This window comes from Eleginops maclovinus, chromosome 16 (assembly GCF_036324505.1).
Source record: "Eleginops maclovinus isolate JMC-PN-2008 ecotype Puerto Natales chromosome 16, JC_Emac_rtc_rv5, whole genome shotgun sequence".
Classification (NCBI taxonomy): Eukaryota; Metazoa; Chordata; class Actinopteri; order Perciformes; family Eleginopidae; genus Eleginops; species Eleginops maclovinus.
This window is the reverse complement of record NC_086364.1, coordinates 2,413,141-2,520,860: the sequence shown is the minus strand read 5'-3', so window position 1 is coordinate 2,520,860 and position 107,720 is coordinate 2,413,141. Positions and strand designations below refer to the sequence as shown.

The 107,720-nt window shown below is 44.0% G+C and overlaps 9 protein-coding genes across 14 annotated transcripts; 7 read left to right on the top strand and 2 right to left on the bottom strand.

The window, feature by feature from the left end:
- The first annotated feature begins 6,391 nt into the window (after positions 1-6,391).
- Positions 6,392-11,374, top strand: LOC134878467 (uncharacterized). Its single transcript, XM_063904504.1, has 4 exons — positions 6,392-6,478; positions 6,720-7,313; positions 8,248-8,427; positions 9,867-11,374. Exons 2-4 carry the CDS (start codon positions 6,744-6,746, stop codon positions 10,926-10,928), a joined length of 1,812 nt encoding a protein of 603 aa, XP_063760574.1. The 5' UTR covers positions 6,392-6,478; positions 6,720-6,743; the 3' UTR covers positions 10,929-11,374.
- An 11,585-nt stretch (positions 11,375-22,959) lies between these two features.
- Positions 22,960-24,828, top strand: LOC134877692 (putative nuclease HARBI1). Its single transcript, XM_063903283.1, has 4 exons — positions 22,960-23,795; positions 23,880-23,995; positions 24,191-24,302; positions 24,401-24,828. Exons 1-4 carry the CDS (start codon positions 23,366-23,368, stop codon positions 24,775-24,777), a joined length of 1,035 nt encoding a protein of 344 aa, XP_063759353.1. The 5' UTR covers positions 22,960-23,365; the 3' UTR covers positions 24,778-24,828.
- Positions 24,829-24,889: 61 nt separating this feature from the next.
- LOC134877714 (myb/SANT-like DNA-binding domain-containing protein 4) lies at positions 24,890-26,611 on the bottom strand. The gene is made up of 7 exons (XM_063903316.1): positions 26,232-26,611; positions 25,975-26,042; positions 25,638-25,811; positions 25,488-25,546; positions 25,341-25,397; positions 25,153-25,215; positions 24,890-25,069 (listed from the first exon to the last, which is right to left on the bottom strand). The coding sequence occupies exons 1-7, from the start codon at positions 26,384-26,386 to the stop codon at positions 24,920-24,922; spliced, it is 726 nt and encodes a 241-aa protein (XP_063759386.1). The 5' UTR covers positions 26,387-26,611; the 3' UTR covers positions 24,890-24,919.
- A 1,810-nt stretch (positions 26,612-28,421) lies between these two features.
- si:ch211-195b15.8 (dual specificity protein phosphatase 16) lies at positions 28,422-33,092 on the top strand. Its single transcript, XM_063903301.1, is given in 6 exon segments — positions 28,422-30,021; positions 30,220-30,314; positions 31,478-31,637; positions 31,773-31,896; positions 32,403-32,933; positions 32,935-33,092. Coding segments are annotated over 5 exon segments (1,065 nt in total). The 5' UTR covers positions 28,422-30,021; positions 30,220-30,221; the 3' UTR covers position 33,092.
- A 2,929-nt stretch (positions 33,093-36,021) lies between these two features.
- rras (RAS related) lies at positions 36,022-44,663 on the top strand. Its single transcript, XM_063904037.1, has 6 exons — positions 36,022-36,428; positions 37,707-37,794; positions 39,827-39,929; positions 40,019-40,127; positions 41,639-41,757; positions 42,167-44,663. The coding sequence occupies exons 1-6, from the start codon at positions 36,342-36,344 to the stop codon at positions 42,252-42,254; spliced, it is 594 nt and encodes a 197-aa protein (XP_063760107.1). The 5' UTR covers positions 36,022-36,341; the 3' UTR covers positions 42,255-44,663.
- Positions 44,664-45,966: 1,303 nt separating this feature from the next.
- prrg2 (proline rich Gla (G-carboxyglutamic acid) 2) lies at positions 45,967-50,885 on the top strand. 2 transcript variants are annotated; one of them, XM_063903029.1, is made up of 6 exons: positions 45,967-46,319; positions 47,255-47,418; positions 47,916-47,943; positions 48,911-49,034; positions 49,917-50,060; positions 50,494-50,885. In XM_063903029.1, the coding sequence occupies exons 1-6, from the start codon at positions 46,226-46,228 to the stop codon at positions 50,543-50,545; spliced, it is 606 nt and encodes a 201-aa protein (XP_063759099.1). In that variant the 5' UTR covers positions 45,967-46,225; the 3' UTR covers positions 50,546-50,885. The 2 variants fall into 2 exon arrangements, with proteins under 2 accessions (XP_063759099.1, XP_063759098.1); XM_063903028.1 differs by having other exon boundaries at positions 45,970-46,319; positions 47,252-47,418.
- A 781-nt stretch (positions 50,886-51,666) lies between these two features.
- On the top strand, positions 51,667-85,276 carry prr12b (proline rich 12b). The gene is given in 17 exon segments (XM_063903013.1): positions 51,667-51,864; positions 61,039-61,196; positions 62,456-62,617; positions 62,842-63,790; positions 63,792-67,239; positions 68,729-68,941; positions 70,445-70,519; positions 71,535-72,312; positions 72,814-73,391; positions 74,490-74,606; positions 75,833-75,966; positions 77,701-78,368; positions 82,412-82,531; positions 83,219-83,316; positions 83,428-83,559; positions 83,741-83,836; positions 84,371-85,276. Coding segments are annotated over 17 exon segments (7,944 nt in total). The 5' UTR covers positions 51,667-51,781; the 3' UTR covers positions 84,506-85,276.
- Positions 85,277-86,018: 742 nt separating this feature from the next.
- On the top strand, positions 86,019-94,488 carry tspan4b (tetraspanin 4b). Its single transcript, XM_063904206.1, has 8 exons — positions 86,019-86,342; positions 87,911-87,980; positions 88,157-88,348; positions 89,166-89,240; positions 91,465-91,560; positions 92,227-92,340; positions 93,068-93,151; positions 93,606-94,488. The coding sequence occupies exons 2-8, from the start codon at positions 87,912-87,914 to the stop codon at positions 93,672-93,674; spliced, it is 699 nt and encodes a 232-aa protein (XP_063760276.1). The 5' UTR covers positions 86,019-86,342; position 87,911; the 3' UTR covers positions 93,675-94,488.
- Positions 94,130-104,464, bottom strand: bcl2l12 (BCL2 like 12). Of its 5 annotated transcripts, none has more exons than XM_063904201.1 (9): positions 104,378-104,464; positions 101,291-101,331; positions 100,484-100,673; positions 99,566-99,764; positions 97,889-98,162; positions 97,093-97,197; positions 96,328-96,404; positions 95,950-96,234; positions 94,130-95,529 (listed from the first exon to the last, which is right to left on the bottom strand). In XM_063904201.1, the coding sequence occupies exons 3-9, from the start codon at positions 100,669-100,671 to the stop codon at positions 95,488-95,490; spliced, it is 1,170 nt and encodes a 389-aa protein (XP_063760271.1). In that variant the 5' UTR covers positions 100,672-100,673; positions 101,291-101,331; positions 104,378-104,464; the 3' UTR covers positions 94,130-95,487. The 5 variants fall into 5 exon arrangements, with proteins under 5 accessions (XP_063760271.1, XP_063760274.1, XP_063760273.1 ...); XM_063904204.1 differs by having other exon boundaries at positions 95,950-96,213; XM_063904203.1 differs by having other exon boundaries at positions 96,328-96,401.
- Positions 104,465-107,720: the final 3,256 nt, after the last annotated feature.

Below are 107,720 nucleotides of genomic sequence, written 5' to 3'. Positions count from 1 at the left end.
CCAGAGATCGGTGGCGTCAATCTAACCTCACCAGAGGTGGGAGAAGTATTCAGGTCTTGTACTTGAGTAAAAGTAGAAGTACTCAGATCTTGTACTCGAGTAAAAGTAGAAGTACTCAGATCTTGTACTTGAGTAAAAGTCCTGCATTTGTAGCCGGTCTGGTCCGACACGTCAATTTGTTACTAACTGCGTTGTGTTGTGGATGATGTGGTGAGATGAGGAAATCTTCTGCCTTGCCAACCAAGATTTATTTTCTGCAAGACTGTTTGAAAAACAATAATATCAATACAGCAACTTCACTTGACAGGGTTTCAACATGCACAGCTCTCCTCAGCGGAGCCTGAAGTCGACTCAGCATGGCATGTATATCATTCTGTTATTACAGTTACAATGTTACTTTAAAAGTTTTTGTTTTTTCATCCAATAGTCACAATTTAGGCATTTTTCCATGAATTAATTCAAAATGTGAACATTAGTTTACACTGAAGCATAAACAATATATATTAGGAAAATACAGGTTATTAATATAGAAACACAAAGAGAGAGATCACATAGCCTACCCGTGTGAAACACAATAATATCAATACAGCAACTTCACTCGACAGGGTTTCAACATGCACACTTTAAAGGGGGAAAACAGAGACCGGAAACTGCATAAGAAACCATGTGGTGCTCTATTAGCATAGCTTGAGAACTGAACACAGGACCGGCCCTGGGCACAGGTGAACTAGGCGCCCGCCTAGGGCGCCAAATTGGTGGGGGGCGCGGCTGAATTGGTGGGGTGCGCCCTCTAGTGGCGCCCTTAAGCATACATCTTTCTCTAACCAGGGCCGGCCCTGGGCATAGGCAGTAGCATAGGCGAATGCTAAGGAAACTACGCTAACGTTGCATACAGAGCCAATCATGGCCCGTCAACCACCAACAGTAGAAAAGTATTCTCATCTAAATGTAGTTAAAGTAGGGACAGCAAAATGAGTCATTGTTTTATTGGTTCATTTCCGAATAATATATCTGATGTGTTTTATAATTATTGATCATGTAAGTGTTCACAAAGCTGGCTGCTGTCAGAAGATCCAGCTGTACCGGCGTCATCACAAACGCACGTTGCTTCACGTGACGCTCCGAGGAAAGGACGTCACATAGAGGGCCCCCGGAACGAGGGCTACGGTCGAATTGTCAAAAAAATCTGCTCCTATCGTCTATTCCTATCTACCAGTGGCGGCTGGCCAATAGAGGGCGCTAGGGCGCCGCCCCACCACTCACCTCTCACCACATTTCCTTGAATAAGACATTAAAAAAATTAAATAAAAATGAAATAATAAAATAAATATATTTCAATATATATGTATATATTTGTTTAGATGTGCAAGATAAATATTTCATAGTTAATGATGAGTAAAGTTGTTTCGTTCGTTGACATTGCGTGGAAGTCGGAAACAGTAGGGAGAGTGGGGACGGTTGCAACACTTTTTGCTTTTCCTTGTGTATCTAAGACACCATTTGCAGTAGGAAGGCCAAATCTGTATATAATATACCCTCATCTGTCCCCTATCCACCCATAATTATATGACATGTGTAGGTTTTATTATACTGGATATATTTGCAATTTAATGGAAAGAGTGAAACGGTGCAACCGTCCCCACATAAGGGACGGTTGCAACACTTGTGTGGGACAGTTGAAACACGTATCAATTTGTTTTTAAAAATCATTCTTGACAATCATTTATCCTTTTTTATTTCATTATCTTAGTAACAAAAAGAAAAGGCAATAGTATAATAATAATAATAATAATTATCATTATTATAATAATAATAATAATAATATAAGCAATAGTATAATAACAATAATATAGCCTATCATAAGAACCATACAAAATCACAGACTTTTTTTTCTGTCAATTACATTTTAGTTGTTAACAAATTGATAATAGAAATAGAAATAGAGTGCCTGGATGAACTTTTTTGTCTTGAATTAACTGAACATAGCATAACAACATAACATAACATAACAATATAACATAACACTAGACATTGGAAAACATCAGACACCATCAGAAAATTAATCACTTTCGGTCTCACAATTGTGGCAAACGTACACTGAGCTGCCATCAGTGCAGGCTTCATGAGCCCACTTCTGACACATTAGACATTGTAGCCACACCTCCTTGGGCTTTGAGTAGCTCTCCAAGCAAACAATGCAAAAGGCCTCCTCTGAATGGCTATCTCTTTCAATGTTTTTCCTCTTTTGCTTTTGCTTTTTCTTTCCTCTCATTTCCTCAGTATTTCCAATTGGCTGCGGCTGCAGTGTGCTCTGGCTCAGCCTTCTCTTTCCTTTCTTTGTTTTGTTTTCTTCCTCCAACGCCTTCTTTTCAGGGGTATCTGTCAGAATTGTTGACTTTCGTTTTCTCCTGCCGTTTTCCTTTGCCTTGCGTTGGGTCGCTTTGGGATGGGGTCGGATGAGCTCAGGTGAAAACATGTGTACATCGAAGTACTGGCCAGAATTTGAGGGGAGACCACCTTGCACTGGAGGGGACACTGAGGAGGAGGACTGACTGGCAGGAACTTGAGGGGCCACTGAGGAGGAGGACTGACTGGCAGGAACTTGAGGGGCCACTGAAGAGGAGGACACACTGGCAGGAACTGGAGGGGCCACTGAGGTGGAGGGGAGAATGGCAGGAACTTGAGGGGCCACTGAAGAGGAGGACAGACTGGCAGGAACTTGAGGGGCCACTGAAGAGTGAACTAAATTATTGAAGAACAAGGACACATTGTGCCTATTGAAGTGTATATTACGGGCAAGACTGGTGGCTTGGGGGCGCCTTATTGACAAGGTTGGCTGGCGGTGTAGGAAGCCCATCAACCAATCGCGGCCAGCCAGGCCTGGCTCATCCCATGTCCCTGGGTATTGGCATCCATACCTGACAGCCAGCAGATAAGCCAGACGACGAACCTGAGAAAACGAATGAAAAACAAAGGATTAAAAACGAAAATAGGCTAAATGTCATGTATCTGGCGAGAGTCAGGGTAATTTTGCCTTACTCTGTCTCACAATGTTGTTGTTTTTTTATCTACATCTCACTCAGTCTTCATTAAATTCTGCATACACATCTAACTTAATAAGCAACTATCCTGCTTACCTCTTTAGTGCACAGCCCATAAAACATATCTGCAGCTGTCTTAAGGTAATTCGACAAAATAGCTTCCTGTTCAGCTGTAAAAACCCTCCTTGGCGTCCAGTATCCTGTCCTGATCTCTTCACCTGGACCTGCCCTCTCTAATTTCTTGCAGAATCGGTACAGTGTTGTGTGACAGATTTCAAACTCCTTCGCCACAGACCTCGCTGACCTGCCCTCACTCCTGATCACCTCTGCCGCCAAACGGAGCACTTGTACAGGGACACCCCTATCTGTCTTTCGCTCTCTGTTTCGTGGCATACTGAAAAAAGCAACATAATGAAATATATTGAAACATATGTATATATTAATTCTCTCTCTCTCACTCACTCACTCACTCACACACACACACAGGCCTATATATATGTGTATATATATATACTGTATACATATACAGAACATGTATATACATAAACACACGATAGGCTATATATTTATTTATGTAGGCCTAATATATAATATATATTTAATATATATTTATTTAATTTATATAATTTATTTATATATTTACATATTTTGAAACATTTTTATATCATATTATTCATTAATTAATGTCATGTGGGGCAGTTGCAACACATGGGGGACAGTTGCAACAAAGCGTTGCAACTGTCCCCACATAGTCAGACATTTTTATGCTAGACATGCAAACTCAACAGATTACCTCAGACACATGGTAGAAACTGCAATTTAAAGCTAAGATTCTGCAGATTTAAATGATACAACTTTAAAATATGTTGTACAAAACATTTAGAAACTATAAGAAAAGTTGTAAAAGTTAAAAAAATTACTTTTGTACCTTGATTTCTGGTTCTTCCAGAACAGATGCTCCAATCTTGCTGAAAAGTTGCAGGAAGAAAGAGGGTCTCACTGAGCATGTGCAAAATGAGTGTCATCACTGTAGCTCGTTTCTGATTGGAGGAATCCTCAGTGTTGCAACTGCCACATGTTGCAACCGTCCCCACTCTCCCTACCGAAGGAGTGGCAGACCGGGGTGGTGGTTCCTCTCTTTAAAAAGGGGGATCAGAGGGTGTGTGCCAATTACAGAGGCATCACATTACTCAGCCTCCCCGGGAAAGTTTACTCTAAGGTGCTGGAAAGGAGGGTCCGGCCGATTGTCGAACCTCAGATTGAAGAGGAACAATGCGGTTTTCGTCCTGGTCGTGGAACGACGGACCAGCTTTTCACTCTCGCAAGGATCCTGGAGGGGGCCTGGGAGTACGCTCATCCGGTCTACATGTGCTTTGTGGATTTGGAGAAGGCGTATGACCGGGTTCCCAGGGAGATACTGTGGGAGGTGCTGCGGGAGTATGGGGTGAGGGGGTCTTTGCTCAGGGCCATCCAATCTCTGTACTCCCAAAGCGAGAGCTGTGTCCGGGTCCTCGGCAGCATGTCGGACCGTTTTCCGGTGAGGGTTGGCCTCCGCCAGGGCTGCGCTTTGTCACCAATCCTGTTTGTGATATTCATGGACAGGATTTCGAGGCGTAGTCGTGGGGGAGGGGGTCTGCAGTTCGGTGGGCTAAGGATTGCACCACTGCTTTTTGCAGATGATGTGGTCCTAATGGCTTCATCGGTCTGTGACCTTCAGCACTCACTGGATCGGTTCGCGGCCGAGTGTGAAGCGGCTGGGATGAGGATCAGCACCTCCAAATCTGAGGCCATGGTTCTCAGCAGGAAACCGATGGATTGTCCACTCCAGGTAGGGAATGACGCCTTACCCCAAGTGAAGGAGTTCAAGTATCTCGGGGTCTTGTTCTCGAGTGAGGGAACAATGGAGCGTGAGATGGGCCGGAGAATCGGAGCAGCGGGAGCGGTACTGCAGTCGCTTTACCGCACCGTTGTGACGAAAAGAGAGCTGAGCCAGAAGGCAAAGCTCTCTGTCTACCGGGCCATCTTCGTTCCTACCCTCACCTATGGTCATGAAGGATGGGTCATGACCGAAAGAACGAGATCGCGGATACAAGCGGCCGAAATGGGATTTCTCCGCAGGGTGGCTGGCATCTCCCTTAGGGATAAGGTGAGAAGTTCAGTCATCCGGGAGGGACTCGGAGTAGAACCGCTGCTCCTTCGCGTTGAAAGGAGCCAGTTGAGGTGGTTCGGGCACCTAGTGAGGATGCCACCTGGGCGCCTCCCTAGGGAGGTGTTCCAGGCACGTTCAGCTGGGAAGAGACCGAGGGGTAGACCTAGGACCAGGTGGAGGGATTATATCTCTTCACTGGCCTGGGAGCGCCTTGGAATCCCCCAGTCAGAGCTGGTTGATGTGGCCAGGGAAAGGAAAGTTTGGGGCTCTCTGCTGGAGCTGTTACCTCCGCGACCCTGACGGAAAAGCGGGAGAAGATGGATGGATGGACATTGTCTGATTGTTGACGTATTTCCGACTCTCGTTAAAAGTTGTACATGCGCAGTAGCTCCTCTTCAATACAAGAGATAGGACGATGTTGGGGCGCACCTCTCCTGCGCCCCGAGCTGAATGCAGCTGGATTTGGCGGCGGGGCTGACGTCACAGCCTTCTGTCATAAAGTATGTGTATTGTCCATGTTATATATGATATATATTATTTAAATATATAGATCTAGAGATATATCTAGAGATAGATAGAGAGATAGATATAGAGATAGATAGATAGATATTTATTATATATGTATATTGGCCATCTGTATAGTAATATAGCACATCTGTATATTTGTTCATACTACATCTGTTTATACTATGCCAATTATTCCCACCTCTTTATACTGCCCTTATCTTTACATAATCACTCTTAACTGCATATACTGTACATACTCTATATATCGCACTTGTTTCTCTTTGCACTTCTATCTATCTATCTATAATGTTGTTTTTGTTGTTTTCATTTATGAAAATACACTCGTTTGATACCTTAGGACATGTATGCGTGCTTTTTTAAAAAAAAAATTATATACATTTTGGAGTTATTACGGAGCCCCTAAGGTGACATGAAAAAAAAAAAAAAAAGTTTAGTTTCATGTGCTCACCTAAAACTTTCATGTGCTCACCTAAAACTTTCATGTGCGCACGCAAAATATTTTCATGTGAGCACATGAAAGTTTCACGTGAGCACATGAAAGTTTCACGTGAGCACATGAAAGTTTCACGTGAGCACATGAAAGTTTCACGTGAGCACATGAAACGAAAACGATTTTTTTTTTTTTGCTTTGCTTTTTCGCGCGTCGTTTTCAGTCAGTGCCACAGTCAGGATGTCGGCTGAAGATGAGTTGGAGTTGGAAACGTTCCTGCAAAGGCGACAAATACCAGACAATGTACTACATAAGTTAAAAAACGATAAGGTAAGTTTATCTTGCTTTTAATTCATTGTATGTTGGTTGAATTCATTGTATGTAGGTTGTTCAATGTCAACGTTAGACATTTAGACGCCAATACTGCGACTATCCTAGGCTACTGTTAAATGTAGGCTGTTAGCAATAGCCTATACTAACTAGCCACCTTTGCTAGCTCTCGCTGAGTTAATGTTAGCCTGTGCTGACTTAATTTCTGGAATATTTTTGTCTTTTCACATGTATTTTTCAGATCGACGTACATGTTATAACTTTAATGTCAGATGAAGAGCTGGAACAGTACATCAACACATATGGAGACCGAGTTGCTCTTCGTGCATTTTGTCGGCAAAGAACTCTAACAAACAGTAGTGAGTCCGTGAAGTCAGCCCTGATGGACAGGGTTCGAGGGAAAATAGAAGGAAGAACCTCCATCAACATCGACACAGCTCGTAGACCCATCGGCAACAGATACGCAGAAAAAGACACTCGGCGGGTAGAAATTGGATGGCTTCACGTTCTGAAGGGTGAGTGTCACCAGGTCCGAACCAAAGGTGGCGGTGGAACACGGCACTTGTCTGTGGAGAAAACAGTAACCGTGGCTGAGCTGCCAGAGATAGGCAAAGACTTATTCTTCCCAGACGGACACTCTGCCAAAGGACCCATTGGGAAGTTCGAGTTTGACCTTCGTGATTTCAGCCAGAAGTCACTTCCTCTCGATTGTACCGTAAACCAGCTGTATGAAAAGACCAAGTTGAGAATGCTTCGCGTTTATACGTGCTCCAGGGATAAAGACAGCTCAATCGTGCTCTCGGATGCATCCTCAGACGATGAGAGGCCAGTGAAGGTAGGCACTCTCTTCAACCACATTCTGTTTAAAAGCATATTGTTATGGCAGAGATGGGGACTCATAGAGTTCAGGTAGGAATGGCAGGATTTTGCTTATAGGGCCCCTTGAAGGGCTGAACCGGCACTGCCTGCCCCAATAAAGGTCTGTGCTTGCAGACTAAGTAAATAAAAGACCTCGACCCCAATTTAAGGATTTACGGTATGCAAGAACAGGTTATTTCAGGTCACAAATGCAGAGGAGTATTAGGCACATGCTTCATCCAATAGTTCAACTACAAAAGAGGATCCCCCAGAGAAATCTTATGATTCAGATGCAGCACCTACTGACTCAGTCCAGGAACTCATGAAAGCGTAAGATCCAGTAGATTTAAGCCTACTACATTTTTACAGACCCAATCTGAGATATGTTGTGCAGTGCTTCCCCAATCACATTCTGTGTCAGAGATGGAACCCCCATAAAGACATGTTATGTTATGGTAGACTTGAAAGCTTAAATCAGATCATGCATAGACCTCTGAAGTTCGCCTACAAAAAGGAACCAAAGCTACCATCTTTGCCCATATACCGAGATCCGGGTGTTAATTGAAGCTAGCTACCTATGGCAAGTTTAATTAGCTCTGGGGGTAGCAAAGATACAAGTGTGCCGTCTTCACGAAGTTCACAGTATCCACTCAAGGGCAGAGGACAAAACTGTGTAGAGCAAAACGTCAGCATTTCTGATTTCTTCCTCTCTGCGAGAGTTAAACAGGTGCGATAATTCAAAATCCCCATGTTATTTTCCCATAGAGAAAATCTCAAGATACCGGATCTCCTTATTTGGGCAAAGATGGTAGCTTTTTTTTGTAGGCGAACTTCAGAGGTCTATAAGTAAGCTTAGGTGATAATTCTGTGTTTGTTCTGTTGTTGCTTTTTTTTTGGTTGATTACTACCAGACAGGGGAACCAACCAGGCAATCAACAACAGACCAGTGCAGTCATGAGGTGGATTCCCCACTTGCCCTTGCCATCAATGTGTCTCTTGAAGACTTTGAAGCACAGTTTGGAAGTATTTCTGCTGATATTGGTGAAGACTCCACCCTTCTTTGGAATCCTTGTGACCTCAACAATATCCAGGTATAGTGTTGAACAAGGTTATTCCTAATGGTGATGAAAACTTTTGAGTCATGTAAATACAATTTCTTATGTAAGGTATAATGTATTGTCCACTGGTCGGACAATACATTATCCCGCTTATTATACGACTACTTGCCAAAAGTAGCCGTGTAATAAGTGGGAGTTCTTTTCCTCCCTCTCTTTCATTAATTCCATTTAACAGGACACCTCGGTGGCCGTTATCCCTTACTTACAGTTTTTTACGATTGTTTACACACTAAAATAAAAGATTCCACACAATTTGCGCAATTGTACTCCAAGGAGAACATTACACACAATATCTGCTTCACCCTCTTTGCAAAACATTACACACAGTGATTTGTAAAACTCTACACACATTTTTATACCTTAGACACAGATAAGGATTGTGAGGTTACTTCCTTGTCATTACAAAGCCCTGGACTGCCAATGACAACACTAATGAACAAATTGGATAATCACATCCACCAGGCGTGGAAGCACTCATGTGCTAATTTGAAAACTCAGCACTCAGGTGTGCTATACAGTCTTGTTGCTTTTACAGAAGTTGTTCTTCAGAGTCAAAGTGTATGTACTTTATGCAGTCATTTTTATTTGTCTACAGATTTTATTTGTTTCATTGATTTAATTGTTAGTTGATTACTGTAACTGATTATGGTAAGAAATACTGTAAGTATTGAAAGAAATACTTGAAATATTCAGTCTGCAGCATCAGTGTTGTGCAGTGCAAGTGCAAGTTTATAGACCTATTTGTGTACATTTTCCCTATATCTCAAACTAATCTGAAGAATGTTGTGGGGTTGTCACTATTTTTTGACATCTAAATTATCCCTTACATAACAATGTCTGGCCAAAAATGTAGCACATGCTATTTCCTAAAAGAAGTTTTTTTTACAAATGTGTGTTGCATTTATCACAGCAGTGTGAAACTGGCTGCAATAGTGTCTGATGATCATTGAGGACTGTGTTTGTTAAATGAAAACTAATAGCATTTTCACAAATATGTGTATATGTTTTGACTGAAGTGTGTATGTTTTGACTGAAGTGTGTATGTTTTGACTGAAGTGTGTCATTTTGCAAACAATCCAGGAATTATGCTACTTGAGTGTGGCATTTGGATAAATGTGTGTATATTTTGATTAAAAAAAAACCCGTTTTTCAAAATTGTGTGTAAACAAATGAAAAAAACTGTAATAGGCTGTAACCTACCTGCCAATCAGAAAAGACTATTTCTTCTCCCTTGGCGATAATCATAATTTTTGCTGTATGATAAATTGCTGTATTTGCTGTATGGTAAACTGAATGTCAACATGTATTGACAGTCATTAATTGATTTTCTGTCAGTAAACTAACTTATTTAATCAATCAATAATTCATCTAATTGTTTGTTGTTGTTTTTGTTGTTGTTTTTTAAATTGCAGCATTCTTCATTGAACGATGGACCTGCATCATCGAACAGTCTTACAGCATCACCAGATCAGTCTGAAAAAGAAGTCCTGTACGTGGAATTAAGACGAGTAAACATAGTTCATGATGTCCTTAATGTCTTCATGGAACCAAGAGTACTGAATGTTAATCTGAAAATGGAGTTAATAAATGAGAAAGCTGTGGACAGTGATGGTGTGTCAAGAGAGGTGTATTCCGCCTTCTGGGAACACTTCTTGGAACAGTGTGAGGGGGAAGAAGAGAGAGTTCCCAGACTACGACCAGACTATTCTGAGAAGGAATGGAAAGCAGTTGGAAGAGTTTGGTTGAAAGGATACTTGGACCACGGTATCATGCCTATCAGACTGTCACCAGCTTTTGTTCTTGCATGCTGCCAAGGAGTCAGCTCAGTGGATGAAGAACTCTTGATGACGTCCTTTGCCAGATTCCTATCAGTGACTGAGACACTTTGCATTGAAAAAGCAATGCAGGGCAACATGGATGAGAGTGATGAGGAGGAATTACTCGACCTCTTCTCAAGAATGGGCGCACACTGCCTGCCCTGTAAAGAGAACCTAAGGGCTACCATTCTAACAATGGCACACAAAGGTCTTCTTCAAGAGCCGAAATTTATAATTGATTGTTTCCAGTCCAGTATTCACACTGCTTTGCCAACTCCCATAACCAAAGGCCGCCTAATGGAACTCTATGAGTCTAAGAGACCAACCAACAGGAAAGTGGCACAGATGATTAAACCGTCCAATGAAACCTTAAATACACAGGAACAGGCAGCCCTCAACCACCTACTACGATATGTCAGAAGCATTGACCAAAAGAAGCTAGAAACCTTTTTGCGCTTCTGCACAGGGTCCACTGTGCTGTGCAAAGACAAAATTGAGGTAACTTTTAATAAATTGTGTGGTTTAAGTCGCAGGCCTGTTGCACACACTTGTGGAGCTGTACTTGAATTACCATGTACCTACAGCACATACCCTGAATTTCGACAAGAATTTGACTGTGTACTGTCTGGTGATTGTTTCACAATGGATATTGTGTAGACACAGTTACACTTGTCACCTTTCTAACAATGATACATTTGTTCTCATTCGCACATAAATGTTATTCTAAAAAGTGAATCTTAAAGGAGTTAAAACATGAGATGGCTGCTGACAATCAATGTTTGTTGTTGAGTTGTTGTAATGGATGTAAGAAATGTCAATGTTTGTTTTGTAATGACACAGAATTTGATTGGTGATTGATTTGGTGATGAATTTGATTGGTGATTGTTCCACAATGGATATTGTGTAAACACAGTTGAATTTGCAGATTTGCATTTAGCAGTTAAATACAGTACACACTGTTGCTGTTCATGAACGTGTACAATGATTTTTATTAAGATAAATGTTGCATTTCACACGTTGACTTGTTTCACATTTGAATGGCAAATACCAATGGCTGTTTTTGTTGAAGCCTCACATGGTAAACATACTCAAAATATCCAAAATACTGTAAAATGAAGATTACAATTTCCTCATTCGTATCATGCCTCATTTCTTTGCTGCGCTTGTGTCCATATTTCCCTGTTAATGACTGATGTGAGGGCAAAGCACAACATCCTACATTACCAAGATTCATAATACACATAACATAACAGACAAATTAACAGTGTCAGTAGGCTATAATTTATCAATTACATACTGACGGGGGAATGTTGATGTGTTTCATGTAGATGGAATTAGAGAGTGGATCTGATTTCATTTCTTAAGTGCAGATACAAATCCAATGCTTGATAAGCATCAGCCGGAAGATGCAATTGGGATTCAACCATCAGGAAGTTGCAGATGTTGTAGATGTCTGTGTCACATGGTACTGTTGGTCGAAATGTACAGCTACTCTGACAAAGCTGTAAATCGGCTCTTTCCACTGGGGAAATGCAATCATCGGCTCTGTGGAGTTCAGGGAACAGGTACATGATTTTGGGTCGACCACTGGGCACTCTGTCATTCTTTGATGGCCTGATGACATGGGAATCCCACACACGGGTAGTCTCATCTAACTCATCCTGGGGGAAAAAAGTTTATTGGGAAGAAATTCAGTGATTTTTGCCATTTGTTATTCTCATGGGGTTTTTTGTTGTTGTTTGTTTAAATATGTAACCAAAACTAGCTTGTCGTTGCTAACTCTTCTAGAAACGCACCCCTGATAAGCACCTTTACGCGCTCCAGAGGGCTGTATTAAGGTCGAGCGGCCACTAGGTGAAACAGATCGATGTCGACAGTAGGCATAGTTCTAAGCCTAATCATAGACATCATGACATTATTTCCCATGAGGCTACATTAAATAGTGAAAATCCAGTTAGGCCTATAATCAACCACTTAGGCTACATTGGAGCTTAAGCATCTTCAGTTTTAACTTGACCAGAAATCATTATCCCATACCCTAGCCTACTTCGTTCAATCTGTCCAACTTCACCGGCACAATTGAACAGTAGCCTGATAATAGCCTACGTGTTGGAAACCGAGTGTAGGATAACGACGTTTCATTGGCAAAAGTAGGCTATTAGACCAACCAACAATATGAAATATTAAGAAGAGTTATTTTATTTCACCGAGTGTATTAGTGCTTGTGGACTGATTTATTACCCCGGCCCGGCCGACCTTTATTTGTCCAAATTGACCAAGCCCCCGGCTATTAGGCTACTGTAGGTGTGTAACAATGTAATCAACAGTGTTTTGTGACAGCCTCGGTTTACAGTAACAGGCTATGTGTAGCTCACCTGAATGATGCCCATGAAGCAGAATTGAATTAGACCTCTGTCCAAATATGCACCGTCGAACAAGCCACGGTCCTTCAGATCAGCAAACAGACAGATGTAAAACTCCATTGATTCTCTCCTGAGGAAGCCCCACCAACTTTCTATCCTCTGATTGGCCGTGCTTGCCCCTTCAAGGTAGCTGTCAATTGCAGAGCCATCCTGGATGTTTCGACGAAGAAAGCGCTGGCAATCTCTCACTTTGCCATTCTCAGTGCCTCGGTCGCCTCGGACGACCCTCGGACAACCGCCCAACCTTTTCACCGCCTCCATATAATAACCACCAATAAGTTTGGGGTCACTGCTTGTCGTAAACGCGTTTAACCAGATGATTTTACGCGAGAATCCGTCGATGCAGCCATTAATACATATTCCAAAAGGATTCAATTTGTCGTAGGAATCTAAGTGCCAGATGTAATTAGGCCCTTTGGCAAAATAGTTGCGGCGACGCAGCCGTCTCCTCACCCTGAGCTCCACACCCCTAGGATCTAGCTCTCGGAGTATTAAACGTACATCCTCTTTTCTTATTTTGATTCCATTTTCCCTGCATTTAGTGTACATCCACCTATAACCGTGGAGCTGGCCAGATGTTTGCAACTGCTCATGGATGAAGTTTATTGCCGGATCCAAATCGCTGAATCCCTGGCGCCGGAACAGATTACACGACTTTAGAATCCTTTTCAAATGTCGTATCGAAACAACATGGTGGTGACGACTTGCGAGCAAAGCAGCAATGTCCTTATAATAAATACCGAGATTGAAATATAGCGCAACTAACTCCTGTACTGTAGTCATTTCTTTCACTGACTGTCTCCAGTAGCCTTATGGGCCAGGCTACATCAATCTACAGCTTTCATGTGCTCACCTAAAACTTTCATGTGCTCACATGAAACTTTCATGTGCTCACGTGAAACTTACATGTGCGCACATGAAAATATTTTGCGTGCGCACATGAAAGTTTCACGTGAGCACATGAAAGTTTCACGTGAGCACATGAAAGTTTTAGGTGAGCACATGAAACTAAACTTTTTTTTTTTTTTTTTCATGTCACCTTAGGGGCTCCGTAAGTTATAGCCCCCCCTGGAGAAAACTCCACCAGCCGCCACTATTCCTTTACCTTTCCCTGAAACGTCACGGGGTTAAGGAATAGTGGATAGGAGAATTCAAAAGGACTCAGGAGAAGAGGCTGCGGTGCTTTGAGAATCTGACTGCACTTACACTATCCACCGTATTTATGATGAAGGACGTTATTAATGTGCGTAGCTGTGGGGAACTACAGCTACTCTGCACCGTGCTCTCTGATGGTGCTGTTTTATGCTTTATGAACGAGGACAACAGAGAGACATATATTCTTCAATACAAAGGTTGGAAATGAAATTAAAAAGGAAAGTGAAACTTATGCTTGTCACCCTCACTCTCCGGTCCACATTAATCCACATGAATCCCAAAACGTATGATTATATGAAAATATTTTAAAATAAATACAAATGTGCTCATTATAAACTAGTTATGCCTTAACCTATCACTTTGCATACCACAATTCAAACATGTTTTAAAACGTTTAAGAAACCCCACACAGCTCAGTAAACACTGAAATGTGGACTTTATTTGATCATTTCAATAAAAAAGTAAATTTTATATTTCTCCTTTTGATTAATAAAGAGCTGAACGTTCAAAACAAAGCACTTTAGCAAGTTACAGTATAAGTTTTAAAATGCTTAATAAGCACCATAACTTTCATGAAACGCATTTCTCCGTCACGATCGGGTGTTTCCGTGAACGGCCGAACGGAGGGGATCTTGGGATCTCGCCCGGGGTGTAAATTCACTGTAGAACCGCCACTGACAGTTAGCCTGGTAATACCAGCCTGTTAGACTTCGATTCTCTCCGGCATACAGTCTGGAGCAGCGTCATTGGATTTGGATTACTGTGTTGGGTGGAAACTTGTCTGAAATTTAAAATCATTGGAGTTCCCTTAACCAATCACTAACGTTTGGTAATTGTATAAAACTCCCCCGTTAGTTGGACTATTCCATGTGACCCCTAGCCAGAATTACAAGTGGTCTCAACCATGTGGCGCAATTTCGCAACGTGCACTTGCTGTTCAGTGGAAGCAAGAAGACTGATGGCGATCGGACTGTCACTATTGTGTTATAACCGCATAACTGTGATATAGTGTTGGCGGAGTCTGTGTGTTGTGGACATGCGTATAGACCACACACACACACACATTCACACACATTTACACACAAACCCACACGAGAGAACACACCCTGTATAACACGCTAACCCCTGCTAAACCTACATCAATGTTCAGTTCATCACCCTGCGATAAAGTCTGTTAAAGTTGGAACTGCCTGTGGACAGCCGTTCTTCCTCACAAGTCGTTCGACCCTTCTTACAGAGGATAGGAAATCAAGCTGCAGCACAACCAAAACTTTGCACGCACCGTGTCCTCCACAAATGCTCCTTCGAGCCGGATTGTGTTTACAGCTTTTCCTAATGGCGACATCACAACATCACGATGAGGAAGAAGAACGTCAAGGTGCTCGTCCTCGCCGGCCCCAAAGGGTCCCGGGACATCTATAGGACTACGTTCTGGCTTATCCACCCCGACAGCTTGTTCCACCTGCACTGCCAGACGACATACAACGCAGTGACACTGGGTCTCACCCAGGGTTGAACTATCGAACATCCACACCTGAACGACGCTGGACTGAAGGAAGGGAAGACCCTGAAACGGATAGATTACGCCGTATGGAACAGTGTGTATGGGATGTACAGCAGCAGGTCAGGATGTTACAGAGCACACTACAGACATCGATGGAACTCGGCAGGCGTACGCCACATGCGCCCCAGCTCATGCCAGAACGTACCGCTAGTCTGCCTCGCCTCTCTTCTGACATCAGACGACCTGCAACCATCACTGATGAAGGCCGTGTGGATATGCCTCCACGACATCACCTGCCTCGGTGCCGTCATTACCTGCTGTGTTCCAAACATTGCCCCATATTACACAGGCCTCTCCTTTCCAGCCACCTCGTCAGCAACAAGCATCACACCTCAGTCCAACACATGCTCCAGTCCGATTGGCTCCCGCTTCTCCAGGACATTATGTCCCCTTTCCTCAAATGCCTGTCTCCCCTGCGCATTCCCCTCTGGCGCCACGGTCTGGATCTGCTCCAGCTGGCCTACCACATCCACTTCTGCCACAGCAACAGCAGCACCAGAAGCAACGGTCTCCGGCATATACCACTGCCCGGCCAAGTCCTCCTCCTGCCGTCTGGCAACCTGCTTACCCTCAGGCACATCCAAATCCTGTACAGTACCAACAACACATGCCTGCTATGGTTCCCGGCATGAATTCACATCTTCTAGGGCAGCCTCCCATTCTGCAGCCACAGCATCCCCCTCAGGCTGCAGGCCAACAGCATGTGCATCCACCTCACTCCACCAGCTATCCAAATACCTTTCCACCGCCCACACACTATAACGTGCCTCTGTACGCTCAGGCCCAGCCAGCGGCACAGATGCCAAACTTGATGGAGATGGCCATATCCTCCTCATATGGTATTCCGCGGCCCAAACTGATCAGTTTCACGACTGGGAAAGAGAGTGATTTCCTGCTGCTGAAGAAAGGGCTAGATGGGGTATTGGGTCCACATGCTCACCTGTCTGAAGATTATAAATACCAAGTGCTGCTAGATCATCTCAAATTTCCCAGTGCCTTCCAAATAGCCAAGAGGTATGTCCATGACACCATGCCATACACCAAGGCCATGCAGGCACTGCAGCAGCGCTATGGACAGCCAAGACAATTAGTGCAAGGTGAAATAAACACCATCCTTAATGCGCCTGCCGTGAAATATGGAGATGCCATGGGCTTTGAGGACTTTGCTCTGTCAGTTAATAGCCTTGTTGGACTGCTTAGCAGCCTGCATGGTGCAGCTAGAAGTGAACTATTGTGTGGCTCTCATGTGGATAGACTGCTTACTAAACTCCCATCCTCATACAGGGACGGCTTTGCAGAGTATTGTTTAACAACAGGCATTCTGCAGAGTGGCACTACGAACACCTACACACTCCCTGATCTTGCTGTCTGGTTGGAGAGGAAATCACAAGCAATCCAGATATCCAGGCGAGCTACAGAAAGCTACACTGCCGACAAGCCACCCTCAGAGCATAGAGAGCAGAAACAATTCAAGGCTTCAAAACCTCAATCTACTGTTTATTATGGCACTAACCAAGTCCCAGATAAGCCCATTACTGCCTCTACAACATCTTCTTCCGGGAAGAGAGAGACACCTAAAGACAATAAAAGGGAACGTTTCAAGCCCTTCTGTCCCTTCTGCAACAGTACAGAACATTACCTGAACTCATGTCATGACCTCAGCAAGCTGACAACCACACAAATAGCAGCATGGATAAAAGACAATAAACGCTGCTGGAAGTGTGGCAGGGCACATCCGCCTGATAACTGCACTCTGAAGAAACCATGTGCTACCTGTGGTGAGCAACACCTGCAGATTCTGCACGAGACTGTTTCCAGCACAGATAAGAGTGTCCTTGCAGTGAGTACAGTATCCAGCGCCATCTACTTGGATCAGGTCACCCACTCTGGCATAGTGATGTTAAAGGTCGTGCCAGTGAAACTCCACAGTAAAGGCAAAACACTATCCACACATGCTATCCTGGATGATGGGTCCGAAAGAACCATCATACTCTCATCTGCAGTGCACTACTTGCAACTGGGCGGAGCAGATGAGTCGCTCAAACTCCGCACTATCAGACAGGAGGTGTCAGAGCTGCAGGGAGCCTCTGTGTCCTTTGATGTGTCAGCACCATGATGCCCTCAAGTGAGACATCACATCAGCCGTGCCTTCACTGCTAAAGAGCTAGACCTTGGTAAACAATCCTGCCCAATGGATGTTTTACAGCAGAAGTATTCCCACCTTGGAAATATTCCAGTTAAAGCATTCAAAGGTGTACAACCTATGCTTCTGATAGGCTCAGACAACCCACAGCTTATCACTCCCACATCTCCTGTCAGGATGGGGCCCCTAGGCAGCCCTGTCGCTGTGAAAACTAAGCTCGGCTGGGCTATACAGGGACCAGCTACTTTCCTCCATCAGCCCGATGGAGCCACTTGTCTCCAAACATCATTAATCCCTCTACACTCTCAAGACCTGCGCACCAGTGTTGAAAGACTATGGCAGCTTGATGTGCTGCCATTTCGGCCCAAGAGAGAAGCCACTCGGTCAAAGCAGGACAAAGAGTCCTTGGAGACACTGGAGGCAAAGACAGCGCGAGTTGATGTCGAGGGCATTTCCCGCTATGCAACTCCTCTTCTGCGCCGAAAAAATGTTGCCAAATTAAAGACTCGCCCAGACGTAGTCATGGCCCTCCTGTGATCCACAGAGAGGCGCCTGGCAAAGGACCCCGAGCTGGCGCAAATGTACAATCAAGAAATCCACAGACTGGAGCAGGCAGGCTACGCCATCAAACTCACACCAGAGCAGGTTGAAAGCACAGAGGAGTCCTGGTATATCCCTCATCACCTTGTATACCGAAATCGGAAGCCCCGAGTGGTTTTTAACTGCTCCTTCCGTCACCAGCAAGGCTGCCTTAATGACCAGTTGTTACCTGGTCCAACCCTTGGCTCTTCCTTACTCGGCGTCCTGCTGCGATTCAGAAAACATCCTGTGGCTGTGAGCGGAGACATCAAAGGCATGTTTCACCAGGTGCGCCTTCTTCCACAGGATCAGCCCCTGTTAAGGTTTATTTGGAGAGACATTGAGAGGGAACGGAGCCCAAACATTTACCAGTGGCGGGTGCTCCCCTTTGGGACAACATGCAGCCCCTGTTGCGCCACTTATGCCCTCCAGCGGCACGTACAGAGCCACGGAGAAGAGAATGAAGATGTTGTGAATTCAGTTCTGCACTCATTTTATGTGGACAACTGCCTTCAGTCCCTACCTACAGCAACTCAATCTAAACAGCTCATTGACAACACAAGGCAGATTCTTGCTGCTGGTGGGTTTGAGATCAGGCAGTGGGCCAGCAATCACCCAGAGACGGTGGCTCACCTACCATCTGATGCCAGATCAGAGGGATGTGATCTGTGGCTAAAGGCTAACCAGGCTGATCCTCAGGAGCCAAGCCTTGGGCTCGCATGGCACTGTCCATCTGACAGGATTGGATATAAATGCCGCCCAGTTTCATCTGCAGACGCCACAAAGCGCAACGTCTACAGGATATTAGCCTCACAATATGACCCATTAGGCTACATCACGCCCTTCACCACGCAAGCTAAAGTCCTTGTGCAGTCTCTCTGGAAGAAGGAGACAGGCTGGGATGAGCCAATCGAGGATGAGCTACTTCGCCAGTGGCAGGAGTGGCTTAGTGAGCTTCAACATCTGCCTACCATCAGTATTCCCAGGTGCTACATCACACCTGAAACTGAAAACCGCTAAATCCAGCTGCATGTTTTCTGCGACGCCTCAGAGCGTGCTTATGGAGCAGTGGCATATCTGCGGCTGCAGGCTTCTCATGACGTGGTCCACACCACCTTTGTCATGGCCCGATCGCGTGTCGCTCCCAGAAAACAGACATCAAAGCCGCTTGGCTATGTGTCATCCCACATCACAGATGAGGATCCCATTACTCCAAATCTGCTGCTCATGGGGCGGCGAGATGCCTCTCTCCCTCAGGCAGCATATGGACCAAGAGAGCTTCTCGGCAGACGTAGATGGAGACACAGCCAAGTCATCGCCGACCAATTCTGGACTCCGTTCACCCAGCGTTGCCTCCCAAGCCTGCAGCAACGTCAGAAGTGGCAGCAGTCCACTCCAGATCTGACAGTGGGGCAAGTGGTAATGGTTGTAGACTCACAACTGCCACGTGCTCTTTGGCCTGTGGGCAGAGTCAAACAGGTGACGCCAGGCCCTGATGGACGGATCAGGGTGGCAGACGTGGCTATAGGGAAGCACACCTATCGCCGCTCCGTTACCAAACTCGTCATCCTGCCGGAGATGCCTGCTGAGGATGCAGTCATAGTAACAGGGACTTTTACGGGATCCTAATGTGCTGTGCACATTAGGGGGTGGCTGTATAAAACTCCCCCTTTAGTTGGACTATTCCATGTGACCCCTAGCCAGAATTACAAGTGGTCTCAATCATGTGGCGCAATTTCGCAACGTGCACTTGCTGTTCAGTGGAAGCAAGGAGACTGATGGCGATCGGACTGTCACTATTGTGTTATAACCGCATAACTGTGATATAGTGTTGGCGGAGTCTGTGTGTTGTGGACATGCGTGTGCGTGCATGAAAAATAGACCACACACACACACACATTCACACACATTTACACACAAACCCACACGAGAGAACACACCCTGTATAACACGCTAACCCCTGCTAAACCTACATCAATGTTCAGTTCATCACCCTGCGATAAAGTCTGTTAAAGTTGGAACTGCCTGTGGACAGCCGTTCTTCCTCACAAGTCGTTCGACCCTTCTTACAGAGGATAGGAAATCAAGCTGCAGCACAACCAAAACTTTGCACGCACCGTGTCCTCCACAGTAATGACGTATGTTATGCGCCGAATGGCAGGCTCTGACAGGGACTCTTTTTGCGGCATCTCGCCCGGGGGGCGGGGTTACGTACTGCGTCACATCTCTCATGCCGCGCGCACCATAGCGGCACAGGCAGGCACAGAGCTAGGTCTTAGGTCTAACAAGTTATGCTTTTACCAACAAGCTTCTTGATGGAAAAGTGGTGTTTAATTTCCATAATCTTTGTTTAGTGAACGCATAAAACCGTCAGTTTGTAAGCGAAATTTAGAATTACGATCTTTGAGTTCGTTTATCGTTACCCAGCAACCGAGTCTATAAGTGTTGTAAATTATTGCAATTTCATCATTTACGAGAAGTATCGTAGCACAGTGGTTAGAGGAGCGGGATTACACCGAAAGCTCTATGGTTCAAATCCAGCATCAATCATTATGCCAATGTTCGTTTTGGACTGGATATTTACATGCCAACACAAAAAAGTTCTAAAAGTAGCCAAATAAGAGTTTGTTAGTGTGTGTCTACAGTTTAAGTGCATTTATATTGCTAGTGCTTAGCATGCTAAGCGGAGATTTAGCTTTATCCAATGCTGACTTATGAAATGGGGATGTGTGCATCCTGTTTAGTTAAGATTTTGACTGTTAATGGGAGAGATTAATTTTTGCTTGGGGTAGCCTAATGCCCACTATGATTTGAAGTTAAGTCCAGTTACGAGTTAAGTTTAGACTCAAGTAGACCTATCCTGTCCCGGCTTGAAGTAGCCTTTGATGAAGGTATACCTACATTAAATGAAGACAGCTTTGTGAATAGCCTCCTTGCACGGTAACCGTAAATTCTACTTCCGCTGTTACTTGTATGCGCGTCTAAACTTCCGGTCGAACACTTCCGTGTTATGATAGCGTTTGACAGCTGGATACCGGTAACCGGCTTTTACTATTTAGAAGTGTACAATGAGTGTGTTCACAATAAAAGAAAGACGACTGACCTTTCAAAGGGTGGGGACATCGGCACTGCACTGTTGTGTACCTCAGTGTACGAATTCTTCGAGGTACAATAAGCTACTTTCCTTTCATTCATTTCCCGTTGACCCGGCGGTACGGGCCGAGTGGCTGAGGAGAATCCGAAGGGATAATTTCAGTCCGACGAAACATTCAAAGGTCTGCAGTAGGCACTTTAAAAGCACAGATTTTGTCGTGACAGCCGGGGGACTAAGAAAACTCAAAAAGGGATCAGTCCCTGTTCTGTTTTCTTGGAACGGGTTTGAGCTATCGGCACCTAGACCGAGTGTTTGGGAGAGGCGCCCGCGGCCAGATGTGGAGAGTCCCGATGTCTCTGACAACGAGATGGAAATCGCGGCTGTAGCTACTGACCACGACTACTCGGTGTTGCCACAAACGGTGATACGAGCAAGTGACTTGGTTGAGGACAACGAAGCCTTGCGTCGGAGGATTTTGGACATTGAACATTGAAAAGTCGAGCAAAGACCACGTTAAATTATAAAAGTAAGTAAAGCTATTACCACAGTAATATCACTATGTAAGCGCTAATGTTAGCTATGTAGCTACAATAATATTGTGCCATAGTTACAACTTACCTTCATAATTGTCGATATAACTGGATAGGTACATTTTGTATCCCTTATCACGTTTGCTCTTCGGTGTAGAACTGCCCATCCGAACAAGTCGGTGGACATCTGAGATAGAAATGTTTGGGAGATCCTGCAGGCATCTAGTGTAGAAACTCGCCATGTTTGACGTTCACCGATATCACACCGGAAGTTTAGAAGCGCATACAGTAACAGCGGAAGTAGAATTTACGGTTACCGTGCAACGAGGCTATTATCGCCACCGATGTTTTAATCGCCACCGCCCAAGCAATTACAACCAACCCATAATCAGCAAATAAAGACATTAACATCCCATTTGTAACATTTCTTTGCCATACAAAATAAATATGATACAAACAAAATCTAAGACCTAGGTTCGCTAGCTCATCCTGTGCGCAATATGGTGTGCGCCGACCCTCGCCGACGACAACTCGCATGAGAGATGTGACGCAGTACGTAACCCCGCCCCCCGAGCGAGATGCCCCAAAATTTCAGAGTCCCGGGCTCTGACATGACGCTTCCTACTTCCACTTTCACAGTAGTAAACAAATCGCTACCTGCTAGCGTGGCTGTCAAAATGGCTGTCAACGACATGTGTCGATGTTGTCAATGTAACCTAAGGATTCAGGGGACAATTCGTAACTCAAAACAATTATTTGAAAAAAAGGAAGAATTCCTTCAAGAGTTGAAACAACCGACCGGATAGCTAGTAGCGTCTCTACCTCTGTCGCCATTGTTGAACTACAGACTAGACTACAATTCAAACTCGGCACCAACTTTGACGTAATAGCTCTCAACCCCTCCCCCTGTTCGCTGATTGGCCCGATAGAATTCTTAGTTCCAGTAATCGTACGTAATGAGTGTCAGGGTGGGGGAAGGACCCAGGTGCAGAAGCAAAAAGAGGAGGCCGGGGTTCAAAAAACAAAAGGCAAGCTTTTATTTATGAAAAAGCTGATAACAAAAATACAGAAAAAGTACAAGGAAAAGGTATCAAAATAAAAACGCAGACAAACTGGTGGAAAATGGAGAGCTAACTAGGGAGATCCAAATCACTACAGGGGCCTGTACTACGAAGCTGGTTTTCTGGCTTACCGGGGTAACTTCGAGAGTAACTTGGTCACGTGCAGCGTATGTTGCTGGTTAACCCATACTACGAAAGTTGGATATGTTAAAACCGAGGTATGCTGCCATGGCAACATACGTAGGATCCCAAAACTGGTCTTCCCAGTTTTAGTTCTTGGTTAACCCTAGCAGCCTGTACTACGAAGCTGGTTTTCTGGCTTACCGGGGTAACTTCGAGAGTAACTTGGTCACGTGCAGCGTATGTTGCTGGTTAACCCATACTACGAAAGTTGGATATGTTAAAACCGAGGTATGCTGCCATGGCAATATACGTAGGATCCCAAAACTGGTCTTCCCAGTTTTAGTTCTTGGTTAACCCTAGGTTTCCGATTAACCACACCCTATTTAGACACCACTCCTCCACCGACATGTCCCCTAAAGACAATGCCAGCATACCTGGACGATCCGTACGATATAGGCGCGCAGATTGTGAGGGGCTCTCTTCGGAGGGCGAGGGTATTTAGAGACCGCCAGAATCCGCTGGCGTACCCGGACGATGTTCTCCATGAAAGATATAGATTCTCAGCTGAGGGAATTCGTTACCTATGCCAGCTGCTCGAGGCGGACGTCTCTAATGTAACCCGCCGAAGTCAGGCCCTCACAATCGAGCAAATGTTATGTCTTTCATTGCGCTATTTCGCCAGCGGACAATATATGTATTCCATCGGTGATGCTGAAAACCTGAGTAAGAACACTGTATGCCGGGTGATACGGAAGGTGGTACTTGCTCTCACTAAACTGGTGGATGCATTTGTTGTATTCCCTGGCCATTTGCCTGCACGTCAGATAAAAGAAGGGTTCTATGCAATCGCTGGTAATATGCCACTAATCTAAAAATAGGTAATTTGCACATTTCATAATTGTGACTGGCAACTGATTTGACTAACAAAATATCTAGGTTTCCCAAGAGTAATTGGAGCCATTGATTGTACGCACATTCCTATCAGTGCACCCCTGGGAGAGCATGAGCGGGATTTTGTGAATAGAAAGTCCAAACACACCATCAATGTCCAGGTAATACACAAGACTAACAGATTAACAGTAGGCGTACATTGTACAGTCCACGATTCATTGGAATAGGTAATGTCAACCTGTCAATTCCTGTTGTCATGTAGAATGATTTCCTGTCCTCTGCATGGGGTGGTGTCATTTACATGCGCAACAGCATGCCTCACCTGTTATGTTCCTTACCTGTGCACATATTCTTAGATGACATGCGATCACCACTATATGATCACAAGCCTGGATGCAAGGTGGCCAGGGTCAGTCCATGACTCCCGTATATTCAGAGAATCATCACTGTCTGACAGATTCCACCAAGGTAAAAGTCCTATATCGATTTACCTGAAGTAATATGCTTTAATAGTGAACATGAAATCAGTGTGACAGTTGTTTAATTTTTCCTCCATTTCATCTAAGGGCAATTTGATGGAATCCTGCTGGGGGACCGTGGCTACGCATGCATGAAGTTCCTCATCACACCATTTCCTGATCCACAAACAAGGCAACAGAGATCATTTAATCATGCACACAGTGTCACTAGGGCCAGGATCGAAATGACATTTGGCATATTGAAGGCCCGATTCGCCTGCCTGAAGGTCCTTCGGGTCAAGCCAGACAGGGCCTGCCAAACCATAGCAGCATGTGTGGTTCTTCAGAATGTCGCCACAATAAGGAAGGAAAGAGTGCCCCCTCATGATCCTCCCCCACCCCCTGATATTACTGATCCAATCACCCTGGATCATCCAACAGGCCGTGCTGTCAGGGATGCCATTACCAACCAGTTTTTCCAATGAATTGTACACACCACAAATTAAATGCACAAAAATAAAGACATGTCACACCAATCTCTGATATTATTCATTTATTAGATGACTCTCTTTCCTGCAAGAAGAAAAGAAAGCCAGATCAATGACACACATATAGGGTGTGGGTAGCCTATATATTAATGGAGTGATAAGACAATACCTTCTTCTCATGTTCCAGCTTTTCAATTTCTAATTCCAGCTTTCTGATCTCCAGCCTCTTCTTTGTGCGGTCTAGCTCCAGCACTTTCTTGTATAAACTGCGGACATTGTCCACTGTGGCCTACACAACCCCCACCCCATGTTGTACACATTAGCCTAGTATGCATTATATTCAGTAATTAAACAAGGAAGGAGAAACTGTACTTTGTCTGACTGTGAGGTCCCTGGGAGGGAGGCTTCAGGAGGGGAAAGCTCCTCCAAGTCCTCCTAACACACACACACACACACATTGCATTAATGACACAGGTCACTTGATTCAGACAGTACTGACAAATGATGCTCACCCTCCTAGGACATTAATGTGGCATATAGTAGCAGTAAAGTGTTTTAACCTGCATGTGTGTGTCGGAGGGGGCTGTGAGGGTCTCGTCATCATCATCATCATCATCCTGAAAAGATTCAGAATTTTACGCTGCACCCATACTTTAGGGGTGACATAGCCTAATTTACATGTCATGGATGTTATCCATTTGAATTACCTGTGTCAGAGGATGAATGCATCCTGGTGGCTGCAGGGTTGTGATGTTTCCACCCTCGACTGCATGCAACAGAAGACACATGTTACTGATGATTCAGGGGAAGAAAGCCAAAATACTCTAACATGAAGAACGATGAATGCCATACATTACCTTGCACATAGAGGGTGGACATTTCAGCTGCCCCAGGGTTAGACTGTACCCCTGCCACCCCATCCATCATCACCCTGCCACTGTTGTTGGCTAGGGCCAACTCTTCAGCAAGAGTAAAGGAGTCTGGTGCCCTCCCTCCTCCTGTGCGCCTTATTTCTACCTTCTTCTTGTTGGCTGTTAAAGACAGACACATTTAGCTCTCTCTGACAAGACACACACACACACACACACACACACACACACACACACACACACACACACACACACACACACACACACACACACACACACACACACACACACACACACACACACACACACACACATTCTTACTTACCATTCTGAATGATGTTTTTGTACTTCATCTTCACCTGCTGCCAGGTCCGTTTGGCGCTGCTGGTACCTCTGGAAGTATTTAAGGGACATACACAGAATTAGTGAAGGGGACTAAACATTCAGTTGTCCTGCTTCATTTGTGGTTGCACATACGATACAGTAACGTTCCGACTGTTATTGTACATCGTCCTGACATACTGTATTCAGGTTGGGATTATTTTAACGGACATATAGAAGTAAAGAAATAGGCCTACTTACGAATTTACGCGGTCTGTAATTTGCTGCCAACACCCCAGTCGCGCCTTGTTTGCTGCCGCGGTGTTGGATTTAGCAGCCAGGGTCGGTTTATACTCTTCATAACTCCTCATTATGATCTCGCATTCCTCTTCTGTGAAATAGGGAGAGCCCGCCATGATCGAGAGTGTTTTTTTGCGCTGGTACCACCCCTTTTATGTGAACGCGCAGTAACTCTGGTTGAGTGAACACAGGTTCAGCTGATCAACTTCATAATCAGCGTCGTAGTACCGTTTAAGACCAATCAAGATGTCCAGGTTTAGTCAACCCCGGGTTACCGCGGAAACCCTGAGTTAGTTCTAAGTAGGTTGAACTCCGTTCGTAGTACAGGCCCCAGGGAACAGGAAAACAACGACAACGACACGACAAAGAACACAAAGGAAAGCACAGACTAAATACAGAGGAGGGTAATCACAAGACAAGAAACAGCTGGGAAGGGGAGACACACAGGGGCAACAGGTGAGCACGATCAGACAATCAGAGAGGAGGGAAACTAAGACAGGAAGTAAACTAGACAAGACAGGAAGTGACAAAACAAGATACATTTCAAAATAAAACCGTAAACTATAAATATCAAAACTGAGATCCTAACAATGAGTTCTTGCCAGGTAAACAGGCAGTGGGGGTAAAATGGGTCGATGCACCCAAAAAGAAACATCGATGGATTAGACAAACACAAAGGAAGATTTGTAGCAAAAGGCTACAGTCAAAAACAGGGAACTGACTACAAGAGACATTTTCACCCACAGCTGATATGACCAGTATCAGAGTGGTCATGCAAAAAGCAGCACAGGAGGGCCTAATCTTACACCAGATGGACGTTAAGACAGCCTGTTTGCATGCACCAATTGACTGTGAAATCTATATGGAGCAACCAGTAGGCTATGAGAAAAAGCCAAAAACATGTGAAAAACTTGTATGTAAGTTACAGAAGTCTCTTTATGGACTCAAGCAGTCAGGTAGAAACTGGAATGATATGTTACATACATGTCTAAGTGAGAACGATTTCATACACAACCCTGCTAATCACTCTGTATATACAAGAGAGAAACATAACGAAAAAGTAATCACCTAAAAGTGCAAAGTGTGTTATGTGTTGTTAAGGTAAAACAGAAGCCTTATTTTGTTGTATTGTTTATAAGTATCCCATTGTGTAAAGGGCGAGCGGGGGTGTTACTCCAGTTATTACGGTAGGTAATATGTGACGTCACTACAGTTAATTCTGTCTGTTCAGTCACCTGTGATGATCCGTGAGTGAGACACGAGGGATGTAGTTGAAACTACTGTATCGATATTCCTAAAATAAATATGGCTGGATGAAGGCTAAAGAGAGAAGGAATGACTCTTTGCTTAATGTCCACTAACGCGAGTGAAAGTTAGACTGCGCCTCAATGCTCAACAGTCTAGCTACAGGAACTCAATGAGACAATATATGTCTTTGCCCCAGAACTGTGTCAGTAACACAACACAGGTTACTGTGGGCCGTAAACAAGAATGTAGTTACTCGTTACTCTCATCGCCCCAGGAACCGCCCTACATCCCGACTCCCAGCTAATCAGAACTACACTCTCTCACTGAACTCACAGCCACAAGTCACTAAAGCTGTCTGTCAAACTGACAGGTTCACTGACATTTTGTAAATGTCATACAAACAGTCCCGTGAGAAATAACTTCCTCATGTGAGGCAGTCCGTCACAGTGGAGGCTTTCCTCTCGGGTTAGTGTAGGAAATGTTCATTTATTCAAAGCCCATGAGTTCATTCAAAAGAAACGAAGTGAAGCTCCTCTTATAAGTTTTAAAAGGAGTATTTAATAAAAGGATGCAGCAGTAGGTTTTACAAAAGTTTCTCAGCTGTGGCTCAATAGCCCGGTACACGCGTCCACAGGCCACTGACTGAGTGGAGCTCATCAGTAGTTACTGTCTGGCGGTCCGGAACAGAGAGAGCTCGATTTCACAATACAAACATGTTTTGTAGAACCATCCCTTTCCGGTCATAAAATAAACAACTTCAAAATAAGACGAGCTCCGGTCTCGTGCTGTCCTTGGTTGGTAGTAGGGGCTGGTTCCTGTCGGCCGCTTGTCTCATGGGGTTCTCCGGACTCTTCTATAGGCTGACGTCGTCGGGGGCGGGTCCTCTTATGATGTCACCGTCGTCATCTTGTCAGCAAAGTCCTGAAGCTCTCACCTACGATATTCTATTATGCAATCCTTCTGAAGTTTATCAGTTATTAAACACGCAATAGTATTATTGCAGCATCAATGAGTGAGAGGTAGAGGCGGTGTGTTTAGTATGTAACTCCACGCGTCCTTCCCCCTCTACTCATATACAATACAATATAAGCTATATGCTATCTGAGGCTAAAAACAACATCCGGTAATACTACCGGAATTGGACAAATACGATCCGTCCAGAAACAGTGAATTATCTTTTAATGTTCCGTTTCAATATATTGATTATTTCTAACATTAGTACAGGTTAGGAACTTGGGCGAGATAGCTGATAGCCCCCCAAGTCTGTATGCAGGGATGTGGACTACAGAGCAGCTCGCGCGATTATGTTAGCTGTCAGCTGTTAGCTAGCACAAACCACACCCGGTCAAGAACAAAGCGGAGCCGTATTGTAGTGGGGAGTCTGCTGGGGGGTTTTCAAAAAAAAAAGGACCGTGCAGCAGAGATATAACAGGAGAGAGACGACACACTGCTGCGAAATACCAGCATGCTCCGATCTCGACCTCGGTGTTTAAACTAGGGGGTACAAATACTCAAAGATTAAATGGGTACACTGCAGTTGATCATAGTGTAGTGTGTTGTAGTGAGCAGAGGTGGGAGAAGTACTCTGATCTTGTTCTTGAGTAAAAGTAGAAGTACTCAGGTCTTGTACTTGAGTAAAAATAGAAGTATTCAGAACTTGTACTTGAGTAAAAGTAGAAGTAGCTACCAGAGTGTAGTAATACTCTGTTACAGTAAAAGTATTCTAAATGTTCCTCCAGTGAAAGTAGAAAGTACTCTCATCTAAATGTACTTAAAGCAGCGACAGTAAAAGTAGTCATTGTTTGATTGGTCCATTTCAGAATAATATCTCTGATATGTTTTATAATTATTGATCATTAAAGTGTTCTCAGAGCTGGTAAAGGTGCAGCTAGTTTGAATGGCTTTGTATACTGCAGGGTAGCTGCTGAATTTACTCCAGGTGAACTAAAGTCTGATTTAAGGGTTGGTTATATTTACTATCATTAATCCAGATCTGTAAAGTAACTAAAGGTATTAAATACATGTGGTGGAGTAAAAGTACACCATTTACCTCTGAATTATAGTAGGCTAGAAGTATAAAGTAATACCTCGAAATTGTACCTGAGTAAATGTACTTAGATACTTCCAATCACTGTGTGCTGGCATGTGACAATATTGGAGTTAAAACCATATGAAATGCCGTCATTGAATAACCTATGCATGTGTATAGTTTGTGGTGCTTTACTCTCGCAGCGTATAAAGGCTGACAGCAGTCATGGCTTTTCCTCCATCTCTGCTGTTGAGGCGCGCGCCGCTGATACAGCAGAGATGCTGCTGCGCGTGTGGAATGTGGCAGGGCGCTGATTGGCCGAAGATGACATCACCCACTCAAGATCTATTGTTGGAGAGAGGATGAGCTCATCGTTTGGAAGTCAGTTAGTGAGCGCAGAGTGAGGATAGAGGACAGTCTGCAGACTGAGAGCTGCTCTGGGATTCTACAGGAATTTATCCAGCAACACTTACAGTGAGTAATATGTATTTAGTAACATCGATGTTTTGTGTGAGATAAAAAAAACTGTTTTGTTTTCCTGCTGTCAGAGAGCTATTTGGAACGCTGCAGTTGCTGTGTTCAGACATTTCGTGCATTGCGGAGACAACTTTGTCTTATGTGATAAAAGAAAAAAGCCTGCAGGCATGACATGCAGTGTTTGTTGTGCTCCAGATATGGTTTTGTACCGGGAGAAGGAGGCGGAGCACCCCCCCATGTCAGTCATCCTGCCGCGGCTCTACCTGGGAGCACAGAGCGACGTGACGCAGGTGAGTGGACTGCTGCTGGAAGTGTGTTTACATGCGTGTACAAGTACCCATTCATCTCTTAAAAAATACTCGTTTAAATCCAGTCTGTGTTTGAATCAAATAAATACTGCATTCTAAGTAGTACACATAAAGTATAGTATTCCCCCGTGATGCAAGAAGCAGGAAGTAATATTCTCTCTTCACTATTGTGGAACACTACCAACCAAGGGCGTCAGCAGCATTTTGAGTGTGAGGGGGAACCATTTTAGCGGGGGGTGTGGGGGTCCTCCCCCAGAAAATGTTGAAAGAAGTAGATGCAATTTCCTGCATTCTGGTGCATTTTACCATGTTTTTAGATTGAAAATTATCTCCATCTTTCATAGTTTTTCCTTGGAGCTGGCATGGTCTGCAATTACTGACTACTATTATGTTCTGGTGTAATACACAGAGGACTGACACTGACAACTTTTTTGACACTTTATTCTCTATTTAATGAGAGCAAAAGATGAGGATTTAAAAAAACAGAGTGAATTAGAAAAGAATGAGGTAACTTTGAGGCAACATATAGCCCTACATCAATGTCATGCAACAAAAACATCTCATACAAGTTATGAGGAAACATAAAATGTGTACATAGGAAAAAAGCAAGCAAAAGCTGGACATTTTGGTTGACTGTTTAGGACCTAAACGCAGCCGCATCACGCACGCAACAAGCCTATGTTGAGAGTTGGATCAACGACAGACAGGAACAGTCGGAAACCTGGTGCTAGTTCTAGCTGCTAACGACGCAACAATCGATAAAAGAGCTGGAAATTTTGACTGACGGTTCCTGAAGTCTGTCTGTCGTTGATCCGACTCTCAACATAGGCTTGTTGCGTGCGTGATGCGGCTGCGTGTAGGAAACCAGGAAAACACGGATTTCTATTGATATGCGTATTCCCCCTATGATAAAGTGGAACGGATTTGATTGTGAAGCAATAGAAAGAACGCTGGACTAAAATGCAGTCATGCACTAATATTTTTTATGGCAAATGTGGGGGGGTTCAAATGACTTTTTTTAAAGGTGAGGGGGACATGTCCCCCCCAAATTATATTGTGGCGACGCCAATGCTGCCAACACTGAGCGTACTGCTCAGAAGATATCCAAAATAACGCTGTGTGTGTGTGTGTGTGTGTGTGTGTAGGAGCGGCTGGCCTCTCTGGGGATCTCCTATGTAGTGAGTGTGAGCCGGTGCAGTCCTGAGCTGTCCTTCCTGCCTCGCTCCCGATGTCTCCGTGTCCCCATCGATGACTCGCTGTGGGACGACCTGCTGCCCTGGATCCCTCAGGCTCTGCACTTCATCGGTGAGGACGCTCACCAATCCCACAGCATCATTGTCAGATATTCTTCCTACTTTCCCTCCGTATACTGTCAGTACGTCCAGACACTGATCATGCTGCTGGACATGATATATGATGCTTGTCTTTATCTGTGCTCAGAGGCAGCGATGTCCTCCGGAGCCTCGGTGTTGGTCCACTGTGCGGCGGGAATCTCCCGCTCCCCCGCTCTGGCTGTGGCCTACATCATGTACAGCCTGGGGATGGACCTGGATCAGGCCTACAGGTACTACACGCTGCAGTTTGCTCTGATCTGTCATTCATACTACCCACCAGCATAGGCGTCATTTATACTGGGGACATGTCTCCACCACTTTTGGAAATTGCCAGTGCTTCCCACTTGTCCCCACGGCTCCTGAACAGAACGTTTCTCTCTGTTTTCTCCGACACTGAGAAGAGTTCCATGAAGACAGATGTGTAGAACTAGAAACACATATCAATATGCAAATAATTCAAATAGAATATTTTATTGCTAATATTTTATTTTTCAGTGTTCAGTTGCCTGCCAATACTTGTTTCTAGGCTCATGTTTTCAGTTCAAAGCCCGACAAAAAGTAAAGTACCTGTGGGCTCCAAACCCTCCCCTGTGGTCCATGAGCACGTTGAGTTCCTCTGAAGAGCATGCATTTACTGCTGCGCTCTTTATATTAACACTGATGTCTAACCAACCGTGGATCAATGTTGAATATCCTGATTATCAGAGGCCCTAACCACTTCCTGTTTCTTTATCAGGTATGTGAAAGAGCGCCGGCCCTCCATTTCCCCAAACTTCAACTTCCTGGGTCAGCTGCAGCACTTCCAGCGCACTCTGAGCCAGCAGCAGCCGGACAGTCATCTGCCATCCACCACTGACAGCCAGATCATGAATCAGCTGGCTGACGGCGACGCAGCAGAGGAGCAGGGGCCCCAGAGAGACGAACCCCAGCAAAGGCCCTCCCACTCACAGCTGTCAGGGAGACCTGACACTTTTCATTTGACTCTTAATCAAACTCAGCAGCAAGTCCACATGCCAGGTGACGGTCCAGCTGTTAGCCCCTGTGAGCCAGTCACACCTGCAGAAAAGCACACAACACTACAACTCCCAGCAGCCTCTGCTTCTCTATTAGAGAAACGCAAAAGCCTCACCCTCCTCCTGACCCCTTTGGGCACCCCAGCAGGTTGCAGCCAGCAGGCAAAGTGCAGCTCCACATCCAAAACTGTCTATAGCAGTGAGGCGGGTACCACACATCCCCCCAGGCACAGGGAGCAGAGTCAACCCCCCCACAAAGTGCAGCACAGAAGAGATGAAGGAGCAGGGTCTGCTGTCCCCCTTCAGCCTCACCCTCAACAAGCTGCTGGTATGGGGGGAGAGGCTCCTGCTGGGGGGGCTGTTTTTCCCCCCTGTAAAGATGGGACAGCCTGCGCTGCCCTACAGGTGCTGAGGGGGGGGGGGGGGGGGGGGGGGTGTTGTTTCTGTTTATGTCAGCATGTTTGTCAGCAAACCACATGCAGGAGATCTGAGAGAGTCTCCTATTTATTTATTTATTTATTTCAGAACTGAGAATAAGGACTCTACTATACTAATAATAAACATCTAAACAAATATTCAGCTTAGCATGACTTTTGTTAGATTCATTTATTGAAAAGACACACTGGGTGAGATGTGCTGACTGATGATGAATAAACATGATGTTTCCAACCCATCCTATCTCCTTCTGATCAGTGCGGTTCAGAGCGGCACTTCCCAATTTAGATTTTAGGTCTCATCCGTGTCATGACACCAGAAATGCAAAAGTAATGACATCTTAAAACAAGAATAAGAAATCAAATTCTACCTCTGATTATAAGATGACCCCAGTCCTCTCTGACTGCTGGATATCTCCTTTTAATGTGTAACATAGAACACCTGTCATGTGAGGAAAGGCACATATATTGAGCAGGAGTAGAGAGGCAGACTGTGTGCTGACTTTGATACGGTGCAATCTACAGACACATCCTCCATGTGCTCAGTAACACATTTGTAATTCTGCAGAAGGTTGTCAAGAACCGATACCAACTGCAGAACACAAGGGGCCAAACAGGGCCCTTATTTCGGAAAAAATATGTATTGTAGCCAAGGCGAGAGAGAAATTATTTTTTGATCCCGTTTGACTTGTGCCATGAATTACACATATGATGTTTGTCAATCTTAACAATCATTTCCAAGTCGAGAAACTCACAGTTTGTTGTAAAACTGTTGAAATATAAGACCAGTAGCGGTTTTGGGCATGGGCGAAGCGGGCAGCCGCCCGAGGCGGCATTTCGTGGGGGGCGGTACGAGCTAGCACTTACAATTTCATGTAGAACTGCCCCTGTTTAAGACAATAAAAATACGATACTAGAAATACTACAAAATCCAAGAGTCGCGTAAATGATGTCATAATTGATGTCATAATGTTTTCCTCCACTAAATATAAGAGACATAAAGATAACTTTAACACGATGCTTGTGTGCTTTGTACCACGTTGGGTCTCGCTCGTTCTTTCGCTTTTGGTTTTGGTGACGTGTAATGTGTGAGATCAGAAATGTAGTTCATTGAGCGTTTTCACACAAAAATAAGTGTTCACAGACAAACTTTTTTTTTTCTTGACTTGCAAAATTATCTTTTAAATTGACAAACATCATATGTGTAGCCTAATTCATGGCACAATTCAAACAGGATCAGAAAAAAATGTCTCTCGCCATTGCCTACAAATAAGGTCCCATGGGTCCGAAGTAGAAGGGCGGGACTTCTCTGCGCTCTATAGTAGGCGATAGGAATCACTAATGCACGGTTTCAACTAACACTACAGAGGTTTTGGATCTGGAAAATCATTAATTGTTTTTGCTGATATTGTGCATAGACTACATGTTCCTAAATGAAAGAAACGGACTGTACGCAGACTTACACTAAACGTTTAGTGCTGCAGCAGTGTATGGTTAGTCAGGTCTTATTGTTCTATGGGGGACAAAGTTCAACAGTGATGTAAGTTTGTTTGTTTTTGAATTGAATTCTTTTGTATTATATTTCCTTTAAGAATGAAAGTGTTTTACCAAACCTGTTGTTTAAGGGTTGTATTCATGGGTACCAATACAATTATTATTTTATTTGTTTATTCCACATGATATTCCACGTAGTTATTTTAAAACAGAACATGTACACTTAACACGAATTGTATAGTACATAGTAGAAAGGAGCAGGGAGAAGAACATCTTATTTAACCTGCCCCATCTTAAAATAAAACAACATTAAAATGAAATAACCATATAAAAAGTAAAATAAAAAAGCAACATTCTGTCAGTCACAGTTGCTTACAAATACCTACAGAAACACAAAACCAGAACACAATCAAAAGTGTCATTCATATTGTCCAATTACATTTTCTTTATACATTTTCTTAAACTTAAAAATGTTCATTAAACAATTCAACATTTTTACGCCAACTACAGAGACACACATTTGCTTCAAAGTAGAACGTGCAAACTGATGCTTCAAATGAAATGTTCTCCTGTGATACTCACAGATTCAAACACATTTGTTTTGTATATTTTCAGGCAGTATTCTTGTTTTTTTCTTTTATGCATAACTAAAGCCGTCTGTAATTCTATTAAGTCTTTAATTCATTATTACGCTAATGCTCTTATTTTATTAGCAGTCATAATAAACAAAGTTAAGTTTCAGGACAATATATTAAAAGCTTAGTAACAACATTGGTAATAATGGCAGCATTACTCCTCGGTATCACTGTGATTGTTTTTCTTGGATGTCGTGCTGCAGACATGTAGCTTCCTGCCAGCAGCGGCGGTGCGGCTGCTGGCAGGGGTCCAGGTGGAGGTGAGGTATGTGCTGCCTCAGGGCGCAGCTTTCTCCAGCATTCCCATACACAGGGCTGTAGAGGCTTACAGATAGCAGGAAATAGTCAATACCACCTTTTCAAAGTTGACCATGAAGGAGTTTCTCATGTTCAACACGCGGGGTCGTTCCAGCTAAAGCACGACTGAAAAGTTTGATGTAAACTAAGGAGACAACATGTGTTTAATAAAACAATGTCATATTATTATGGATAAATATAATGACAGTATAATATTTCAGGCCTCGTGCTGCTTTTAAATACGCGGGCCAGTCGGTGAAAAATGATGTCACGGATACTCCACATGACCAAATAAGGAAACTGACACATGATGGTGGAATTTGTACCGATCAGATTTCACTTCTAATGAGAAGAAAGCTTAAGTCCGTGAAGTGCCGACTAAAGTGTGTGTGTGTGTGGGGGGGGGGGGGGGGGGGGGGGGGGGGGGGGCGTGGGGACGGGGGGCGTGCACGCATAAGTGCGTAAGTTTCTTGAGGAAAATGAAAAGAGGAAGCAGTCCCGCCCCCAGAAGAGAAGCTGGAGGTCGAGCAAAGAAGAAGAAGCAGCTCCCCGGATCTGTTCAGCCCGAAACCTGAAACTAAAGCTCGGTTACTTTGGTCTCTGTAGTTCGGCGGAGCGGCGGTGGACTCCGGGACTTTCGTGGTTAGGACTGGTAGAGCATGAGCTTCATGTAGAGGAGTTCCCGTTTGTCTCTGAAGTCGTCCATGCCGCTCTCCTCTGTTCACATTCCGTGAAGAGGCGGATCGACTTTACTTTGGATTGTTGAGGCGTTTGATCAGAATAGAGCCGGATCACAGGCAGGATGAGTGCAGAAGAAGAACGATTCAAACTGGTGGTGGTGGGGGGAGGAGGGGTGGGGAAGAGCGCCCTGACCATCCAGTTCATCCAGGTATGAAACATCTGTAACATCTGTGCTCTGCAGTGCGTGTGTGCGGTGTTGAATACTCTATGCAGGCTGCAGCGGTCCGGTCAGGCCTACCCCGGGCTCTGCTCTGTGTCAGTGGTGAAGTCACTAACTGCACTCAGCAACTTTTTGTAGTTACAAACTCTTTAAATAGACGCCGACTTTATCTGCTGCAACATTTAAAACACTGGACATACATTTAAAAAACTAAAATAACTTTTTACATACTACTTTCTGAACTTTGAAGTATATTAATATTTGTTGGCAACACTGTTTTTAATTTAGATCCCATAACACTGAAAAAACTGAAACGTTAACAATGATGAACATATTTCTCAGAACTGTATTAGGTTATTTGAAAGCAATAAAGTTAAGTTGAACCTGATATTCTTTATTTAAACTTGATTTATTATTGCGGATTATTGCTTTCACCTAACCTAATACAGTTATGTGAAATGTGTTGACATGATACATTTAATTAAGGGATTGTTCAGTGAAAGGAACGTCATTTGAAATTTGCTCACGATAGATAGGCCATCTCTCAGTTGTTGTTAAAGTATTTCATTAAACTTTGGAAGTGATCCTCACACAGAGGATCCCTGTGAGGGGTTGGCTCACATCGACTGTTAAACACATCACAGTTTCCCCTCATGTGGGACTCTGACTGGCTGCTCGTACCGCCTCACCACAACACAGAAGAGAGCAGGAACCTTTTCCCCAGCTACAGGCAAGACCAGTAAAAACACCAGTTCTGAAGTGGTTAAAGGGAATTCTGTCTTTGTGGTGAGCCAGATCCTGTGGATGAGCTGGGGGATAAGGGGCAGGCCTTCTGCTCTTCATTCACCTCCACTTCTGGCTTTTATTATTGGACCAAATGTTTTCACCTAGGATTAAAATGTGTGTGCTCATGGTCCCTTTGTGTTCTGTTTTAACAGTGAAGGATCTTTTTTATTCCAAACACACAGGCGCAAATGCTTATTTTGTATTGATTACAAATGTCATATACTTCATGGTGCTGCTAGCCACATATTGTATTGGTTCCCCAGTGAGTGTGGCAAATGCAAGTAAATTTAAATGAAAATGTAAATACTCTTAACTGTACAACTTTTTCTAACAAAGCTGAGAATCAACTCAAGAACAAACTAGAACTTAGGTAAACCTTGACCGTAGCTGTAACTAGGACCATGCTCCATAGACTGTACAGAGACAGGCGTGTTGAAGCAGCATGGACACTTTGTTATTAACACAGAGTGTATCCCACAGTCCTACTTTGTGTCCGACTACGACCCCACCATCGAGGACTCCTACACCAAGATCTGCACTGTTGGGGGGAAGGAGACCCGGCTGGACAGTAAGGCTCATACTTCTCAAAGTTTGTCAGAGTGTGTGTACGGCTTTGTTTGAAACGCAGAGGGTGTGTTGCACTGTGATGTGATATGACACAGTGTTTGCTCTCTGGAGCTTTAATTCCCTTGTTAGGACTTGCACTTGGGCCAGTGTGCATGAGGCCCGGGCTCAGTGTTGGCTCACACGGCTGCCCCCCCCCCCCATGTGTGTGAATCATCCTGTGTACATAACTCTGCACAGCTACTTTTCTTCAGATCGCTTGTTTACTGCGGATTGAACTCCACTCCAAGACCCCTCTGAATCTGCTTCCCCCCTTGACAAACATTACTGTCTACTCGAAGTAAAGTTACGCTCTCTGCGGAACAGAAGTATTATACGCCGTCTTTAACAGCTTAGGTTTCATTTGATTTAGAAACACTGGTGATCTGCCTGTGATTTGTACACAGTTGTAGAAGTATGTGCTGTGGGTGGTGGTCAGGGTGGGATGGGTACATCGTGATACACACACACACACACACACACACACACACACACACACACACACACACACACACACACACACACACACACACACACACACACACACACAGACAGAGCTCAGCAGGAACATGTTGAGGTCCAGTTCCTGCCTCATCACATCAGCTGCTTTAAAAGAACACCTCAAAGACTTTTACAATTACTTAGATTAAGTAACAACATAATAACTTCATGAGTTGTGACTGTTTCTTTATAAGGATCTGATATTATGAGTATTTTTGTCTTTACGAATGAATTTAATGGAGTTCATTTCCATTAGTTGTTTGTTAGTAAGTAAACAAGAACATATGTCCTTTTTAGCAACCATGTTTTAATAAGTAAACAGACTTAAAAACTGTAAACCAGTATTGGAAGAGCCTGTGAAGGTTCTGGAAGTAACAGTTACTGAGGCGTTCCACTTCCTGCTGGTTTGGGACAGGTCTTCAGAGGGTTATCAGGAACACATGCTCAGCTCTGTGACACCAGTCTTCTGATGGAAGACGCTTCACTGAACTGCTGTGCTCACCACCTAAAGGGAAGCAGAGCAGCCTGCTCTCTCAGACATGACTCACCTCTCACGCAGCACACCCTGTGATGACACTCTGGTGTTGTGAATATCAAATATGGCCGACATCCTCATGGGTCATCCTCGAGTCCTGTTTGGATTTTTGTTCAGTTGATATTTAGATTAGATTAGATTCAACTTTATTGTCATTGTGCAAAGTACAGGTACAAGCCAATGAAATACAGTTAGTATCCAACCAGAAGTGCAAAATGTGCTATATATATATATATATATATATATATATAAGGTGTATATTATAATTACTGGCAGTACAGGGAGCATTGAATGTGCAAATATTATGAAAAAGTATGTATAGGAATAAAATAGTGCAAGTTAGATGTCCATAAAGTACATTAATCAGTGCAGATGAGTGCAATGATGCTAGTGAGTGACGGAGAGGAGTTCAGCAGAGTCTTCCTGTGCCTGGAGGTACGGGAACGGAGGTTTCTGTAACGCTATATATTGAATCCCAACTTCAAATTAACACTAACCAGCTCAACACAACTTCTCCCAGCATGCAGCACACCTGCACCCATAGTTGCCTGTTTCTCTTGGTCCTTTCTGATAAAATAACAGATCATTTTTTGTAATTTAAAAAGCTCACAAACACTCCAGTGGAGTATTTTGCCTCCCATTCTTCTTTTCTGTGCTAGTACAATTTCCCGCAGATGAACATAAGTTGTAAAATGCTTAATAAGCACCATAGCATCATGAGCTGCATTCCTCCGTCACGATCGGTTGTTTCCGTGATGTTGTATAACAGTAAATGTTGTGGCTGCAAGGCATTGTGGGACAGCATTTTCTAGCTCAAAGTTAGTTAGTTATTGGATAGTGTATCATCCCAATATACGTCTCTCATCTCTTAACCAATCATCGCTATCTTTCTGCTCCATATGTATACTTGGTCTGAAATTATATGTACTGTAACGTGTGTGTGTGTGTGTGTGTGTGTCAGTCCTGGATACAGCTGGTCAGGAGGAGTTTGGAGCAATGAGGGAGCAATACATGCGCTCAGGAGAAGGCTTTCTATTGGTGTTTGCACTCAATGACCGGGGCAGGTAATGGCAGCAGATGATTGGTTAATATTGTGTCAGTCGGTATATGGCACATTTATGATTGCGTATTTATCCATACTCTTCCCTGACAGCTACCACGAGGTGCAGAAGTTCCACACGCAGATCCTGAGGGTGAAGGACCGGGACGACTTCCCCATGGTACTGGTGGGGAACAAGGCAGACCTGGAGCACCAGAGAGCGGTCAGTACCTTCTACAGCTCAGTGGAGTCACTTAGCGCTCCATTATCCCTGCTTCCCACTGCCGTATATTGCAACCTGCTCAGTTATCTCACAGGGTGTGGGAGTATCAGGGAGTTAAAGAACATCTGGCAGATGGGCTCAGACACAGCTTTGACCGGGAAAGGCTGAAAACATCGACACATCCCACTGAAATGACTGGAAAAGATGTCAATAAATGTGAAATGCAGCTAATTATTTACCTGAAAATGACCCAAATAGAACTGCCCCCCTTAGTGTGCGGGATGGTTCTGTAGGAGGAGCTGGGACTTCAGATGTGGCTGTTGTGCATGTGACAATAAAACCTTTGTTGAAGTCACTGTTGGAGGCTTTAGGAGGAAACTGCTCAATGGAGACGCTGCAACACATGTCCTGTTTGTCGTTTTCATATCAACGAGATCAATCTAAAACATCATGAGCAACATGGCTACTGTACCCAAAACAGCCATAAGACTCAGTGACCTGATCCCAGCGCTCTGATGAAGGCAGAGGAACCAACACTGTTGTTTATTGATGTAGTTTAATAGAGAGAACATTTTATAAACGCTTTCTTTACACCTTTCCCCCCCCCTCCATCAGCAGGGCTCTTTGGTCGATAAAGTTTCCACAGGTAACATTTCTGTGGTTGTTCTGCTACCTCGGGAAACTTACGGCACCTTCCCATTCACTTTGAATGGGGTGACGTCAAGCGTTGCCGAACTGCATTGTGGTTCCGTTGCTTCACTGCATGCATTGCTTGCGGTGAAAGTTGCGAAAAGTTCAACTTTTCAAGCGTCGACAGAAGCGCCAGCCAATCAAATCCTGAGTTTTTGTGTCCGGGGTGGGAGATTAATGTGATTAGTTGTTGGTCGCATTAACTCCAACCGGCAAGCGTCAATGCAACGGAACCGTGTGTACGCTTCGTTACTGTCACCATGTTGTCGCCGGTTCACCGGTTCTCCTTCTTTGGACCACTGACCACTGCAGACCGGGAAACCACCCCCCCAAGAGCTGAGGTTTTGGAGATGCTCCGTCGTCTAGCCATCACAATCTGGCCCTTTTCAAAGTCGCTCACATCGTTATGCTCGACCTTTTTTCCTGCTTCCAACACATCCACTTTGAGGACAAAGTGTTTACCTGCTACCTCAACCCCCCCTCCCCCGAGATAATCACTGTTCTTTACTTCACCTGTCAGCGGTCATGATGTTATGGCTGATCAGTGTATGGAACCAATCCAACAGCTGTTGGTGTATGTTACAGCCATCTACACACACTACAGAATAAACGTGTGTATGGCCTCCAAAACAACGACCTGTTAGACTTCTGTTTTATTTAGTTATGTTGTGTTTGAGGAAAGCAAACTAAGTCCCAGACATATATCCTCCTGTATTTATAAAAAAGCCTTATCTCTCACCGGGACAGAAAGTGACAGGAGGAGGAGATGGGGATGAGGAGGAGGGTGACAGTGGGTCAGATTGAGTGTTCTTTGTATGCAGATCTCCAGGGAGGATGCTCAGGGATTCGCCAGAGAGAATAGGATCCACTACATGGAGGCTTCTGCCAAGAATCGCCACAACGTGGATGAATGCTTCTTGGAGCTGGTACAAATTATCAGGTACAGTCGGCCACATCTATGATTGAAGGCAGATGGTCTGTACAGGGGTCCTGTGTGTCCTTAAAAGGTCTTGAAAGCAGGAAGTCATTACTCTAAAATGAAGGCATTCACTGGTATTGATGACTTTATTTAATTCATACATACATTTCTAATACATTTGAATTAGGAATTATTAACCTTTTTATTGACATTTCATAGAAATGTCAGAATATTGGTTACATCTACTTTTAACCATAACTGAACCGTATGCCTGTCGGAGCAGATCTGGGACATGCTGCAGTACGGGACCTTACCGCTTTAACGCCTAGGTTCTTCTGACTCTGACCTGACCCACACACGCACTCATGACCAGGGACACACCATGAGAATGACTCACTCTTGTCTTTCTATTTCTATTCTTCATCCACAGAAAGTTCCACGAGATGGAGAGTCCTCCCCCCCAAGCTCATCACACAGGAAAACAGAATAGTGGGGGCTGTCCCTGTGTCTTGCTCTGAGCACTGTTACTATGGACACCAAAGCCCCCCCCCCCCCCCCCTCTAAAGCTTGTCCAAAGGAGAGAGAGAGAGTGTGTGCGCATGCCTGCATGTTGGCAGAGAGGGGGGGGGTTAAGGTGCGTCCTTTTTTTACCAAATGGTTTCATTTGCACTTTTGTCAAAAGCAAGTTCTAAATCAGTGTAATCTTTTTGTAATCAGTGGAAGTAAAGGGATCAGTAGCCGGTTAGTAGTGTAGTTAGTTCGGTGTAGAAACAGGAAGTCAGTCCTGTGTTTACTTGTCACACATGCAGACCGCACACACAGTGACACTGCATTCAACCTCTCCTGTGTGAGGAGCTGGGCAGCTGCTGCAGAGGCCCAGGGGGGGGGGGGGTTCTGCCCCTACATACTGAGCAACTGCTGCTCCCTCCAAAATTCACACATTTACATGTTGTAGAAATCAGTGTTAGACAGGAGGGAGTGCAGCGGTGACATCATCATCACATCCTCACAAACAGTTGTTCCGAATCTGTGTCTTCAGTGTTAAAAAAAATGGACATGTCAATGTAATATTTCATGAAATTAAATGAATGCTCACCCAAGGCCAGGCTTTAAACTCCATGAGCTGTCTGACCCCAAGCCTTCCTACAGGGGGTGCCAGAGCCCCTCCACAGAATTGAAAGAGGAAGGAAGTGTAGCAGCAACTCCTGTAGCTCTGTTCCCAGCTGCTGGGTTTGTCCTTTATCGGCTTTCTGCCTTCATTCTTCCCCATGGTGTTGCTATAACAAGACAGAGTAGTGAAAACATCCAGCCTGCAGAGTAACCGGGTGGAGAACAGTGTAATTTGTGGTAGCATGAACTTGTTCCTGGTGCAGTATCAGTATCAACATTAGACTGGGGGCTGCTGGGACAGCAGTCAAGGGAAGGATATGTGCAAGCTGGTCCTTAGTGACAGATCTTGATCACTCTGTCAGGTTCCTTTCGCTATATTACTAAGTTAATCAATGATTTGACGCAACATATTGAATGTTGATCCTTTTTTTTTACATATATAAAAAAATAGCATTTTGCAAGAGAAAATAGTCCATTCCACTGCATAGCAACAGCTGGGAGTGCTGTGGCCGCAGCTTAACTGAAAATGACGGCAGCACTGATACAGGTCTGACACAGGTACACAGGTACTGACACAGTTTCTGTTCCTCTCACCAGTCCTTAAACTCTGCAGAGCCTACACCTAGTTCCTCCGCTCTTTTTCTGTCTCCTGCTGATTTCTCTGTCTTTCAGTTTCTTCTTTCTCTTCTGTGTTTTTTTTTTCTCTCACTGGGGACGGTTTGCCTTCAAGAATCCAAAGTTTTGTGCTATTTGCAAAAATAACAATTACCTTTGTTTTAAGTATTCCACGGTGTCTCTGATGAAGTATTGTAAATGAATGTGTTTATTTTTACTCCCGCTGATGTTGGATTGATCTAAATTCTGTCTGCGTATTGATATGACTGCACACAGTCCCTTGATAAGACCGTCCATAGCTATCATCTACAAAGAGCAGGCTGCTGAATGTCCAAATTGACCAACCAGATTTGAGTATTTCATTAAGCTGCAAAAACGATATAAAATAATAATCCTATTTCCACTGTGTCTAGAGCCCTCAACTGCGTCTCATGGTCCTCACGTGATCTCAGTGTCCTTTGTAGGCAGGTGTTATCATGTCAGCGCAGATTCTTACCTAGCCTATATGATAACAACTAAGCCATCTCCATGACAACTGAGCAAGCATTATTCACCAATGCAGACAATGTTGTGAGGCTGAATGTTCTGGAAAAGCTAATAATAGACTTAAACTGGCAGTGGAACAACTGCTCCCTCAACAGGCATCAGAACCAGGTCCAGGTGTGTGTCGGGGGTTCCCAGCCCATTTGATTGGCAGTCTCCTCAGACATGAGAAATCTTTCTTCCCACCCCCAACTGTGCAGTTGCCCCATCCCACCACTGGTGGTCACTATTTCAGCCACAGGGATGAGCAGCCCCCCCATTTTAATACAGTATATTAATAGTGTTGGAGTGCACATCAGGCCAGAGGGTAGGGACTGTGGTGGGCAAGAGTCTAGCCTCAGATATTGCTCAGATTTGTATTATTTTATTTGTCCAATTCACACCTTTAAGGACCGTACTGCTCTTTATTAGCAAGAAAATATAAACACCATGATGCACACCAAGAAAAAGACTTTTTCACTTAAAAAAGAAAGGAATCTCCCACAATACAGCCACATGTCTGCGCTCATGCGTGTCATTTGTAATGCTTTGGGCAGTTTTGTGTTTGACTTATTTTCATATTACTATCTATCGTACAACCTGCAATCCAAACCACTTTGTTAGATGTATTGAAAAGAAAGTCAAATGTATTTTATACATCATTAAAACATTAATCCTGAGAGTTATGTCTGTTCCTTGTATGACATTTTATATTAATAATTTTATATTATATTATATTATATTGTAGTATGCTTGGACTGTGTTCTGTCATTGGTTTGTGAATAGTATCATATCTTGTATTGGAGGTGAAGGTGTAAGCTTAGTAAAGTTCAGACACTACAGTCCGTGTAGCTTTGTTTCAGTAGTTTTCCTTTCTTAAAACTCCTAACAGTTTTAATTAATTATTTTTTGTCTGACTATATGGACACAGGATGATTGGAGACGAGTAGGACTGTCGAAGTTAACTCAAAAGCAAACATTTGTTAGAAGTTTTATATTTTGCACTTTACCTGAAATGTTATTACTAATAAGACAGTTCCAGTGTTCAGAAGACAGCAAAGACATATTGTAAATAAATAAATAAATAATCCAAATGAATCCACATCTGTAAAGTAACTGAAGGTATTAGATAAATGTAATGGAGTAAAAGTACAACAGTTACCTCTGAACTAGTGGAGTAGAAGTACAAAGTAGCATATAGTGGAAAGTACAAGTACCTGAACATTGTAATTAAGTACAGTTCTTGAGTAAATGTACTTAGTAACTTCCCACCACTGTTGTCAGTGCACCACTTTGGAAGTTCACATGGATGTAATGGACTGTTTTATTATAACAGGAAGTGGAACATAAGATGTCAGTCACTAGAGAGCACTACTGGCAGTTTCCATAAAGCCAGGCCCTTTCCCAGAGATCAGAGCCCTTCCCAGTTTGATCATCACTGGTGTCTGAGATGGGTTTGAAGCAGATGGTTCAGCCAGTGTGGTGTCATTAAAAGGTTAGAGTTGATATTTTTATATCAATGATTTGATAATATTACTCATGTGTCAATATAAATACAGCTCTGGCCCTGTCTGTAGTTTCACTCCTGTAAAATGAAACCTAGCTACAGTTATTACTCACATGAGAATGAAACACCCTGATAATAAATGTGTTCGATGGTGAATTTGTTCTCTATTCTACATTCGCTTTAATACATTTGCAGGTTTCTTAATATTAAGATGTATATTGGATATGGTAAATATGCTTTACTCACAAATACTCTGAATTGCAAACCTCTATGCAATCAGCTGTGCTTTAAAACTCTGTGCAACCACAGCTTTAGGTGTATTCATGTGGAACTAATACAGTCTCTGTGGTATTATCTCCACACACACTCTGTGGGCCAAACAAGTGAGTAAACAGGCAGTGTGTGGACAGTGAGACAGGCAGACAGACAGGTTTGTGGAGGTTCCTCCCTCCAGCTGGTATGCTGTCCAGCAGGTTTGTAATGTGACGTTCCTCTGGGAAAAGAACACAACTCACTACGGTTTCAACCGAAACGCAGCATGAGGAAGTTCACTTCCATGTCTTGGTGATTCGGAAAGAGTTGGTGTTGTTTTCCTGCTGGAAGCTCTGAGAGACAGGGGCCAACTGCAGCTCAGTGGGGGGAGGCAGGTGAGTGTTGGTGGCTCATCTTCTCGGAACAGGCGTGGATCCATTACTGCTGAGGCTCTTCTGCTCACTTCCTGTAGTGTAGAGCTGTATGGCAGTGGTGTGGGCCCCCGGGCCGGCCTTGCTGGCCCTGCTGGCCCTGCTGCAGCTGACCTGCTGCTCCGTCCTCTCCAGACCTGCTCAAGGTGAGCTCTCCTCTCAGACAGACACTACACACACATTATATAAAACGGGGCACTTAGTAGTATGCACTTGTTGAGCAGCACCTTCAGTGGTCCTGTACAGTTCTGTGTTCACGTTCTCAAGGGACATTACTCCAGTATCTCCTTTTTTATTATTCTCCTCTAAAATTAAACAAATATTGTACTCACATTTAGACACCTTTACACTAAGATTATTCATATTACAAAATATGATCAACAAGTTATTGATATTTTATTAAAGGGTTAAGATTGAACTTTATTGGTGAAACTGTATATACATATACATATATATATGTATATACCCATATAGCTGGGAAGGTTTTAAGTTATGTTTTTATGCTTAGTTATGTTTTTAATATATATATATATATACAGCTCAGAAAAAAATTAAGAGACCAGTCAAAATTTTTCTTAAATCTTTATCTCTACATGTATAGCAACCATTCCAGTGTCTGTTGAATTTCAACACAGAGAAGGGTTGTCAATAGTTTAAAGAATAGAAAAGAAAAATGTTTTTTACTTGAACACATAAATATATAGTAAAAATAGTAAAACCAGAGAAACTGATAATGCTGGAGTGGTCATTTATTTTTTTCCGGAGCTGCATACGTCAAAAACATAAATAAGCATCTTATTTACTAGCTGCAAAATGAAAGTGATGAACACAACAATAATTAGAATCCTATAATATAATTTTAGTTTTCTCTAGCGACCTTGTGAGTCTGTGGTCTCAGAAGATCATAAAGGTGTGAACAAGTCTCATCACTAATATGACTTGTGTCCTGTGTCCTGTGTCCCCTGTCCTGTGTCCTGTGTCCCCTGTCATATGTCCTGTGTCCTGTGTCCTGTGTTCTGTGTCCTGTGTCCTGTGTCCTGTGTCCTGTTTCCTGTGTCCTGTGTCCTGTGTCCTGCAGCAGTGCTGCTGGAGGGACAGGCAGCGTCCTCCTTCCTTTCCCGCTCCCTGCTCTATAACAGCTGGGACTTTGAGATAGTGGTGTCTGATGATCTGGAGCGGGAGTGTATTGAGGAGCAGTGCAGCTATGAGGAGGCCAGGGAGGTGTTTGAGGACGACACCCAGACGGTAATGCTGCTGGAAGACACTGTCTCTGTACACTGCTGACATATATATACTATTTGCTATTTCAGAATGGACTGTTGTAGGCTATTTAAAGCTGGTGAAGGTTACACTGAAAAAGCCAGCAAGGGTAATAAAGAAATCCATTCGAAAAACCCAGCCCACAAACCGTTCACACACACACACACACACACACACACACACACACACACACACACACACACACACACACACACACAGACAGACAGACAGACAGACAGACAGACAGACAGACAGACAGACAGACAGACAGACAGACAGACAGACAGACAGACAGACAGACAGACAGACAGACAGACAGACAGACACACACACAGAGTTATATCAGTCCTGCAACAGACTCTTGATTTATTGATTGCTGTCCAAAAATTTGTCAACAGAAATGTCAAAATTCTTTAATACATAACCCACTTGCTTTAATTAAACAATAACTCTTCAAATTTCTAATTTCTCTCCATTTTTAGAAACTATTTTGGAAGACCTACAGCCAAGGTAATTTCTTAAAAAGATTTCCATGATTGTAGTTGAAGGCTTGGAATGTTGTGTTTCATTGTTCAAAATACATGTATATCAACATGTTTATGGTTGTTATCATTACAATTATGATTATTATAATTTCTACATTGCTAATGTTAATTATTATATCCACTAATTTAAAGTTCCCCGAATTGGTCAGAGCGTATTTGAATAAGATATAGTTTGTAAATGACTGACTTGAATCACTCACAACTGAAGGGAGCAATAGACAGATTGTTTCAGGAAGTGATTGGTATGGTTCTTCACCTAAATTACTTATGCAAACAAACTACCGCGGTGCATTCTGAGGTGTCGCGGCCATCTTTGGAGGACAGCGTCCATAGCATCAGTCATCGTTATAAGTGCTCCCCTGTCCTCTGTAAGCAGTTAGCATCCCAAATGAATAAAGTATGCACAACATATAAATGCCGTTACAGAGAGAAGCTCTGGGCAGAAACAGAGGAGCTTTATTTAAAAAGTGAACTCATACGGACAGATGTCATTAATAAGAGAAGCAGGAACTGATGTCGGTCGTCTGTGGTGTTTGGAGTTAGTGTCTACACCCTTAGGTCATTTCAAATATTCAATAATTGGTGGCTTTTGTCAAGTTTACAAATGGACATTCAGAAATACAGGTTTAATGAGAACTATTGAGTCATCGGACAGCTAATGCTATGCTAACTGAGTACTAACAGAACGTCAGCCTATCATGCATAATTAATTGTATACTGCCATATTTCCTGTTCTAAATCATATTCAAGGGAAAAAGTTATGGCCACTCCGCTGTACAGGTTCAGGTAACAGGTTGCTACTATCCTGCAAATATTGAAGAGTTGCTGTTGATGCTCTCACATTCTCATTCCCCGTCAGTGACTCAGAACGGACTGATGGAATGAAAATGAGTGTGAATGTGGAGCAATGGTTTGATGTTTGTCTTCTGCAGAGTATGCTCCCAGAGTGGATGTGTCGGGGCTGGTGGCCGGAATCCTGGCCCTCCTTGTTGTTTCTGCTATTGCCACTGTGCTGGGAATCTACTGTTACAAAGCCAAGAACAAAGGTGGACCAAGGTCAGCCCCAGAAGTTCACCCTGATGTGAACATTCACACAGCTTTGTACAGCTAACTTATATTAAAGTGAATACAATGAAAACGGTGGTCCCTTAGGCCTTCCAACCAGCACTTTGTCTCAGGCCATAACATTGAACCTCTCCAGGTCAATGGATGTGGGAAGGATGCTATTCTGACGTTATCTCAGGGCTTCAGTTAGCCCGGACCCCCTGACTAGTTAGAAAACTAGCAAAAACCTAATATTTGCTAGCCAAAAATGAGTGCTTACTGTTTGAATGTTGATTGCAGGCTCAAGGTGCTACAGGAAGGTCACTTGTCATCCAGAGGATTCAGAAGGAGATTATTTAAAACCTACAGTTGGAAGGGATTCATGGGACAAAAAATCAATATGATCGTTTTCCAAAGGAAACATCTAAGTTTAACTGCAAAACAATGTCTGGCTATTATTTCTTTTGAGGATAAAAATCCTTATTTTTTATTCTATTCTATTCTATTTATTCAAATGTAAACTTCTATGCAACCGGTTAACATCCTACATTAATACATTTATCAATCCATTCAATAATCAATTCCCTTACGGTGCCAGGCAAACAAATCTCTTACTCTGGAGAAAATATATGACTAAAAATAAAAAGACAAAACAAAACATTATCAGGGATCATCTCAAATTATAGTGATAGTGAATGAACCTGACGACAGGAGAGATTTTGATGTTTGTCCACACTCCACTCTCTAGCACAATTATCCAGAGGAAATGTTCACCTCTACACAACTCAATCTTTAAAAACACAAGACATATTTTCCATGAAGTTTGCTGAGCTGTTATGTATGTTAGACTCCCACCTGTGTTCTGAGTGTTTGTGTTTCCTGGCTGCTGTGCAGAGCTCCAGTGAGGATGGCAGCAGATGGCCGTCCAGCCCCAGAGACCGTGCCTCTGGCTGGGATCATGGTCCCAGGTTTACCCAGCTACAATGAGGCTCTGAACCGCAGTGGGCAACATGATGCCCCCCCACCACCTTATTCAGGGTAAGGGATGCTACAGTATGCACATGCATCTTTCATGGATCAGGCTTGTGTGTCCGAGGTCCAGCCTAACACCATCAAAGCATACAGGTGAAGCTGGAAAGAAATCTCCTAATGACAAACCTACATTATCTAGAAAACGTACTGGATATTTAAAAATAAGATCTTCTTTTCCCATATCCTAACGCTGCGAAATGTGTGAGAACTTCTTTAATACTGATTTTGCACATCCAATTTTTGCCATGTTGAGGTTACTGCATGTATTACATGGAATTTGCCATACATGCTCCTTTTTATTTTTTGGGCTGTTTCTGTGATCAAACTGAATCAACATTTGACTGTTTGAGCTCTCAGTGGTCCACAGTATGCTGCAGCTCTGTCCTTTTCCAACACATGCTGCTGTGTGAGCCCTCACACACTCTCTTCTCTCTGACAGTGGTGCGCCCTCAGAACCAGCTGATCCCGGGGATGGAGAAAGAGAGGTCTGAGCCTCTTCTGGAGCTGTGATGGGTACCGGGGGTTTGAATCAACCTTGAAATATTCCATGTTTTTGAATTTACTGTATTTATAAGTGAAGTTAGCATAGAAAGGACACTACTGACAGTGTGGTGGACAAAGCGTGTTGGTTGTCTTCTACACGTGATGCTTATAGTGGGTCTGTATGAGGGTGTGGTTCATTTGTGTGGTTTCATTGTACACCAAACTGTGTTGTGTTTGTAAGGTATTTTTAAACAAAGCAACAAAACACAAGAATCGTTTCATTGGGAGAATAGTTTTCCCCAAGAGAATTGAGCATGTTTTATACAATAAATGATACAGCATTTTAAACATGCCTCCTGTCTTTTTGCATGTGTTGTAAATGGGCAGGCCGGTAAAGACAGGTGAGGTCTACATGTGTGTAGATACACCTATAGGGCAGGATGTCAGCATCCTCCTTCACACACTGTTCTCACACCACTTTACTCAAGAAACACAACTGAGCTCCTTCAGCAGTCTGCATTTTTACTGTCTGTCACAATACACCACACGGCTGTGCATGACAAATTGTGTGTGTGTGTGTGTGTGTGTGTGTGTGTGTGTGTGTGTGTGTGTGTGTGTGTGTGTGTGTGTGTGTGTGTGTGTGTGTGTGTGTGTGTGTGTGTGTGTGTGTGTGCGTGAGGGAGGGAAAGAGAGGATGAACGCCAGCCCAGTCATTTCTCTTAAAAATGGCGTCTTGTGAACAAAATGATCGAAAGTAGCTCCTTGGTGTGTGTGTGAGAGAGAGAGAGAGAGAGAGAGAGAGAGAGAGAGAGAGAGAGAGAGAGAGAGAGAGAGAGAGAGAGAGAGAGAGAGAGAGAGAGAGAGACAGAGACAGAGACAGAGACAGAGACAGAGACAGAGAGACAGAGAGACAGAGAGACAGAGAGAGAGACCAGCTGCCGGCTGGATGTGTAACTGTTCCTCTTTTAAAAGCTGCTTAAGAACGCAGAGCATCTGTTCTACGAACCATAAACTGAGCACAGGAGACAATAGACAGTGAGATATATGGGGAGAAGAGAGGAGGGAGGAGGTGCTCCTGGCTGCTGTGACCCCCCCGCCCCCCCCGTTTCTTCTTCTCCCTCCATTCCTCCCAGTCTACAGGCTCGTGAAGCGGAGAAATAAACAGAAGCGAGCACAGAGAAGGGAACACATTCCTCCCTCCCCTCCCCCTCACTATCTGCCCATCTTCATCCAGCCTTTCTTTCATGGAGAGGAATTACCCCGCTGCAGGTTTCGGAGATCTCGGGGCTGGGACGGGATGGGGTTACGACAGAACGGCCAAAGCAAGGTAAGCTCCGCTGTCCAGAGCCCGGGTTCCTCACTGTGCTGCTGCCGGGCATCAGCGCAGCTGAGTGGCTCTAACAATGCTCCACATCTGCATCAGCCTGCTGCAGGCTGCATGCTGCTCAGGCTCAGGTACAGCAAGCCGTATTGTCATTTGGGGGAGGGGAGGGGTATGGGGGCTGTCTCCAAAATGCATGGAATGCGATGGAAGGTTAATAGTAATACGGAGACAGAGGAGATGGAAGAGACGGAGGGGGATGGGTTTCTGGAAGCGAAGTGTGTGATTTCAAAAACAAAGATCAGAACCAGCTTCCAGCACTGCATTGTCTCCGCTGCAGCTTTGTCTCGCTTTCATTTAACATGACAGGGACTCTCAGGTTGGCTGCTACTCTGCTAATTGGCCACAGCCTGCTAATCACAGCAGTCCGATGCACAGTGCCTGCTAGCAGAGCAAAGCCCCGCGTTCAATGCATTCCGTAAAAAAGAAACTGTTGTGCCTTTATAGATTCTGTTCTCTCAATGATTTTATATGAAAGCATTTGTTGAAAGATTGTCAAACTAATCTATAACCCGTAGTTGATTACATCCACATGGATGGATCCATTACTGAAGGCTGCGAATGAACTGGCAGGTTCTAACACTAATGATGACATTCTGCCTTACTAGTAAACATTGCTTTATGATAAGGTCACGTGACTGACAAACGTGCCCTGACTGTCACTGATTAAAACCACTTAATGATAACGTGAACTGAATTAGTTAGCATTAACATAACTGTGTACTGACCCTCGTTGCCCCAGTCGGCTACATTAGTAGTTACCTGCATGTTATCTGACATTGAATGCATCAGCATGCAGCTTCTCGCTTGTGTTCCATTAAACTGACACACGTTAGCATACAGGCTAACTATCTACACAGGCAGATAACGCTGACTCAAAGGCTAACACATGTCAAGCTGTTAACCGTGTAGTGTGTATGACTGAGCACTCTTGGAGTGACGGATGAAGTTTTCCCCTGACTGGTAGTGTTGTGTTTTTACATGAAGTGCGGCGTCGACCCTTGCTAAATGAGCTAGCTTCTTTTAGCATTGCACCACGTTAGCGGTCGTCTTGACAACCACATCAGTCTTCCGCCATCCTTTAAAAGGTCTAATCTCACTTCTCTGTCAGGGGTACTGTACTGCCTATTAGTCACATTCTAAAAACTGTACAAAATAAGTTTCAAAAAAAAATGCAGGGCCCGAAAATGAAGACTGATCTACAAACCATGTTTTTCTTTGCACAAAAAGGCCAAAGAGAAACAATGATGTTCAGATGTACAGTGGGAGGTGTTATAGTCTCAACCTGCTCTGGCTGAAGGTGTCATCTGATGCTTTAGTCAAATGGGAATATTGCTTGCTTTCAGTATACTAAACCACAGTGTTTCCTCACCAAGCTCCAATACATGATTGTATTGAATATTTTACTAAATGTAGGGCTGATACAATAACAATGTTCTGCTTTATTTTACAGTTTGAGTTCATGTGTCTGTCAGCCATTATGAACAGCTGTTTAAGGCTTCTGTTGTTATCATTAACTTGTTGCATGATGTCCATAAAGTGATAGAGCTCTGAGATTGGAACCAGCACACACAGCTGGCCTCCACTGTTAAAAAATACAATACAATTCATCTGGAATAGAGGAGAGTTAGCAAATGTTATATAAAACGTGACACCAGCTACCCCAGGCATCATTTAGCTGCCACAATAAAAATGTGCAAAAAAGTGTCAGGTTTTAGATGTACCCCTACATCTAATAAATTCAATTCATGTATCCATTTATGTCTGAATCTTAGAATTGTAGTATGAATGTGTAAGAGACAATGAAAACTGTAATAGAAGGTAACTGTTGAGTTTTCCTTGAATTCCTGTTGCTTTCACTGCGACTTGTAATAGCAAAACAGCTATTTGGAGGAAAATTAATTATTATTAATTAATGTGTCCTTCACATTTGGAGGACATCTGTAGGAATGTTACATGGATTTCACTCTATTCTTCACACAGTCAGCCCTGCAGCACCCTTTTCAGATTAAACTGTGGAGAACTTTGAATGGCTGAAATTCTGAGGAGTGAGGATCTTGGTGCTGCAGATCAAACAGACGGCGCTGAGTTTTGGATGCGGTGTAGTTCATTGTGCTGTGCAGAAAGCTCCTGCAGTAGATGCCTCTCATCAGATGAAGGCGTGGATAAGCATTTCAGCAGTGGAGAAGGACAGGAAGGGACTAAATGCTGTTTCTGTGATGTGGTTAATGTGCTGTTTAAAGAAGAGGGTTTTATCAAAGATGAAACCATGTGTGTGAAAGCAATAACATTGGAGCCTAAAATTGTCTAATTATGATGAATTTTGAGTCAATTTTGAAGTTTTAGGGGACTCTGGATCATTTGGATTGGACATGTTGCCTATTTATTTGAAAATAAATTGTCTACAGTAATAATTTTGATCTTGTGTTGCAACACCACTCTTGGTATTCAAAATCAGTCCACAGAGAGCCACTTTCTGGTTAAACGTCCATTTTGGATCTTGCATATATCAGAAATGGATTCAGCATCCTTGATAAACCCCGAAACCACTCCAAAATTGTTCAAATCGGCCAAAAGATTTTTATAAACTGTTGTCTGCAGTGCTATTATGCAATTTAAACCTAGCAACTTATTAAACGTAATTGATGCAACTCATCATCAACTCAACATATGCAAGTTAGCATCCGGCAATTTATATTTGCTGGGGACCCCTATTATAAATTTCTGACATAAAACTTTGGGGTACGCAACATTTCCTGGTTCCCAATGCTGGCGTCTAGGTGGTGGTCGGAGAAGTATTATCTTAATCAGGGGAGGGCAGTGCCAGATTTACAGAAGGAGGACTTGAGGCGGGGGAGGAGGACAGAGTGATGGACAGCTCTGAGGTCAAGTAGGATAAGGATGTTAAGGAGTGGGCATCAGAGTGGAGGTGGAGGGCATTTGTGAAATAGTTCAACTCGATGGAATACGTTCAGACTGGGTTGTAGTCCAGGTGGGTCCTGAGGTGGGGGGCCACCATGCATTTTAGTAAGACAAAAGGGAAGAGTGAAAAAGCGCACCAAGCTCAACCAGTGTGGAAGGGATAGCATGCACTCTTCATGTCAATAACTGATGACAGATTTTGAATTCTGACTGGTTTTTTTTGGGAGAATTCTGAGAGTGACTGGTTGATCAGGGGAGTATAGTGGCCAAATCCAGGTTGATGATATAATAGTATTCGGGGATTTGCACTTGGTTACTTTGGTAAGAACCCTGTCTCTGTAAGGTTTTTTACAGCCTGTGTTTTATTGTTCTTCACTGACAGAAAGCGAGTGTATTTTCTAAAGTCCAGTGCGTGGTGCTGTGGACAGTAAAGGAAACATTCTGAGGGTCAAGCAACAAGGTCAAGCCTACAAAAACTGAAACAAAGAAAACATTTACATTTTAATTTGTACAGCTAAATATATTTGAGCTACAAAATATTAAACTTCATTCAATCCTTTCAGTCCTATTGTGGATTTACCTTCATATCTCAGAAATTCTAGCCTTTAATTCCAAAACGTATTTAATTGTCTTATCTTCATGATTTCATACAACCTCAAGAACCTTGAACTTTGGTCATCACTTGATCCACCATTTGCTGCACAAATAAAATTCCTCTGACTCTGAGACCTTTCCATGTTTGGAACCTAAGACACAAAAAAATCAAAATCCAACCCCCCTCAGCCCCTCCTGTGGCACTAAGGGATCCATCAGTGGATTTAGGGCAGAGCTTACACACACAATTACCTCATTTTGTTTGCTGTTTTCTACAAACTACACAAATACACACATTCAAATAAAAAAGGGATATACTTTTTTATTACCATGAAAAAAACAATCGTTCTTGTCCCCCCTTTTTTCACATTTTGAAAACCTTTACATAACAAAGTTGAAATGTGATAGGCACAGGCTTATACTTTATCTTAGGACAATGTGATGGAATAAGAATTTGTATTCCTACTGGTAAAGACAAAACACACAGGGTTAACATTTCATGTTTTGGGCAGTCTGCATGGTTCTGATGAAGACGTCCACTCTGAGCACGATTGGGTGTGGATCCGCTAACATGATGTGGGCATTTATGGACTTATTCCAAGAAATGTAATTGAAAACAAACTCTAATACTCTAGAGCAATGGATATAAATTGATCCATTGCAGTTGGTCCGATAACACCTGAATAGATACACTTATAAAGAAAAGCAATTGCCCTTAAACATTATATACCATATCAGTGTATCAACTATGTTGCAGAGCAACGTGCCCTACATGTACGTTAGTCCTGCAGTTTTCCCGGAATGTTCCAGGTCAATGTCTTTTGCTGATGGAAGGTTATTACTACTCTCCAACATAAGAGGCTTCCATGGCATTCAGTTTGTCCTTATGAGTGGGATGGAAACTTCTGAAGCATTGGAGACGAAACTCAGAGAGACACGGGGAGAACTGGAACTTTGGAGGCCAACACTGAAGGTTTATTATGAAGTTAATGGCCGGGGAATTGACAAGACATTTGCTGCAGCCACGAGTTGACAGCGGTTGACCGACCAATTCTGAAGATCTCCACTGTAGGAAGAGGTTTTTAACTAGTTTGGAATGGACAATCAACATTCTTCCGTCTCCAGACTAAACAAATATGGACCCTGAATCTAACTAAAGCTGTCACACATTGGATAAGAATGTAAGTCAGGGAACCTACGTTCCAGATAAGAAGGGCTTCTAGATGTCCCTGAACAATAACTATCATGTCAGCTTGTGCTCAGTCATAGACTGGCATCAAAAACTATGCCAAGGGAATAGAGAGGAAGGAGAAAATGATGAACTGTGTCAAAGGTTAATCACCTAAGCTAAATCTTCCCTAACAATGAGCAGTACGTTTTGTCTCAAAGGGTCAAAGTTACTCCAAGAGTGTCATACATTACATGTCACTTTATCCAAAGCGACTTACATACATTCAATACTGTGGACAATCCGCACAGGAGCAATTTGGGGTGAAGTTTCTTGCCCAGGGACACAACCACATGCTGACTGCAGTGGGAATCGAACATACTCTCCCCTGATCCAGAGATTAGCTCACTATCCCACTGCGCCACAGCCTCCTGTGCGATACATCAATCCATATTGTAGCTGTCATATTTTCTCTAAAGCCTGTTTTATTATTGTTATCTTTTTGCCATCTTTATTGTCCTTCTCTTTAGTGGGCATTAAAACATGACTGGTGTATAGAGTAGTGAATCCATGTCTCACATATGTAGCAAAGCAGGAAGAGGGTGGGGACCAGAGGCATACCTTTCTGACCTATAATAAAGGTTTGAAAAGATCAAATCATTTTCTCACAATATTTGAGCACTACAGGAATGTTTGTGTGTTTAATATATGTGGGGCAGGTCATGCTTGGCCAGAAGAAGAGATTGAGACCAAAAACAAATACCTGAAACAAATTACAAACAGTTGTTAGTAATGTTGTCCTGTTAATTTGTAACCTGGCCCCTGCAAAGAGCCATGTTAAATCAGAGAGGTGTTCAAGGTTCTTTGTCCTTGGTTGGTCTTCCCACACTGTCTATTTTTAATTGTACCGTGTTTGAGAGAGGGTTGTATTTTCTGACACTTTGTGAGTCTCCTTACACACCGGGGATAATGCATGTCTTTTATACATAAATATGTTTCCCCGTTGTGTAAGGAGACTCACAGTGTCAGAAAATACAACCCTCTCTCTTTTCCTCCTTACCCACATCTCTAAAAATGGGGGTACAAACGAGCTGATCCAGATTTTCTGCCACTATGACGTAATGACCGAAATGTGGGCTCGGTTTACATTCAGACATCCAGCTCCTGCAGGATGTCTGCAGGAGGGACTTGAGTAAAGTTGTTATATATATATATATATATATATATATATATATATATATATATAATACATACAGTGGAGGAAATAAGATTTGATCCCCTGCCAATTTAGTTAGTTTACCCAATTGCAAAGAAATGTCATTTTTATGGTAGGTTTATTTTCACAGTGAGAGACAGAATATATTTTTAAAATCCAGAAATATACATTAAAAAAATATAAATGAATGTGCATTTAATGGTGGGAAATAAGTATTTGATCCCCTTGCAGAACATGCCTTAGTTCTTGGTGGAGAAAGCCTTGTTGGACAGCACAGAGGGCAGATGCTTCTTGTAGATGGTCACCAGGTTAGCTCACGTCTCAGGAGGGATTTTGGTCCTCTCCTCTCTGCAGATTCTCTCTAAATCCTTAAGGTTTGGAGGTGGATGTTTGACCACTGGAAGCTTCAGCTCCCTCCACATATTTTCTATAGGATGGAGGTCCAGAGACTGGCTAGGCCCCTCCATCACCTTAATGGGCTTCTTCTGTAGCCACTCCTTAGTTGCTTGGCCGTATGTTTTGGGTCATTGTCGTGCTGGAAGACCTATCCATGTCCCATTGTCAGTGTCCTCACTGAGGGAATGAGGTTATCAGCCAATATTTTACAATACATGGGGCCCCTCCATCACCCCCTCGATGCGGTGAATCCCCCTGTCCCCTTAGCAGAGAAACCCCCCAAAAGCATAGTGTTTCCACCTCCATGCTTGACGCTGGGGATGGTGTTCTTGGGGTAATAGGCAGCATTTCTTTTCTTCCAAACACGACATGTGGAGTGGATGCCAAAGATCTTGATGTTGGTCTCATCTGACCACATCACCTTCTCAGAAGCCTTCTCTGAATCATTCAGAGGTTCACTGGCAGACTTCAGACGGCCTCTCCATATGCCTTCTTGAGCAGGGGACCTTGCAGGCTCTGCAGGATTGTAATCCATTACTGCGTTACCAATAGTTTTCTTGGCTGTGGTCCCAGCTGCCTTCAGATCATTAACAAGTCCCTCCTGTAGTTATTGGCTGACCCCCCACCTTTCTCATGAACATTGATCGTGGAGACCCAGATTGAGGGCGATTGATGGTCATTTCGTATTCTACCATTTTCTAATAGTCAAACCAGTTGTCTCTCTCACCAAGCTGCTTGCTGGTGGTCTTGTCTTCTATTCCAGTCTTGTGCTGGTCTATAATCTTGTCCCTGATGTCCTTAGACATTACTTCCACCATGATCACAAGACCTGTCTCTGGTCTGGTGGAGAGGTTGAAATCTGATTTATTGACTGAGGACAGCTGTCTTTTATCCAGGTAAAGAGTTGACATCAGGAGTGCTTTCTTAAAGCGAGAGGATTTGTTGGTTGCAAGGGGATCAAATACTTATTTCCCACAATTAAACGCAAATCAATTTATATATTTTTTTTAATGTACATTTCTGGATTTTTTTTTGATATTGTGTCTCTCACTAAACCTACCATAAAAATTACAGACTATTCATTTGTTTGTAAGTGGGTAAACTAACTAAATTGGCAGGGGATCAAATACTTATTTCCTCCACTGAATAATGGCACTTTTCTAGTGGTAAATACTGAGAAACATATGATATGGCGTTTAATCACGGCAGCGTTTAGCTGAGTTTCTCCCGGTAGAAAACTCTCTTCAGAGGAGATCATGACGCTCCAAAGGAGCGTGGTCAGCAGCAGCTAGTTCATTTAAAGCTACAGTCACAGAATCAGCACTTCAGGAACAGGGCTGAAATAGAGTGGGGTGACGCATGCTACAATGGGGGATATGTTTGGTGTTTTGAGCAAAACACTTCACAGACAAGTTTTGTATAGATATGGCCCTACAATATATTGTTCACATATAGCATAATAGGAGACCATTTAAGTAAAGTCACAGCCCCATGAAGAAAAGCAAACGGTATACGGACGAGTAAGAGTTTGGATTATTACCGTTGTAAATAATGATGACGACGAGTACATCAAAAGAACTGTCAAACCCACGGAAAAATCATTGCAATGGAAAATAGAAAAACTTCAGAAATTACGAAAATACAAAGTGAATAAAATAAATATCAGCAGCAGAAGGCATGGTTCCAATTCTAGGACATGATCAAATTCATCTACAACCTCTGCCCGTATAAAGGGGCGGAGGTTGTCTGCCGATCAGATTGTGGAGACCATATGGTGGAGACCTATGCCTTTCTACAGCAGTGGTTCTCAACTGGTCAAGCCTCAGGACCCATTTTTTTCCATCGTCAATAAATCACGACCCAAAGTTTTGAACCGTTCAAATGTGTTTCACAAACAATAGTGCAGTAATATATGCACTCTCAGCATGCACTTTCAGTATATGCAGTCCTTAGGAACAAACCCACATCCTCAACATTGTCATGGCACATGCAAGGCAGATTATATGCCTTCACAGAACCAGTTTAAACTTGCTTTTTAAACTAGTTTAAACTGGTGATGGTCATCAAGAATCAGAATTGAACTGTATGAAATTAAAGGCGCATTTGTCTCGTATTAAATAAAAAGGCAGTCTTGTAGCCAATCCTGCAACTCACCACATGTGAAAAAGGAGACATGTCGAAACCCCAACCCCTGTGGGTCTGGAAGGTTCTGTGAACTCCCTATAGGTTTGAGCCTACTTTGCAGAACCATACACCGTTAGTACACTGTGTGTTTCTGGATGGGTGTTTTCTGTCATATGTAAAAGGAGAAAAGTCCCTCTGTGCTAACCTTTAATCTGAGGTTAAGAGGTTGTGCCATCAGGATGACATCACAGCTGGTTTAGAATCCAGTGTGATGTGGAAACAGGAAGTCCAGGTCAGGCATACTGAGAGCGGACTTTACAGTATGGTTGGAGACAACTGATGTGATAACAATAACTTCTATGTGAAATAAACGTAGTCTTAGCTGTTTGTTTGTGCCTATGAATAATCATCTTTTTTGTTTGTGATATTAATTAAAAATCTACAAGGTCTACTTGTAAACATACCAACAATCCCAGCAACATGTTTCAGCTTTTCAAAAACATGATGCACATGTCTATGATGCTAGAGGCAAAGATGCTACCCAATCGTGTATTCTCCATTGTTAAAAGGCATGGTAGAGTGTGGGTGCTTTCAGCAGGTGAACGGAGCAGGAAACGGTAACCCCAGCCCTAGGTTGATCACTATAAGACAGCGGACGTGTTTTAAGTAAAGGCTTGTAAAACAACCATGTTTTCCTCAGCTTCGTGTATGGTGGCTCCAGGTCATCCCACCCAGACTCGGACCTGCTCCACCGGCAAACCTATGGCACCCCACACCCCCTCCAGGGCTATGCAACCAACCACCATCCAGGAAGCTCCCGACAGGGCGGGGCCTGGGGGGCGGCTGGACGCACGCTGGGTAAGCACTTACCGGAGGGTATATCTGTAGAAATACAAATGTTTTCAGCCTTAACCCAAGGATATTCATTTGCAGAGTTTATATCTATAGTCTGCCTGTGGGATTATTTCTCATTTAGAACTTTCTGAACTCTAGAGAGTCTTCATAACCTGTAGGTAGCAACATGACTATACATACCTGAAGAAGGGTGAAAACAGGACTGAGAAAAAAGAAAGTTATGCTCAAAAAAGAGGGTAAATCTTAGAATGGATAAATGAATGGATTAATCTGTGAAATCACAGCGTTTGTTCCGTTTTTTGTTTTTGTTTATCGTCCATACTTTGTGGACTTACGATCATGACATTATCATGTTTTTTATTACATGATCACAGGGGGAGACTCTTTTATTTAAATTCTGGTGTACAGGTTTTAGGGGGATATAAACGGCCCGGAAAAAAATAAGAGACCAATTCACATTTTTCTTAAATCTTTATCTCTGTATGGCTGCCATTCCAGTGTCTGTTGAATTCCAACACAGAGAAAACATGTCAGAAGTTTAGAGAATACAATCAAATCAAATGCAAATTAATTGATCTCAAAGACATACCTATAAATAATTAAACAAAAGAAAATGATAATGCTGATGTGGTCCCTTAATTTTTTCCTCGGCTGTATTTACATATATATATATATATATCATTTATATATATATATATATATATATATATATATATATATACCTATGTTTTTATTAGTAATCAATCACCGGGAACTAAGAATTGTTCCCTTAATATAATCAATGTATACCTACAAGGGGAGCAGGTCCTCTCCCATCCGGTCCAGTTTCACGTTATATTTTACGGCAGCTCTCTGCTGCTGCTCCGTCTGAAACTCACTGTGTGGGCTGTAATGTGTACATGTGTGAAGTTAATTTAATGTAAATCTTTCTTTAGCATTTCAATATATAAAAAAGTGCTGTGGTCTGCCGGGTTGTTGATAAATCACCCAACCTCTTAGTTTTCAAATCCCATATCTTTTAAATGCCAATTAAAATGGTTCACTGGATGTTTGTCCAGATAGGAATATAATACTATTTGGACGGTGCAGAAAGGCATGGCTTCTCTGCTCTCTTTTTTTATACTTTGCAACACTTGGATCTTCATATGATTCTGTTATAGGCCTCAATAAAATTAATAGCAAGTATTAGGTTTTCTTAAACTGTTTATGTGATCCATGGTGAGAGATATATGAATAAAGTGACGGTTGTGATTTGTTGCCAGGCCTGTCGGGCTTCTTTGATGCCAGCCTCCACCATGCCAGCACTTCGGGTCCGGACCCCTCCGTCATGAATCTGATTTCAGCTCTGGAGTCACGGGGGCCACAGCCGCCCCCCTCTGCCTCCTCCCTCCTCTCTCAGTTTCGCTCTCCTTCTTGGCAGACCGGTAAGTGCCTGTTATGAGAAATGCTACAGTAGCTTTATGTTAGTTCTTGTTACAATTGAAATATATCCTAAATTATAATATCATTTATGAAATAAGTCATTACATTTGCAAAAAAATCCAAAAAGTATTGAGTTGGTAGTCGTAAGTACCAATTTGTTGTACTTTTTCATTTGAATACTGACCTGCATTTACCAACACTGTCCATGTAATGTTGTGTCCTGTAGCAATGCATACGCCGGCCCCAGCGGAGCTCTTTATCTCAGGGGCCCTCCCTGGTTCCAGCTCCTTCCCCCCTTCCTCTGCCCTCTCTGCCTACCAGCATCCTGGCTCCTTCTCCACACGATCCTTCACCCCCTCACTGTCCCTGCAGGACACACCTTCATTCAGCCCCTCTTCCAACAGTTTGCTATCCCCCCATGATCCCCTGCTGCACATCAAAACACCCTCCCAGACCAGCTTGGGCTTTGATCGTTTGCTATCTTCCCAGAGTTCCACCTATCGAGGGTCCCAGGAGGCCCAGGGCCCTTCTCAGACCCAGGCCCCTCCCACGTCCTCCAGTTGCCACCTGCCACCTCCCCAGTTCAATCTCTTGTCCTCTCAGCTCCACAGCCAGTCCTCCCAGCTTTATAATGCCTCCATGTTCTCTTCCACTCCAACCCTGCTACCCACAGCCCCCCCACTGACCCAGCCTTCTCAAGAGAGGCCAGTTTCTCGGCAGGACAGTGTGATCAAGCATTACCAACGCTCCTCCCCATCCCAGTCAACAGCACAGCAATATGCCAGCTGTGGTGGGTCATCCAGCTACCAGCAGATATCCAGCCACCACCGGCACTCTGGAGTGTCCTGTAGTCCTGGCGGGGAGCAGAGCCCTTCCTCCAACCCCAAGCCTTCACCACGGCTGGAGGCCAGCACGTATCGACCCACGATCCAAACCCCCTACCCATCTTCCAGCTCCTCAACCCCCTCCTCTGGCACTAAGGTAGCCAAGAGTTCCAGTTCCAACAGTGGTTACTCCTCTTCAGTCTCAGGATCCTCCACCTCCCGGCCCCCGCACACTCCCCCCTCAGCCCCTCCCACTTCTTCTGGGTCTACTTCTAGCTCAAAAACAAGCACTGGCTCCTTGTCTGCTTCCTCTTGTCAGCAGCCCCCACTTCAATCAGCTCCGCCCCCCCCCCCCTCTATCATTGATATCATCCAACCTTGTTCAACAGCCAGCATCTAAACAATGTCTCTCCACTTACGGTTCTCCGCCTAGTGCCAAATCTAGCACGGGCCTACCGGACCAGACCACTTCCCAACATGCCCAGGCCTATTCTCCCAACCAGTCTTCATCTGCACATATGGCCCATTCTTATGCAGGCTTTACCTCACCTCTTGCCCAGGAGCTGAGCTCTGGAGCAGGGGGTTCAGGAGGGAAGGCCTTCACTGGTATTGGCTCAGTAGGACGTTCCTTTTCAGCAGAGATAGTCTTTGGAGACTCAAGCTTTGGCCCACCATCTCTCAGAAGAGCTGGCAGTCCTTCCTTGGGGTATGGAAATACGGGCGGGCCAAGTGGACCCGTATCAGGCAGTGGTGTTGGATCTGCAGAATCAGGGAGCAGGACTGCTATTGCTGGTAATGGCGGCAACGGCTCCTACCACCTGCCGGAGTCCAGTCCATCACCCTCCATCAGTTCCACCACCAGTCGCCCTGGATTGCACTCTCCTGCCGCTGCTCGCCCCGCACAGTCCCCTGGAGGCTTAGGGTCCACTAAATATATGTCCTCCATTCTCTCGCCTGCTTTTATGTCCTCATCACAAGGTTTCACTGACACACACCTAGCGCAGACCCAGTCCTACCACACAACAACCCCCAAGCCAAAAACAGAGACCAACATGCTGGTAGTTGACAGATCTCAAGATGAGGAAGAAAATGATGAAGATTTCCTTATCCATCATCTACTACACGCCCAGAATCACCCACCTCCTCAGCAGCTGCCCCAGACACTCCCACAGGCTAGGGAAGGGGAAGGCAAGGGGGTGACTTATGATATCAACAAGATCTCTGAAGAGCGCTACCACCTTCACAGTGTCATTCGTACCAACACAATGCCTAGTAGTTCAGGTCCGGAAACATCCATTAGTGAGGCAGGCAGTGGCACTAACAATCAGCTGGAAATATCACGGAAGAAACAGCAACAGGTCAAATCAGAGATGATCACCTCAAAGTCCGTCCCTGAAGGGCTGACCGACTCTCTCTCCCACTCTCACAATACCCACCCCCATCAACAGCATGACTCCTTGGGGTCTGTTGCCCTCTATGGAAGAGGGGACCCCTACACCCATCACACCTCACTTGGGTCCTCACATTCTCAGCATCCCCAGATCTCCCAGCAGCCCCTGCACTCTCAGCACACACAGCACTCTCAACACACTCAGCACAGCCTTCCTCACCCCCTCTCCCACAGCCAGCCTCACATGGAGCTGAAGAAGTCCTCAGATGCCAATGACAATGCCTACTTGTGTAACACACCAGATCTGCAGCGGGCTAGACAAAGCCAGGTCCCCCTCTCTCTGATAGACTCACCGCCAGACCCTGCCCAGCCTCCTCACATGATGCAGTCTGTCCTTTCTCACACCACTCGCACTAAGATGGACCCCCAGCAAGCTCCATCACAGCAAGCCTTGTTGGGATCAATGGGAGGAGCAGGGCCTACTGGGGGGGAATCCCACCCTCAGAACCAGTCCTCACAGCTGCAGATCCAGCTCCAGACCCAGACTTTGGAAACCCACTACAGCCTTGGAGGCCAGCCGAGAGATCAAACACAAGCCAGTCAGAACTCAGTGTCTTCGCTAGAAATGTTGGACCAATCTCTTTCTCGTACGAATAGCAGAGGCAGTGGAGGAGCTCTGGACCGAGCAGGGTTGAGAGGGGCTGGAGGGGAGGGAGGGGGAGGAGACAGGCATAGACAGCAACACAGAATTACTCCCCACAGCCTTCCCCAACAAACAGCCCCCGATCTCCATGACTTCCTCTCTGAACCAGATCTGAGCTTGCCCACCCCTTCTCACCTGCACCACCTCAACCAGTCTGAGGCCCATGCCCGTCCCCATGCCCACCATCAACAGCAGGCACACACTCACCATCAGCTGGCACTCTCCCAATTAGCTCACCCACACTCCCACCGGATGGCTACAAACATGGGAACTCCCCAACAGCAGCATCAGCCCCAGCAAAGGGAGCCTGAAACTCTGTCTCACTCCCAGTTAGACCAGCTGAAACAGCACCAGTTTGACAATGCCAGCCCAGTGAGAAAAGCAGGACCGAGTCAAGTTCAGCAGCAGCAGCAGCAGCAGCGCTTTGGGCCTCTAACATCCATCTGCTTTCCAGATTCTCTCCTACACGACGAGGATCGCTCTTTCTTTCCTGAGATGGAAGACATGTTTTGTTCCGCTGATTACAAGTCGAGCTGTGCTGAAGATTCTGGGGCCGGACAGACTGCTCAGGAGACCCTGGCCCAGGGCCATGGGCAGGGGCAAGAGGAGAGCTTAAAAACAGGAGGTGCTGGAGAGGGCTTTGGGATGCTTGGTCACCACAGTGATCAAGGGTATGGACAGTATTGTCACAGCCATCCAGGAACAGGAAATGGCAATCTTCACTTAGACCTCGACTCTATGAAGTCCCATGAGCTTCCCTCCACTGTGAATACTGACCAGCTCGGCCTTATCCAATCCCAAACCCCCACTATGGGGCTGAGTTCCACAGTTCAAGGGGATGGGTCAGTCAACAAGATGATCGGTGCTGTGGGAGTGGGTGGAAATGCAATGACTCCTGGTCTTACCTCACCTATATTTTGTTCCTCTCGACCCAAGAAACTGCTGAAGACAAGCTCATTCCACTTGCTCAAACAGCGGCGTGATCCGCAACCCCTAACAAAGAAAAACTATGCGCAGGAGTACGAGTTTGAGGATGATGAGGATAAAGCTGATGGTCCTGCAGATATTCGCCTGAACAGTCGACGCCTTCCTGACCTGCTGCCTGACCTGGTGTCTAGTTGTAGGAAGGCTGGTGGCACATCAGGAGTAAGTGGGCTTAGTCCAATGATGGGTGAGATAGACTTCTGCCACCCTTCCAACTACTCTTCCCTCGGACACCCTCCACAACTCCCACTGCAAGATGGCCCCAAAAAAAGAGGCAGGAAACCCAGTAAACCAAAACGTGAAGGCCCTCCCCGTCCAAGAGGTAGACCTCGCATACGTCCACTTCCTGAGCCTCCCTACTGCAGGGGGCTGATGGGAACAGTGGCGGGTGAAGGCAAGAGGGGTCGAGGACGGGGTCGAGGCCGTGGCAGGAAGGAGGAAGGGAGTGTTGAAATGCATCAAGATATAAACAAAGCACAAAGCCTCCCATATCAGCAGCAGCAGCACTTCAGCCAGCCGCAGCATGTCCAGCAGCATCCACAGCAACATCTCCGACAGCAGGCCGACCTCCACCAAGCTCCACAACAACAGCATCACCTGCATCTTCAGCAGCAGCATGTCTCCTGTCCTATCCAACAACCACATCAGCAACAGCACCAACAGCACAATCATCCACAGCAGCCCTCCCAACTGCCTCCGAAAGATCCAATCCCACCTATCAAGGTACAAATATTCTAGCTCTGTCCTTCCATAATCATAGAATCACTGCTAAAAGTATTTACATGCACAGAGTAAAACAATAATACAATTAGTCACTGCTTAGGTCACTCAAATTGTAAAAAGATAACTGTATTTCATTTATTTATTTTCATTATTGTAAACTTGACTCCTATTTTAATATTATTGTTTAAATTAGGTTTTTTTTAAATGCAAAATGTAAAATAAACACACCATAAAGAAAATAATAGTCACCACAGAAAGTGAAACGATGCTAATGCAGAGCCACCAACCGTCACTGTGAAAACCCGCTAGCTGTAGCCCGACACACGGCCCAGGACAGTCAGAAGTATCCTGGAGCTCAGATAGATGCTGCTCCTCGGACAGGTGAGTATTTCTGAAGCTGCTCTGTTTGGGAGTAACATTAACTGCGTGTGTCAAACACAAACTGCTGCCAACCTTTCTGCTAGCCTCCCTTTGCTCATCCTGAAGAAAATCAAAACATCGTTAGCGCTCAGATAGTGCTGTGTTCTAATGAATATCTGATGAATAATTGTATATCTTAAGTATAAGTCTGTGGACTTAATCTACTGGCTGATATTTGGAGTTACTCAACACGTGTCATCTACAAATATTCTTTATATGTAGTACACCGTTCATCATTAGGAAAGGCTTGACCTATTCAATACCCGTGGGCCCCGGTGCTAGTAGTGCTTCTGGGTTTGTCTGTCTCAGTTTCAGGGTAGGGATTATTTGCTCTGTGCAACCCAAATACTGGACTCTGTATACTCTGGGATAAGTTAGGAAAAAAATATTTCATAGAAATGAGTGCTAACAAATGACCGGATTCACGTCATACCATTTAGGAATGAGTTCTGGATAGATCAATGCGTCATTATTAGCTAAATGCTTAGAGACACAGAGAATCACATGTCAAGGTGGTTAGAAAAGAGAGGATGAGATTTATTTTTCCACAGGAAGATGTCTTTAATGCTTCATGGTGTGTGTTTACTCCTGCTTTTTATGTGCACGTGTGCCTATAACATGCTTGCTTGTCATCAGTGTGCCTTACATTTCCCTTTGCACGCTTTCACCTGACACAAATTTGATAAGTCTAAGAGCAAAACCTTACAGCGAGTCTAGCATTAGGGACTAGTGAAATATATCTCTGTGAAACCCCCCTGAGGGAATTCACAATCAGCATTACTGACTTTTGTCATATACAGCCACGGAAAAAATTAAGAGACCACTCCACATGTTTCTTAAATCTTTCTCTCTACATGTATGGTAGCCAGTCCAGTGTCTGTTGAATTTCAACACAGAGAAAAATGGAGCATACAATAAAATAAAATACATGATGGCTTGATAATGCTGGTGGTCTCTTCATTTTTTCCGTGGCTGTATATCCTATCAAGCTCAACTTCAGCAATTCTACCAACAGAAAGGTTTCACATTATTCTTCTTTCTAACCTTTCCGTACATCCGTCTCTCTCAGATCAAACTGCCCGTCCCCACCCTGTCTCCATCAGAATCATTGTTAAGGACAGACTCACTGTCCAGCGCTGAGCCCGTTCTGTCCGACGGGTCGGTGGGGTCCGCCCCCTCTCTGGGCCTGAGTCCTGGACCCAGCTCCATCATGGACATCAACAGGAGTGAGGTGAACCTGACTCCAGACGAGATGATGAAGAATCAGCAGAAAGCTGACGAGGTGAAAACTGTTTACAGTCCCGTGTCCCTCAGAATGATACACTTGTCTTTGTTAGGATGTTTGTTCGCGTTTCAATGAAAAGTATTACACTTTCCAATGGTTTGAAAAGTGCTGCATTTGAATTCAGTGTAGATCTCCCCATGTGAATGGAGTGGCAGTGTGGGAAGTGTAACCAAAGCTGTGAGTTTCTCATCTCTGTCATGCCACGCACACCAGCTTGAGGGGGAGATGCTTTTTCAGAAGGGAAGGCAATGATGACAAACATCTAGCGTGGCAAAATATACTTTGCTGAACATTCAATTTATTTCTTCAAAAAGGCCATTTTAAGTCTGAATTTGAAGATTCTGCTTCCTTTTTTTATTTGTCTTGTCTTATGCTCCCTCAGAACATACAGCCCCGGAAAAAAATAAGAGACCATTCAACATTATCAGTGTCTCTTGTTTTATTTTTGATAGGTACGTCTTTTGAGTTAAATGTTTATTTATTTATTGTATTCTATAAACTACTGGCAATGGCTGCCATACATGTAGAGATAAAGATTTAAGAACAAATTGGAGTGGTCTCTTAATTTTTTCCGGAACTGTATGTGTGACCAATCAGGATGATATAGTTTTTTTTTCTCCAGAAATAATGGAATTCCTTGAAAAACATCAATATTCAACTACATTTTCTATAACAATGGAACATTTGAAGACAGGGCATTACATTTTAGAATTTTACTGAAGGTTTTCAAGGCTTCAACATGCAAAGACAACATTTATTCTCTTGCCTAGTAGCAGAGTGACTTTGTTTTGGAAGTATTATAGGATACATGCAGATTTCATTGTTTCCAAGAAGCAGCCGCAGAACTGTGTGGGAGAGAAGACAGAGACAGCGTTGTATCCATGCAAATCATGAATATTGAAGGATATAGAAACAGATCCTCCTTCTTCATGTCAGGGTGTCAGGAGAAGCAGCTGTACACAGAGAAGGGCTGCAGAGGACTGCATGACAGTATTTCATGTTAGAGTGAATTGAAATCTAGTAGTCTCAGTAAGGTTTAATGCATCTGCAGATACAGTAATCACTCAAGTGACACCTTAGATTCGAGTCAAACTCATGTACAATTTGGTTAGTAAATATTTGAACACCTATCATTTAGTGCTAAAATATTATTATTCTTAATTCAAAATCTAAATAATAGTAATAAATCCAGACCATGACATCATGTACACTGTACACATCTGGAATGGGATCACATTACATTGTTGATTGTTATTGTATATATCATATTCTACTTACGTGTATATAGACTTTTGCTTGCACTATTTTTTATTTTATTTTTGAATGTGTTTATTGTTTTTTCTCTTGTATAACGATATAGCATTGTTGGAGGAGTTTTGGACTTCAGATTTTCCTTGCCATTCCTACACTGTAGCTTATGTGCAAATGGCATTAAAACCCTTGGATCTAGAGTTAAAGTCAACTGATTTGTATAGGCATTTTTCTCTGATGTTAACACAGATGACGTGGAAGAAAGAAATTGAGGATCCGCTGAATCCTGAATCCTGGGATGCTGTGCAGAAGCTCTCCAGTTCAGTAAGTCGCTTCACACCCTCGACTAAATGAGCAAAGCCCCGAGCCTCATATATAATTCAGACCTCATCCATTCAAACTGCAGCCGTGGTACAGAACACATCCTCTACCTTCTTCACACCTCAGCGGCTGAAGGCCCGTGTAAAAAAAAAGGAAGCATGTTGCCCAGCTATGTTCAAAGCAAACCTAGATATGATGCAGTGGCATAGTCTCCAGCACAGCCAAAGGAAAGGGTCTGAATGTTCAGCCGTGTTTTTGAGATTGGAGGTTTGGAGAGAAGGAGGTTATTGTTGACTGACAGCCAGTTCTTTCTGACTGACAAAAGAGAGGAGAGATGGCTGTTACCAGGGCAGCTGTTGCCACGGTTACTACATTTTCCAGTGCAGAACATTTGCTGCCACCTGCTGTCTGTGAAGCTGTATTACCTTTAGCCTGTATCAATGAATGGAAGACAACGCATACATTTCTGCAAAGAATGAAGAAAAGAAAAAATCCAGAATGAATCAGATTAGTAACGTGTGAATGTCCTAAATCTGCCGTCTGGATGAGATATTGCATCTTCATCACAATGTGGAGATGATTCTATATCAGTGAAATAATATCCATGATTTCCTTTTAAAGAAATACATTTGAGTAGTAAACAGGATATCTTTTAAATGTTTATAGACCAGATGATCAGTCACTCATTTCAGCGTGGAATCAAATACATTTTTATAAATGTCAGTTAGTTGAAGCCCTAAAATCACAGCTCTGGCAGCACAAGTGGCACGTTCACTGTTTAATAAGAACCATGCTTCTGCTGGATGTGAAGACTGGCTCTGTTTGCTCAAGGTACCATAACCATGACTTTATGAGATGATAACGTTATGGGAACAGCTGGTCCTGCTTCCAGCTGGTGGTAAACTCAAATCTAACATCTTTGAATCCAGTCTGAGTGAAGATGAGACCAGCTTACATTGCAATCATGCGAGGAATGAGCCTTTTTCAGTGATGAGTTATGCTGTGCTTCCTTCTGCAGGCTGATGAGAAGTCCTTCGACTTCAAACCGGGCTTCATGACCTCTTTTCTGGACTTCCTGAAGACAGGCAAGAAGCAGTCAGGCCTCGACCTCGGACTTGACGGCCATGAGCAGGAGACCCTGGATCTGTGTTCCTCTCTGAAGGGGGGGATCAGGCCCCTACCACAGACTTCTCTACAGCAGGCTGCAGGACCATTTAGTGAGCGGGGGCAGGGTGAGGGGGCACACCTGGCTCTCAGCAGCTGCCCGAGTCCCTGCAAGCCGCTGGACGAGGAGATGAAGAGGAACCTGGAGACGCTGCCGTCCTTCTCCTCCGATGAGGAGGACTCGGTCAGTAAGAACCAGGACCTGCAGAAGAGCATCTCCTCGGCCATCTCCGCCCTCTACGACACTCCACACTCATTGGCTGCTGCAATGGCTTCTGCCATGGCCAAGGCCCCACCCACCCCACAGGAGTCCCCGCTCAGCCCCACCCTCCCCGCCATGCCTCCACTCATCCCCAGTATGGAGAATGGAAAAGAGGAGGTGCTAACGTACACACAGGATCACATGCTGGACCAAGAGGAGGAGAACCTGCTCTCCCTACAGACCAATACAGAGAGAGCAGAGGGGAGGGAGGAGAAAGAGGGAAGAGCGGAAGAGCAGGAGGGAGGCAGGGAGACTGCAGACAGTGAGGAAACAATAAGAGATCCACAGGACCTGCTGGATGAGCTGCAGGAGGAGGAAGAGGAGGAAAGGAGGTCTGAAATGCAGAATTTACAGCTCCTGGAGGTGGAAGGTACTGTATCTGTCTCCCCTTTCTTTTAAACTGTGTCGTTCCCACTGCTCACTTTGTCTGATCGTGCCCTGGAAGGTTATGCAGACTGAAGGCCTCTAAAGTCAGGGTCCCTCACAGGCAGTCTCTCGTGGGGCCGCTCCCTTGCCCTAATGTGACCTCACTGACTCCAGTCACCAGATAAGGGATGGGGGTAAACGGGGGAGATGGTAACCTGTGTCTCTGTTTCCACCGGCTGACTCACTGTAGCAGGAAGAGGAACCAGCAGGAGTTGAAAGATCCTTTTTAAACTTTGGTCTTGTGATGCATTCACTGAAGGGCTGCCATGACAATGCCCTGAATAAAGAGTTAGCTGACCTTTATGTAATATGAAAAATATAAATAAATCAGCTCGCAGTGCTCAGGTCAGAGGTCAGCTGTTGGTGTTGATGCCACACACTGAGGCAGGAGGTGCTGAGCCAGGCTGTTTCTCCCCTTCTGAAATGTTCCTCCTTCTCTTTTCAGGTCCTCCATCAGACCCTGCTCCTGCTCCTCCATCTCCAACACTGCCCCTCTCCGCATCACCCCCACCCTATTCCTCCCCCCTGCCCCTCCCTCCCCTGAGTCTCTCCCTCCCCTCTCAGCTGCCAGTCCAGCAGGATAATCCTCTGTCTGAGCCGCAGGAGCTCTCCTACCAACCGGCTCCTCCTGCAGGCTCCTCCCCACCCCCCTCCACCTCCCCTCCGACCATCCTGTCCTCCCCTCTCTCCAACCTTCCCCTGAGCCAGTCGATTCCCCCGCCATCCACTACGCCTCCCCCTTCATCCTCTGATCAGGACCAGGAGCCTGAAGTGGAGCAGCCTTCCCCCTCCTCGCCCGCTTCTTCCTCACCCTCTTCATCTTCCTCTCCGCCACCATCACCTCCAACCCCCGAGGAGCCCCCATCATCTCAGCGCCTGACCTCCCTCCACCTGGCCAAAAAGCAGGCAGACGCTGCCATAGCCGGGGAGAGTGAGGAGGAGGACAGCGAGAGCGGGGGTGAGGGGATCTTCCGTGAGCGGGACGAGTTTGTGGTTCGCACCGAAGACATCGGCACGCTGAAGGTATTTATATTTTGTCTTTGTTAATTTATTTGTAAGGGACAGCGCACATTAAATACCACAGTAGGTAAACTTTTCTTGATACTTGAATATGCTTTAAGAAGCAAAGAGTCTACTTCAAAGCTCTCCAGCAGGTCCGTTAAAACAGAAGTGCTGATAATAAGAATAGGAAGTGGGTTTCAAGCTTATCATGTAAAAAAAAATGATTGGACTTTTTTTTTAGCAACTAAGATTTGTGAGAAAATGTTTTCAACTTCAATTGACTGAAAGTGGGTTTATTAACACATGAGTAGTGTGTAACGTATGTATATATACAGCCGCGGAAAAAATGAAGAGACCACTTCAAGTTTTTCTTAAATCTTTATCTCTACATGCCTGGCAGCTATTCCAGTGTTTGTTGAATTCCAAAACTGAGAAAAATTGTTAGCAGTTTATAGAATACAATAAAATAAAAATGTATTTAACTCAAAGACATATCTATAAATAATTAAACAAGAAAAAATGATAATGCTGAAGTGGTCTCTTCATTTTCTCTGCGGCTGTATTTCAGAGGTACAATAAAACAAGCACAGGAGTGGGCTATATTCTATTATACTTTAAGAATTGGCTGAGGGTCGATTAAAAATGGACCGAGGGCCGCAGTTTGCCCCCAGGGCGTAGTTTGGACACCCCTGTACTACAGGAATGACAAATTACTTTAGAAAAAAAAGAATCAAATAAACATTAAAATTGTAAAATCCAAAATCAAGATATACATACATACAAAAGACCTATACTCAAATCCAAACAGTAAACAATATGCAGAATACATTTGAATACTAATATACCAATCTACTAAACAAACTGTTGCCTCTTCTCATGAAATGATTGCGTGTGTAATTAGGAATCCTAATTCCATCCTGTGGGTGACCATAGAGAGGAGACCCTGAGCAGACTGAAGCAGGGGAAGGGGTGATTAAGATAAGCCCCCCCTCTGGTCATAGGTCTGAGTTTGGATATTGTTAAATGAATTCATTGCTAAGCTAAAGGTATTTATCAGAATCATTTATGATGAATAAATAACTGTACAATGCTCTACGCTGTGTTTGTTTGTGTCAACAGATGGCTTTGCAAACAGGTCGGGAGCCCCCCCCCATCTGGAGGGTGCAGAAAGCTTTGCTCCAGAAGTTCAGCCCAGAGATCAAAGATGGTCAGAGGCAGTTCTGTGCCACCAGTAATGTGAGTGTTCCACAGACACACACTCAGAGGGACACTCTGCGTCCTTTAGTACCGTGAGATACTCTTCCTCTTCCACCAGTGGAGTGGTTCATACTTTACTGTTGTTTTGTGTGACTTTGGTTCGTTTAATTCCCCTGGTCTTTATTTTCACCTCACTCACTCCAATAAGGATTCTAAAGAGAGACCACCTCTCTATTTCTTTGTTCTACATGTTTTCTCTCTTTTGATCCTGGGACACATGTGACTGGTACCTGCAGGCTGCAGACTAGTGACTGGTATCATTCCAATACAGAAGTACTGACAGAACCACATCCACAGATCCATTAGTCAATTTTTCAAAAGACCTAATGAAATGGCCCCAGCTTGATGTTTGGAGTCATTAGTGCTGAGGTGCGTCTCTAACAGCGTGCTGCTGTGCTTCCTGAGCCTTCTGAAGACCATTCAGTTCCTCTGTAGCATGGCTCAGAGAATATCCAACTTGGGTGGTCCTGGTGTTTATCTTGTTAAAGTAATTTGATTCTTTTTCATGTTTATGTAACACATGTACACTATATAGACAAAAATATTGGGACACTCTGGTATATGGGATGTTTTTGTGGGGTTGGCCTCTGCCCCTTAGTTCCAGTGAAGGGGATTCTTAATGCTTCATCTTACCAAGTCATTCTGGACTATTCTACGCTTCCAACTTTGTGGAAACAGTTTGGGGAAGGCCCTTGTCTGTTCCAGCCTGACTGTGCCCCATTGCACAAAGCAAGGTCCATAAAGGCCTGGCTGATTAGTTTGGTTGGAAGAACTGGACTGGCCCGCACAGAGCCCTGACCTCAACCGCACTGAACACCTTTGGGATGAACTAGAACGGAGAGCCAGGCCCTCTCGTCCAACATCAGGGTCTGACCTCACAGATACTCTTCTGGATGAATTGGACACACTCTAAAATCTTTTAGAAAGCCTTCCCAGAAGAGAGGAAGCTGTTATAGCTGCAAAGGGGGGACCGACTTCATATGAATGCCTAACAATTTGGCATTTAGGTGGTAATGTGTAGGTGTCCCAATACTTTTGTCTATAAAGTGTATGTTTAGTGTTCCTTATTATTTTGATGTTGTTGTTGTAACACCTTGTACAACATGCTTTGGCAGTACTATGTTTTTGATTCCAATAAAGCTCCATTTAATTTGAATGAATGTTTCATATGGAACAGTTTACTAACTTTCTCTCTCCTCCCTCAGTATCTGGGATACTTTGGTGATGCCAAAATGCGCTACCAGCGTCTGTACGTGAAGTTCTTGGAGAACGTCAACAAGAAAGATTACGTGAGAGTGTGTTCTCGTAAGCCCTGGCACAGAGCCGCTCTTACCCTGAGGTGAGGACACTTTAGTTTATGACTTTCATTCAGACATAGAGAAGAGCTGCAGATACACAGATGTGAGGAGGGAGATGTGTGTATTGTTGGGGGAGTTACTGCAAAAAAAGTAATGCATGACACATTACAATTTACTTTTTAAAAAATGCCTTTACTAAATGACTCACTGCTGAAAGTAATGAGTTAGACTACTAGTTACATTTTGGACTACTCTAACATCAGCTGAGATGCACCATCACTCTAAAGACAAATAACAATACAAAGTTAAAGCTCATCCCCAGATCAGCACATCCTAAACCTAATAACCTGTGCTTGGACAGCCTTAACCTCACTAACTAACCCTTCCAACCGTCGAGTGCAAACATGAATATGTTCAAATAACATCAATAAATAAAAGATGTATATGCCCTCATCACAATATCAGACCGTGAGCAGACTTCAAAAGAAAATAACACTGCCTACAAATGTAAATGAAAAGAACCACCCCACCTTAGCCCCCCTCCCCTGCCCAGCTACCACCATTCTGGACATGACATTTGTCCTTAGTTGAAGTGATTAAGCCTCATGAGGAGGACCCCCGGACAGTCGAAACCCTTAAAGGAATGCAAGTAACAAGATCAGTTCCTGCTCAGTAACTGTAATCACACTGTAACGACCTACAGACACATGTAATCTGATTACTGTAACGCCCTACAGACACATGTAATCTGATTACTGTAACGCCCTACAGACACATGTAATCTGATTACTGTAACGCCCTACAGACACATGTAATCTGATTACTGTAACGCCCTACAGACATATGTAATCTGATTACTGTAACGCCCTACAGACACATGTAATCTGATTACTGTAACGCCCTACAGACATATGTAATCTGATTACTATAACGCCCTACAGACACATGTAATCTGATTACTGTAACACATTACAGACACATGTAATCTGATTACTGTAACACATTACAGACACATGTAATCTGATTACTGTAACACATTACAGACATATGTAATCTGATTACTGTAAGGCCGTACAGACACATGTAATCTGATTACTGTAAGGCCCTACAGACACATGTAATCTGATTACTGTAAGGCGCTACAGACACATGTAATCTGATTACTGTAAGGTGCTACGGACACATGTAATCTGATTACTGTAACACCCTAAAGACACATGTAATCTGATTACTGTAACACCCTAAAGACACATGTAATCTGATTACTGTAAAGTGCTACAGATACATGTAATCTGATTACTGTAACGGCCTACAGACACATGTAATCTGATTACTGTAAAGCGCTACAGATACATGTAATCTGATTACTGTAACGCCCTACAGACACATGTAATCTGATTACTGTAAGGCGCTACAGACACATGTAATCTGATTACTGTACGGCGCTACAGACACATGTAATCTGATTACTGTAAAGCGCTACAGATACATGTAATCTGATTACTGTAACGCCCTACAGACACATGTAATCTGATTACTGTAAGGCGCTACAGACACATGTAATCTGATTACTGTAAGGCGCTACAGACACATGTAATCTGATTACTGTAAGGCGCTACAGACACATGTAATCTGATTACTGTACGTCGCTACAGACACATGTAATCTGATTACTGTACGTCGCTACAGACACATGTAATCTGATTAGTGTAAGGCGCTGTGTGGAGCGCTGCAGACAGCTCCCCTCACTGTGTGTTCACTCTGATGATTTTCAGGCGCCAGTCTCTGCCCAAACAGCTGCCCAGCACTCACAATGTCACCCCCCCTCGAGGGGAGAGAGACGACAAAGAGAGGCAGAGAGAGAGAGAGCTGAAGGACCAGAGAGAGAGGGATCAGAAGGAGAGGAAGGAAAAGGAGGAGAGAGAAGAACAAGAGAGGGAGCAGAAAGAGAGGGAGAACATGGAGAGAGAAAAAGAGGACAGAGAACAGACGGAGAGAGAGGTGGAGAGGGAGAAAAGAGAGAAAGAGCAAAAGGACAGGGAGAGAAGAGAATATGAGAGGGAGAGAAAAGAAAGGGAGAGAAGGAACAGAGAGCAGAGAGAAAGGGAGAGACAGGAGAGGGAGAGAAAAGAGAGGGAGCAAAAAGAAAAGGAGAACACTGATAAAGAGAGGGAAAAGAGGGAGAAGGAGAGAGAGAAACGGGAGAGAGAGCAGAAAGAGAAGGAGGGTAGAGAGAGGCAGAAAGAGGTGGAGAAACAAAGGGAGCAGGATAAAGAGAGAGAGGAGCGAGAGAGGCTGGAGGAGAAGAGGAGGGAGAAGAGGATGGAGCGGGGGTCCAGAGACAAAACCTCAGAGCCCCCCCCCAAGAAGAGGAAGAAGTGGCTGAAGGAAGTGCCGTCCTCCTCCTCTGAGTCTGACTCCTCCCTCCCCAGTGGTGATGAAGGTCAGCTGCTGTGTGTGTGTGTGTGTGTGTGTGTGTGTGTGTGTGTGTGTGTGTGTGTGTGTGTGTGTGTGTGTGTGTGTGTGTGTGTGTGTGTGTGTGTGTGTGTGTGTGTGTGTGTGTGTGTGAGGTGGGAGAAGTACTCAGATCTTGTACTTGAGTAAAAGTAGAAGTACTCAGATCTTCCATCCATCTTCTCCCGCTTATCCGTCAGGGTTGCGGAGGTAACAGCTCCAGCAGAGAGCCCCAAACTTCTCTTTCCCTGGCCACATCAACCAGCTCTGACTGGGGGATTCAGAGGCGCTCCCAGGCCAGTGAAGAGATATAATCCCTCCACATGGTCCTAGGTCTACCCCTCGGTCTCTTCCCAGCTGGATGTGCCTGGAACACCTCCTTAGGGAGGCGCCCAGGTGGCATCCTCACTAGGTGCCCGAACCACCTCAACTGGCTCCTTTCAACGCGATGGAGCAGCGGTTCTACTCCGAGTCCCTCCCTAATGACTGAACTTCTCACCTTATCCCTAAGGGAGATGCCAGCCACCCTGCGGAGAAATCCCATTTTGGCCGCTTGTATCCGCGATCTCGTTCTTTCGGTCATGACCCATCCTTCATGACCATAGGTGAGGTTAGGAACGAAGATGGCCCGGTAGACAGAGAGCTTTGCCTTCTGGCTCAGCTCTCTTTTCGTCACGACGGTGCGGTAAAGCGACTGCAGTACCGCTCCCGCTGCTCCGATTCTCCGGCCCATCTCACGCTCCATTGTTCCCTCACTTGAGAACAAGACCCCAAGATACTTGAACTTCTTCACTTGGGGTAAGGCTTCATTCCCTTCCAGGAGTGGACAGTCCATCGGTTTCCTGCTGAGAACCATGGCCTCAGATTTGGAGGTGCTGATCCTCATCCCAGCCGCTTCACACTCGGCCGCGAACCGATCCAGTGAGTGCTGAAGGTCACAGAAAAACAATCCTTAGCCCACCGAACTGCAGACCCCCTCCCCCACGACTACGCCTCGAAATCCTGTCCATGCATATCATAAACAGGATTGGTGACACAGCTCTCGCTTTGGAAGTACAGAGATTGGATGTCCCTGAGTAGAGACCCCCTCACCCCATACTCCCGCAGCACCTCCCACAGTATCTCCCTGGGAACACGGCCATACGCCTTCTCCAAATCCACAAAGCACCGGATGAGCATACTCCCAGGCCCCCTCCAGGATCCTTGCGAGAGTGAAAAGCTGGTCCGTCGTTCCACGACCAGGACGAAATCCGCATTGTTCCTCCTCAATCTGAGGTTCGACATTCGACCCTCCTTTCCAGCACCTTAGAGTAAACTTTCCCAGGGAGGCTGAATAATGTGATGCCTCTGTAATTGGCACACAAAAAAGAGGAACCACCACCCCAGTCTGCCACTCCTTCGGTACTGTTTCCGACTTCCACGCAATGTTGATGAGACGTGTCAACCATGACAGGCCCTCAACACCCAGAGCTTTCAGCATTTCTGGGCGGATCTCTTCCAGGGGCTTTGCCACTGTGGAGTTGTTTGACTACCTCAGTGACTTCCCCCCGTGAGATTGGAGTTGATCCCCCTTCATACTCCAGCTCCGCCTCTAACATAGAGGGCGGAGTTGTCGGGTTCAGGAATTCCTCAAAGTGTTCCTTCCACCGCCCTAACACCCTATCAGTTGAGGTCAACAGCATCCCATCCTTACTGTACACAGCTTGGATGGTTCCCTGCTTCCCCCTCCTGAGGTGTCGGACGGTTTTCCAGAACAACTTTGGTGCCGACCGAAAGTCTTTCTGCATGGATTCTCCGAACTTCTCCCACACCTGCTGCTTTGCCTCGGTCACGGCTGAGGCTGCTGCCCTTCGGGCCTGTCGATACCTTGCAACTGCGTCAGGATTCCCCTGGGATAACATATCCCGGAAGGCCTCCTTCTTCAGTCGGACGGCTTCCCTGACCACCGGTGTCCACCAGGAGGTTCAAGGGTTACCGCCCCTTGAGGCACCTAAGACCTTGAGACCACAGCTCCCCGCCGCAGCTTCAGCAATGGAGGCTTTGAACACGGCCCACTCTGGTTCAATGTCCCCAGCCTCCACAGGGATGCCTGAAAAACTCCGCCGGAGGTGTAAGTTGAAGGCATCCTGGACTTCGGATTCCTCCAGATGTTCCGAGTTCACCCGCACTACACGTTAGGGCTTACCAGGTCTGTCCAGAGGCTTCCCCTGCCACTCGACCCAACCCCCCACCAGATGGTGATCAGTTGACTCCACTCATCTCTTTACCCGAGTGTCCAAAACATGTGGCCTCAGGTGCGATGATACGATAACAAAATCGATCATGGACCTTCTGCCTAGGGTGCTCTGGTACCACGTACACTTATGAGCATCCTTATGTTCGAACATGGTGTTTGTTATGGCCAATCCATGACTAGCACAGAAGTCAAGTAACAAACCACCACTCCGGTTCAGATCGGGGGGGCCGTTCCTCCCAATCACGCCCTTCCAAGTGTCTCCCATTGCCCACGTGTGCGTTGAAGTCTCCCAGCAAGATTAAGGAGTCCCCTTCAGGAGCCCCATACAGGACTCTTTTCAGGGTCTCCAAGAAGGCTGAATACTCTGAACTGCTGTTTGGTGCCGAAGCACACACAACAGTCAGAGTTTTCCCCCCCACACCCGCTCGGCGCCTCACACCTTGGGCAACTCCGGAGAAGAATAGAATCCAACTCCTATCAAGAAGTTAGGTTCCGGCCCCGGCTGTGGCGCAAATGGCTGGGGCACCTGCACCGTCTGCGACGACCCGGGTTCGATTCCCGACCCGTGGTCCTTTCCGGATCCCACCCTGACTCTCTCTCCCACTTTCCTGTCACTCTCCACTGTCTTATCCGATTAAAGGCAAAAAGCCCACAAAAAATATCTTTAAAAAAAAAGAAGTAAGGTTCCAGAGTCGACGCTGTGCGTAGAGGTGAGCCCCACCAGATCCAACTGGTAACGCTCCACCTCCCGCACAAGCTCCAGCTCCTTCCCCCCCTAGAGAAGTGACGTTCCACGTCCAAAAAGCCAGCTTCTGCCGCCCGGGTCTGGTCGGTCGAGACCCTCTGCTTTCAATGCCACCCTTCTGGCAGTGCACCCGACCCCTTCACTGTTTCCCGTAGGTGGTGGGCCTGCGGGACGGGGAAGCGGAGGTGCTGCCCACGTTGCTTATTTGGGCTGTGCCCGGCCGGGCTCCGTGGCAAGGCCGGCCACCAGATGCTCGCCGACGAGTCCTCCCTCTGGGCCTGGCTCCAGAAGGGGACCCCGGGCTTGCTCCGGGCTGGGTATCCTCGCTTTCATGGATGTTTTCCATGAGGTCTTTTGAACCAATCTTAGAACACAAGGTTCCAGACAACACAGCCCCCAGGTTCATCGGGGCACACAAACCTCTCCACCACGATAAGGTGCTGGTTCTCGGAAAGGTCTTGTACTTGAGTAAAAGTAGAAGTACTCAGATCTTGTACTTGAGTAAAAGTAGAAGTATTCAGATCTTGTACTTGAGTAAAGTAGAAGTACCAGAGTGTAGGAATACTCTGTCACTGTAAAAGTAGAAGTACTCAGATCTTGTACTTGAATAAAGTAGAAGTATTCAGATCTTGTTCTTGAGTAAAAGTAGAAGTACCAGAGTGTAGGAATACTCTGTTACAGTAAAAGTCCTGCATTCAAAATGTTCCTCCAGTAAAAGTAGAAAGTATTCTCATCTAAATGTACTTAAAGTAGCGACAGTAAAAGTAGTCATTGTTTGATTGGTCCATTTCAGAATAATATCTCTGATATGTTTTATAATGATTGATCATTAAAGTGTTCTCAGAGCTGGTAAAGGTGCAGCTAGTTTGAATGGCTTTGTATACTGCAGGGTAGCTGCTGAATTTACTCCAGGTGAACTTAAGTCTGATTTAAGGGCTGATTATATTTCACATCATTCATCCAGATCTGTAAAGTAGCATGCTACATGTTAGCATTGTTGATGTCAGAGTGTTTCTGCTCAGGCCTTCAGTGCAGCTGGGTTGTGTTTCAGGGCCTGTGCGGGGGGGAGTTAACAGCAGAGCCATGAGGGAGATCTTCCGGAGCTACGTGGAGATGCTGGTCAGCACAGCTCTGGACCCGGACATGATCCAAGCCTTGGAGGACACTGATGGTGAGCAGGCAGGTGGACCAGGAGGAACACAACGACAGGCTTGTTTGAAAAGACTCAGACTGTTGTCAGGGTAACATTATATCACCATTTGTGAGAACATGCAGCATCCAGCATGAGGTAGAGGACGCATGAGGGGGGAACGGGGGGGGGGATATGGAGGAGGCTTACTTCTCTCACATATACTGTCATGAGTTAGTGAAACATTATGGGAGATAGAGAGGATATGAGTGCATACAAATAGAGAGGTAGAGGGGACAGGATGGGGGGGGACAGGGGGGCTGGTAGCGTAGGAGAGGAGCCTGATGGCAGAGAGCTGAACTAGTTGGATGAAGGGGTCCTTTAGGTATATTTGAGGTATTATTAAAGTAAAGAACTACACCAACACTGAGAGCCCTGACCTACTTTTAACATCCTCTCACTGTCACCCTCATATATACTGTATATCAGATCATGACATTTCTGCATTAACCAGATACTTCATTTAATTGATAAATATTTATGTATCACTGACAGTTATTTTTATTATGAAGTTTCTGATGAAATCAAAATAAGCCCTCACCTTTACACACTGCAGGTCCACCCACCTCATGGTTTTGATTGAGAGACCTCTCGTGGAGGAAAAGGACCTATTGTGCATTTAAAATTCCAGATTTCATTGTAAATAGTTGTTGTACTTTTAATCCTCAGATGAGTTGTACCTCCCACCCATGAGGAAGATTGAGAGCCTGCTGAGCGAACAGAAGAAGAGGTTGTTGAGAAGAGTCAACATGAGTGTTCAGCACCAGGTATCATCTCCAGTTTCCTGCTTCTCTGTCTTCCAATCACAGTCTGTTGATCACGGATAACAGCATGTGGGTTTATAATCAACCGATTGCATCCTGCTCTCCTCTCTCCAGGAGTTGCTGCACATATTCCCCAAAATGATGGCAGACCCGCTGGAGTCTGGAGCTGTCAGAGTTCACCTCCGTGGGGAGGGCTACAACCGCAAGACCCTCAACAGGGTGAAGAGGAGCATCAGCAAGCAACAGGTCAGAACATCCGAGCTGGGCTTTCAGCTGAACATTTGGGGGAAAAAAGATGTAACCAAATGGTAAATGGGGTCGAGTCATTGTGAGGAATAAAGAATTCCAAATTTGTTGATGTTTATTATTTAGTTTGCTATGTTGCATTGTGGGGAAACATTCAGGAAGAAACTCTTACTCTTTTCAGGATCTGAAGCTGTCAATGGAAACGTGTCGGATCTACAGTCTGTATCACTCCCTCCACCACTACAAGTACCACACCTTCCTGCACTGCAAGAAGGAGGTACGCACAACTGCATGCTTTTAAAGCTGCTGTGTGAGTGTGTGTGAATGAGTGGTTGAACTTCAGGGTGTTATTTGGAGAGCCTCAAAAACACATTTTCTAGAGAGATGGTTATGCCACATCACTTCATCAGACTGATGGTCCTGAATCTGAAGCAGCAACAAGGTGCAGACAGAATGTGAGAGATGATGAGGGCTTATTATAATCTGGACCCCCCCCCCCCCCAACAGGTAGGCTACAGGGGCCAGGAAAGACTTATGTTTTTCTATGTTTTGGCCACAGAAGCCTTAAGCCTTGCCTAGCTATCCTTGCGTTTGCTCAAACAAAAAAGGAAAGATGTAATCGGATTACATCTTTAAAAGTAGGCTGATGGGACAGGTCAATGAGTGTTTAACTTTAATAAAAAGTTAACAAGTGTTGATCCTTTAGTTTTCATATACAGCTCAGCCTTCTGGAATGCAATTAAACCCACATAAAACCATAAGACCTGCTGTCCTGTGTGTGTGTGTGACCTGTTGTGTGTGTGTTGTGCAGACGGACAGCGTGGAGCAGGCGGCGGAGGACCCGGGACAGGAGGAGGTGGTGCAGCAGTGCATGGCTAACCAGGGCTGGCTGGACCGCCTCTTCACCTCCTTCATGGAGCTGCTGAGCCTCAGTGCCAAGGCCTGAGTTAGAGAGGGGACCCCAGCCCGGGCCCCCAACTCACACACACACACCTGCAGGGTCAGGCAGACGGAGGCCTGGAGCAGCCAGAGCCAATTGAGGGATGGTTTCACGAGAACCGTTTTATTGAGTCCGTTTTAAAGTACCTCTTTATTTCTTGAAACACTTTGAAGGATAGATGGTTGAGACTGTGATGGATCTTTCTCAAAAGTTAAAAAAGGGACCACAAAATAATTTGTCTGAAAGACTACTGACCCACAGGCTGTATGTATTAACTACTATCATTTGTATTATTTATACAAGGACATTTCCAAAATGACCATCCTAAAATAGGATTATTTGCTGTTATAATTTTAAATGTTTAAAGGGATATATATCAAATGGCCCATCTGCAGCTCTTAGCTTCTGGAGGACTGGGTTGAAGGACTATATGATAGTCTCTGGTGTCTCCCTGCTTCACTGACGAAGCCCTTGATGGAAGAATTGTATTTAAAACTAAGCTGTGTTCTTACTGTTTGTTCTTCTGAAGACATGGAGGGATTTAATGCCTGTAAAGATGATGAATGAAAAAATAAAGCACGACTTTCTTGAAGAAAGTGTGAGGTGAAACGATCCAAAAGCATAACATCAGTGTTTAATGTGAGTCATTTTATCTGTTTGTTGTTAATGGATATTTCTCATTATTTGCCCTCTCAGAGGATATTCCTGCAGAGTTTTGATTGTGTAAATATTGTACAGTTACTTCATTCTCTAGTTTCCAGTTGCTCTTACATAAAATCCTGTATTTGACATAATGAAATAAAAAGTGATGATGAATAAGCCACCTTGTGCTAAAGTCATTTCACCACCATAAGTCTCCCAGCTGCTGGGCTACTTTATGCAAAGTAATACAGCTAAAAAGTGTTCCTGTTTGAGTTAAATCCACATCTGGCTAGTCACCTCAATACCATAACCAAACTGAGATGTGGGCTCCTGTAAATGTGTTGGAACTAGAACCATATTTTTCCAGGTAGGCAGGCCTGTGCCTCCACCAACTCAAATCACTGCGCAATTCTACTCAGATGGACCAAACGGTACCTACTACAGTGTAAAAATGTTACATACCAACATATTATATAACTGAATAATGGTTTTGAACTCATTGAAGCTTCACCTGACCGCTGAGAAGGCTCCAGTCTGCCATTCTGAGATGTAAACTTCATTGTACAACCAGCTGAAAGGAACAAAGTCTCCGATATGCAAGTTGATATTCATTTACACTAGTTTGACAAATGTAAACCTCTAAATAAAACCCTTTGCTTTAGAAACGGTCAGCAGTATTGTGGAGTATTTCCAACATTTGTGTGTGCAGCTGCGTCAGTGACCCTGTGAAGCAGAGAGCAGCACTGACAGAGGAAGCGGGGCATAGAGTCATATTTCCTGAACAAAGAGGGAAAAAAATTGGATAAGTGAGACAAGCAGAGGTCTAGAGGCGGTGGGGGAGGGACCAAGAGAAGAACCATGAAGGGGAGGAACACAAGGGGGGGAGCAACAATACACACATCTGGAAATAATTGAAGAGTTAGAGAGGGAAAGAGAGACGTAGATCTGTTTACAGACAGAAAAAAAAACATACCTTCTAAATTATTTAAAATTGTGAAGACGACTTCTCATTGGGGAGAGCTGGAGGTCACAACCTACCAGTGAAGAACAATCCGGAGGAAGAGAAGAAGGAAACCCTCGCTGGATCACAGACCCATGCAGAGGAGAAAAGAGAAGGAGCTACAGATCAAAACCAACCGCTGAAGGAGCCAGAGAGGAGGAGGACACAGACAGGATTAAAAGTATTCAAACTCGTCTTCAGGTAAAGTCATTTTGATTGATAGATGCAAATATCTGTAGATTTGTCTCCAAATTTACACACACAATGTAATAATGTTTCCCACTGGAAACAGGACAGCCTGTTCAATCATCATACTTGATTAATCCCAGGGGAAATGAGGTTTTGTGACAGTTGCACGTTATGAGAATAAAGCAACAAAAATAATAATAATAATATAAATATAAGTAAAAAGTACTTGTACCTCTGGGACACAGCGTCTGAGGCACAGGAACGAGACAGGTGGTCCTCCACAGCACAGACCTGAAGACTTTCTGACACACACACACACACACACACACACACACACACACACACACACACACACACACACACACACACACACACACACACACACACACACACACACACACACACAAACACACACACATTGCTATAGTCATGGCTGACTGTGCTGAAGCCTTCTCCAGAATCTAAGCAGTGTTAGTGCAGTAGTTGTGTGTGAGACCTGACCTCAGAGCCTGGCTGGCTGTGTGAGCAGTGTGCGCTGCAGTCATGGGAAATGCCTTGTGTTGTATTGTTAGGTCTGCTGAGGTAAGGAAGGAGCTTCCTTCCTGTCAGCAGGCTGACTTCCTGTGCGCGGTCAGTAGTGAGGACCACTTTGTGACAAACTAATCAGATTTTCACTGTGAACATGGTCACTTCCCCACAAACACAGGAACATACATGCACATTCACGGTGTTTTAAATCAAGTTACTGAAGATTGTATAAGAGTATTCCTACACTGTGGTACTTCTACTTTTACTCAAGTACAAGATCTGAGTACTTTTACTTTTACTCAAGTACAAGATCTGAGTACTTCTACTTTACTCAAGTACAAGACCTGAGTACTTCTACTTTTACTCAAGTACAAGATCTGAGTACTTCTACTTTTACTCAAGTACAAGATCTGAGTACTTCTCCCACCTCTGAGGAAGTTGCACACAAGTCAGGATCTCCACAACTCACATTCATTCCTCAGTAAGCTTGGCAGGATGTATTCCTCATGTCTTCACACGTGTCTGTCTTCATCAGGGTATTGAGTGTGTGATGGTGTTTGAGGACACTCAGATGAGACCCTTGTCATGTAGATGAACAGATATCAATGATCACAACACAGATATCATTTTAACCTTCAGTTATTTATTCTTTAAAGAGCCTTTCAGAATTGTACCTCCAAACGTAGTTTACAAACAACACAATGAATAGAACCACATTTAAATAAACTGTGTGAAACTATTTATTGTTTTGACAAAACTTTGGAACACTTAAATTTGTGTTTAATTGAATCTGATATAATGTATTCCTACTTAAATCAATCTTGTGTTGTAATGTATGGATTATGATGTATTTCTGTATCTCTAGGAGTTTGATCCCCTACATAGTTGAACACACATCAACTCTCTCCCCAAAGACACAACATACCCTCTCACACTGTTGCTCCCTCTTCATCTTTTCTCCTCTGTAACCCAGAGAGCACGGACACACAGCAGCAGCACGGGGACACGAAGCGTTGTTCTAACACTGCTCTGGTCTCTTCTGTCTCCTGCAGGATGTCCGTGTCTCGGAAGTGTTTGTGCTGCGTCAAATATTTGATGTTTGTCTTTAACCTCATCTTCTGGGTCAGTATGTGCTATCCACAGTTCTGATCACACCTGATCACATTCTGTTCCAACATGCTCCCTGCATGCTTAACACTGACTGTCACACACATGCAGTCAATCCATTATCTCACTCAAAATGTGTCAGTTTTGGAGCAATGCATTGTGGTTAATCTGCTTTTATATTTGCTGTGAAGCTGGGAGGATGCGGGCTATTTGGCATTGGAGTGTGGCTGTCCTTCACACAGGCAGAGTTCTCCTCTCTCCCCCTGTCCTTCCCGTCCCTCTCTGCCGCCAACCTGCTGCTGGTCGCTGGCGGCATCACCATGGTGACAGGCTTCCTGGGTTGTCTTGGAGCCCTGAAAGAGCAGCGCTGCCTGCTGTTCATGGTGAGAGGGCCACAGAATGGACTTTCCTTCCTCTCTTTCAGAGAGATGTTGAATGATAAGTGATAAAAGTGCTCCACTCTGCTCCTCTCTGCTCCTGTCGGCTCCACTCTGCTCCTCTCGGCTCCACTCTGCTCCTCTCTGTTCCTCTCGGCTCCTCTCTGCTCCACTCTGCTCCTCTCTGCTCCTCTTTGCTCCTCTTTGCTCCTCTCTGCTCCTCTCTGCTCCACTCTGCTCCTCTCTGCTCCTCTTTGCTCCTCTCTGCTCCTCTATACTCCTCTCTGCTCCACTCTGCTCCTCTCTGCTCCTCTTTGCCCCTCTTTGCTTCTCTCTGCTCCTCTCTACTCCTCTCTGCTCCTCCCTACTCCTCTCTGCTTCACTCTACTCCTCTCTGCTCTAATCTGCTCCTCTCTGCTCCTCTTTGCCCCTCTTTGCCCCTCTCTGCTCCACTCTGCTCGTCTCTGCTCGTCTCTGCTCTTCTTTGCCCCTCTCGCTCCTCTCTGCTCCTCTTTGCCCCTCTCTGCTCCTCTCTGCTCCTCTCTGTTCCACTATGCTCCTCTCTGCTCCTCTTTGCCCCTCTTTGCCCCTCTCTGCTCCACTCTGCTCGTCTCTGCTCGTCTCTGCTCCTCTTTGCCCCTCTCGCTCCTCTCTGCTCCTCTTTGCCCCTCTCTGCTCCTCTCTGCACCTCTCTGCTCCACTCTGCTCCTCTCTGCTCCTCTCGGCTCCACTCTGCTCCACTCTGTTCCACTCTGCTCCACACTGCTCCTCTCTGCTCCTCTCGGCTCCACTCTGCTCCTCTCGTCTACTCTCTGTTCTGCAGTTCTTTGTGATCCTCCTGCTCCTGGTCCTGACAGAGGTGACACTGGCCTTGGTTATTCACATCTTCCACCACAAGGTGAGCTCCTCTTTTACAATGAACACTCAAACACTGGGTTTGGGTTATTTTGTGTCTTTCCCCTTTTTTAAATTTGTGATAGACCATGTGCCTCCCCTTAGCTTATCACGTACAATGTGTTTGGAGTGCTAGCCAATAGGGCTCTGGTTTCAGACAGAGGGTGAAAAAAGATGCTGCAGCACAGGCAGTATGAGAAGAATAAAGAGCTCTCTGAACATTAAAACATGGAGACATGTCCCAGGAGAGACGCTACATACTGATATACACCTGAACATCAGCAGGAGAGTACTCTTTAAAGTAGAGACACTACATACTGATATACACCTGAACATCAGCAGGAGAGGACTCTTTCAAGTAGAGACACTACATACTGATATACACCTGAACATCAGCAGGAGAGGACTCTTTAAAGTAGAGACACTACATACTGATATACACCTGAACATCAGCAGGAGAGAACTCTTTAAAGTAGAGACACTACATACTGATATACACCTGAACATCAGCAGGAGATGACTCTTTAAAGTAGAGATGCTACATACTGATATACACCTGAACATCACAGGAGAGGACTCTTTAAAGTAGAGACGCTACACACTGATATACACCTGAACATCAGCAGGAGATGACTCTTTAAAGTAGAGACACTACATACTGATATACACCTGAACATCAGCAGGAGAGTACTCTTTAAAGTAGAGATGCTACATACTGATATACACCTGAACATCACAGGAGAGGACTCTTTAAAGTAGAGACACTACATACTGATATACACCTGAACATCTGCAGGAGAGGACTCTGTAAAGTAGAGACGCTACATACTGATATACACCTGAACATCAGGAGGAGAGGACTCTTTAAAGTAGAGACGCTACATACTGATATACACCTGAACATCAGCAGGAGAGGACTCTTTAAAGTAGAGACGCTACATACTGATATACACCTGAACATCAGCAGGAGAGGACTCTTTAAAGTAGAGATGCTACATACTGATATACACCTGACATCAGCAGGAGAGGACTCTTTAAAGTAGAGACACTACATACTGATATACACCTGAATATCAGCAGGAGAGGACTCTTTGAAGTAGAGACACTACATACTGATATACACCTGAACATCAGCAGGAGAGGACTCTTTAAAGTAGAGACACTACATACTGATATACACCTGAACATCAGCAGGAGAGGACTCTTTAAAGTAGAGACGCTACATACTGATATACACCTGAACATCAGCAGGAGAGGACTCTTTAAAGTAGAGACACTACATACTGATATACACCTGAACATCAGCAGGAGAGGACTCTTTAACGTAGAGACACTACATACTGATATACACCTGAACATCAGCAGGAGAGGACTCTTTAAAGTAGAGACGCTACATACTGATATACACCTTAACATCAGCAGGAGAGAACTCTTTAAAGTAGAGACACTACATACTGATATACACCTGAACATCAGCAGGAGAGGACTCTTTAAAGTAGAGACGCTACATACTGATATACACCTGAACATCAGCAGGAGAGGGACTTCTGGAATGTATGCACAGAATGTGAAAAGTTGAAAAGATAAACTAAAGTTAGCATTCTAACTGGCTATTCCTGACTCGACCTATAGGATCATACCACTTACTATGGAGGTGAGTCAGTGTCAGTCCAACAGACAACAATCCACTTCAGTTTAATTTTATGTCTGTGTTTATGTGTGGCTCAGTGGACGGTCAGTGGTTCAATGTGGTTCCCCTTAACATGCCGAAATGTCTTTGGAAAAAGTGATAAACCTCAAATGGTACACCCCACGATGAGATATAAAACAGTCCGCTAAATGAAATGTAATGCAGAACATTTCTTCAATGAAGCAGCGTTGTAGACATTTTTGAAACTCTTGAGTTTCTTTTCTGACAATATAAAACACAGATGATTTCTTATAAAACATTTCTAAGGTTCAATTGGTTACAGCGCAGTCCCACCAATGTTGAATCCAAGATCATACATACATATTCAACTTCATTACTGTTTTTGATTATTTTATGACACTAAACTCTAGATACAACGTTTATTTTGTCATTAAAAAAACACATGCACTCTAACAGACACCATAGGTAACAAAAACCAAAAATTACCTTTACTTAAAAATCAAGTTTAGGTCCTCAGTTTTTAGTATAGATCATTTACAAATGAATAACTTTGAGTCTTTCTTTCTTCTCATGTTAGCTGGATTCCAAAGCGCAAGAGGAACTGAAAGAAGGTATGAAGAAATATAAATCAGAGCTTGGACTGAAAAAATCCTGGGACAATGTCCAGAAAATGGTGAGTAAATAAACAACGCATGACTTCTTATGTTGAAGAATACAGGACAGGCTACATACTGCACTGACTGAGGTCCCTGTAAGATCTGTCTCAGCCTTGAGGGAGAACCATGCTTCTAACAAAGTGCAGGAGTACATTTTAAAATCAGATCAGGCGTCTGCCTCAGCTCCTGTTCACTGTAAGCTCGCTGTAGTGACTGTAAGTGTATATAAGATGTGTATTTAAGAGTCAAAGAATCAAAGAGTTAAAGTCCACTTTATTTTCAAAGTTTCCACATGTGTTATACATACAGAAAATTGAAATACCTTTTCTGGCAGTCCCACAGTGCAAATATAAAAGAACATATAACATAAAAAGATAAGAGCGTAGAAAAAAAGGGGGGGTAAAAAGGGGTATACAAAACAAAAACTAAATAATATATACATACATGTTAAACAGAATACATGTGTGAGGAAGCTCCCCCTACGGTCACATTTCCACAGGCTGTCTGCTGTGCTGATCATTCTGTCACAGCCCGGACCTGCTGGATGTTTGACACAGTGAAATAATTGGGATAGTAAAGAAGGGATGTCACCTGAGTACTGACGATGTGTTAATATGAGCTACGAGGTTGTGAGGTATAACTGATATATTTAGATTTTCTGATCCTACTGTCTCCTCTCGCAGTTCAAATGCTGTGGAGTCACCAACAAAACAGACTGGTATGATGTGCTGAATGGAACGCTGCCCACCTCCTGCTGCTCTGTGGGGATGGAGCAGTGTGTGGAAGGGTGGACTGAGGTGGGTCTCTGCTCAGCTGCAGAGAGGGGGGGGGGGGGGGTTTGGATTTGATTCGCAGCGGTCCCTCTATAACCATCATGGCCCCCGGTAGACCCCCTCACATATAACAACACTGACTATAACACCCCCAGTTGTGTCAATAACTGTGCAATACATATCTGGCTGCTATACTTTTATTTTTGTGTATTTTGTAAATTGTGTGATTCTTGTATATTTCTTTAGTATCTTGGGTGTAACATTAAGCTGTCTTTGGCTCTTTCTGCTGTAAGAATGAAAATTTCCCCTCTGTGGGTCTATTAAAGGTATTCTGATTCTGATTCTGATAGGACTGTTCTCATTGACAAATTGCAGAGATCACGAGCAGTCACAACTCCAGGTTATTTTAGGAGGGTCTTCATTAAGCATTGCTGCTGTGCCGACCAGAGTAACAGCTGGACCAACATCGTGTGCTATGTTGTATTAAAGGAATGAAGGCCAGAGAATACGTCACCAGTTGTCATACTGAACTGAAAATCTCTGTTCTTCAGCGTCTGACTGAGTGTGTCTGCTACTTTGTGTTCTGTGAACATTATGATCTGTGCTCTCCATGTTGTACAGCGACCGTCAGACATACAGAGTCTCACAGTGAGGCATTATGATTTGTAAAAGTAGTCATATTATTCTTTTTTATTTGCTTTACTGTTGTTATTCTATTTCTTGTTTTTACACTGTCTGTGTGTCCTTGCAGCCGTGCTATCAGAAGGCCCGGCAGTGGCTGTTGGATAACATCCCCTCTGTCCTGGTGTTTGGAGTGTGTATCGGTGTTGTGCAGGTACTTATAATGAGAACAAATGTTTACTCTTTATTACTAGACCTCTATATCTATGTTACAGGAACGGGAAATACTCCAGAGTTTGCTTTGTTAATAAATAAATAGCAACATTGAACATTGACACGTTTTGAAGCAAAACTTAGTTAGATGTTCAACAGAGTTTAAAAATGGCTAACTATACAATGAAGAATGTGTCAGTGAAGACCTGTGTAAGCTCTTTTCCCCTCAACGTCTCTCTCGACATTCCTAAGGGCTGTAAAAGTCATCCAAATTTCAGGTTTAAACAAAAATGCAGTTTTTACTTTCAGAAAACTCTCATAAATTACGCTAACTGATCATCAAAACATGCAGAATGCAGTATCCTGTGATGTGTCTTCGTGTCATGTTGATAGAGAGGCTGTCTGTTAGAGATGTCAGTGAACAGGATCAGCTCTAACTGACTCTTCTTTCTCAGATCCTGGCCCTGGTGTTCTCCATGCTGATGTACTGTCAGATTCTGTGCGCTGAGAAACATGTGGACTGAGAACCGAGCCGCTTGGATCACAGACTCCTCCGGGAGATCCTAACACCGCCCAACGTGATTCAAGTTTTCCTTTCCACCCTCCCTCAGGACTGTGGTTCACAGGAGGCTGCCTCTCAAACTCCCCAATGCATTGGCTATTACGTTCCTAATTCTCAACCAAAAAACGACTGACTGGCGGCAGTGACAGACTGAAGAGGCGGTGTTGTACCAGCTTTTGAAATATGGTTTCAGATCCACAAGCCTCCAGACAAAACTATCGGCAATAACCATAATGCATTGCAACTGTTGGGGGTGGGGGTTCTCTTGGAATGTTGTCATGAACACGAAATAAGTTTCGGAGGAGAAGAACACACTCAATAAAACATTTTGACGTAGCACTTAGTTCACTTTGCTAATAATTCCAAGTCTTGAATATTAAACCTTAACCATATAAGCACTTTCATCATGTAGTGTAGTCATTTTAAAGCTTTACATTTATTTTTAGTATCTAATGAAGCCAAACATATTATTAATACTTTTACACGTGTTTTAACAAAACAGTAAGATATTATGCTTTACATTTCTTGAGATTTCTTGATTTTTATGGCAATCTTCTCCTCTGTATTTAAAGTTTGATTGCACTTCCTTTTAACTAACAGTGTGACTTCCTGTGAGGGCGGGGCTTTGTACTCCGTTGATGATCTTTAAACAATACGAATATTTTTAACCGAGCTGAATCCATTTGTGCGGATGTTCCACACTTAAGCAAATCACAGATCACAAAGACATGATTTTAAATGTGTGTGAATTTAATAAACAGCTGTTCTTACATTCACTGTGTTCAACCAGTCTGTTGCTCGTACGTCAGTGCACTTTGTTAAGCTCAGATATAAAAATACAATCTATTAAAAACAGTGAGATAACATGTCTTTCTTATGGAGGACAGGTGAGTCTCCACACGGGGGCTCAGGTCAGACACACATTATCTTTGATCATATCTGCTTCCCCCCCAGCCCCACTCATCCTTAAAGATTGATGTCATTAATGGATGTTGCATCAATGTTGAGTCAATACTTTTCTTCATCAGATGTGAAACTGAAACTGTAAGTGAAACTACTTCAATAGCAAAGGAACTGTTTCCAATCCACCACAGGGGGGGTGCAGGGTCCACATGCCCATTACAGCCCATGCCACTCATGCAAGTACCCAGTGCTTGACCTGTCTTAGAATAACATCTTAGTAAAAAATATACATATAAAAAACATCATATTGCAAGTCCAATTTTCTTCACTTTATCATGATTTATGTAAGTAGCAGAGAACACCCACTGGTTCCGTTTGTGAGTGTTTAAACACCCGTCTGATTATTTCATAAAAATGGTTAAAATAGCAGCTTTTAAAAACAACAACATTTTTAAAAATGGTGGAAAAAAGGTTAAAATAGGAGGTGTGGGTGTGGTGTGTATATTATTGTCACTTTGAGCAACTCCTAGGAGGCATTCTGTTCCATCAGTAAAGCAATATGGGGGGGTGCCACTGTAACAGGCACAATAACCCGTTTGACAGGATGTCATCATGATGTAAACAGCTGATCAGAAGTTTCACAGTGATCAAACACTCTCCACAGCAGCAGCTTCCTGCTGACCGTGTTCAAACAGTAACCAGAGCTCCTCCTGATGTCCGGACTCCAGAGGAGCATCACAGAGGCTTCTGGAATCTAGTAACAGATGAAAGTCAGTGGAAGAGCGTGTCCCTGCAAAGAGGCAGAGTGGGGTCCCTCTCTGCCTCCTCCTCCTCCAAAGCTCAAAACAAGAGTAGTCCGGAGCTCGGAACACTCAGTCATACTCTGAAGGCTCTTCCAGGTCTACCACATTCTCCTGAAGGCAAAGAGGAAGGGTGGTTGATGAGTAAAACAAAATGCATGTTCAACAACATGTGCAAGATTCTACATTTAACATGTCTGTGAGGCGCCGACCCAGCAGGCTGTGTGGGAAGAGTTGAGCGTGTTGAGTCCAGATGTACTCTAACCTCTAGCTGAACAGACTGACACGGGGGAGTGTATTTTTTTCAGAAGTTTGTTCAGACTAACGGCCTATATATAAATAACCAACACTCTTTCACCCTCCAGAACATGTATCAGCCACAACTATCCAATATGTGTCTTCTCTAATACATATTTTATTTGGCTGAACTTAAATCATAACCCCCGCAGGCAACACATTTACATTAATGGATCTATTCTATACCCCAGCCATCAGTAATGTCATTCTGGAAGTCCACCGTGTTCAGTCACTCACCCATCCTCCCTGGCTCTTCACCCAGGGGGCGAAGGTCTCCATGTAGCTCTCAGCGTAGCCCTGCATGCGCTGGGCACCTGTGGCCGTCACGATCCTGCGTGTCACCTCCATGGTTACTGCCATACGTCTGAGCGTGGGACTGGCTGCCAGCTGCAGGGCGGGGGGGTCCAACACCTCACTGCCACTGTACGTGTCGAGAAGCTTGGCAAAGGAAGCATAGGAGAGACGAGCCAAGCTGGAGCGAAGGAAGGGGTCCGTCTGGATCTGGAGGAAGATACAGTAGGACTAGTTTGGGTCAAGGATAGCAGCCAAGGGTTCTGCCCTGTGTTCTAGAGGCTGGTATTGGACAGTTACACCTCAGGATGAACCACAGCCTACCTTAGTGTTGATGGAATCCCCCTCTAAAGACAGAACCTGAGCCAGCTGCTGCACCACAGCCTCTTTGTCCCACACTGCTGAAAGAACAGAGAACAATAGTTTCCATCAAAGCCTGTTCTGAAGCCTGTTTGGGTCTGTACATCAGCCGGGTTCCGACAGGGACACAGGTAACAGAGAGGAGAGGGAACAGAAAGCAGGTCCAGTTTGAGTAATGGATGTGTGAGTTCCTCGTGTTCATATAGAAGTTATTCAGTAAAAGAACGCTTAATGGTTTGGTGGTTATGGAAGTCAAGATATCTAAACAAACAAACAGCAGGCTGTTGGAGCACTGTGTGTGTGTGTGTGTGTGTGTGTGTGTGTGTGTGTGTGTTTGTGTGTGTGTGTGTGTGTGTGTGTGTGTATGTGTGTGAATTTAACTTATCGGCTTGAGCTGCTTTCAGTTTCAAAGCGAAGTATTTATAGAATATATCTGTGAATATATAAGGTTCTGATAGTTAGCTCTGACAGCTGTCATATGTTCAGAATTCAGTTATTGTTTTTATTGTAAAACTTAAAGGATCATCACCAACGAGTACTTTTACTACATGCTGATGAAGGCTTTGTCCCTGAAGTCACATCTTGGAACAACGTCTTTACTCTAACACTGTTTTACAGTCATATATTATCAACAGTACTTCCTCCCTGTGTGTGTGTGTGTGTGTGTGTGTGTGTGTGTGTGTGTGTGTGTGTGTGTGTGTGTGTGTGTGTGTGTGTGTGTGTGTTAACCTGTTGGGGATGGGGCTGTGGGACACAGTGTCTTTTTGCTGGTGGTCCTCCGGGCAATCTGCTCCAGCTTCTCTGCTACTTCTTCATAGAACTCCGGAGGGTGGTCTGCAGGGACACCACAGCTCTCTCAGAAATCGCAGATCCACCTGCCTCACACTCTGCCCCCATAAACACAGTGTGTGTGTGTGTGTGTGTGTGTGTGTGTGTGTGTGTGTGTGTGTGTGTGTGTGTGTGTGTGTGTGTGTGTGTGTGTGTGTGTGTTTGTGTCCAGTGTCAGGTTACAACCCAGTGCATCAGAGACTATTGAGTATTGACTAGAATTGTGCAGGAATGAGTCCTAAAACCAGGAAATGAGTCAACACGTCCCACTTCCTGTTCCTTCATCTTGAAGTGAACGTTTTGAATGTGTGTTTGGCACAAAAAAGTGGTTGCTGACAAGTGACTAAATTAAACTAGACACCATCAACGCTGAACATTAGCCTTTAGCTTAGCGGAGGTGGCGTGCAGCCCTATGACATGACAGATGGGATTTTCCGCGATGGGAGGAGCCCTCTGATAATAACCTTTGGGTCTGCCCTATAAATACGCCACCACTGCACCCTCTACAGCGCTCAGTCAACCACAACCAACCCCAGAAACACAGCGGAGCGGTGTGGAGGCACAAACTGTTCTAAAGTGCTGATTCTAAGCCATGAAATTGAAAATGAAAAATGTCCACGCACACATCTAAAGTGTAGGCTTTGCAGAAAATAAATGGTCTCCTCTGGTTTGAGTGGATTTATTGCGTGAAGCTTACTGGGTGAGATGATGTCCGGGGGGGGTTCAAGCTGTTTGTCGATTGGCAGCGTGGAAGGCCTCTGAGGACGAGTTCCATCTCTGTCCCTCTCTTTGTCCTTCTCTTTGTCCCTCTCTTTCTCCCTCTCTTTGTCCTTCTCCTCTTTTTCTTTCTCTATCCTTTTCTTGAAGAACCTGGAGATCTTTCTTTTAATCTTCTTCTGGTTCAGCTTCTTGGGCTGTTTCTTCTCGCCCTCCTCTTCTTCTGATGTAGAGGAGGGGGTTCTGACATCATCCTGGGGGAAGGAGGGTCAGAAATAATAGAGCAGACGGCATAAGTAAATATTTTTACACTGATACATTTTAAAAAATGTTTTATTTAGACCTGAATGTATCAGTCACTTTCAGGAAGTGATTTATTTATTGTATATAATAATGTAATATTATTTAAAATGTAGTGTTATATTCTAATTACTTTTCTAAAGTCATTTATAGGTAGCATGTACTTCCTCTTTAATTAATCCTATGGCCACGTATGTATCACATGTGTATGCCGCCACTAACATTTCAAACTCTCTCTCTGGACAGGGTGTTTACCCCCCTCTGTCTGTTATCATTATTGTTACCCACGATTGTTGCCCTGATAGCACTGCTGCACTAGTATTACATTTAGCGAAAGGTGAAAAGAATCTCTGGACAGACAGTGTCTATCATATTTATATCGCTTGAGATATAAACTCAAGTATGTATTTGATCAACTCTGTTTCTGTTATTCGAGACAGAAAAGAGAAGGAGGCTTCAACACAATACTTTGAAAGAAATGTGAGTCGCTGTAGAAACACTTTTAAACGTGGGTCACACTGAACCTGAAGGCACCATCTACACCAGGGGGGTCCAAACTTTTGTCACTGAGGGCCACAAACAGAAATACAGATGAAGGGCTGGGCCCCCCACTAAGAAGATAGATTGTCTCATAAGTTAAGTTGTGAAAAGTCTATCAAATGTAGGTAAATGATGCTGGGTTCTTGAATATGCTTTAAGAAAACAAACAGCGTACATCACAGCTCTGGGTATGGTTTCATTTATGTAGTTGGCAGCTCATCCCTTAAACAGAAGCCAGAGTGCTTCAAATAAGAGGAAATATGAAGGTATATTTCAAGCTTGTTAAGCAAATCAGTTCTCAGGCTTTTTTTTATCAACCAAGACTTATTAGAAAATGTGTTCAACTTGAATTGACAGAATTTATTAGAAAATAGGGCTTATTAACACATGAATACTGTGTAATATCAACATATATTTAAGTACAATATAAGACAAGCACAAGTTTCAGGTGTGCGCCATATTCCATACTTTTAGAATTTGCTGAGGTCTGATTTATATTGGACCACGGAACGCATTTGGCCCCCGGGCCGTAGTTTGGACACCACTGATCTACACTCTTACTCACAGCACACCACTCCAGTTTGCGCCTTTCATCATTTGTATTAGTTTTCTTCTCGCATATATCTAATAATAATAATAATCTTGATGAGGAGGACAGGCAGTGACTGGCTCAGAAGGCAACCAATCAGAATCCTTATATGAGTTTTCCTCCAGCAACACCAACTGCAAGCATCTTCCATCTGTCTGAAGACCGAGGGGTCTTTCTCTCATATTGAAATCAGCAGTCTTGTGTGTATGCGGTGTAAAAAGAACTCACGTCTCTCAGGTCTCTGACGGCCTTCGACCGGCTGTCCCGGTCCAGGGAGCCTCTAGGGTCTTTGGCGGGCCGGCGTATGCTGTTATTTAGAGGCAGCTGCTTTATGAAGTCCTTGAATCCAGTCTTCTTCTCGTCTGCTGAGGTGATATCTGCAGCTTGAGGATCCCCCCCATCCTTTGCTTTTGGTTGTGGTTTGGAGCTAGAATGAAAAGCAACAGTATGGTGATCCACAGGACCTCATCCCTCAGCACCATGTGGAATAAAGGAGATACAACAGTTTCCTGAAAACAGTGAATCATTTAGATCAGGGGTGTCCAAACTTTCTTCACCGAGGGCCACATACAGATAAATATACAGAGAGCTGGGCGACTTATAGAGGTGAATATCGCCTCATAAGTTAAGTTATAAGTTAGCAAAACAAATCAAATGTAAGTGAATAATGCGCAATACTTTACAACGCTTTCAGAAAAAAACAATCGTTCTTTAGGGGTTCATTTATTCTGTTGGCAGCTCATTTCTTAAAACAGAAGCCTCAGATTGCTGAGAATAAGAGTAAATATGAAGGTTACATCTCAAGCTATTTGAGAAGAACCATATAAGACAAGCAAAAGTTTAATTTGTGGGCCATATTGCATTATACTTTAAGAATTTGCAGAGGGCCGATTCAAAATGGCCTGCGGGCCGCATTTGGCCCCCGGGCCGTAGTTTAGACACCCCTGATTTAGAGCCACAACAGAACCAGCACTTTAGGAACAGGGCTGAAACAGAGGGGTTTATGGGATGCTACAATGATCTGGTTGGTGTTTCAACCAATCAGAGACATGTACTGTATATATCTGAGAGCTGGAATATATTGTTAAAGAAGCACGCCTATATTTCCCCCTAATGTCAAACCAGCAGCACCCAGAGAGGTGTTACCTGAACTTGCTGGGGTCTCTGTAGAGCCCTCCCACTGTGCCGGGCCTCTCCTTCAGGGGGATGGAGAGGGTCCGATGGAGAAAAGCCTGCAGGACCAGATGAGTCTCCACCTTAATCTCCACCAGAGAGATAGAGGAGATGGAGGAGACCGAGGAGACGGAGGAGTTGCAACCTGCAGACTCGCACATCTCTAACCAGAGAGTCAGAACACAGAGTCAGAGGGTCTGTTTTTCGGTTTGGTAGGCATTGCAGAGATCAAGAACACAGCAAGTCCTGTTAAGTGTCTGTAATGGGAAATATTATACTCACTTACTTACTTTATTAATATCACTGTGTGATTCTTATTTTCTAATGTTATTCTCTATTTACTGGCTTTCACTTCTTTGCTAAGCTTGGGAAAATTCCTTAGTAAGAAGATTTGTTGCAGTGTTAGTTACTCTGTGCACCAACAGTATGACCTTCTACTTCTGTTGAGAACATCCTGATACAGCCTCCCTACCTCCCTAAAACTTACTGAATGCTCCTTTCATTATCACCAAGCTTGACTATTGAATATGCAACCCAAACCCTATTCTTGGTCTTTCACTCTGCTCTCTGTACGACGATGATAAATGATACAATACCTAAAAGACAGCTGAATGGTTTGATTCTGATCCACGTTTAATAAATAAATTGCCACCACAGTGTCCGAAGCTGACACGGAACTGTCCAGATTGTACGATATGCTTTACTTCCCCCCCACTACTTATGGTGCCCTACAGTATAGAGAGAGAAATGTTTAATAGTAGTTCATATGTTTTTACTTACTAGAGCTCAGAGAACATCTGTTCCAGAAGCACTTTCTTCAGCTGTAAATGAAAAAACAGATAGGTTTTAGAACACTTGAATTAATTAAACTTAGTCGTCAGTGTGTTTGGCATGTAATTTATGTCTTTAGGCGAGGCAAGTTTATTTATATAGCACCTTTCAACACAAAGCAATTCAAAGTGCTTTACACAAATAAAAGACTTTAAGAGCATTTAGAAGTAGAGCAGCAGAAACACATTATAAAATGGCATTTGAAAACAGTCATTTAAAAGCAGAGATAATAAAACAAACACAACAGGTAAAAATACATGAATAAAAGTCACAGTGCAGTGTTAGATAACAGTTCAATTAAAAGCAGCGGCAAAAAGAAATGTTTTCAGCCTGGATTTAAAAGTAGTATGAGTTGCAGCGGACCTGCAGGGTTCTGGGAGATTGTTCCAGATATTTGGAGCGCAATAACTGAACGCTGCTTCTCCTTGTTTAGTTCTAAGTATGGGGACAGAAAGCTGACCCGTTCCAGAAGACCTGAGAGTTCTGGATGGTTCATAATGTAGCAGGAGATCATAAATGTATTTTGGGCCTAAACCATTCAATGCTTTATAAACCAGCAGCAGAAATTTGAAATCAATTCTTTGACAGACAGGAAGCCAGTGTAAAGACCTCAGAACTGGACTGATGTGATCCACTCTCTCAGTGTAAAGACCTCAGAACAGGACTGATGTGATCCACTCTCTCAGTGTAAAGACCTCAGAACAGGACTGATGTGATCCACTCTCTTAGTGTAAGGACTTCAGAACTGGAGTGATGTGATCCACTCTCTTAGTGTTAGTGAGGACTCAGCAGCAGCGTTCTGAATCAGCTGCAGCTTTCTAATGGATTTCTTAGTGAGACCTGTAAAGACACCGTTACAGTAGTCCAGTTTACTGAAGATAGAAGCATGGACAAGTTTTTCTAGATCCTGCTGTGAAACTAGTCCTTTAATCCTGGATATGTTCTTGAGGTGATAGCAGGCAGACTTAGTAACTGTTTTAAAAGGTCCCCTATTATGCAAAATGCACTTTTTGCTGTCTTTTATACATAAATATGTGTCCCTGGTGTGTAAGGAGACTCAGAAAGTGTCACAAATACAACCCTCTCTCTTTTCCTCCGTACCCACATCTCTAAAAACGGGGGTACAAACGAGCTGATCCAGATTTGCTTCCGCTATGACGTCATATCGGAAATATGGGCTGGCTTTACATTGAACTCCTGGCAACGTCCCGCCCACGTGACACGTCCCAACCTATCGTCCCCCATATACAGTAGTGAGCTGAATCCCCACTGCAGAGTGTGTGTGTGTGTGTGTTCAGCAGGATGTCTGCAGGAGGGACTTAGAGTTGATGTATAATACATATAATGTCTCTGTTCTAGTGGTAAACACTGAGAAGTGTTTCAGAAATAATGCTGGATGTGGTTTGAAACATATGATATGGCGTTTAATCACGGCAGCGTTTAGCTGAGTTTCTCCCTTAGAAACCAGAGACAGAAATCAGATTGCAGTTGTTATTTCGATGTTTAATTAAAGATGCGTTTATATTGAAGAGGCTGGATAGTAGTAGCAGCATGGATCAATAGATATCTAACCGACAGAAACTTTATATTAATGTTTGATGTAAGAGCAGTTTTGTTTCTCTACTTGTTCTTATTATTTGCCATTTATTTTTTAATCATGCCAGGTCTGCAATTCACACAGATGAGTGCAAAACTACAAAAGGTTTGGAATAGGGAATTTAACTTCCTAAAAGAATACGTTACTGTGAACAAATGAATTCTTAGTGAAAATAAATACTGTTATTAGCACAGTGACATAGAACAGGCCGATCTGATTGCGAAAAAAATGGACAGAAGCATGGCGAGTTCCATCAGCAATAGACACAATAGACATTAATGTTCCCCGTAATATAGGGGAACTTTAACCTGTTTACTTCCTGCTGTTAGGGACAGCAGGAAGTAAACAGGTGTCAGGTAGCAGGGAGAGAAAGGTAAAAGGGAGGAATGCTGATCTGAAACAGGATGAGCTCTTCTCCATTGTGTTGAATAACCTGTGTTCAGGGGGGAAAAGTACATTAAAATACAATTTTGAGATACTATAACTTTACTTGAGTATTAACATAACTTCGCACTTTTACTCCACTACATGTATTTAATCCCTTTAGTTACTTTACAGATCTGGATTAATGATAGTAAATATAACCAACCCTTAAATCAGACTTTAGTTCACCTGGAGTAAATTCAGCATCTACCCTGCAGTATACAAAGCCATTCAAACTAGCTGCACCTTTACCAGCTCTGAGAACACTTTAATGATCAATAATTATAAAACATATCAGAGATATTATTCTGAAATGGACCAATCAAACAATGACTACTTTTACTGTCGCTACTTTAAGTACATTTAGATGAGAGTACTTTCTACTTTCACTGGAGGAACATTTAGAATACTTTTACTGTGACAGAGTATTACTACACTCTGGTACTTCTACTTTACTCAAGTACAAGATCTGAATACTTACTTTCAAGTACAAGACCTGAGTACTTCTACTTTTACTCAAGTACAAGATCTGAGTACTTCTACTTTTACTCAAGTACAATATCTGAGTACTTCTACTTTTACTCAAGTACAGGATCTGAATACTTTCTACTTTTACAAGTACAGGATCTGAATACTTCTCCACCTCTGACAGTACTTGAGTAAATGTAGTAACTTTACACTGTAGGAAGTTATGGCGCGGGAAGCCGGCCGGGGCAGCAGCGAAGAAACTACAGGAAATACTTCATGTTGAATATTAAATCCCAGCACCCTTGTACAAGTACACAGCTTTACCACAGAACTCTTACTGATATCACGGAGGCTCAGGGCGCTCAAAGAACTGAGCATGGAGCTAACGAAGCTAAAATGACTGTCCGGAGTCTCTGGAGGACAAAGTGTCTACCGGACAGTGACCGACACCGCTGACAAAAACCCCCTGTAGCCTCTCTGGGAGGGGCGGCTGTACATACATTAGCAGCTGTACATACATTAACATTAATATTAACGTGTGTTCGTACCTCTGTTGGAGTGTTTCAGCGAGTTTCGGTTAAATGTATGCTGTCCTCTCTCCTGTGTGTGTGTGTGTGTGTGTGTGTGTGTGTGTGTGTGTGTGTGTGTGTGTGTGTGTGTGTGTGTGTGTGTGTGTGTGTGTGTGTGTGTGTGTGTGTCGTCAGGAGGAGGAGCCTAGAACGGGCGGAGTTATGGTTGGGATTTCAGTCTGAAGTGTGTCATGCATCGTAGACACGGATTTCCAGAGTTGTGGACTCGAGTCACATGACTTGGACTCGAGTCAGACTCGAGTCATGAATTTGATGACTTGAGACTTGACAAAATCTAAAAAGACTTGCACTTTGACTTGGACTTTAACATCAGTGACTCGCTTTTGGACTTGGACTTGCCCCTTTTGACTCGAAAAGACTTGCTACTTTCCCCAAACCCAAAGATTAAAAAGTATGTTGACATGGACCGCGCTATCTTTCAAGGTTTCAAGGTTTCAAGGTTTTATTTGTCATATGCAGGGGTGTAGTGGGCGTTGGACGCGGGGCTACGCCGTCCACCCACTTCTCCCGACGTGATATATAAAAAAATAATAAATATAAAATAGCTTAGGCTACAACTAAAAAAAAAATAAAAAAAATAGCTTACAACTCAAATGTAAATCCGGAGATATTGGCAATGGTGAGAACAACCTACATAGGCTACATAAGACATCCCCAGTATCTGTCCGTGACCTATATTGGCTACGACATAAACATAACATGAACATTCGATAATCGTCATCAACCTGAGACTTAAAACAAGACAAAAAAAAAACAACGAGAACGTGGATGTGATGTGTAGCCTATTTTGATTTCAGTGTGGTTAGTGTAGTTATTAAAATGTCAAATCGACAGAAAAGTATTGATTTTTATTTTCGGAAAGATGTCAGCAATGAAATTCAGGAGCCAGAGACGTTGACTGAGCCACAAGCCAGCACCACCACCGAAGTTCCCACATCTGCTAATGCTAGCGCGGAGGTGGTGGGGAGCTCCCATATTTCTATGGGGAGCTCCGACAGCTCACCGTTCGCGATCTGGACTGAGGAGATGTGGAAGAGAAAAAAGGAGGCCTATCCCTGGATCGACGCAAAGGACGGGAAACTGGGCTATATGACATCTGTGTGTATTTCTGCATGTTAAGCTGAATATATGTATGGCTTTTTGGGTGGGAGTGTGTGTGTGTGTGTGTGTGTGTGTGTGTGTGTGTGTGTGTGTGTGTGTGTGTGTGTGTGTGTGTGTGTGTGTGTGTGTGTGTGTGTGTTTGGGGGGTGACGTCACAAATAGCGTACCCTCACTTAAAAAATCCCCACTACACCACTGGTCATATGCACAGCAGATACAGCGTATATGTTGGCAATGAAAATCTTATGTCGCGTGCTCCTCCAACAACTCAACATACATGGTGCAAAAGATAAATAAAATAGTGCAAAAAGAGAGAAGAATATTTACAATATCAACAATAAAGATTTGAGGATGTGAAATATATAGGCCTACATATGTGGAATACATTGAGAGTATTTAAATAGGCTACTTTACTCTGTGGAATGAGGAGGTATGGACAGATGCATATACAGGGTTGGGTCAGATTACTTTAAAATGTAATCGATTACTGATTTCAAATTACATGGTAATTTTTGTAATCAGTTACGTAATCAGTTGGATTACCAAAAACATGTAACGTAATCTGATTACTTTTAGATTACTTCCACAAGTATGCACCTTTAAAAGACACCGCCACAGAATTGACCAAAGAATTTTCATTTTATTTTTCACTTGATAATTTCATTACATCTATTTTGCTCTTAGTAAAGCTGTCAGTTTGTTAATTAACTGCACATTTTATTAACTAAACATATCTTAAAACAGTCAACACATGTTCAACCCATCTGCAAATGAGGGTCAGCAATGAACTGAAGAACTCCCCTTCCCACCCCCTCCCTTCCCACCCCCTCTAGAAACTTTCTGACCTCGTCAGCAACACCACTTCTGACACTGGGATGTTCTGGTCCATAACTGAAGAAATCCTCATCTGACTGCGCAGAATTCCCACTTTCGTTCGCCTCAGGAATTTCATTTGGATCTAGGCGGCTTGCTTCTGATACCAACAGCTGGCGCACATCCTCTCTCTCAGGTTCTGCCAGCCACCACAAACGGAACTGTGGCATTGTTGCTGTTGCAATTTTTGCATCCTGACTGGTGAATGTCTGTGCAAAGCGTTTGTTTTTTTTGCTCTTAGTAAAGCTGTCAGTTTGTTAATTAACTACACATTTTATTAACTAAACATATCTTAAAACAGTCAACACATTTTCAACACATCTGCATATGAATCTTTTTTTTATGAGGGTCAGCACTGAACTGAAGAACTCCCCTTCCCACCCCCTCCCTGCCCCAATCCCCCCTTCCCCAGCCCTCTTCATCCTCCCCCAACCCAAGCCCTCCCATCCCTTACCTCTCACACACAGAATAGATGGAAGAGAGAGAAAAAAAACATCTGCTCATTAATCAAAGGCCACAGAAACAAGTTTCCTATTGTATCTCATCAGTAGCACTTGTTCAAAATGTTCATCTGTCAAGCGGTTCCTCTGGGGTGTAAGGATGTTGCCGCCATGGCTGAAGAGCCGCTCCACAGGTGCACTCGAGGGTAAGATGGTGTTATATTTCAGAAACAGCCTCTTCACCTTTGGAAACTCATTAAGGCAGTCAAGGCTCTTGCTTGTTCCTTCTAGAAACTTTCTGACCTCGTCAGCAACACCACTTCTGACACTGGGATGTTCTGGTCCATAACTGAAGAAATCCTCATCTGACTGCGCAGAATTCCCACTTTCGTTCGCCTCAGGAATTTCATTTGGATCTAGGCGGCTTGCCTCTGATACCAACAGCTGGCGCACATCCTCTCTCTCAGGTTCTGCCAGCCACCACAAACGGAACTGTGGCATTGTTGCTGTTGCAATTTTTGCATCCTGATTGGTGAATGTCTGTGCAAAGCGTTTGTCGATTGCTGCCAGGATGGTGTGAATGGCAGCATTGAAAAAGCGTGTTGAAATTCTCTGTTCACGTAGCTTCTTCTTCAGAGTAAGAAGTGTGGGTATCAGCAGTCCAAAGAAACATTTATGTTCTCCTTGCAGAAGGTCAAGGGCGAAAGAGAGAGGCCTCAGGACCTCTGCATATTCTTTCAAGAAGGCAATCTCATGGGGCAATAACCTGGTAACCTCCAGGCGGTCACAAATTTCCCCTAGCTGTACCTCACTGAAAGACACAACTTTTTGCACTGCATTATATTCGGAGTTCCAGCGTGTGACACATGGAACAATGAATTTCATCT

Bases quoted from the DNA above. Each gene is read 5' to 3' on its own strand.
- prrg2 (XM_063903028.1), top strand. From the start codon at position 46,226: ATGGCAGTGGTGTGGGCCCCCGGGCCGGCCTTGCTGGCCCTGCTGGCC. The intron at 47,944-48,910 runs GTAATTTCTTAA...TGTCTTCTGCAG, and splicing joins TTGGAAGACCTACAGCCAAG to AGTATGCTCCCAGAGTGGAT. The intron at 50,061-50,493 runs GTAAGGGATGCT...TCTCTCTGACAG, and splicing joins CCCCCACCACCTTATTCAGG to TGGTGCGCCCTCAGAACCAG.
- LOC134877714 (XM_063903316.1), bottom strand. From the start codon at position 26,386: ATGGCGGGCTCTCCCTATTTCACAGAAGAGGAATGCGAGATCATAATG. The intron at 25,812-25,974 runs GTAAGTAAGAAT...TGTCTTTAACAG, and splicing joins CAAAAACATCATTCAGAATG to CCAACAAGAAGAAGGTAGAA. The intron at 25,547-25,637 runs GTAATGTATGGC...TGTTGCATGCAG, and splicing joins GTCCACCCTCTATGTGCAAG to TCGAGGGTGGAAACATCACA.
- rras (XM_063904037.1), top strand. From the start codon at position 36,342: ATGAGTGCAGAAGAAGAACGATTCAAACTGGTGGTGGTGGGGGGAGGA. The intron at 37,795-39,826 runs GTAAGGCTCATA...TGTGTGTGTCAG, and splicing joins GAAGGAGACCCGGCTGGACA to TCCTGGATACAGCTGGTCAG. The intron at 39,930-40,018 runs GTAATGGCAGCA...CTTCCCTGACAG, and splicing joins GCACTCAATGACCGGGGCAG to CTACCACGAGGTGCAGAAGT.
- LOC134877692 (XM_063903283.1), top strand. From the start codon at position 23,366: ATGCCAGCATACCTGGACGATCCGTACGATATAGGCGCGCAGATTGTG. The intron at 23,796-23,879 runs GTAATATGCCAC...CAAAATATCTAG, and splicing joins AGGGTTCTATGCAATCGCTG to GTTTCCCAAGAGTAATTGGA. The intron at 24,303-24,400 runs GTAAAAGTCCTA...ATTTCATCTAAG, and splicing joins GTCTGACAGATTCCACCAAG to GGCAATTTGATGGAATCCTG.
- tspan4b (XM_063904206.1), top strand. From the start codon at position 87,912: ATGTCCGTGTCTCGGAAGTGTTTGTGCTGCGTCAAATATTTGATGTTT. The intron at 88,349-89,165 runs GTGAGAGGGCCA...TCTGTTCTGCAG, and splicing joins AGCGCTGCCTGCTGTTCATG to TTCTTTGTGATCCTCCTGCT. The intron at 92,341-93,067 runs GTGGGTCTCTGC...GTGTCCTTGCAG, and splicing joins GTGTGGAAGGGTGGACTGAG to CCGTGCTATCAGAAGGCCCG.
- bcl2l12 (XM_063904201.1), bottom strand. From the start codon at position 100,671: ATGTGCGAGTCTGCAGGTTGCAACTCCTCCGTCTCCTCGGTCTCCTCC. The intron at 96,405-97,092 runs GTTAACACACAC...CTGTTCTTTCAG, and splicing joins CACAGCCCCATCCCCAACAG to CAGTGTGGGACAAAGAGGCT. The intron at 95,530-95,949 runs GTGAGTGACTGA...CTTTGCCTTCAG, and splicing joins TGAAGAGCCAGGGAGGATGG to GAGAATGTGGTAGACCTGGA.
- LOC134878467 (XM_063904504.1), top strand. From the start codon at position 6,744: ATGTCAGATGAAGAGCTGGAACAGTACATCAACACATATGGAGACCGA. The intron at 7,314-8,247 runs GTAGGCACTCTC...GATTACTACCAG, and splicing joins ACGATGAGAGGCCAGTGAAG to ACAGGGGAACCAACCAGGCA. The intron at 8,428-9,866 runs GTATAGTGTTGA...TTTAAATTGCAG, and splicing joins GTGACCTCAACAATATCCAG to CATTCTTCATTGAACGATGG.